This window comes from the organism of the source record quoted next, unplaced genomic scaffold (assembly GCF_019419815.1).
Source record: "Pyrus x bretschneideri cultivar Hongxiangsu unplaced genomic scaffold, Pyrus_bretschneideri_v1 Contig5, whole genome shotgun sequence".
In the NCBI taxonomy this organism is placed as follows: Eukaryota; Viridiplantae; Streptophyta; class Magnoliopsida; order Rosales; family Rosaceae; genus Pyrus; species Pyrus x bretschneideri.
Window position 1 is genome coordinate 3,270,033 of NW_025999787.1, and position 143,649 is coordinate 3,413,681.

Here is a 143,649-nt window from a genome sequence, read left to right on the forward strand (position 1 = left end):
GTGAGCTGAGTTTTGAACCATATTTTCTGTTTTTGTCGGAAAGTTCCATTTTTTCCAGCAACTAAAGCTTCGGCAGGCATATCAAGGTAGTGTGTTTAGTTCCAAGTTTATTCATCAATGATTTATGGAATAAATGGGTTGTTTGTAAGATGAATTAATACTTAGAAGTTAAATTAAGGTTTGTGTTTCATGTTGGGGCATATGTGTGGATGCAAATTTCTTTCTTCTTGTTCTTGGACAAAAATGCACCTACAAAAACAATTAACACCTTAGGTCAAGGCCAAGAGCCTCACACGCCCATGATGAAGGGGGGGGGGGCTTTGGCTAAAGAACCTCCAATGCCAAAGTTAGAATTTTGAGGGAAAAATGTTCGGAGAATTTAGAGAATTTTGCAAGATGATTCAACTTAGGTTTTTGGAGAAATGAAGTGGTATTTATAGGGGTGTGGCCGACCCCCTTTGCAGAGGTGCGAACCGGCCACATTTGGTGGTTTTGGGGTGTAATTGCAAGATATAATGTCACCATAATATCTTGCAATCAATTAGGAAATTAATTAGAAAATCAATTAATTAATTTAGGTAATTAATCCTATTTTGAATGAATATTTGGAGGTTACCTTGTTGGGAGGATTTGATGAGGATGGATGAAATAAGTTTTTGAATAAATACATATTTTGATTACTTTTGACCTTGATTGAGTAATGATTGTCTGCTGCTCGCACGTAGGAGTTCCGATGTGCCTTGAGGGTAATCTTGTCTTTTTTGCCCAAAAATCCATGTGTCACCTCCATATTTTTCTTGATTATTTTTGGCTCCACAAATGCCCCTACACCTGTTGGGCTACTTGCAAGAAATGACAGCAGGTGTAAAGATCTTCTTGCTTTAGGAAATGTAGAATTGTTTCCTATTTTGATGTAGATTCCCTCCTTAATTGAAAATTAGATCCTTATAGGAAAGGAAAATAAATCACTTCTAAAGTCTATTTAAGTCTACCTTAAGTAGATGATTAAATTAACTTTAGAGAGCAATTTATTGTACCCTACAATAGAGAGAAAACTAGAGGATATTTGTTCCCCCTCCCCTAGCAATCTTTTACACTTGCCCATGCAAATGACCATCTTTCATCGTTTTCTTCTTGGATAGTGCTGTCGCGGGGCAGCTGTCGGGGTGGTGCGGCACGTCGGCTAACAAGGGCCAGGAGTTGGCTAGGTATGGGCTGATAAGGTGTTATGGTTGGAACCACTGCTTGGGCTGCTCGGCTTGGCTAGAGCTAAGGGCAGCTTGTGCGATTGGGGTCGCGGATTGAGGCGTTGGGGTGCAGTACTAGGCGAGCCGTATGGCTTATGCACTTTGGGCTCTTGGATTTGACGTAGGCCATGTCGGCGATTGAGAGAAATGAAGATGTCGTGGGCCTCATGGGGTATTAGAATGCTGGGCATGCAAGCCTTTACCTGTTAGTCCGAGAGAAAAAATGAGGGAAGAGTCAGTATGGGTTGAGCTCCCCTGCTGAGCACCGTGAATAGCGTTAGCTGCTTAGTCCTTTTTGCCAGGAGAAAGATGGGTTGCTCCCGAGAAATGAGGTAAAAAGGATCAAGGTAAATGCATTTGGTCGTCTGATCATTATCGTGGTGCTTACTATGAATGAAGGTGGATAGAAGAGATATTCCCCGCCTGCTCAAGAGATGTTGGTTGAGATAAAATTGAAGACTTCCTCCGTTGTTCATGAGGGTCCGCCTGCTGCCGAGAGGTTTGTGATTAACATAACTTCTTCCAATGGGAAGAAAAATAAGGCTACTAGATCTGAGCCTGTGCCGCCTGCCATGTCGAGAATGGCTAATATGATTGCTGATAGGATTGTTCAGCGTAGAGGTCATGTTATGCCCCTAATGCTAAAGTCTGTATCAAGATGTCCGTTGAGAGTTAAGTCTGGTTCACCTTTGGAGAGACTTGCTATTATGAAGAGCGATAAAGTGGACTCTACTGCTAAAGTGGTGCCAAAGCCCACTCCCCTGCTGCTGTGACTGGTTCATCTATTGAGGTGCTAGGGCGCAGTGTTAAGCTAGCCACATGGCTCATATCCTTTGGGCTATTGGACCTGACGTGGGCTATGCTGGCGATTGAGAAAAATGAAGAGGTCGCGGACCTCATAGGCTGCTGGAATGCTGGGCATGCAAGCCTCATACTTGCTGGTCCGAAAGAAAAAATAGGGGAAAAACCATTATGGGTTGAGCTCCCCTGTTGAGCACTATGAATGGCATTGGCTACTTAGTCCTATTTGCTGGGAGGAAAGTGGGATGCTCCCAAGATAGGAGGTAAAGAAGATCAAGGCGGATGCATTGGTTTGTCTAATCGTTGTCGTGGAGCCTACTATGAATAAAGGTGGAAAGAAGAAATATTCCCCGCCTGCTTAAGAGATGCCAGTTGAGAAAAAACTGAAGACTGCCTCCGCTGCTCGTAACGGTCGGCTTGTTGCTGAGAAGCATGTGATTGACATGACTTATTCCAATGGGAAGAAAAATAAGGCTGCTAGATTTGAGCCTACGATGCCTGCCATGTTGAGAATGGCTAGTATGATTGCTGATAGGATTGCTCAGCGTAGAGGTCATGTCATGCCCTCGATGCTGAAGTCTGTACCAAGACATCCATTGGGAGTTAAGTCCGGTTCACCTTTGAAGAGACTTGTTATCATGAAAAATGATAAAGTGGACTCTACTGCTAAAGTGGCGCCAAGGCTCACTCTCCCTATTGTTGAAACTGATTCGCCTGCTAGGAAAGAGAAGACTGCTCGCGTGGGCAGTTGTGAGAAATCCACCAAGCCTGCTTATGGGGAGACTGTTGAGATCTGTGCGATTTTAAAACCAGATATGCTTGAAGACATGGATGCTTGTGCCAAGTTTGTCGATAGCATTATAGGGGTTATTTGCCTAAGTTCATTTGTGAAGCATACGACCGAGTATAGGAAGATTGCCCTACTTTCCATGATGCAGAAGACAGTTATTCTAGTAGCCGAGTTTATGCTCCTTAACCAAAAGGATAACAAGGCTGCCAAAGAGGTGGCAAAAATTGTGGTAGTCAAAGCTTATTCTTCTGCCGAGAAGATCAATAGGTTAGAATCTGAGCTCGTCACTTTGAAGGGGTCTAATATCTCTGCCCTCACTTCTCTGCAGCTTGAGATCACTCGCAAAGAGATCATTGACTTGAAGACTAGGCTTGACGTAATCCAAGTTAAGTATGAAAGTGCAGAGAATGAGATCGGATGTTACATACCTTAGATTCAAGATTTTGAGTGTGCCATTTTTGAGCTTCGTTCTGCTGCTTATGCAAATGATGAAGGGTTGATTGCTGCTTATAACAAAGTGATCCACTTCAAGAAGGTCGTTAATAGGCTTGAACCCCAAGTGTTGGAACTCCAAGGTACGCTGAAGATCAACGAAAGTTTGAAGAAATAAATAGATAAGCTGCAGTGCATCCGTGTTGGTTTACTCAAGGAGAACGAGCAGCTGAAGGGTAAAAAGGTTGGGCTTAAGTCTTCGTTTGTTCAGATTCATGCCGATTTCTACAAGCTAGGTTATGTAGATCATCTATTTGGTAGGCCATCTGACTTCGAGTTTGCTAGGAAAGACTTCGAAACCTTCCCTATTTCTTCGAAAGAATTGATTGCCTTTGCTTTTGAGGCTTCCATTAATGAATTAGTCAAAGAAGTTGGTGCCCAGGTTAGGGTAACCAGGGATGAAGCGCTGGATGATGTCGCTGCTGAGGGTGCCGCGGCTGCTGAAGGTGTGGCAACCGAGTAGTCATGGAGCGTCCAAGCTACTGAGGAATAGTTTTCTATGTAGTCATTAGGATTTTCTTTGTTTTCCTTGTTGTTTTTGCTTTGCTTGAATTGTTTCAGTTTTTGATAATCGTTTATTAATTTTGCTAGAAAATTTAATAAACTTGCTTCTTTCACTTTTCTCCATCTTCGCTTCTTTTGTTCATGCCCTAACCTTTAAGACTTTATAGACCAGTGGCATGCATGCTACTTTTCTATAAGCAAATAGGCCACATAGCTTATGCAGTCATAGGTGTTGGTGTAGAACTTTGTAAAGTTGTTAGCCATAGGGCTAGTAGCCAGATGCCCTACTTACAGAAGCAGACAAGTCCGCTTGACCACTAGGCTATTAACCTTGGCTTTCTCCAATTCTGTAGGTTGCGTAGCAAGTATCACAACACTTTAGAACTTGGTGTAGGTCGTTTCGCGCTTGGCAAATGTGAGTTTATCGACTACGTAACATGTCAGTAATAGATAAAGCTTCGTGTATGCATGCTAGCTTGTTTAACCTTTCACAAGAATATGCGGTTGTATAAGTCTAGCACAACTTTACTACTCGAAGGGCAAGCCGTAGGAATCTTCTGGAAACCGTAGGTTACCTTAGTGCACTTGGTAACAACTTTAGGGTTCTAAGGCAGCCGTCCATAAGGCGTACTGCGTAATGTGCCTCCTTCGTCTCTGAGGCCCGATTCCCCATGGATTAGGACAAGAGACCCAAAATCCTTCAGCTAGCTAAGCCTTGAAAAAGACCATTGTGGCTACTTCTAGGAATCTCAGCGCAAGCCATCGTGCACCTAGTTATACCAGGGCAGCCCGGCATATCCACATCTGGATATTCGGAGTGTAAGTTTATCCTCCTGCTTTAGAGAGCAGATCCATGTGGGTGTTAGGGAATTGGTTTACCCTTTCACACTGGAAAGCATGGTTGGTTCATCGGGGGCGTAATTCCTGCGATAAGTCATTAAGAAGGGCACGGTTTTCTTTTGAAGTGCATGAGTGATCAGTTGTTGTAAGCATGCAGCCAAGTCAAGTTATAGATTACTTCTGAATTCCTCATTGAAAAACGAGTGAAACGAACAAGAACTTAATTATAAGGTAGGAACTGCATAACAACTGGATAGTCATCAGCTTGCGAGGTGGTGCCCATCGAGCTGCTTAAGTATTCGGGCTTTGATGTGGCAGGAGGTCACACATAGTACTTCTTCAGATTGTAGGTGTTCCACTACTTTTCGATCTCTTTGTCGTTCATGGTGGCGAGGATGTAACTACCATTGCCGTTTATTTTGCTAATCTTGTACGGACCTTCCCAGATGGAATCCATCTTTTTGGAGCCTTCTCGATAGGTAGTGATAAAGGCTTTTCTTAGGACTAGATCTTCGAGTTGGAATTGCTAGATCTTGGCCATTTTGTTGTAGCTAAAATGACCTGCTGCTGGTAAGCTACAATACGAGTGATGGTCTGTTCGCGATTCTTCTCTGCCAGATCTAATCTTGTGGCCATCTCCTTACTGTTTTGCTCAATGCTTGGCAGTATAGTGATGATACTTGGCACGATGACATTTGGGAGGAATGATTATTTCTGAACCAAATACTAAAGTGAAAGGAGTCTCACCGGTGGCTCGTTATTTAGTCATACGATATGCGCATAAACATCCGAGGAGTTCATCTGGCCACTTTCCCTTCTTGTCAAAAAGGGATTTATTAAGGCAGTCGAGAATCTTTATGTTGGATGCTTCGACCTATCCATTGCCTTGAGGATATCTCGATGTGGACATGTGCTGCTTGATGCCATACTTTTGGAAGAACTTCACCAAATATTTGCCCATGAATTACAGGTTGTTGTCGGTGACAATGGATTGGGGATGCCAAATCGGCAAGTAATGTTTCTCCATACAAAGCACTTTATGTTTGCCTGAGTCGTGGTTGTCATGGGCTCTACTTAAAGTAATCGGTGGCCATGATCATCATGCATCTGCCTCCAATAGCGGGTGGCATTGGCCCTACCAAGTTAATTGCCCACTGTATGAACAGCCAAAGACTTGTCTATAAGTGTAGCTTTTTGGCAGGCAGTGCTGGTACCAGCTTGTAGCGTTAGCAGTGGTCACACTTTTGCACTAACTTCTTAGTGTCTTGATGCATGGTAGGCCAGTAATAGCCTATGTTAGGAGACCTGTACGCTAAAGATCGGCCACCGGAGTGATTTCCACAAACACCTTAGTGGATTAAGCTTAGAACATTTAGGTCCTCAGGAGGCACTAGGCAGCAGAGATGTGGTCTAGTGTAGGATCTTCGAGTGAGAATGTCATTCCATATATAGTAGCGTGCTGCCTTTATTTAAAGCTTTATAGACTCCAACCTTTCCGTGAAAAGTGTGTCATTGACCAGGTAGTCTATAATAGAACTTTGCCAATTTGGAGTTGTACTATCCTGTGACACTTCAGCTGCCAACTCCGCCTCTATGCTTGGCCTGTCTAGATATTCCATGAGGATAGAGCGTTTGAGTTGGTGATCGATGGTGGAGCCTAGGCCGACTAGTGCGTCTGCGTGGGCATTGTCTGTCCACGAAACGTGAGTAAGAGCGTTGTCTGTCCGTGTACTCTCCAATAATCTGGCTGGTGATTAGCTGGGAATCGGAATGAATTGCAAGCTTCTTCATCATCAGGTCTTTTATCATTCAGAGGCCTGCTAGTAGAGCTTCGTACCCTACTTCGTTCTTAGATGCCTTAAAGCCTAGGGTAATCGCCTGCTCGAGCATGGAACCGTCTGAGGTGACAATGACCATGTCTGTTACCAAGCCTTTGTAGTTGGATACGCTATTGACATACAAATGCTAGAAGTCTCAATCCGGTGAAGTAGACGTGGCTAAGGCATGCTCGGCTACCTCCGAAGCGTCGTTGGGTCGCTCTGTTGCATCACCTAGGTTAGGCGTAAAGGCACGGTAGGGAGCCGTGGAGCTAGGGCCATGTTACACGTAGCAATGAATGCTCAACTACCCGTATTAGGCCGTTGTAGAGCTAAATTATGAAGCTAAGGTCGGCTAGGGCCGTGTGACGCACAGCAGAAGATGGTGCTGAACTTGCCGGTACATGTTGCTCCTATGTAGAATCTTCTAGGGTGACAAAACTTGCTTTTGAGTGTCTTTTTAGTTTCGTCTACCTTTGCATGCCTTTTGAGCTGAGTTGTTGCGTTCATAAAAAAACTTTGCACCGTTAGTGTCTGCGCCTTTATCGTCGCGCTTCTGGATTGGGAGAAATATGCGTCATGAGGATGACTTTGTGTGTTTGAAGGTATAACTTGAGCTTCCGGGTTGCAACTAATGTCGCCAAAGTTAGCTTTTGAATTTCTGGTAGTTAGTTTCCGCATCGAGGAAAGCTTTTGAATTGTGGAATATAGGTACTTGGGCCTCCAGCTCTTTTCGTATGAGGGTATAGCTTATTGTTGCTTCAGATGCAGCTGCTCGTCTAGTCAGACCTTGAATTTTCTTCAGAGTAATGAAGGACTTCATATTTAAGATCACTCGGATTTGCCTTGAATGTGCATCGAAAAACCTTGTCCCAAAGTGCATACTTCTCTGCCAGAATGAAAGAGTTTGCCAGAGTTAGATCTTTTTTCATGATCAATTCTTAGAACAGCAAGTGGTCTGCTGTGAGTCATTTTTGGATGGCTACTCTAGCTATCAAGTCGTTGTATCCAACTATCTTTTCTTTCTCTGTTTTAAACTTCTTCACTTAGTCGCGAAGCGACTCCTTTGGGTTCTTTTTGACGTTGAACAAGTGGTAGGACTTTTTCTTGATCGAGCGATAGGATGAATATTCTTTGGTGAAAACCAAAGAAAATTTGTCGAAACTCCGAATAGATTGTGGCGGTAAGGTGTAGAACCAATCTTGTACCTCACCTTATAGAGTAGTGGTGAATATCTTGCACATGAGATCGTCGTTGTTTTGATAGAGGATCATTGCGCTCTGGTTGTGCTTTAGGTGTCTCTCTGAGTCTCCATCTCCTTTGAAGGATGTGAAATATGGTATGCTGAACTTGCACGGAGGCTCTGCCTGCTCGATTTCATCCGTGAAGGCTGACCTGTTTATGTTGGTCATGTCTCATCGTAATGCCTCGTTAGTGACCTTGTTGCATTGGAAATCGCGTAATCGCTTGATCATGAGCCTTTATACTTCTTCCTGAATTTGCATTTGTTGGGGGTAACGGAGCTCTCAGCTGCCCCAAGTTGTGACCTACTGGGCTAGGCTGCTCTTCTACACGATCGGCTCATTTATGTCGCGACTGCGATGTATGTGGTTCGTTCCTAACAGGCGAGGGAATTCTTCGTAGGCTATTGGTTGAGCTTAAGCCGGACTAAGTGACCGTTTCCCTCCGTCCTTCGTGCTGCTTACTCCAATATGAGGTGGATGATGCTCCTTACAGGCCTAGCCGCAAATGAACATTTCGCCAAGAAGGTTGCTCAGGTTGACTATGGGAATGTGGCCTCAACCGTGAATGTATGCTTGTCTGTGGGCCTAGTTAAGAGTGCACGCTCATCCACATGCTAAAACGAGAGTATACATTATCTCGGAGGCCCAATCAAGAGTGTACACTGCCTGAACCCTCGGTTAGTGGCTGGTGGAGTGGCTGCTTGCTGGGACGCTACTGGAGAGGTTCTTTGCCTGCCCTTGTCCTACTTCGGGACACCTCGTCTAGGGCACGTTGCATCTCGGTGCACTGCAAGAGCTAATTCACCAAGTTCGTCTACTGTGCGAAGACGCTCGTCAATTCTATGACTTGTTGAGATAAGTAGTGTTCTTCATTTAGGTTGAAAGAGCTTCGAAGGAATACGTCTCCTTGAGCAGTGGAAGTGTGGTAAACTCCGGATGCGAGATTTGAGTTGGGAAATGTCAAATCTGTGGAGAAATGTGGTGAAAAAGCCTCTGGTTCAATAGTAGACCCATAAATTTGAAGTCAGGATAGTTGAACTAATCTTGGACCAATTTGGGCTGCATGGAAGACCATAAGAACAGGCTGGGCTGCAGGAGCAGGCTGGGCCACGTGAATAGGCTGGGTCGCTGGACCAGGCTGGGCCACGGAAGTGCGCTGCTCGGTGTATGGCACACGTGGGTGCGAGGCTAGGGCTCGGCTTGGCAACGCGTTGGGTTCGTGTCAGGTTTAAGTGGCTCGGGCCATCTCGCCTTGGGCTTGGGCCCGTGTGGGCTTGAATGGCAAGGCTTGGGCCATGGTTGTGGTGTTGTGAACCTTGCCGAGGGTGGCTGCCATGGTGGCTACCATGGTGATTGCCACAGTGGTGCCCCGTGGGAGTGATGCCACTCCACTCATCGTTGTGTTGAGCCTCGTAGATCGTCGTGGTACTAATCCTTAAACGTTGGAATTTTCGTTCGTCGAGGTTTCTGAATCTCTTGCCATTGTATTTTTCTTTTACATTTTATCAAAGAATTTTTAAAAATAAAAATTCCAACAATAAGAACGTACGAAAAATCTACAAGTGAACAAGAAAACGAAAATCCTTGAATGCAAGAGTCTTTCTACAAGCGTTTGATCAAGACTCTCAATGAAAGCACCAATTTATGGATACAAATTTCTTCCTTCTTGTTCTTGGACAAAAATGCACCTGCAAAAACAATTAATACCTTAGGTCAAGGCCAAGAGCCTTACGCGCCCACGATGAATGGGGGAGGGCTTTGGCCAAAGAACCTCTGATGCCAAAGTTATAATTTTGAGGGAAAAGTATTTAGAGAATTTAGAGAATTTTGCAAGAGGATTCAACTTAGGTTTTTGGAGAAATGAAGTGGTATTTATAGGGGTGTGGCCGGCCCCCTTTGGAGAGGTGGGAACCGGCCACATTTGTTGGTTTTTTGGTGTAATTGCAAGATATTATGTCACCATAATATCTTGCAATCAGTTAGGAAATTAATTAGAAAATCAATTAATTAATTTAGGTAATTAATCCTATTTTGAATGAATATTTGGAGGTTACCTTGTGGGAAGGTTTTGAATAAATACCTATTTTGATCACTTTTGACCTAGATTGAGTGATGATTGTCTGCTGCTCGCGCGTAGGACTTCCGATGTGTCTCAAGGGTAATCTTGTCTTTTTTGCCCAAAAATCCATATGTCGCCTCCATATTTTTCTTGATTATTTTTGGCTCCACAGTATGGGCTGTGGAATAAATTTCAAGTTTTGACGTGCTACAAGACTGGGATGGAACAATTTATGGTTCAAGTGTTCAATTGCAAAAATTTGTGAAAATTTTTCCTAATGTGCATGTGGTGTGCATGACTACATCTTACTATGAGAAGCGGGAATGTTCACTTGTTATGATGCACATATGTTGTGCCCTAGAATTTAGCGAGTATGACCACAACTTAGTTGGCCTCGATGAAAAATAAAATTAAGAAAAAACTTAGAGGACGTTAAGGGTCATGCGTGTCCGTGAAATAATGACAACGAGTATCATGTTTTCCGTGCACGGTTAAGTGGTGGTTAATATACGTAACAAGACTTTTCAAACTATATTTTAACCTTATATACATAACAAGTATGTTTTAATTGTACCCATTATAGTAATATGTTGCCATTAAAGTTTCTCTCGTTTTGTGCATATCATGTGCATGTACTATACATATTATGTGCATGTGGTGTGCATATAGTGTATTATGTGTAGATGGTGTGTATTTACATCTTTGATACTCTTCGCATTAATGTAGTTTACTACTTTTTCCTTTGATTCAAAGGCAGGCCCTGCAAATACGAGAAAAGGGAACGAGTTCGTGAAACAATTTCCTTTGATTCAGTTGTGTTCTTTCATGCCCATTCAAACTACAAGTTTTTCAAATCCTTGAAATATTTGAACCCAATCAAAGTTGATACCAAATTCAAAATAATGAATCTTCAATTCTTCATATAAAGTTTAGGATCATTTATCAAATTGCGTCTTTTTTTCTGATTTCGAAGAGAGGGCTGTGAGTTATGGGTTTTCGGGTTGAACTTAGATATGTGTGCATGTCGTGTACATGTTGTGTATGAGCTAGCTTAATACGAAGAGAGAGAACGAGTACGCAAAACAATTTCGTCCATATCCTTCTCTCTTCCTTCTTTCCACTTTGATTTCTCTATTTTCCCTCAAATTTATCTATTCTCCAAAAGGTAACTGACCTTTAATACGTTTTTTTCATTTAATTGCAGCAAAAGCCAAACCCTATTTTAGTGCTTGTAAATTTGGATCGAGAGGGAGCAAAGGGAGGGAGAAGATAGAAAAAATGAAAACCCACATATAAATCAGAAAAAATGATAAAAAAAAAAATAAAAAATGAAGGATTTGGGTCTCCTCCAAGAAACACCAAACCAATCACTTCAACTCCAAAAATCTATCAATCACAAAGCCAAATTAAGCAAACCCAGTTCACAAAACCTACGAGTGAAAAGGTAAAAATCGAAGAAGATTAGTGGGTTAGAGAGAGAGCTCTTGTACATATTTGAAATGTAGAGAGAGGGGACAGAGAGAAAGAGAGATAGCTTGGATGAAAAAGATGGATGGGTTAAAGAGAGCTCCTAGATGAAGAAGATGGGTGGGTTAGGGTTCTTCGAACTAGAGTTGGGGGAGAGAGATTTTCTCTCTCTCCTCTTTGTTTCTCTCTTTACAAAATGAGAAATGAGAGCTGTAATTTCTGGATAACCTATTTATGAGAGAGGATAATTTGGTCATTTTAGGGTGTAGGAAAAATCCTATTTATGTCCAATTATTGTGCATCGTGTGTGCATATTCAAAATGTCCTATTTCTCTCCCAAGATTAAGAAACTGTCATATTTCTGGGTATTTCCTAAAAAACTATTTCGTTTTCGGAATTTAATATTTAGAGAGATGTATTCAATTGAGATTTTAAAGGTTTTAAAAATTGTAAACATATAGAGTGTAATGGAGTTTCATAGAATCTTAGCGGGATGGATTGTATGTGGAGTTTGATAGACTTTGCTTCACTCTCAAATCCAAGCCTATTCAATATAGACTTTCAATGTGTTAATAAAAGTCACAATGTATTGATATTTACAACATCTAAAATATCTATAAAAATCTTTTGGTATTCAATTATGACTTTTTGCGAGTCTACAAAAGTTCAGGTGTATTCAAAACTTCATTAATTTTAAAGAATTTAAAAAGTCATGAACTTTGAAGGATTTTTTTTTTTTTTAGTACATCGATATTTTTACAAAAGTCATGAACATTGAAGAACTTTGAAAGACTTTGATTGCTTTTATAGTGAGTCTTTTGTTATAGCGTATCCGACCTCTCCCCATAAGATTTTGATGGATTTCAATTGGAAATTATTATTGGCACTCCAAAAATCTCATTCTATACTCCAGACTTTCTATATTTGGAAAGAAAAATACACTTGTGAGGAGTGTAGAATGAGATTTTTGGAGTGCCAAGAACACTTCCCCAATCAATTTTTTCAATTCTCTAATAATATACTCCACCACCCACCATAATGCAATAACTATCATTATTACTACTTCTAGCACCATATTGCCACCGCCACCTTACTACAACCATATCCTCCACTCCCACCACCACAGTTGTTGTGAAACACCATCCTCGATTTCGCTGTTCAATTTTTGTATCTCAAATTTTCGTGACTTTATTTTTATTTAGTTAATTTTACAGCTTTAGTTAGTCACAAGTTTGATTTTCGAAAATATTTATTAAAATTTAGTAGACCTTTCAGAGGAACTGATGAGACCACAACTCCAATGGCCACATAGGGATACTCTAGCCGAAACTACGAGGCAAGCACTGCATGCATGCAAATTAACATAGAAAATGGGAAAATCAGACATGTAAAATTAAAACGAAACACATTGTGAGTTGTGAGGAAGGATCTGGAGACTGAAGCCACTCATTTCCACCGTACGATCCACCGATAACAATCACCGCAGAATCTTCAGCACGAAATTGCTGCTTTAGATGCGTGAAAATCGCTCCATAATCTGCTATTGCTTGAGCAGAAGTGAAGTAACCAAGAGCGCGTGCATTTTTAAATGCTTCTTCCCTTGATCCAAATGGGATTGATTTCCCATAGTACCGAAGCGGATGATGAGAAAAATAGTTGTCTCAAAATAGTACTTGTATGCGTACAAACATGATCCATATCTTTTTCATGCATACCTCGGTGTGTAATTGGAGAGAACCGAATGGCGTTGTCGCTGAGAAAGCCGATGGCAAGTAGAGCATTTCTAATGATGCTTCTGCGCCGAGGTAAGGAAATATTGGTGCACCCCAATGCTTGGAATTGATCACATATCGTTGTTAAAAAGTAGCATAGCTTTCAGAGTTATATATAGTTGAAATGATTAAGTACCGGTTTGGTATTGATGTGGTTTTATAAAAAGTGAGTATAAAAAAAAGCTGAGCTCTAAAATGTATTTGGTAAATATTTAAAAACAGCTTATTTTCACGGTTTTGGATGAAAAAAAACCGAAAACGTGAAGCAGCAAAAATGAGCTTATTCTCACAGCACAGCAGAATCAGTTTTTTTTCAAAACACAACAATACCAAACCAGCCCTAATGTTTGGTTGTAATAAAATGTTTGAAAATGAGTTTCATCAAAATCAGACAAAGCTTGAGTTTGGCCGTGTAATATGTGCCTCCGCTGGCGGTGGAGCTCAGCCTTGGAATGTTTAGCAGTGTAAAAGAATTAAAAGAGGTGGTGACATATAGAGAAATGATCAGTAAAAGGCATTGAAGTGTGTATAGAAATGGGCTCATGACAAAGGTTTTGTAGAAGAATGCAAATTAACAGGCTTTAGTTTCAGTTGTGTGTTTCAAATGGTGTAATATATAAAGGTCAAGTACTATGCACAACAAACATACATAACGTATAAACTGAATATTGGCATGCTCACGATAGGTGGTCTTTTCTAGTCTCATTAACAACAACCAGCCATGCATACTCAAAGTTACAAAATGTGTTCAATGGGTTTATTTTCACTTTCTAAATTTTAATCCAACATTCTCCTTCAATTTCAGTGTTTTCTTCGGCAATGGTTTTACTTTTTTTGTTTTTTTTTTTGGTCAATTGGAGATTTCATAATAAAGTCCAAATGAACATTGTACACAGATCACTCAACTGCAAGTTTACAACTGCCCCTTAAAATGGAAGGAGGATACAGAGAGAAAGTAGAGAGAACACGGAGAGAATTTTTGAGAGAGAGAGAGAGAGAGAGAGAGAGAGAGAGAGAGAGAGAGAGAGGGAGGGAGAGAGAAATGCTTTCTTGCTTTCATTAAGTCTCAAATGATCAAGTTTACAGTATTTAGAGACTTGTCATTTTTTACTCACGAAGAAACTGAGCTGACTACTCGAACAGAAAATAGCTAACTTAACAACCTAAACAGACTTCTAACGCCTTCCTTCTTCAATCTGTGAAACTTGGCAATGTTACAATGGTTGATATCTTTACATCCCCTTCAATCTCATGCTTGGACGAGCCAAGCATAAGATTGGCACAACGTTGATGAAACAGCGGTGCAGAAAGATCCTTTGCCGGTATGTCTACAGATTGTTCAGCAAAAGATACATGTTGCACATTCAAATCCCCTCTTGTAACCCTTTTTCTGACAAAGTGGTAATATATCTCAATGTGTTTCACTCTTTAATGGAATGCTGAATAAGAAGATAATGCAATGGCATAAATACTATCACAATAAAGCATTAATTGAAGGAATTTATATATAAAGGCACATGGAGATCAAAAGAGCTGCCTAATCCAAGCCAATTCAGCTGCAATGGCAAGAACTCTAATACAAAGGAATATGGAGTGGAGGACAACTTATATAGCACAAATACACTATCACAGTAGCGTTTCATGTTAATAATACAAAAACACATGGACAAGAAATAACACATATTCTTGTATTATTGACGTGGGATGCTACTGTGACAAGGTAATCTGTGCCATTGAAGTTCTAGTGGGGATGCCATTGATGCAAGTCCAATATTTTAATGGTGTAAACAATAACGAAAAATTAGGGATTACGTTTGATAGTAGCTATAAAGTTTGTAAATACCCCTATGGTTGCCCTTTTCAAATTCTAACGAATATGGGATACATCCAAAGGAGAAGAAAACATAGGTTCAAATATTACATGCAACTAATAATCAATGGGTGGCCCTTGTCTTTGGCAATTAATGGATTTTTCCCTGCAGGACTCACAGAAAGTTGTAGCTGGGATTTGCCCTAATCAATTTGTTTTCCGTGGTCTTATTGTTTGAAGGGGTAATTTTCATTATTTGAATGCCTGAAGGTCAGCATAGTACTCGGCCAACCATCCTTTGATGATATGCACTTCAGTTTTTCGCTGCTCCACCAACCAGCCTGGATCGGTAGTGTGGTTTGCACGAAGTATGTCCAAGCAATGAGATCCTGTAAAATAAATTTTAATTTTGTACATTAATTTAAACAATTTCCGTATGTCTCTATCCTTTTGGTATTTCCGTTTCTTGTAATATTTTAAGCTGAATGAATTATATTTAGGTGGGATTATTGCCCTATCAATTTTTTTTTTCAAATGTAATACATGTGAACAGTCTATTTGATGACTATTTCAGTTTTTAAGTTTTATTTGACCATGAATACTGACAAAAACATTTTTCAGTTTTTAGAAACAAGATGAAAACTGGAAACCAATCTTGTAGTTTTTGTTTTTAAATACACAAAAAAAAAAAAAAGGATTGAATTTGAAATCACTTTTTATTCTCCTGAAAGTTAAAAACTGAAATTAGTTACCGAAAAAGTTTTCAAAAGACCCCAAAATATAACATTTTGTTTTTGGTTTTTGGTTTTTGGTTTGACCCTTCTGAAAATATTGAATTTGACATGTACCATTCTTTGCCTGGACGGCAACAACAGTGCGTGATATGTCCTCCAACACCCTGTGTAATGAGAGTTAAAAACAACGGTTAACTTTGCCAGGTACATCATGCATGAATGTTGGTTTGTCAAAGCAATATTCCTTTAATTTATTTGTGTTTATATAGTAATTTTCATGCTTACCCGCCACTACTGTATGGGTCTCTTAGCCCATTGGAGAAAATGATGTTACTAGCAAACCTCTGGAGAGCTAGTTTTATATCCTGTGTTTGGTATAATTTTTGTTAGCATCAGCAGCAACATATTAAAGTGAATTAAAATATATGAAAAAAATACTGATGTTAAAATGTTGAATATAAATATAATTATAAAGAGGACACTTACATGGCCTCCGAAGTACGTAGTGACCCAACGTGGTCGAGGAGAGACTCCATACTTTGCCTTGCAGGATTTGATGTAGGCTTCCAGATCGAACAGGTCAGGTTGAAACATGGTGTCGTTGCTGATGCTTATGGGTATCACCAAGTCACTACACGTCTAAGTACAATGCAGAAAGTCATGAGTCACATCTAGAACCTTAAAGCTAGAAGGCCCCATTTTATTGTCCAATTTTTGTAGCCCTATAAACCCATCTGTCTGTGTGCGAGAGAGTAAACTTTCCCACTAAAAGATATATTAATAATTGTTGATATTGGCATTGACATAGGTATTGATATTGGTTTTGACATTGATGTTTGTATTATGATGGTTTTTTTTTAATACAACAACGTATTTACACTATAATTGTAGGGAATTTGGATCAAAAGCTACACAATAGGCTCATCGTAGTAACTTGATATTGACACGTTATCTACCTAATTTGAATCTAAGTTCTCAGGAATATTAAGATCGTTATTAACATTAGCTTTGCCCTCTGAGAATCCATATTCATTTATGCAAAATTTAATTTTTTTAATATATATATGCGGTCGTCTTATTTCTTTTCCGTCACTAGCTATAAAATCAGATTCTGGTTTGGTATTGCTGTGCTTTGAAAAAAGCTGCTTCTGCTGTGCTGTGAGAATAAGCAGCTGTGAAATAAAGCAGCAGAGTGTTTGGTAAACTTTTTTGTAAAAGTGCTTTTGAAAAAAAAAAAGTAGTATTAGAGTGTTTGGTAAACTTTTATGTAAAACAGATGTGAAAAAAAGCTGGTTTTTCAAAGCTAGGTTTTGCAACTTCTTGTTTTTGGCTTTTTTTCATCCAAAACTGTGAAAAAAAGTTGAAGCTGAGTATTTACCAAACACAAAAACAGCTCCCAGCTTTTTTTGATAGCAGCTTTTTTCAGAATCACCTCAGTACCAAACCAGGTCTTAATTTGCAGTCAATTTCTCTTTCTTTCTCTGCATTGGGTTGTTAACAACTTTCAATTATATAAATATTTGGCTCAAGTACTAAGTAAACACTAAACAAGAAAGACACAGTCAGTGTATGAATGGGATTCTACAGCATATGTATGACAATATTAGAATAACAATAATTAAGTTATTTGTATTCAACCATTTAATCAAGTTTTCTTGAATAATTTTAGGAGGAAACTGGACATCCCCGATCTTTCCTATGCATAACATAGTACGGCACATACATTTCTTCCATGATTTATTGAATTTCTACTTATTGTAAAATTATCAAGTTCTTTATATTGGATTATATTATCATAGGTAAAGAAACACTTTCTAGCTCTTTTTCGGGAAACACTTCTAAGTAGGGGTGGGCAAACGGGTAGTGGAACTGCGAGTCGGAGCGGGTAATCTAAGTTCGGGACGGGTGCGGGGCGGTTTCAATTGTTTGGAGAGTAAACGGGGCGAGGTGGGGCGGGGCAATGGCAATTAAGGTTCGGGCCTGAGTCCAAATATTGAGAAGAACGGGCCCCCGGACTAGCCCGTTACTTAGTCCATCATCGAAGATCCCATCCCCCAGTCTGTAACTCAGACTCTTTCTCGTCTCCTCCCACCCATAGACTCTCTGTCACTCATCTTCTCCTCCTCAACCTCAATGACATCAAACTCAGAACCGCCACTACCGTCGCACCACCTATCTCTCGATTCTCCTCCTCAACGAAGACCCCCATCATCAGCACCTCGAGATGGTCAAACACCACCATCGTCAGTGCCATGCGAGTCGAAGTCGACCACCATGCTCTCTGTTCTTAGTCTTCCAATGTCTCCTCTCATATCTTAATTTTCTGCAAGATTGGGCATCTAGCCAATCTGGGTTTTCATTAATATGTAGGTACTGTATTGTGGGAAATATGAGATGGGGTTTTTTTTCTTTTTCTTTTTTTCTGAATTTGTTGTGGAGTTTAGACTTTAGTCTCATCCTTCTTCGATTTTGTTTCTAATGTTTAGAGTAAGGAAAAATTGAAGGACAATGTCTCTTGCATGTTGTTATCTGTGTAGGGATCTTGCAATGGGTACAAACTCAGATCCCTTTCGATGATTTTGAAAAGGAACTAGATAGAAAGTGATTGATTTTGTTGATTTCGGATAAAGGGTGCCATGATTTTATATGTATGGATCCACAATGGGAAGTACATACAAGGCGGTGATGAAGTTCGGGTTTATCGTGACAGTGAAGCGGATGAAGGACTCGAGGAGGCACCTGAGGATGGAGGAGACATGGACTTGCTAGGAAGCTGAGGCACCCACACTTGGACCTATGGGGACCCGTAGGACCGGCCCGTTTCAAAAGGGTCGGGTTAGGTCCGGATCCCATTTTAAAAACCCAAAACCTGCCCCACCCCATCCCGTTTTATTTACAAACAGATCCGGTCCGGTTCCTTCCCGTTTTATTAAGTGTTTGTTTTTTCAAGAAGCACTTTCAAGTGTTTTCTAAAATGCACATGAATTTCTAATATAAATATCTACATGTTCTTACAGATGCAATCACAAACAAACTCGAAGTACGATAGACTAGTTATACATGGTGTGAACATAAATGTGACTTAATGAAAAATAAAAGTGACTTTATGAAAATTGGAATTATGTGATACGCAAATGCAACACACAAAAGAAAAGGCAGTATGATCCACATGAATTTGTCTTTCATCAAGTCAACCCCTTGAATGATGATTACTCAACCTTGGCAAATGATTTGGTAAGCAACCTAGCTAGCATGCGCGCATGTCAATGCATGTGACCACATGAAAGCCATCTGATTTTTATCAAGTGGTGGTGGACTACTCTTTTGAACAAATCAGCGTAAATATTTGACTACTCTTTCCCTATGATAATATTATCCTCCAAATTAAAACATGTACATGTGTTGCGCATGCGCGGAGTAGGGTATGTGTGACGGGAGGATGAAGGATTCAAAGTCTACGCCTAAATTAAATTTGAATATTCGAACTTGAGACTTTTTATTTTAATTTTAAAAAGAATCATAAACTTAATTAAGTCAAAGGTCAATGTACGAAACTATTTTTGAAACTTAGTACTGTAGTGGTATTAGACTTCGCAATGCTAAAAAGATCCTTCCAAGAGGTTTTAGATTCAAATGCTCTCCACCTTAATTAAAGAAAATCTAGTCGATGGTTAAATGTTTATCCTTAATACTAATACCCTAGTATATAGGATGTTGGGTTTCTGCCTATACATATCAAGTTCGAAACTCTTCCATCCCATAAATTATTGTAGTAGTCTCTGACTCTCCCCCTCCCCCTACTAATAGTAAATTGTAAAATAAATGCAAAATCGAACAAAAAATTGAAGCTATAAAATTGGTCTTGTAATGCATGCAAGCATTGGTATTACTTTTTAAGTTTGTCATAATTAATCAATTATGAGATGGTGACAAGATAACTAAAAATTAATGTAACTAATTACCTGCCATCGCCACCCTATATCTGTTTCAGATAGGTTTCTGGGTTGATTAACATAGCACGACCTGTTTCCTCTGTATGCAACAAGGCCTGCAAATATTTTGCTTAGAGTATCATTTCCAGAAGAAGCTCCATCAATTCCTCCACAGACAACAGTAACTGGATAACTTGGTGGACTATCGTATTGAGCTGCTTGAGCATACACTGATTGCAAGTAGTCCTTCAGCTGAGAAGAATTGTTCAACAAACTAAAAAACAATAAAACAATGAATTAATAAGAGATCATTAATCTCGGGAAATTGACTATATATAAGGCTTTTTATAAACGAAACTGCTATTGTACACTCTAAAAATCTCATTTTTTAATCCTAACAAATGTATTTTTTTTTCTAAATATAATAAGTTTAGAGTGTAAAATAAGAATTTTAAAGTAACAGTAACAATTCCGTTTATAAATCTCAAATGTTGAAATGATCATCAGATAATGACATATCAACAAATCTCAAAAAGCAACCAATTCTACAACTGAGATTTGTATTTTATATTGTTTCAGCCAATTTCTCAATAACAATAAAATTTCCTCAGACTTATGTAAATGAAAAAAAGTGAAAATAATTCTTATTGATACAAAGAAATATCAAGCAAGCTAACTAGTCTAGAAATTATGTAGATCCCAACATACAATGTCAAGGTTTACTACACTAACCTGCAAGTGTGGAACTTCTTGCTAAGAATTGAGAGGCCTCCATCCTTAGAGGCAATTTCATCAATTTCAGACCATGATCTCTTAATTGTTTGGTAGCAAGTCTCACTCGCTTCCTGCACATGCATTCCAAAAAGTTATAGAACTCCAACTGATGACATACATTGATGTTAAAACGTCATCAAAGAAAAAGACTTTACTTGAAAATCCTTGGTCACAATGGAATAATATCCCTTTTCTGGTGGGATAATGTTATCGAAGTAAAGAATTGGAGCTGACGAGGCTAGAGCTCCCACTGCGATATGGGGATATTTGAGCCGAAACCATGAAGCAAGCACTGTATCAAAAATGGAAATTCAAAAGGGAGAATAAAAAACATGGCCAAAAAGTTACTTATCTTAATTACTAAAACAATATTCGTGAAGGTGAATCTGCAGTCACTCACTTCCACCGTATGATCCACCGATAACAATCACCGGAGAATCTTCAGCGTGAAGTTGCTTCTTTACATGTATGAGGATCTCTGCATAATCTGCTATTGCCTGGGCTGAATTGAAGTATCCAATAGTGCTTGCATTTTCAAATGCTTCTTCCCTTGATCCGAACGGGATTGATTTCCCATAGTACCGGTGCTGATGAGAAAAATGAAAGTCTCAGACTAAGTAATGCAATAGAACTCACTTGATCAACAGTCCAAATTAATAATAATCTTATAACATGAAAATTAATGTCCAGCAAGAAAACTACTTCCCTTAGTTCTACGTTGCAGCCGGAAATTCTTTTGTGCATACCTCAATAAATATCTGGAGAGCTTGGAACTGATAGGCGTTTTCACTGAGAAAGCCGACAATAGCAAGATCGTTGTCAATTGATTCTTCTGCGCCCAAGTAAACCAATATTGGTGCACTAACATTGGAGCCTCCCCAGTACTTGGAGTTGATCAAATATCTTTGTTGAAAAGTAGTGAAGCTATCGGGCCTGAAGTTGAAATGGTCAAGTGTTTGGGTGTAGTAAAATGTTTCAAAATCGTTTTGATCAAGTGCAGACAAAGCTTTTGGTTGGTCATTTGCAAAATAATTTCCATGTACAAATGTTCCTCCAGTAGGACTCAGCCTTGGGATTTTCATGGGTGAACCAGAAACTGAGGTTGTGATAAATAGAGAGATGATTGGTAGAAGGAATAGAAGTAAAGATATAAATGGGTTCATGGCAAGGTTGTAGAAGAGAATAATTTTAGGGTTTCAGTTGTGTGTTTTGGAATCTGGTACTAAGCACAGCCATGCATGTATAATACATATACACAAATAATATATATATATATATGTATATAAATGTACAATAATCAACCAGAGACTTGGACTATTGACTTTAGTGGTCGGTTGGTAAAAGAACTTAATATTAAAAAAGTTTGATATTATCTCCTCTCTAGAGAGACCAACTCCAATGGTAGGCTAAAAGCCAAATTACCACCCAAAATTTCTCCCCAAACCCACTCCAACCCAAGGGGAAATTTTGGGCTAAATGCTAAACCAATGCCAAATTCCCCCCAAAATTTAGCCCAGAAATCGGAGTGGACTCCACCCAATATTTATTGGAATTTAAATTTTTTTAGATTAAAATGTTCATAAAATTAATTTACGATAGTCTACATATTTATTTTTTTTTTTAAATTTAATTTAACAAAAAAAAAAGCCTAAGTTCATTCTTTAATAATCCCGGGCTAAAATTTTAGGCTAGAACGGTTGGAGCAGAAAAGTTGTTTCTAGGCAAAAAACTAAATTTTCCGGGCTAAAAAATTTGGCTTTTAGCCCAACCATTGGAGATGGTCTTATCTATCGACTTCATAGACTTCATAAAAGCACAAAAGAATTGATAGCGAGCTCAGTCTTGGTTGGAGAAGTTTTCATATTTGACTCACAAGAATGCGAATATGAAATACATACATTTATAGTTAGTTTAATATTAAGTTGTTGCCTTAGATGAGTTAATAGCTCATCCTACAAGTATCTTTATAAATATCATGTATTTTGTCAATTAAAAGAAAGTTCTGATTCTGCCATGAAAATGTCATTGCAATCCAAACATTTCCAAAAATAAAATACAATTCTTTTGATATAACCCAATGCAACACTTGGCTTAAAGCATTCCTCTATTTTGTAGGTAAATTATTTTGCATATATTATTACATATACTAGGCACATTTTGTTATTATTATACAATGTGTGCAATCAATCAACATTCCTTTATTTTGGTAAATTATTTTGCATGTATTATTACCTATGGTAGGCACATTTTGATATTATTATATATATTCTGTGCAAATAATTTACCTATATATATATATATATATATTTTGCAAAATACAGGTATATTAATTAGTTTTAAATCAAATAATATATTTATTTTGTAGGTATTATTTTGCATGTTTTATTACATAAATTATTAGGAACTTATATTATTATAATATTAAATCAAATAATATTTATTTATTTTTTAGGGATTATTTTGCTTGATTTATTACATAATTTATTAGGAACTTATATTATTATCATACATCCCGGCTCAGGCGGGACCACTTCTCGGGCCCGACTCCACCGTAGCACGATATTGTCCGTTTTGGGCCCCCAACACACCCTCACGGTTTTGTTTCTGGGAACTCAGACGAGAACTTCCCAGTGGGTCACCCATCATGGGATTGCTCTAGCCCCCTTCTCGCTTAACTTCGGAGTTCCTACGGAACCCGAAGCTAGTAAGCTCCCAAAAGGCCTCGTGCAAGGTGGAGATGAAAATATACATATAAGGATCACTCCCCTGAGCGATGTGGAATGTCACATAAAATATTGGTAATTTTGAATAAAACCCTCCTCACCTGAAGCTACAAAAATCTTTGTTGAATAAAAGAGTCGTACACACAAGCTAACATTTTTATATTCGTAGAATATACTAATTTACATGTCAGCATCATTTGAAATGAACCAAAAAATGCTAACTTATATTGTTATTATATATATGTTGTGCAAAAGAATTTACCTCTATTTATATTTAAATATTGGCAATTTTGAATAATACCCTCCTCACCTGAAGCTACAAAAATCCTTATTGAGAATCGTATGCACAAAGCTAACAATTTTATATTTGTAAGATATACTAATTTACATGTTAGCATCATTTGGAAAGGAGACAAAAAATGCTCAATTTTACACAAATGTGAAACAACTATATTACATTTATAATATTTGAAAACAAAACTCCGATATCACGTAATTTTTGTTACTAATATGCATAGAATCACGACATTAAAATTTTTCTTTTCTAAATCCAAATAAGCTATTTGAAAACATTTAACTTAATGAAATCATGTAAAATAAATGTAGATAGGAAGTAATAGACCCGAAGTCAATGTTATTAAGGATAATTTAGATATTTAAAAATATGAATTTGGTTTACATAGCATTATCCTAATACACACACACACAAAAATATATAATATATAAATGTACAATGACATCTCAAAGAAAGGAGACTTTGGCATTGTATTGACTTTAATGGCTGGGATAATTGCTTAAAGGTAAAAGAACTTAATTACAAAAACTAGACATAATCCACTCACTTATCTATCAACTTAATAAAGGGAGTTTTAACGAAAAGGGCTTGGTACTATTCATTCTTAATTAAAATGACATTTTGCATATGAAAATCCCATAATGAGTCAAGTTCTTTTATTTATTTACTCTAATGCCATTGAAAGTGGTCCACAATGATGTTGACATTTCTGTCTAGAAATACATTATTTTACATGATGCTATTCAACTTATGCTAATTTGCTTCCAGCTCTTCATGCTTCCATCATGTTGTCAATGTTATGCAGCTCTTCTTCTGTCAAATTGTTCCAGTACTGTTCATCGCCTTCTACTAGCTCTGCATCTCTTTCTCTATCTTCTTTCACCTTGTAAAACATATCTTCTGTTTCTCTTTTGTAATTTTGAGGCTTCCAGTATGGCTGATGACGGGCTTTTGACTTGTCGTAAATATGCATTTCTTCTTCTTCTGCTACTAATATCATATCATACCTAAAATTTTCAAACTCATTTAAGGCAAACATTTGGATTCCTCGAAATTTTATAATTGTTGTATGAAGGAGTCCACCTATGTGGAGTGATAGGATATGGTCTAAAGAACTCTTCATTAATCATGGCTATATGCCTAGCTTTCTCCTTATGCATATGTACATACCAATCTGGAGGACTACTAATAAAACTTATGCAAATTTTTTTCCACTTTTCCAAATAATCTTCTATTACTTTCATAAGTTTTTCAGGAAATGATTCCAGTTGAGAAATATGGTTAATGAATATTTTATCAAGATAGCCAAACTCTAATAGTAAGGCTGAGGTAACTTCTACCACATTATGTCTTTTCTGATGCTCATAACTAAAATGTCATGGTCTAAAATCTCTCATGTTAATCCTGGCTACAGCTATGCTAACCTCTGGTTTACAAATACAATTCTCTGTACTATCACAAAAATATGGTGGATACATCTTTGTAATAATATTCATCCCTGGTTTTGAATCAAATATTGATTGGTACAAAGCACATTGTAATTGTAATTGTAATTCTTTCATGGACTGTGATGCTCTGATCAGGATTTCATTTTGCATGTCTGGTGGCATTATTCTTAATTTTGCTTTTGAAATTTCTTCTAATAAAATATCATCTAATATTAAGTCTAAAGGTAAATTCCTAAGAAAACTTTCATATTTTTCTTGTTTTTCTTTATCACTCAGATGCTGATGCTGCTTATAATTTTGATGCTGCTCCATTTCAATTTCTTCTTCTAAGAGTTCAATCTTAATCTCTTCCATGGACTCATTAGCCTCTTGTCTTATGGGTTCAATAACCTCTTTTTCTTTATTCTTATGTTGATCAGTTGTTTCCAAACCTATTTTCAATTCTCTTTTCAGGGTATTACTTATCTTTTACTGCATTCTAAGAGATTGGAGTTCTTGGTTTATTTTGGTAAACTTACTAAGTAATGACTCATGATCTCTAAAAATGACTTGAAAATTATGCTCAAGGGAATGAATATGATGTTGATTTTGATGGAAATTGAAATTAAAACTATCAAACTCATGTTCTAAGGTTCTAATTAGTTTTTCTTGACCTAACCTCATGCTTGGCTATTTGATTTGGATATTCCAAAAATTATCTAAGAGAACCTGTTACTTATCAGAGAGTTTTGGTACCCTTGTCCTGTAACTTAGAGTTAGATTTCTGATTCCTTCACCAATATTGTCATTAAAATTGAAAGTGGGTACTGGTGGTGATGTTAGTCTGCTTATGCTATTTTGAAATCCACTGAATGGTGGAGGTCCATGGTGCGTCATTATGCTATTGAAAGATGATCTTCTGCCTTGTGGTCTTGTGTTATTTGAAGATGATGGTCCACGATATTCCATTCTTGTTTCAACAAATTAATCTTGATAAGATATCAGCTAATGTATTGTCATTACCTTTTATATGTTCAAAAATTGGTTTAAAACCATTTTCTGTAATTGAATCAACAAAATTAACCCATCTTCGGGCTGCTTGTTTGTTAGCATGTATCTTGTTATAATGAGAAACTATATTTTGACAATCTGTTCTAATCGTAAATACTTCATTATGTAAAAATAAAGAGAATGTTTCAAGTGAGTTAATTATTCCTAAAATTTCTAAATCTGTTGATGGTAATCTTGACTGTACATCACTAAATTTTCCTGATGAATATCTACAAACTTGTTCGTCAGACATTGGTGAATCCTTATACTTTTTCTAGTATAGTATACATGCCCATCCTAATGATGAAGCATATGTTTCAACTATTTTGTAACTATCCTCTAATGGTAATGTTAATGGCTTAAGTTTAGTAATTGCTTCCTTTATATTTTGAACTAATTTAATATCTTCACTATTAAAATACTTTTGTCCAGTTTTGCTAGCTTTACTGTGTAATACTGCTATTTTTCTTCCTAAATCAGGGATAAAATTTCTTGCATAATTTAACAATCCCAAAAATGCTTATAACTGTTTTTTATCTTCTAACTCATCTGGAAATTCTAAGACCTTTTTGGCTATATGATCTTATAATTGTATTGTACCTGACTTGATATACATTCCTAAAAACCCTATATCTTGCTTTTCTAATACTATTTTACTTTTACTAATTACAATTCCATTTTCGATAAATTCTTATAAAACTATCTCTAAGTGCTTCCTATGTTCATTTCAATTTTTAATATGTATTAAAATATCATCTATATAAACACTACAAAATTTATCATATTTCTTGAAAATCTGGTCCATCTTTCTTTGAAAGATTGATGGAGCATTTTTAAGTCCAAATGGCATAACAAGCCACTCAAAATGTTCTTCTGGACAAGTAAAAGTTGTCCACTCAATTGATTCTTCTGCTAAATCCTGATTTACAATCAAATTTGCTAAAATATTTGCTCTCTTGAATTTTATTTATAAGTTTATCTTTATTTGGTAACTTATAACTATCTTCATGTGTATTATCATTTAATCTCTTATAATTAAAAACTATTCTAGTCTTACCTCTCTTTAATTTTGAATGTTTCCTAACAATAAATGTTGCTGATATATGTTTAGACTTGGAATGTCTAATTACTTTTAAATTTAACAACTCTTTTATTTGCTACTCAAACTCTTGTTTATCTAATAAACTACAAGGCATATCAGCTGTCTTAATGGTTAAATCTGAATTAATTATATCTAATTTTGATAATATTTTATTTTTATTCCAATGCAACTGAGGGTCTTCTCCTATAATTTTAGTTTGTTATGCTAATTGTAATAATTCTTCTAAACTCTTTGGTCTATCTAACTGTAATATTTCTATACGGGTTTTTTCTCTTAAAATCGGATATTCAAGTTCAAATATTTCTTTATCAAACTCTTCTATATTATGCTCATCATCTTCTTTTGAGTTTTCTAAATAATAACCATCTTGACTACTAGGTTCTTCTATACTTATGCTTTTATAAGCTTCTACAATATTACTTTGGTCAGTTATTGTAATACCTCTTTTAAAAAATGTTATGCTAGGATTCATAAATAAAAAACCTTGTAAACTTTTCAAAAAATTCAAACCTAAAATGAATGGGTATGATCCTACTGGTGAAACAAATGTTAATGGTAAATTAAATTGTTGTTTTTCTACTTTAATAAACTCATTATTAATACAATGTGTTAAGTAAATTGGTCTCTCATCAAATTGTGTTATTCTCACTGGTTTTGCTAATTTTTGTCTATATTTTTCTAGTACTAATTCTTCTCTTATGACACTTTTTGTAATTCCTGTATCTATCATAGTTGTTGTTTGTATCTTATGTTTTTTTTGCTAATTCTATTTCACAATTTATGGTAATTAAGGAACTATTTTTTTAATTTTCTATACTATAAATAGTATTTCCTAATATTTCAGTATTTTCTTGTGATTCTGCTAAATTAACTTCTAATAACTTATTACTATAACACTTTTTACATAATATTGAATATGTATTATAGTATTTATTTGCAACTAATTTACTACACTTATGACATTTTTCTGGCCAACCTAAATTAATGTATTTATATTCTTCTTCATGTTGTTCTTCTATAAATGCACACTTATACTATTCTAAATCACTATTTGTGCTACTTGAATCTTCTGAATATGAATCTATCATATTTATACTTTCTATACTATAAATACTCTCATTATCACTCAAATCATCTAAACTATATATTGACTGTATGTCTTCATCTTTTTCTAACCTAAACTACTTCATTAAATGTACTTTTTCTCTCGGTTGTTTACTTAATTTTGGACATTTAGGTCTAATGCGTCCAGCTTCTCCACATGAATAACATTTACAACTACTCTTATCTTTTGGTGCTTTATATTTTCTTATCCAAGGTCTACCACTTCTCTTTCTAAATTGTTTTGGAATATATTTTCTCTTCCTATATGTTTTTGAAGGTCTTATGCTGAAATTCTTATGCTGTTTGTATGGTTTGTATGACCTATGTTTCTTTTTGTATGTTTTCTTATGCTTATTCTTCTTATAACAACCATTATATTGTGGTAAATCTATATTTTTATAACTCATGTAAAATTGTTTCCTAATTTGTCTCTTAGCTTTTATTTGACTACACTCTTGTCTAAGTATATTATATATATGTTGAATTCTAGGTCTTATTGCAATATCATTTTTCTTTGGGTGCTTTTGTCATTCATTCCAAATCTTTTCACCTATTGGTCCTTTTATTTTTATCGTATAAGTATCTAATAAATTAATATCACTAATTCTACATGTTCTTCCTAAATATTTAAAGAAATTTGTGGTATATTAAGTTATATACTGTAAATCATAAATTTGTAATTGTTCTAAATTTCTAATTGCACTTTTCTGTTCTTGTTTGCTTCTCCCATCTAACCTATTATGATCTAAGAATTCTTGTTTAATTAAAGTAACAAAACCATCAATATTAAAATGTATTTTAGCTGACTGATGATGTTCTGGATTTTGAACTTTCCATGATTGGAAATAATCAAAAACTAAACTATTTAAAGTATGCTCAAAATAATCTAACATATTTTGTGAATTACTAAAATCTAACATTAATGCTGCATGTACGCAACCTTTTTTCCTATCTCTCAATCGTTTTTTCCCAATCTTGTGGATCTACATTATCTAAGTTCAATATATTACCTGCTATAATAATTTGTTCTAAACTTCTCAAATATGGAATCCTATTTTTTCTAGGTTTTATCATGCTTTCTTCTATGTGGTATACTCGTACTCTTTCATTATAGTGTTCATTTGTAGGTCTCAAAAATTGTCAATCAGTTCTACTTGCGTGTCCTGCATTTGGATTTTCTACTCCTGATGTACCACTTTCTTCTGCTGGATTACATTCTACTTTGCATTCTGCTCTCAATTCTAATAAATTATTATATTCTTTTGGTCCTAAAATATGTTCAACTCTTATTTCTAAAATTAAACTTTTCATCTCTTCATCCGAAATTCTATGTAGTCTTAAATTATATGTTTTATATTTTTCTAAGTATTGTTCTTCATCTAAATGATCAATATCTTCTATGAGCTTATCTACAATTTGATCAAAATTTTTGTCAACTAAATTAATATCTAAATTATCAAAAGCCAAATGAATACCCTCATTTTCGATCTCGCTTTCATCCTCTTCTATTTTTTCTAGTTGTTTGTAATTACTAAACCTAATTGTTGCTTGACCTGTACTAGTTTCATATATTTGTACTTTATCTGGTTGTCTATTTTTTTCTACTTGTAAATTAGGTAATGCCCACTGAGTTCCTTCTAAAAAGCTATTATCTATGGGTTTTGCTTCTATCATATTTACATGTTTACTACCAAATGTTTGAACTAAATTTTGAAATTCTAAATTAAACTTATGATTATATCTATCAGACACTCTACCAATATACATTAAGCTAACACACAAATTTTTATATTCACCCTTCATATTATAATTTTTCGTTCTTATGCTTACTTTAATATATTTACTAAATTCATTAATTGTCATAACATAATTTGGAATATAACCTATGACTGCTAAGTTTGAACTTAAGTCTACTTCAGCTGTTATTATTGCTGCTTGTTGGTGATTATCCCATCTATCGTCATATATGTATACTAAAGCTTTTGTGCTTACTTGTGCTCTGGTCAATCCTGCTATTCCAATTAATATTGTCCCTATGTGAATTTGACTAAATTGTGATTTTCTCAAATGAGTAACTGCTTCCTTACTAATTAAATTAAGTGTAACTTCTTTATCAATACAACTAACTTTATGTTGACTGATGCTACTTACAATTCTGCTTCTATTTTCAAATAAACCTAATTGATACAAATTATATTTATTTTTCTGTATTATCTCAAAACCTTTTCTAATAAATTCTTGTGCTTCTTCTTCATTTGAATAAATATCTTCAGCTCTAACTACTTCTTCCTTTTTGCTTAAAGAGTTCCATTTTCTGTTATCAAAAGGATTTAGCTTAGGTCTTCTATTATTATTTGCACTTAAAGTTAAATTTTCTAATTTATCTAACAAAGATGGTGGAAGTGATGGAGATGTGTTATGTAAAACTTGATTTATTTCTGCTATTTGTTCTTCAACTTGATCTAATTTTTCAGCCAAACTTAAAACTAATTGAATAATTAAATTATTTTGTCTAATGGGAATATTACTACTGGATACTTGTGTTGAAAAATCTGTTAAACCTACTGGTTCTTTGTCTAGTTTACTAATTTCTTTCAAAGCTTAGATATATTTTCTGCTAGTTCTAGAATCAGTCATTAAACTAATAATTTATCTATTTTATTATGTAACTTATCTACTTGTTCACTCAACTCTTTTTGTACTAATTGAATTTTTTGAACTTCTAATTTTAACTGCTCAACTATTTCTAATGATCTAAGTTCTACTTGCTTCGGCTTACTATCTATGAGGTCAACAAGCTCTTTTATCTCTCTTTTGCTAGGAAATTTTTGAATATTTTTATTATTATCTTCTAACTGAGATGTAATATAGTCTAAATTTTGTCTAATTGTTTTTATGGAATTTTTCTGAAAATACTCTAACAACTGGTTTAACAAATGATTATGCTTATTATTTTCTAATTTTATATTTTCTACTTGACTAATAATAAGATCTACAATACTATTGGCTTGTGGATTTTCTTCACTATGCAAAATATGATTATACTTTCTCAATGGGAAATAACAAACTAAACTATTTTGGTCTAAGGTTATTTTTCTTTTTTGTGGTTCACTAATTTCTAAATTAAGGTAATCTATCATAAACTACAATCTACCTTTCTCTAAAGTTACTACTAACTGGTTTCTTAGAAACTCTCTTTCTTCTCTCTAAAGTTTGATCTGTTGCTCTTTTTGCTTCTAAAACCTTACGCTGCACTTCAGTATTATTATATTTACGAATAAATGAAGGATGTTCAAGATAACCAAGATAAAACTTTTGCTTCTTCAAAGTCCTGCTAATTCTTTTGGATATGTATGCTAATCTTCTCTTTATACTATTTATAGTTGGATGTCTGGGACAATAAATGCATGGTGGTTGTGGTTGACAAGGTCTACAAGGACAATAATATCTGATGTTCATACAAAACAAACAAGTGTGATATCAGTTGTGTTAATGACTTCCGTCCTTAAGGTACTTTATTATTATAATTATACTATTAAAATGCTAAACTTGGCTCTGATACCAGATTCGGAAAGCAAAGCTCGGTTAAATAGTCGGATGACCATTATAACAACTAGACATAAAACCTTGCACATGGAACTCGACATGTTTCAGCATGACGGCCACTCACAGTACAAGTATAAGGCCTTAACGACTGAACTCAGAGGTACGAAGAACTCAGAGGTACCCTAGTTAATGTCCAGTTATTTGTATGGCAAGCATTCAACTATAACAGAGTGCTCGAACAAAGTATGATCGTCAGTTTAGTAGGTTAATAATATAACTACAATAGTGTTTTCCTGTTTTGGACTAGAAGTCTAATTAAACAAACACACTAAGGGAAGAAAAGAAATCTTACTTAAGACTTGGAGATTGCTTGAATATGTACACTTGAACTTTTATTGATATACAAAATGTTTACAAAGAGAAGTGTTTACAAAGCAATGTTTACAAAGGATGCTAGGAAGGTTTTGAATGCTTGAGTGTATGAGGATTGAAGGTTGGTGTAGGTATGGTGTATCTCTGTTGTGTGTTTCGTGTGTCCTGAATGGGAGGAATAACTCCCTTATATACAAAGCCTAATTTCTAAACAAAATAACTTTTCAATTATTTACAATTTTTTAAATAGTGACAGCACACTTTTTCTGAAAGCTGTCAGCACTGTTGCTGAAAGTTGGCTGACTTGTCTCTCCTTCCTTTTGGCCATATGAATCCATTTTGGCTTGGGCTGCTGCATGCGTTGCCACCTTGGTTCTTGCATTGCAATGCAATCTGAAAGTGTCAGTTTTCATGTCTCTTCCTTTAAGTGAAGTCATGTGAACTGAGCAATCTTGTACTGATGCTTGAGGGGCATGATAGGCATTTTTGCAAAGTTTTGTCCTGATGATCAAAAGAAAAGTTTTCTTGGGTTTTTGGTTAGTTTTCCCCTCAATAAAAGCACAAAAGAATTTATAGCGAACCAATCTTGGATGGAGAGGTTTTCATGTTCGACTCACAAGAATGCAATTATGATACATACATTTGTCGTTAGTTTGATGTTAAGTTGTTGCCTTATCTTGTAATTCTATAATTTGTCAATTAAAAGAAAGTTATGATTTTGGCATGAAAATTTCATTTCAATCCGAACATTTCCAAATAAAAAGAAATTATATGAAATAATAGAGATTCTGAAAAATCTAAATTATTCATTTGACCCAAAAAAAGATCAATGTATCCTATCAGAAACGGGTCGAAACAAGATAGAGCAAGAAAGAGGTAATGGCAACTACCCTATGGAGAAGGTGAAATTGATGTTGTCCAGTCACTTTCCAATTTATATATATATATTGGTTAGACAATAGATTTTGTTAGATTAGATGTTAAATTAGTCACCAACAGGATTTAAACTCACGCCATCATGTAAGGGTTCAACACCTTCCCACCATTATGGTAAAAAGTCATTTGCACTTCCCTATTTATATTGCAAACTACATATTTATTTGATAAATATAATTACTAAAAAATTAACCTTTTTCATTGACATTTGTGACTACATTTGCTTTTAGTGGTTATAGTTTATTTTTTGGGTTAAACTCTGTTTACTACCTTAAAGTTTCGTGGTTTTCAACATTTAGTACATGAAGTTTTTTTCGTCCCAGGGTCATACCTAAAGTCTTAATTTTGGGACAGTCTCATACATCCGTTAAGTTTTCCGTTAGAACTTCTGTTAACTGATGACATGACGCTCACGTGGACAATTACTAGGCACCACGTGTCAATATAGGCCCACTTTAATATTAAAAAAATAATTAAAAAAAAAAACAAAAAAACAAACAGCCGTCTCCTCCCTCATCCACACACACCCAGAACCCCTTCGTCTTCCCCTGCCCTCCACCCCCTTCTCGACCTCGTGCTTGTACGGGATCAGGCTTTTTCGACCGTATGTGGCCTACGGAGGCGCCTACAGATGCTTAACAAGCGCCATAACTGCTCCACAATCCACCATAATGTCCACAAGCTCCTCTACATACAAATTACCAAAAAAAACCCTAAGCCCCAAACAATCTCACAAGATTTCGCTCAGATTAAAGATGAACAAATTGTTAACTCCAAGAACACCGGCCAAAATAAAAGACAACAACGAGCACGCTACATTCTTTGGAGGTGAAAGCGAAGCCATGGGCGGTTGGGTTGCGCGGATGAGAATATGGACTCCAGAATCCGGACCTGCTTTAGAACCCGCCGACGAGATTTGGGAGATCGTCTTGCAGTTCGACAACGGTTGGGATTTTCTAGTCCAGTTCGCCCTCGATCATTTCATCTCTGAAGTCTTCTTCGAGCTTCCGCTTCAACCCTCTTCTGGTAGTGACGATTCAAGCCTGAGAGTGTTCCATGGAGGACGGGAGAAATGGTAAATTTGGAGAGGGTAGGGGAAGACGAAGGGAAAGGCGTTGGCGAAGTCAAAGACGTTCGTGTTGGTGCGCTTGGCCATGGCGACGTAGGAGGCCAAGGCCGAGGCTACGGCGCCAATGTACTTGATGACGATGTGGGTTAGGGTTTCGAGGGGTCGGGTTTTGGATTGGAGGTGCTGGGCTTTGGCTATGGCGAATTGGAACTCTGGGGGGAGGGGGTTGGGTTTTAGATTGGAGGTGCTGGGCTTTGTTCGAGTTTTGCGGTTTTGCATCGTGATTTAGATTTTTGGGACATGGTGGTGGTGGGGTTGGCGGATTGGGAGAAGAATTGATGTTGCAGAGGAGGAATGGGAAGGTGGTTTTGAATTTTGAAATTTTGAGTTTTTTTTTTTTTTAATTTTTAATTTTCACATGGACCCTTTAATGACATGTGGCGTCCATTTATTGTCCACATGGGCGCCACGTCACAGTTAACGGAAGACTTAACAGTTTGACTAACAGATGTATGAGACTATCCCAAAATTTACACTTTAGGTATGACTCTGGGACGAAAAAAACTTGATGTACTAAATGTTGAAAACTAAGAAACATGAGGGTATGGTAAACAGTCTTTTGCCCTTTATTTTTTCTATAAGAGTGAGTAGATTTTAGAGCTTAAGAAAAAAAATAATTTGGACGGTAGCCGGTAAGTTATCCTTTTTTTAGTTTTAAATGGAGGTTACATTCAACAGCGCATGTGCTATCGTCTTAATATGATTTTATAAAGTGTTCAAACTGAATAATTTTTTACAAATATAATAAGGAGAATAGACAATTCTGGTTGTGAAAATACATTACTAACAAATGAATAGACAAATAAGTCCCCCATTAAATCAATACAAGTTCTTCAATGAACTCAATATATTTGAGGACCATTAAAATTTCAATGATCAGGACGGCGACCGTGACACGAAGTGCAAGTATGTTTCGTGATGTGACCAAAAACATTATCCTCTGTGCCACTTGCTTGTTTTGTTTCTAGAAAATCATTTTCTTTTGATTTTGATTTTTTGCTCACATTTTAATCGAAAGTGGCATGTTTTGTTTCTAAAAAAATCATTTTCTTTTCATATGGATTTTTGACTCACATTTTAATCGAAATTCGATAACAACCTTCATCTTTATAAAATGACTCCAAAAGACGTAAGTCATAAAAGGAAAGATAAATGAGTCTTATCTTCACTTTGAACTATTTGCTTCAAAAACATAGCTGTAAGAACGAAAGTTCAACCTCAAGATGTGATAAGTCCACATTGGGGTACCAAATGAAACAACTCCGTCCATAAGAACTCTTACTGCAGGAAAAGAAAAACACTTCGAACTCAATAGTTAGAGACAACCCAGCTTTCCTTGTAGCAATAGAATAAAACTACTTAAATTGGATGAAAGTAAATCAAATCCGGAATATTTATTGACAACCTATGAGTTCGGTTGAATCGACGAGAATAGCCAGAAACTAAGTGTCATCTGATCTGGAATCAAATTGTTGACAAGTTTATGTCCGGTCCTAAATCACTACTTGTTAAAACGATGTAATCATGGTTAACAATCACAAGTGATTTCCGACCATTAGATCAAATGAACTGAAGATGATCAATGGCCAAAAATTATCAAAAAGGTGTTGAGAGGTAAAACAAGATCATGAATAGCACCATCCAGAATAAAAAAGGATCACTAATCAACTGGATAAAATGCTGTGAATTCTAATGTTCCTTGAGGAAGACATAAAAAGTAATGACAACAAACAAAACGTAAAATTGCTTCTCCGACAACCTCCACTTCCCGAATATTGTCACAGCCCAAAGAACCTCTAACATTAGCAATGCAGGTACATATCAACTCAAACAAACCTGCAAAACTTGCACTAAAGAAACTAGCCCGGATGGCATCAATCCTCAAAAGCTAGCCAAAAAATAAAAGCCGCTTTCCACAATATGTATATCTATGATACAAGAATGGACCACTATGAGCACAACAAAAGATAAATAAAGCCTCACATAGAGCGTGCATTAAAAAACTGAACCAAAAGAAGAATAAGCATGCAAACATTCACATCACGCGCATGCATCACTTCACTCCACTGGCAGCAGTAGTACATAAGATACAACGCATACGGGAACCACCCGGTTGGGTATCATCACCACCATTGTCATCCACATCACTGTCGCCATACCCATAATCGTCTACTCTCTCACTAGGAGTGGCCACACTCCCTTTCATTTCACTCGTATAGGTGGAATCCATAAGACAAGTCACGTGATAAGCATGACAGCAAAAGAAAACAATGACATTAACACTTTGTATAGAAAAAGGATCGAAACACATGCAACACCTTGCACCGCCCCTGGGTTTTGACTTAACCTCCATACTTCTCACACCTGCCGATTTTTCGATCACCTGAGAAGCCCTACTATCATTTCTCTTTGACCGTGCCTCATCTTCTTCATTGCCCAAGTAAATTCCATGTGTTGCCTCTTTGTAGTATTTGACCAAGAGGTTGACAATATCAGCCTGTTTTCCCAATTACACCAAATCGATAATTTTTACACTGCTCCGTTATTCAAATCAGAGGCAAAAAATTTACATGGAAAACAGGAGTACCTTGAGAATATCATTGCACCCATGCCTTAAAGATGTTTCAGTCCTGTAATTGGTGACGATTTTGACTAGCCGATCCCTGAGCCTGAAAAATCAAAATTACAGAAGGTTAATACACATATTTATGTTAAAAATACTCATAAAACTTCATGTTTACAACCGAAAAATATCGAAGTTCTGCATGTATACAGATGTACACAGTTGCACCTAATGATTTGCAACATCAATTTGGAAGATGCAATGGTGGAGCTTAATTGGGACCACTAGAAACTAGTAACACAATTTTTCAACAATTACTAAGTGAAATCAATTCGTAAATGTTGGTAGCTGATCCCAACTTGGTCAAAATGGGACAATCTAATGCTCCTATTTTAATCAATAATAATGACTCATAAGCTTCTCAAGAAATATATCCAAACAGAGCAACAAAAATTACAAACACCGAAATAATAGCAACATATATGCATATCCATATACAGTTCCGATCTAATAATGACCTGACAACGACTATATATCTCAAACTGTCAACCATTCCTTCAGTCACTGACCACTAAGATGCATTAAGATCACCAGCTGAACATCCTAGTTGTTCATATTTGCTATTCCACAATCTAAGTCCTTATTACCTCATTCAAGAATCAAAACACTACACTCTGGCTATCCGTAATCTCTACTTGTGTTGGCACAAATGGAACAATTCTAATATATATACTTTCACCACCAAAATACAAAGAAAACATGATAGTTCTTGAATTTGTGATAATCACATACAAAGTCAAGGAATGTCTATAGAAGAAAAGGAACCATCTCTACGTCTGTGTTTATTTATTTATCTAATTTAATAGGAAATAATTATCAAAAATTAAAAGGGTGGTGCTATCCACACCCCTTTTTACCTTCCACACACGCCCCTCTCGATTTGCGGTTGTCGAATCAAATGAATTGAGGAGGATCAAAGGACATAAATTAACAGAGGGTACATAGGAGGTAAAAAGAGGTGTGAATAGCACCACCCAATTAAATCAAGCAAGGCATGTACTTTTGTATCTACAGGAAATCTAGACACGAAGAGGCACGGGTCAGGGTTTTAACAAAAGAAGAAACATTATTACATAATCAATGCTATAAGCATGTATAACAAACACAATACTTTACTACCATATCAGTCAATGGAATCTCCAAGATGATCAAAATTTATAGAAGGCCCAATATCAACATTATGGAGAATCCAATGAGTAGGCCAATACCAACATTTCACTCAGCTTAAAATACCAAAATTCAAACATGCTAGGAATTCTATAAAAAGGGAAGAATTCCATTAATTGATAAGAGATGGAATACAAGAAAGAAATACACCACCACAATATTCTGATCTAACTGACCTAGGAATCTCCAATCCGTTGGGAACCATATTCACAATATAGAGAGGATCTAGGTTTCCAACTGTGTGCTCCAATAACACGCCCACCTGTAAATTAGTAGAATAAAAAAATTAGAGGATACTGAAGAGGACTTGCAGCAAACTTTGCATAAATACCAAATCTGCGGGCTAGCCGGAATAATACCATTTCAGGTTTATCAAGACACTGCTGGATTAACTCCTCCCAGAGTTCATCATCATGTTGCATATTTACAAATTCTACAGCCTGTGTGCACAACCATAACTCATCTTGTTATTGCCACAATTCAAAGTGAAGAGATAGCAAATAACCCCAAAGGAACAACTAAAGACATGTTGTAAGAATAGGTACCTCTTCAATATCCCCAAGTTTATTTATGATTACAGCAAGGGCTTGTTTAGCATTTCCCATTCTTCCAAGAATGAACACTTGCTCCCTTAAAAGATCTCTTCCAATACAAATTTCATATGCCTGATAAATATATATATATATATATATATCACAAGTCAATGCATTGAAGAGCATTTAAATTTCATGATAACTGATTATTTATGAACTGTTCAAACCTTCTCCAGGGTATAATGTTGACTACTACGAAGAAAAGGAAGAAGCATCTTTGGATCATATTCTGCATAAAGCTCTACCTACCACAATAAACAAATGACACCACAAGAGTTAAACGGCATGCACACCAGCTATAGATACAATTTCACCACTCGGCACAACATAGTTCGAGAACTAAATACAAGCTCTTGCAGGAGAAGTAATAGAACAAAATAAAAATAAATACCTTAAGAGATTCCTATATGGAAACTGTTAAAACAATTATATGGTACCAATAGCAAAGACCTGCAGTTTCAGCTTCAATCTTTCACTCATAACAAAAACATGAAAACCAGCATTATAAAAGTCCAACCCTAAAAGGGAAAACCAATTCTTTCTTAAACTTGGAAATAGTAAACAATCTTATAATGTCCGATATAATCACCCCGAGCGCATACGGATGTATTAGGATACAACTCATAGTACCCAAATTACATGAGAATGATAGTCTTCTCTACAACGGGAAATGACAAGGCAACTATCATGGTACCTACCATGCATTTAGTTAAATTAGAAAACAAAACTGTTTAATATAATAACCATCTGAAATCCTAACCAAAAGCTCCCATAAACCTAGTTGATTACATTTGTCTGCCATAAATCAGTTTTGCCATTATCTTGATAAGATATATAGAAACTAACACACAAATTAAACCCTATAAATTATGCAATCGTAGTATGAGTAAGTAGGGATCGTTCTATTCCAGGGATTAGAAAGGGATTCTAATCAACACAAATTAAACTTATAAAACTGAAAACTAAGTTAAACTAACAACAAAACAATGACTGGGGGGATTTTGGACGAATTTAATTCAAACAAAAGTAAAGTGGAGCAAGTAAATTAAGTTGTGAATGAAATATGGTTGATATCCAGAAAGATTCAACTACGTTTTGCAGGAAGTTGATAGAGTTAGGCAATGATCAATTAAGTATAAGTAACTTCATAGCCCATACAATGAGAATTTCAAAGAACAGAGGGCAACTAAATTATTTTAGCTTTCCACAATACCTGCATATCATGAAATTCTTTTCCAGAATGAGGATCTGCTTCAAATAGTGGATGCAAGTATGCATGCAAGAAATATCTGGAATCACACTTATCACTTGCATGCAAAAGTTGTTTAACAACTTCAGATGGAGTTATTAAATCCTTGTTTTGGATCAACAAAGGAACTGCCAGCTTGCAATCTAGCATCATTAACTGGACAACCTGAAAACACAGGGGTGACAACCAAGCACACAAAATTAGCATGGCCGAGCATGATAGTAATAATAAAACACCCATAAATTGAAAATTATTCCTCTCTTATTTATCAATTACACACATCCCCAACCCCTAATATAACATTAAGTAGGTAATATTGATGTTTTCTATATTAGAGAGAGAATGACAACACCATCATTGATATCAGAACCAACGTTTCGGTGAAATTATGAAGGTTACCTCCTTGGGAAAATCACAAAAAGACCATTATTAATGTTGGAAACATAGACATATATATGGATAGCAGTAAACAGAGAAACTATAAATTCCAATTTACAACTTATAAATTGTGAACATATTTACCATACCTTTTCCCTAATAGAATCATACAAATTGTGCTTTTCAATGAAGGAAAATATGTCTGGCTTCAAAAGCTGTAAATCCAAAAAGATCAAAAGAAATTTCCAGTTAATATCAAAACACAGTAATTGATGCAACAGCTCAATTCCCAAATTACATTAAGAAGATGTTAAATATTATGTAATCAATTCTAACTGTCGCTGTGCTTTGTGAATAAAGGTGTTGCACGTGAATATGCATCAAGAACACCTACATCAGCATATTGTGCAAATGCTTTCTCATATTGCCCATCAATCTCATACAACACTGCCAGTGCCTGAAAAACGGAAGCGATGTCAAAAAAATCAGAATTATCATAATTAAAAACTCATATTCCAAGTAGATAATTCCTGACTGACCTCCTGAAGGGCATCTGTCATGGACGATGTATTAAGCTGAGGTTCTATAGCTGAGATAACAGGCAATGAAGAGTAGATCACGGGTGGCCAAGATTTAACAGTTGACAAAAGCTCCTTATGAAAAGATGGATTTGTAGCGAGAGCTACAAGAGCAACCTTAAAGCACAGAGAAGAAAAGATAAATAAAAAAAAAAAAAAAAAAAAGATATCAAGCCTTTCTTGGTTGTCAAATAAATGATTTTAAAAAACATGTAGCAGCTCACACTGCAATTAAAAATGTTATCCTCACAAACCTCATAAGCAGTATCACGAAGTCTTGGGTTTTCCGTTGGAATGTATGGGACTAATACGGGAAGCTGACGCAAATGAGCAAAGTGGAAAACCCATCTGTGAAGCACAGTCCGCTCCGAGTTATTTGGACGAATTGCATGCTTGAATTTCCAATTATTTACTGGGAAGATTGTAAAAAATGGGTCACAGAAAATGATAGTTAATACCTTTCCCATGCCGAAGCAGATCCTCGCAACAATTTAGGACATACAGATGCGGCTTCAGCATATTTTCTTTCCACAATCATATGATCAAGGTATCTAGAACCAACCTAGAGAAACAAAGGAAAATTAAGCAAACTGTGCAATTAACTAAATCTACAGGAATTTTAACAGTGGAAGTATAAGGGAATAAGCTCATGAATTACATAACAAAGCCAAAAAATCTTACAGAGCTTCTCCGTAGTTTTTCTTTGGTTATATCTATGTTGTTTGTCATTTCCCTTATTGTTAATAATCTCATAAGACCAAGGTGCATAAGAAACTAAGTGATCCATATTCATATATGACACAACTCGCTCAAGTGGACTCAATGTCAAAGCTAAGAAAAAGTGGTACTCCATAATTTTAGCCAGAAGGCTAAAAATTGAGCAGCTAAGAAACTTGTCGATATGGTAGGTGTTTTAATGTCAAAGTCAATATGGTAGTTGTATCAACAGGAATATGGCCAGGGACAACCAGAAATTTTTTTCTAGTGGACTTTGAACAATGTAAGTAAAACTATTGACAAAATTTTTTTGGAGTAAAACTCTTAAAGAAAGAGTAATCCAATAAGGGACACAAACCAGTAATCACATCATGTGGTAACTAGAATTCACTTGTTAATTGTAATAGACACATAATCTGTTACATAGTCTGGTAAGAAATAGATACGCCAGTATGACTTAAGGGGGAAAAAACCAACAAAAAAACTATCTTCTCTATATAAATTTGACGCACTTTTTTTCTTTAATTCCTCACAGCACAATTCACTAAACTATGATTTTGTCAATAGCATTTTTTTTCTATAGAAAGACATTGTATTTATAATAGTGTGAATGAAAGGGAGTGTTTTGGGTAATGTGTGCTATCCGTCTCCTTTACACATGAGTACTTGTTCTCCCAACAACAGGAAAAAAATGTGAGTTGGGGAAGCTACCCCCAGTGCGCCTTAGCTGCCTCTGTCCTTGATTATGGCACTTAGAAACTAATTCGAAAGTGAATGCTACATGTTACTTGAGGAAGAAAAGAGCTCCTATAATGCACAAAACATAATACAGACACTGCTACCTTTTCTCTATTGTAATATGAAAACGAGAATGAATTGATAATACCTCATCAAGAAGTTCACTCCGTCCCTGGCCTGCTTCAACTGCAGCCAAAGCTTTTTCATGCCAACCATGTTGAAGAAGCCAAGCAATATGATCTTCAGCATCTCTGAAAAGAATATATACATCCGTTTCTTATCAAATTAGCAGGACCCGATTAAAATATCTTCAATTCTGTAGATTTTATGATTGAATAAAATTCAACGTACTCTCCTCCACTTAAGTACCCCTCAAATTCTTTTCAAATCAATCTCAAAGACATAAACTAATGCGACCACTACACAAGTATTGGAAAGAATTACAGTGCCAATAATCCATTTAAGCTCATTCCCTAAACATCCTCAAGTCATGTGTCAAAATAAGAAGGCAACCATTAGAGGGGGGGATGTACAAAACATAAAAGTATGGTAAGATATGATGAACTAAATTTAAAATAAGTTTACCAAAAAAAATTAATAGGAAAAGTCCCATGATTTAACTCACAATTTTACTACTTGTTATTCTTAAAAAAAAGAATTAAATGCAGATTTTTAGATTGATATTCTTTGCCCTTTCAAATATGGGACTAGTGGTTTTAGCAAGTCATAGGCTGAGCTTCAGGTTCTAAATTCAGGAGATAACTGAAGGTGATTGTGCTCTATGCATCTTTACCGTATGCCCCCCACCCCAAACCTTTGTTTTTTTAACTTCCTATAAGCCCAAGACCTCAGCAAAGGCTGGGACTGACAGTGTGAAAGAACCATATCCTCTAGAATTGTTCTGGATATCCCTAACCTTAACACCTCGATCGGGGCTTTGGCAAATCATCTGTCCTATCAGCCAAGGTTTCATTTGGATGGAAGAATTGAGATTTGATATTTCAGTAGTTTAATTGGACCTTGGACGTGGACTTGATTAATCAAAATTCACACATAAATTTGATTATTAAGTATATGAGGATTATGAATCTGTCATTCCCCTAATCAAACTTATGGGCTTTCTACCATAAGGATGCTCACATTTAATTTAAGAAAAAATTTCCGGGATGCAATTCAATGATCGGAACCATTCAGTTTTTAGATACTCTTTCAAGGATTATCCGTGCCAAAAATCAGCTATATCAGTAACCGTTTAGTCTGATTATCCGCATTTTCATTTTAGCTTTATGTGTTTGGTAAATTTAAGATGACCAAACAGTTTTGGATTTGGACAATTTTTTGCATGGATGACCCTTGATTGATGACTTAAAATATTGACATCCTTATTGTAGGAAGACTGATCAAACTTGTATTTTACTAACATTATAAAATAAGGGGGTTTTTTGGTTAAGGAACAAGCATTTGTTGATAAAAGTAAACAGGGACAAGTTGTGCATCATTCCTTGTGATCAGTCCTGGGTTTTTATCTTCTTCTGAAATTCTTCTTCGTCTTTATTATCATAGTCTATGCTTCTTGTTATTATCCTTAATTCTGGATTCATAATGTCCAATTTTGCTACTTCTTGATTTCCTTCCCAATATTTAATCGGATTTTCTACCCAAACTTGTGTTTCTTCTGCAATTCTAATAAAATCTTCTAATTCAGACTTAGTCTTTTTAAACTTACTTTTACTTATAAATATCTGTTCTTCATTCTCGTCAATCATTTCATCGTATGAGAAGTCTTGTTGGTCTAGATCTAAGTCTTTTTCTAGTATTTCTTCTAATTTGCTAAAATCATTATCACTTTCTTCTTCATTTATGGTTATGAAACTTAATATTGATGAAATATCAAACTGCAACCCAGTAAAGCTGGAGGAGGTTCCATTCTTAAACTCTCCCCTCATGCCCCTAAATTAACGTGAGAAAAGAAAAATAATTAAAAAAAATATGAAACCATATGCCACCACCTCGACTTCCACCACTTTCTTGCACCTTCTTCACTGATGCCAGCACATGTTTCGTTGCCAGCGTCTCCTCTCCACCTACTCCTCTTTATTTCTGACTCCCTTCCACAGATGACACCTACCGCACATCAAAGGCCTACAAACATGGAGAAGCACGTTTGCCCATCAGGCAGAGAAGGGGTGGCGGAGGCGTTGGACATGAACGCTTTGAGATGAAGAGGGAGCCTTTATGTTCTATGAACGGTGTTTGAATGGGGAAGCCATGGAAGAGAAGCCATGGGTGTGGGAAGAAATTTTACTTCTGTTTTTTTTTTTTTTTAATTTCTCAATTTTATTTCAAGGTGTAATAGGAATTTCAAGAATTTTTCCTTAAAAGTTGGGCGTGGAAAGAGATTTATTGGGTTCCAATAAAATTTCCCATTGGTTTTAATTTGGAGTTCTTATTCAGGGTTAAGATTATTGTCCCACTAAAATTTAAAAGAAAAAGATAAAGAAAGCGATAACAAGATCTTTCTTTTTGTGATAAAAATGTTCTTAAACCATGGATGAGACGATGACACTAGATCATTCCGGGCCACAAGCACCTAAGTTTAGATCATTAACGAGAACTTATTCTAGGAAAGAAAATCCAAAACTAATCCCAATAAAACTGAAAAGAATCTAAAACCTTATAAATGTAGGAAATCAAAAGACTAAAACCCTAAATATTAAAATACTAAAACCCTAGAGATTAAAAGACTAAAACACCCATTGATTTAGGAAAGCCTTCACTTTGGCTCCGCATCACAAAGTTTTATTAGAACATGGAGATCAATTCTTCAATATTAAACTCGAGAGTCAATGGAGAAAATTATTGTTATGTATTACAAATGTTTATATATTATCGACTCTAGAGGCACAAATAGAAAGAGACACTACTGACCTTGGTTTTGCAATGACTACATCCTTTGGGGAAACAATATAGTACAGTGGTTCATCACCTTCAGCCCACTGGCCGCCAGCATAGCTGCTACCTAGATTCAAACTAAAGGGTTTTACAGCTATATAAATGTAAATTATTCTGCTATTATTTGACGATGACATTCAAAGATAAAGTATGTTAACCTGAGAAAGGAGCGTGAGCAAGGGAATAGTCCTTTGCCTTGTAATGTTCAAAGCCATGTACAGGTAAGGCATCTGTTGAAAGTTCATCATTATTCCATGTTACAATACGTACTTCTGGTCTCTGTGCATTTCCCTGCTTCAAAATATTATAAAAGTTAGAAACAATAACAGGAACCAGTCATAGCATGACTTACAATAGAAGATGAAAAGTGGGTAACTTTCTATTTACTATACAGTTCATTAGGTATAGGTACAATGCTAGTTGACTAATCAAAAATATTCCCCCAATTGAATGTGATTCTGTCGTACATAAATGGAAAATTTAACAAAATTCCCCTACAAGGGATTTACAATATGCTCAAATTTTCATGTTTTACATATTTGTATCCATAGACACAGTATCCTGATATATAAAAAAAATGAATAATATTGCATAACAAAAATGTATTAATTAGATGCATGAGAATGATGTAAGAAAAAGGTGAATGATGTTCTATAAAGATAATGTGTCTGCTAGACATGAATGTTAATTTTCACTTTTCGTAACACAATTTAATAGTTCTCAGGGTCTTGTTTAATAGATCTCAACAAAATCTTTTAATAAATATAATTTCATCAAAAATAGACATGTATAATGAATGGTTTGGTATTTGAAAGTTGTTTAAGAAAATTTAATGGCATGTTACTTTTTGGATTTATATTTAACGAATGCTGTGTTTGACTTTCCTGCTTAACTTTAAAAGTTTAAAGGCCACCAGACTAAGCTAACAAAAAAATTTACATCAGGGACCTAGATCTAATAATCCCTTTTTTTCGTAGAACTTACTCACATAAAGCACAGTTGAGTCAGCATAATAATGGAAACTGAATAAAGTGAGGGAGGAAAATCTTGAAAACAAAAAAACCATAAAAAATGAAAATTTTGCACTGACAAATTATTCTACCAAAGAACAAGGAGGAAAAAAGTACCTGTCGTGATGGAACAGAGCTGCTAAATTCCTTTTCACCATCTTCTTCACCAGGGATATATGCTAGAATGACCAAAGTATCACCAAAAGGGGCAATCCCGGAAATGAAATAGCTGGTCTGAAAGGATGCCACAATATCCACCTGGTTCATACCAGACATTGGGACATGCTTATATGTTCCATTGGTGGCTCTTGACTGATTTGTTTTTATCGATGTGATTTTGATTGATGTTCCCCAGCCAATGACCAACAATGAGTCATCCTGAATATGATGAAGTACAGTGAAAAATAAGGAAATGACACCACAACTACTTTATGTGAAGAATGAAGAAGAAAAGGTTGTGCAAATAGGAAAGGAAGCTTAGCTGGTACTTTTCACATCAAAAAGTCTTATCTATCATGAAGCTGATTTAATAGGGACTCCGGGGTTAAATCAGTATTGAGATTGAACCATTAGTCCTAGAGTTATAAATGCTATAATGTCTAGAGGTAGAACTGGAATCTTACGATTTTTCTGTGCAGACGCTTACATTTCATTAGTCATGTCAAGTCCAAAGTTTTTCTAGGAGTTATGAGAGCATTAGGTGAATTTCCCTGGGTTCTACATCAGGTTTTCTTTCAATACAAGCGATACTGGGGGAGGGAGGATTCAAACACAAGAACTTGGGTGCAGAGGTAAATGCTCTTAAACACACGAGCAAGACTTGCAGTTTTACATCAGTTGTTAAAGGAACTATTAGATACCACTATTTGAGATTCCCATTCCTCCCAATCTTTTATCCAACCCTTTCCCAATTAAGCGCAAACATTTTCTACTAACTTTAGCCCTTAATTACCCTTGAAACAGGCATTACAATCCCAAGATTACCTGTTGCCCCAGAACTCCAGCAATACGCCATAATGTCCCTTCTATACTTTTCAAATCTCAACCCTATTTCATTACTTAATTAGACAAAATCCCTAAACTGTAAAACTTTAAAGTTCAAAATGCACTACAGAATCACCCAATACAAGCACTTTACGCAAGTTGCACTAACATGCACCACATCAAAGCTTATAAAGAGTGGTCATGTGTGCAAGTAAATACTGTGAGCATGTTACTCTTTCACTAACCTGCCAAAATAAGTGAGGGAGCAAAAGCTCAGGACGTGGGCTTCCTCGTGGCCTTTCAATGAATGTTATACGTTGATCATTTGCAGTATCGTACACTTTAACACCTGCATCATTTGCCCAAGCAATGAGACTTGTTCTCCACTTCACTGCATGTATAGGACCTTCACCAGAGTGCAAAACCTAGACATACATTGCCTTAAGAAATTAAAAACATACTCGGAAATCCTTTTAACAGGCTATAAGTATAATTTTAGTACAAACCTGATCTTTAAAGCCCAGCCATCTTTTTGTATTAAAATATAAATGACCAGCTAAACCACCAGCTACGAATCTTCTAGATGATTTTCTTGCATAATCTGGGTCTAGTGCAATAGCCTTCATTGGGCGATGATACTCAAACTTCATTTTCTCATCAGTGAAAAGACTATTTATTACAACAGACCCATCGTCTGAACAGCTTCCTATAAATTCACCTTCTATGTCGAAGCTAAGATCATTCACTGCAGCAGTATGAGCAGGGAATTCCTTAACCTGTAAAGAAGCCAATCAAGTACATGATATTGGCATATTGCCTTCAATGATAAATCAGGCGCAAAATGCAACAGTATATCAACCTTAACTGATATAGCGTATTAACACCCATACCACAAAATATTTAGTATGGACAGCGGAATATAAGAACTGTGAGTTCAAAAACTACCTACAGACATCCCAAAGAAATCATCTTTGCAAACAATGCACAGATATTGCAAACTACCTACATTGCTTGTCAAGGTTAAACTTTGCATTCTCGAATCTATCGCATAGGTAATTTACCCATCAAACAATAAATGTTTTGAGTGATGGATTTTAGGACAAGTAGAGTTAAGTCACCCTACAAGAAGTATAAGTTCACCATAGTTGAAAATTCAATTAACACGCCAACGTCTGAACACGAAATTAAGAACAGGAAAATCAAAAGAAAAAACTTTATAACCCCTGCATATAATTAACCAAATGAAATTTAACTAAAGTAGCTTTCTTTTCCATTTCCATTTGAAGCTAATTGCGAAAACCCCATTGACCATCCCAAAACTAAATGCAACTGGGTTAAAACCCGTACATTCAATTCCCAGTAAAACAGTGAAAATTTCAAAATTACCAAGAAACCCAGATCCAACCAGCTCAACTTCAATCCACAACCTACCAAATCCCCACGAATCGCACTAACCTACCGGTCAATGCAATAATCCCAACCACGATCATTCGAAAGACGAAAATTGAATTGAATTCAAGCTCAGTTCCTCACCTGATTTCCGAGAAAATCTAGAATCTGAACGGTGCCGCCGTGAGTCCCGAGCGCGATCATTCGTTCCGCGACGGCGATACAGGATGCCACGTCAGTAGCCAACAGCGTGGGAATGCTACCTCCCATTCGCTGGTACTTGAGCCTCGGTTCCTCCTCTTCCTCCTCCTCCTCTTCTTCCTCTTCCTCTTCTTCTTCCTCCTCGCCCTCTTCCTCTCTCTCATCGTCTCCTTCGACGCCGTTATCGGGCGGAATCGGAGCCATTGTTATGTACGTCTTCAGCTCTTCTCGTGGTTGTTCCGTCGCCTCGGAGACACAAAGGTGGAAGAATGATTGAGTTGAGAACTGGGAGAGAGATCTGTTTGGTTTGAGTTTCTACTTCCGAGGTATATTAATTTCCAAGGCGACAAAAGAGGGCCGCAGTTCTGCTGTCACCAACTTGGTGTCTCTTTCATGTCCCCTTTCTATTTCATTGACACGTGTTCTCCTACTTATCCGGTAAACGTGTTAGGTCTTATTACGCAATTGGGTTCTGACCGCAGGGTAGAGTGGTTGTCGACTGCCGACTAGATTTTGCGGGTAGCTTATTCATTGGGCGTGTTGTCGCTGTCGTGTTCTCTTGGACTCCCATTTTGTGGTTTATTCTTATATTAATTTATTTTGTTTAAGACTTAACACAATTAACAGTTCTGTTAAGTAGAATGACACATGTCGACCAAACAGAAATAAGACATGGATGAGACATAAAATTGGGACAGCAAACCAGCGGCCACAAAAGAGTAGTGATGGAACTCGATATGCGCCACCGGTATAGAATGTCATTTTATAGTATGTTATGTGTTGAGTCGAAAATTTTGAGTTTGATTCTTATAGACAATGAGTTGGAAATTTTGAGTTTTAATACAGATATGGATTGATAAGAATTAACACGTGGACATAAGGAACTCAACAGGCGAAATGCCCTCCAAGAACACGTCGGACTATAAGCTCACGATTGGATTCACATTAAATACTTAAAGGGTGGCCTCAATAATCTCACTTGATATAGAAGACACGTCTGTTAGACTCATGTGTGAGATATTGTAATCCAACTTACAAACCATTTAACTCAGCAAGTTACTGGGCTTAGATGACTTAAGGGATTTTTTACCTAATTAAAAATTTGATAATCAAGGAAATTATCTACTCCATCCAACTAGTTTTTGGTTCAAATCCCGGAAACACATGATGTATTCCGACGAAATGATATTGATTTTAGGAGGACTAGCAAAGTCTGAACTCCTCTACAAACATAGAAAGGCCTCATAGAAAGATAAGCCCAAAAAGTTGAAGAATAAATGATCTTGCTGGATCATAGATGTAACACCTTAACAATTTAAATATATAAAATATAATATTCATAATTATGAATATGTGGAGAAAATAAAAAATAAATTGATTTATGGTCAATATTCTAAAAGACGATAGGCGCTAGTCGGGCGACGGGATGAATCCTAGCATCTAGGCAGACTAGGTGGATTTAAGTAAATTTGTTATATATCATATAAATTTATTCAATTTATTATATAATATGTAAATAACATTGAATAATATGTTAAAAAAATTTTAAAGAAAAATACACATGTCTAAAATTTTAGACTTATTTTTTAGTTTTGTATCATTATCTAAGCCATTAATTTTGTTGGGCCTTTATTTTAATTAACAAAATGCAAGATTGGGCTTGTTTTAAATTTTGAATAGGATCCTAACAAAATACCCCAAGGCTGTCTAACCCATTTATCCTATTAAAACATAAAATTAAGGACACTTGTATTTATGGGTGAAATGACCATCTTAGTCACCGACTCACCTCTAGAAAAAAAATCCTAACTAAAGCTGCTCGCTTCTAGAACCATGGCCGCCGTCAGCATATCTGCAATTGCAGATGCATTCTCTCTCTCTCTCTCTCTCTCTCTCTCTCTCTCCCCTCTCGTATACCGTCGTCACATTGAAACTCGGTTAGACATGACAGTGAGACCCGGAAAGACAAGACGGCGAGACGCAAAGCGCCTAGATTACCCAATGTTCGACTACTTCTGGGTAGGAATTTGTATTTTCCCATGCCGCCCAGATCGTCCAACTTCCTTCTCGCCCGCCTAGCGTCCGTCTTCCCACCTAGGCGTCCGCCTTACGCCGCCTAATTGCCTTGCTGATTTAATAAACGATTTCGGGTTAATAGTGGCGGAGCACTGCAGTCTAGCACCTCGGCGCCATCTAGAGAACACTGTTTATGGTTATGAAAAATTTAATTGAGGATTTTTAAAATTTTGTTGCCGGAAATTATTATAATTTACGTATTTGTATTATTGAGATTTTATATTATTTTTTTAAAATTTATATTAATTTGTTTGAAATTAGTTTTAAATTAAACTTTATCTCTCCATTTCTGATGTGACAACTCCCCATTTTTATTAATTGTTGTCCTATCAGATTGTGCCACAAAATATTTTAATTAATAAGAAATAGTGTATTACTCAATCAATACTTACTTTTTTATACAATATATTTGACACCATTTTTTCTGTTAAACTTCACTATAAATTCATACAACATTTGAAAATATTTCATAAAATACTACGAACTTCGTAATCACTTGAACTTTCATCTCATATCATCAAATTTAGTGCAATACTAGAGCAAAAATTTTGATATTTTTTTGTATGTTATATGTTAAATAATAAACCTAATTAAATAATAAATCCAAATTCTCAATACAAGTATAATTGTTTAAGTGTAAATGGATACTTATTTATATGTAAATTTACTTAAATCCGTTTAGTCTGCCTAAGTCATATCTAGAAGCATAGGTGCTAAATCCCAACCTGCCGCCCGTCTAGCGTCTAGCTACCTTAATTAGGATTATCCGATGTTAAAATACTGGATCTACCACTAGTTGTAGGGACACAAAAATAATTATATGTTAATGTGTACTTAACATTTTGGATTCTTAAAATCACCAAGCCTTTTAGTATCATTCTAAATTGGTCTCAATCGTTTGATCATGCCAAACAAATATCTAATCTATTAAAAATGTCATACATGTTAAGTCCCAGTTAAAATCTATTAAATTTACTAGAGGTTACTTTGTCTTTGAAATCAATAGAAGATCATGTAAGCAAGCATAGCCTCCACTAACTAACAGTCACCACCACCCCCATCGTGACATCACCTATAAACCCAACGCAAAACCACCAACTCCATCCTGCAACTCAAGCCGCCAACATCAAGAACAATGTCATAAAGGTTGTTGAAATAGTATGGACTGTCATGATTTGGTTACCACCATCTTCACCACGCAAATAAGAATTGGAAGCTTTATGAGTTGAGAATCGGCTTATGAGGAAAACACATGAGCAGAAAAAGCTCCTTGAAAGCCTATATGAAATCTTAACCCTCTCTTTTGTTAGAAAATTGTCATCCTAATATAATTTCAATTGTGTTTCATATTGTATAATCTATGTTTGAAATTTTGATTTTAAGGCAACTAATATCAATGTTGACCATGATATACCCATTTAGTAGGTTTTGAATATAATCTATGTTTAAAAAATTAATTGAGACTTAATATTTTTAATAAGTTGGTTATTTGTTTAAAATATTTAAAAAGATTAAAACCAATTTAGAATGACGCTGAAAAATTCAAATGTTTTAGGTATTTTACTTCCAACGAACAAATTATTATTTTAAACATATACCGTACAAACGCGTGGTAATGGATTTTAATCAAACATTAATATTACTGGATTAGTCTCGCAACAACAATTAAGAATAACAAGATTAGCCGATGAGACTGAGAGACCTCCAAGTCTACAAAAGCAACGACAATTCCTCCACACCCACACAGAGTCGCAGACTCACACTGAAACCATCAGATCCAAAACCGCGATCGCAGCTCCTTCCTGCAATGGATTTTGCACCGCATGATCTCGGAGGTTCGAATTGAAATGCGGCCGAACCTGTCTCCCTTCGGCAGCGTTTTGGCGAATCCGTTTGTGTTTAATGGCGATTTGAGCGAGGGCTTTGAGAGCCCTGGGGTTTTGTTCTTGGTCCCGGTTTTGCTGTTCCAAGGTGGTGCAATGGATTTGTCGAAGGTCGGCGAGAAGATTCTCAGCTCGGTTAGGTCTGCCACATCGCTCGGCCTTCTTCCTTCTGCTTCTGATCGTCCGGAGGTGATTGAAATTTCGGTTTTTGCAAGTAATGTAGCTTTCTGGCGCTCCAATTTGATGCGTTTCGCGTATAGTTATGTGAAATTCGCTTGTTTCCGAGTGACTGCGAGTTGAGTATTGTAATTAGATCATATAATTTGATAATGTTTCTTCCAAGTGTGTGAATTTTGCTTTACATACTGAATAAGAGTTTGTTTTGAGTGATTATCTGCGGTTTCGTGGTGATTAAGAACAGAGTTAAGTTGAATAAGTATCATTTTAAGAGCAATGCGTATTAATATGACAGTAGTATTCAATTCACCGTTAAATAGGGATTACAAGTGTTGTGCTTATTGCAAAATCTAGCTGCTTGGTGCAGGGGTACCGTTTATTTTCTGTCGAAAATGTATTCATGTTTTGTTTATCTTCTCTGACAGGTTCCTGCACGAGCTGCGGCTGCTGCAGCTGTTGCTCGTGCGATTGCTGGACTGCCTCCACATCAAAGGTTTAGTCTCTCATCAAGCTCAGAAGAATTGATCTCAATATATGGAAGCAGACATCACGGTCAAGAAGTGGAGGAGACAGAGGAAGAATTTTATGAAGAGGTGCTACTATTAATTATGTTTTTAATTCGGTAGCCCTTATGACTTGTAGTTTGTTAATGTTAGGTTATTTAGGGAGTTACCAAGTCATTTTCCATGTTTCAAGTAGTAGAAAGGTTGCAAACGGTAGCTTGTAGCGTAGGAAATAGTTTCTTGACAACCACCAGAAGAAATGCCAACTGTGTTCCTGTGATAGTTTCTCAATTGTAAAACGTTTGCATCAATCAAAAGATTAGCCCTCATGAGATTTATATTCGGTGGGAACTTTGGTGTTGCACGTGCTATTGGTAGCTCGCATATGTAGGAGATAATTTTTCTTAACAACCAGAAATGATATATTTTCAGTTATTTGGCCAATGATATTTTCATTTATTTGGCCAACTGTATATTCATTTTCTTAGTTGTTATTATAAGAAGCTGTTTTGAAATATTTAATCCGGTCAGAGGTAGTCGGAAAATCCATATTGTAACATTATGCAGTTGATGACAAAAAGGAGCTAATCATTTGGATTCACTCTCTCCAACCTTATAAATTATTCTACGTAGTCCAATTATGTATTCTCCACAGTACAGTTATGACTTATGGACTAGTGATAATATAAGGTGTATGGTAAAGGAATTATTTATATCATAATTCTTTCACTCCTTTCTCTTTCCTTGCTTTCATATGTTATTTGGACCCTTTATCTTTCAACAAACTTGCAGTTAGGTCACAAACAAAATGAAGGAACCATTTTTGTGGACTTCATGCTATCATTAAGAGCACTGGCTATAATTATTATTGTTGTTGTTGTTGTTGTTATTATGTTTTCATTGGTAATTTTATGCCTTCTCTTTCACTCTAATAATACTTGATACCGCTTCCACTTCTTGACTGAGTGTTTATGCCATGGTTACTTTTTCTGTGTGGATTAAATTTGAATCATCTGCTTAAAAGCTTTGTAAGCACTTCTTATATGCAGGACTTTGATCCAGTTAGACGTATTTTGGAGCATATTCCATCTGAAGAAAGTGAGCTGGCTTATTTTGAGAGACAGGTGATTTTCCAGTTTCTCCATCTTCCTCTTAGCTAACATATTCCAGTTTCTTCATTTTGTTCAGCTTGTACGGTAGTCTTTTGTTTCCCTGGTTGAGGATTGTCCTCAAAGTTGTCTTTTTCATATTTCAATGGACAATTCTGATGTTAGCAGTAGTCCATTGTTTTATCAAAATTTTGCATAATTGAGTTAAATGTCCTGTTTTCTTGAACTCTTTGTTTCAATCTTATTCTAGAATGTTTAATAGTTTTTCGTATGTTTGTGGCTAGGTAGCATACATGTGATGCCAATGTCATTGGGAAATTCTTTACACGTTTGGGTGTTAATTACATATATACGTTACTATTTGGATGAATCCATCTACTAATCACGGTTTTGAACCAATCAATGCTTTTCATGGGCCTATTTGTGTAGTCATGCCTTCATTCTCTATTATTGTCAGATTCGTTATTAGGGTTGAATTGAAACAGGAAAATTGTTATGAAATAAATGAGTCTATACCTTGCAGCAGTTGTGGCATGTTTAATTGTTTATTGACGATTCTTTAGGATTTGTGCATCCGTAGCCTTTCATTCTTGTCTGATATTCATACTTCCTCTGTTACATCACGAGCACTTAAATGCAATTGTCTTTCTTTTGTTTGTGTTTCCACTTTTTTTATTGACCTTGCACATTTCACTTCTCATGATTACATGTCCTTGTAATGCTTACGTTGCTGGCTGAAACCCGTATCATATGAGTTTAATAAATAGCCATAGTCTATTTTTGCGTGCTTGTGGCATGGTTAGTTGAAGTGTAATAATCAATTCCATTTGTTAGGTTCTTTCAACCTCTTATTTAACAATGTTATCTACCATCTAAACTTTTTTTTTTTTTTTTTGTAGGCCACTCTTAGATTGGCCCAACTGGATAGAGTAGCTGAACGTTTATCCCGCAATGTTATGGAACATCACGAAGTAATGGGTGAGTTTTAATCAAAATGTCTAAACCTTTTCTGCAATTGTATTGAAGTACATTTAAGGAAGTATTATACTGCATGGCCTTCTAGAAAACTTGCCTATATAAGTTATTGAAATTGTGCTTTAAACTCCTCAATAGTGGCTTGGAATATGGGAATACTTTTCCTCACCCCCTAAAATGGGGGTGATGCTCACCACCTGATTGGTTGCTGTTGGATTAGTTTAAATTTCGAGATTCGTGTCTTAGATCAATTTAACCAAATTAATCTAACGGTAACCAATCAGGTGGTGAGCATCACTCCCACATTGGGAAAGAAGGGGGGGGGGGGGCGGCGGTGGTGAGCCAGCAAGAATTGAAATATCACAACATTTGTTTCCAGGGTGGCAGAGTAGTTGCGTAATTGTTTATTCAACGCTATTCTCTCTCTCTCTCTCTCCGTCTTTCTTCGCTCTAGTGCTCTGGCTAAACAATAGTTCAGTGCTGAAGTTTGATTTACAATATATTTCAGTTTCAATTGAGATGTTGACACTTACTTTTGGCCAGTGAAGGGGATGCATTTGGTCAGGGAATTGGAGAAAGACTTGAAAGTTGCAAATGTCATCTGTATGGTAAGCCCTTGCAGGACGTGCCATCCAGAATGGGGTCATTCTGAATTTTCATTATTTGATATAACTTTTTTTTTTTGTCAAAACTTTTTTATATGGGCTTTTTTGTCAAACTCCTTTTATATCTGGCTTTTATTTACAGTTTTTGTAATTGTATTTGCAGAATGGAAGGCGGCATCTGACCTCATCAAGGAATGAGGTTTCTAGGGATCTCATCGTAAATTCCAATTCCAAAAAGAAACAAGCTCTTCTGGTATGTTCATTACTCTGTGCATGGTTAGCAGTAAATCTTTATTAGACTTTTTTCCCCTGGTTTCTAGGGATCCCATCATATAGTCACTTCGATAGTTCTCGTTGCATAAGCATAACCCTACCTATACGGTGTCCTATTTTTATGAAATCCAGGACATGCTTCCTGTTTTAACTGAGCTTGGCCATGCACTGAAAATGCAAGCAGAGCTTGAGTTTCTGGTTGAGGAAGGAAATTACTGCAAGGTGGGTTCATATATCTGTTCTGCAGTTTATACTATACTCCAGTTTTTGTTTCATGTTGCATTATAATTTTTAACTATTTGGTTAAATTCTCATGTAAATCTACAGGCCTTTCAAGTCCTGTCTGAATATTTACAGCTGTTAGATAGTTTTTCAGAACTTTCTGCAGTACAAGAGATGAGCCGTGGTGTAGAGGCAAGTATTAAGCAAGCATTTTTTTGTTAACAGATTCACTGGTATTTCATGTCTCTGTGCCTCAATATTTTTGACCGTGGATTAAAAAATATAAAATATAAAAAAACTGTTGGCCCACATCCTAATAAGCTATGGGAGTAGAGTGGTCAACCAGCCAATTGTATCATGTTACTAGAGCAGGAGATCTTCAGTGCAAGTCCTTCCAATTGGAACCTTCCCACCTCCCAATATTAGTCTTTTTTTATATAAGTGATTGGGAGAGGGAGAGGAAAAGGGGGGGGGGGGGTGTGGAAGGAAGAGAATCAAGCTTGAGACCTTAGGTGCAGGGTGGTTGCTCTAGAGTCTTAACCAACTACAAGCCCCTTGCTGAACCTCCCAATATAATTTGAGTTTCACATGTTGGGATGTCGTGGTGGATAGAGACCCACATGGGAGGGGCATTTCAGAATATAGAATAATCATGAATTCTTGCCCTGCATCCCATCGCTTAAGTTTTGGGTAATACAGGTAAACCAAGAAACATTATCATGCTTACATTGTCTTTTTTCCTAACATGGGTGCAGGTTTGGCTGGGAAAAACTCTTCAAAAGCTGGATTCCTTGTTGCTAGGAGTGTGCCAGGAGTTCAATGAGGAGGGCTATACAACTGTCAGTGCTTTTCTTTCTCTCTTTCTTTCGTTTATTTTCCTGAGAACTGGATCATTATTTTCTCTCAAATGCTGCTTGAAGATTTTTCTATTGAGTGTTAAACTGTGATTACATGTGGTTGTTCTTATATTACATATATTTCAAATAGCTTGATATCCTTTTAAGTGGTCATTATCCTTTTCGCAATGATGAGGTGATACATCATGGATACAGAAGTACCATGGTTCAAGTTTCTGTAAAGATATCTGCTGTCTTCATAATATTTAGTAATATCAGTACCATATTATGTACACAAGAGGGACGAATCAACTAGTAAGTGAAAGTAGTATTTTTAATTCTCTATCTACGTTCTGCTCCTGGCAGTCTGATCCAATCATGTATTGAAGTGATATTATGTCTGATTCTTGAGTTAATATTATTTTGCTCTCCGTTTGAGTAAAGGGTTTATGTTGATTACTCATAGGTATCTTCTACAGAATTTGATTGCTCCTAAGTAATTACATTGCTTATGCCTTGTGCTGACCTAAGTTTACCCGCATTTCTTAAACGTCTGTTAGTTTGATATTGTCTTATTCCTATTTTTGAAAGTTCTAATAAGTTCGATACGTCTTCTGTATTTGATTGATATAAAATTGGGGCTGTTAGTTGGATTCTGTTTTGGCTAGTAAAATTTGATTGGAAATAGAAAAAGCAACCTAGGGATATATGGAAGACACTAAACAGAAAAATTAAATTAGGGTGGTGCTATCCACAAACACCTTGTTAATTTCTGTCCTTTGATCCTTTTCAATTCATTCGATCCGACAATCAAAAATCGAGAGGGATGTGTGGATAGCACCACCCAACATCAAAAACAAACACCAAATTTAAACATCCCAAAGAAAGGTCAAATCTTTAATGAACTGAATGGCATTAGAGAGCTGCAAGGAATAGCATCATTAAATGGGTGGTATTTTACTCAATTCACTATTAGAGCTTTCTGGTTAATGTACATCCACGTAGCAATACTGCAACCACTTCAGTGAGAGCATGTAGAGAAAAGTTTAAGTTGCAGCAGCATCAATCAATCTTTAAGTTGAGGGATCAATTGTGTTACTTTTTTTGTGATGTTTATTTGGACTTGATACACTATTAAATGTTGAACAGGTGGTTGATGCTTATGCACTAATTGGGGATATCTCTGGCCTTGCTGAGAAGATACAAAGTTTCTTTATGCAGGAAGTTCTATCAGAAACCCACTCCATATTGAAGAATATTGTGCAAGAGGTATGCTGATATAATTATGATTTAGAAGTAGAATACTTCATGCACAAGTGTTAGGTTTACACACAGAAAATAAGGATGTATTTCTTGAAAACTCCCCCAACTCCTCCCCCCCCCCAAAAAAAAAAAAAAAAGATGAAAAAAGAAAAAACCAATAATGTGGAGAAAAGGATAAATTTTGTATTGTAATAAGTTAATCAATAGGATATTAAAGGAGTGTTGGGGTAGAGCAGTTAAAATAATGTGTATAAACAAATTAAGGAGTTTCAGCGAAGCATTCAATTAAAATAGGGAGATGTTATTGGCACTCCAAAAAGTCATTTTGCACTACGTGTATTATTGTTTCTGAATATAGAAATTTGGAGTGCCAATAGCAGCACCCTTAAAATAACGTCTATACAAATTAAGGAGCTTCAGAGAAAGCAGCATTGTGCTTCTCTAGGGATACTGCAGTAATAGGTGGCTATGTAAGATCTCTGTGGAGAGCTCTGACAATGGGTTTACAAAAAGTGGGTACAAAACAACTTATCATGTTAGGGTGGCTGGATCATTTAGTAAGGTTTCCATTTCGGTTATGGACAGTAGAAGGTTTTTGAGCTGATGTTATTTGAGGTAAGACTATGATTCAAAAGAGATTCTGGATTCATCCCAGGTTTCCTTTTGTACAACTGGGACACTCATAATCACAGTCAAATGTCAGTCTTGGGTGAATTAAGGATTGAACAAAAGTTCAATCCTATCATCACAAGGTAGAAGATGAGGAAAGGGGTCGGATGGGTACACTTGGGCAAATAGAGGGTGGCACGAAAGTTGAGTCCTATAAACACAAGGTAAAAGGTGAAGAATGGGGAAGGGTACACTTGGGAGCAAGAAAAGGATGAGTGCACCATATTCTGTTATCAGAATAAAAAATGAAGATTACAAAAGGGGTAGAAGGTTGGGAAGAAACATCAGGGGCCTAGTATAGGAAAGGATAATACTGGGGCCCAAGAATTGGAATTGTTGGGAGAGGGACTAGACCACGAGAGGTTGTGGGAGCATAGTAGAGGAAAACCAGGCCAGCTCAAGAAAGCTACTTGGGTGGATGACTTAAAAGGTTGGTAGAGCTAGCTAATAACAACAACAACAAAGCCTTTTCCCACTAAGTGGGGTCGGTTATATGAATCCTAGAACGCCATTGCGCTCGGTTCTGTCACGTCTTCCGTTAGATCCAAGTACTCTAAGTATTTCCTTAGAGTCTCTTCCAAAGTCTTCCTCTACCCCTCGGCCCTGAACCTCTGTCATGTGATCGCATCTTCTAACCGGAGCGTCAATAGGCCTTCGTTTCACATGTCCAAACCACCGTAACCGATTTTCGCTCATCTTTCCTTCAATTTCGGCTACTGGCCCTAATTTATTAAACCGCAGGCCAACAGCAATTGGTAATGGCTTGATTAGAGGCTGGGTATTGGGAAGCTCCGAGAGAGCTTTAACTACAACAGAGGCTTGGGCCTAGTCTGATGCAAAATTCTACCAGTGTTGGAATGTATTCCAAATAAGAAGACCAAGTACCTGCTCATCCCTCCATACAAGGATGCTTATTCTTTCATCATTGCCCTTTCCTCTTCGAACTTGTGCAAGGTAGATGCAAGTGCTTGGAATAGTGGGTGCTTGGGCTGGAGATTGTTATTCCATTTTGGTGGAGGGGTTTTTGGGACACAGTGCAGATTAGAAGGCATGTAATCTGTGGCTTCACAGTTTTGATGGTTGTTAGGATTGTTTGGATGGAAAGAAACAATAGAATTTTTGAACATAATAACTAGGTGGGCTTTCTTTGGGGGAAGAATATTTTTGGCATTTTATTGGTGTCAGCGTCAAGACTCGAGACATTTTAGACGGTCCTTAGGTTTATCTTTTCTGGGGACCTTATTCTTTCAATTTTCTGTTTGTGCAATTTGTTTATAGCTGTTTTGTTTGGGCTACAGAGTAAATCTTTTGTTTTCTTGATCAAAATTTTGTTTCTTATTAAAAGAGGAGATGATAAGGCCTATGGTGTTCACTTTATAGCTGTATTGTGAGACAACATCTATACTTAGATGATTAATTTATCTTTGCAGGATCAGGGATTTCACATGCAAAATAGTCGGTACATTTTCTACATCTACCAGTGCTAGAATCATAATGTAACAGAACTGTACATCTTGTATGCTTGCTAATGCATTCTTATGTCATTCCAGACTTACCTACAGCGATCTATGCCTTCAGATACCTGAACCAAAGTTTAGGCAGTGTTTGTTAAACACACTAGCTAGCCTTTTCAAATTGATGTGTTCATATCATGAAATCATGGGCTTTCAGCTGGATAATAGGGTAAACTTCGACTCACACTTTTACTTGATCTTATTATTTTTAGTGTATACTTGGTAATGTCTTTATTTAGTTTTGTTGCATGAACTTCTTCCAAATTTTAAATAATGTTAGTTGATAGTTCCTCTATGTTACTGCTTGTTACCATTGGCTGGTAAAGTATATTTGAATGTGACCTGTCCTTTAGAAAGTTTTTTCGCTGTGCAGTGTTGTCTCTAAAACATTTTCTGTTTGCTTTGTCAGAACAGTTGAAAATTGTGTTGCAAAATATTTATGCACTCAAATGTATTATTTATCAGTATTATACATTAAATTAACCTGTTTTGGTCTATTACTAGTTTTCATTGGATTCCGTTAACCGTATTACAGCCATAGTGGTCACATACTTTATGACTTTATGACTTTAGGTATTTTGCAGAAATATGGTTCCTACATACATACATGATCCCACAAAAACAGAATCTTTTTGTTTTTCTGGATATGAGAGGAATATTTGTCTTTGTTTTAGGATTCAGCCCGTAAAACTCCAAGCATGACACGGAAGGAAAGTGACATCTCTCCGACTCCAGGAGGGGTTCAGCAAATTTCACCTCCTTGTTCTTCCCAAAAAGTTAATGGCTCTCTCGTCGAATATGTAGATATAGTGCCCGGTTCAGCCTACATAGATGATCCTACAACAACCTGCTCTGCGGTTGAATCTACAGGAAACACAACTTCCACTAGTTGTCAAAATTTAGTTGATGAGGCAAGTAAGGATGACAGTACAACATCAACAAGTGGATCCCCGTGGTATCAACTGAGGAAAGATGCCACAGCATTTGTTTCACAAACCCTTCAGAGGGGACGCAAAAATCTCTGGCAACTCACAACTACTCGTGTATCGGTCTTGCTTTCTTCAACTTCTGTTTCTTCTGCTAGCATACACCAATTCTTGAAAAACTATGAAGATCTGGGTGTCTTCATCTTGGCCGGGGAAGCATTTTGCGGATTTGAAGCAGCTGACTTCAGGAAGAAGTTGAAGGCAGTATGTGAAAATTATTTTGTAGCTTTTCATCGGCAGAATATATATGTAAGTTAACTTCACAGGTTTTGTCCTCCCAATAGGGCTAGGCCATGTGATGATTGATATTATGATTGTTTATTTCTTTTCTTTTTAATTTTTATAAAACAGATTGGTTACTGATTACGAAATTATGGATTGTTATGAACTCATGACGAAATAAGAGTTGTGGACTACCAGACATTGCTCACCTACCTGATGTGATGTTACATACATAAATAGTCTTTTCGTGCATTTGCTTTTACATGTCCAAACTTGTAATATCACATGCACGATAAAATCCTATTATCCTACTTAGGTGGCATGCGCATAACCGGTCTGCCGCCATGTTTGTCAAGTCTTGTGTGTTTATTTCAATTCAAATATCTTAGAAACATTTTGTTTGAACAGTTTTGCCTCCCAACACTTATTTTACACATTCTCATTAGTTTATTTTTTATTTTTTAATTATGTCGTAGTAGAATTAAGCTTTTACTATGCACAACACTCTCCATATGCACTTATATAGGTAGTTAAAACATAATTTTTTTTTTCAGGCGCTTAAAATGGTGTTGGAAAGAGAAATTTGGTTGATAATGCCACCAGATACAGTACAAGAAATTACATTTCCTGGGCTTGCCGGTGACGGAGCACCTATAATTGTTTCGTCTGAGGGTAAGTCTAATGCCAGGGTTCTACATTCTAAGCCTACAAGTGTTGTTGACACCGGCACCAAGAAGAGTGGATTCTCTAATTGGCTTAGAAATGGAAACCCCTTTTTGTTAAAGCTGGCACATACGTCCAAAGAAAGTCTTAAATGGAATGGCACAACTGGTGAATTTGATGGTAATTTTAGTCAAAGGCTTGGTGATAAGGTCTCTCCACCAAGCAGTGATTCAAGACTTTCTAATGGTGCTAATTCTGTTTCGGAAGAAGAAAATGAAGATCTTCTTGCAGACTTTATTGATGAGGATAGTCAACTCCCAAGTCGAATTTCGAAACCTAGACTTTCAAGAAATCAATCTTTACATTGTAATGATGGAGAAATCACAGCCCAAACTGGATCATCTATTTGTCTTCTAAGGTGAAGGGCTCTTTATTTACTGGAGAGTCTTTTGAACTTTCAGTATAAAAGCTTGAATTATGTATTTGGTAATGGATGCGTGATCAGTTGATCTGTATGTTCTTTTAATTTTAGGTCAATGGATAAATATGCCAGACTTATGCAGAAATTAGAAATAGTCAATGTTGAGTTCTTCAAGGTATCTTTTACTCTTTATGTACCTTTTTCTCACTTTTGTGTCTGTTCTTTAAGCTTATTAATAAAAACCTGTGATGAATCTATTTTCCTGATCCAGTATATTGTTTCAGGGAATATGCCAGTTGTTTGAGGTATTTTTTCATTTTGTGTTTGAAACATTTGCTCAGCAAAACAGCAATTCAGGTGGAAAAGGGTCACCAGATCCGATTAATTGTGAGTGCTTTCTTTTTCATTGCTTCAAACTATTATGCGTTCTTTATCTGATCATCTACTGATTATGATACTTTCTCATTCTGATGCACACTCGAAAACCTTATCATGTTCTACACAGATCGGCTGAAGACAGCCTTGTCCAGAATACAACAAGACTGTGACCAGTGGATAAAGGCCCCGTCATCTTCATCCACATCTCTAAATTCTTCATTTGCAGACATCACGCCAATGAGTCCTCCCAGTAACACACCAGGAACATCCTTTGGTCTCAAGGTATTAATTAAATATCATGTGGTCCTCCTGGATCATCTCTCAGATTGAAAATAATAATAACTTTTCATTCCAACTTTTTTGAGTTTTATGTGCACTTTTTTGAGTTTTATGTGCCTTGGGCATTTATTACATGCCCTACAAGTTAGAAAGTTATATGTGCCATACTTGTTAATATTGGCAGTTTTCATGGTCTGCAGAGCATATATGGGTTGGTGTGCTACACCTATATATGTTTTAGTCATCCTTTCTATTTCTTTTTAAATGTTAAGAGACGATGATGCTGTACACTAGTTTCAATCCTTGTAATATTGCAGTATAACTTCATAAATTTCATGCAATTCCTTAGTAACATTTCATATTATGCTATTCCATGATGGCATGGATGTTACCAGATGTTCTGTACTTTTTTGGTTATAGTTAGAGCGAAGCTATATGCAATGTAAATCTGCTTTAAGTTGACAACCATTATGTTGCAGGAAAGATGCGCAGGTGCTGACACTATCTCCCTTGTTGCTCGAATATTGCATAGATCTAAAGCTCATCTCCAGACAATGCTACTTCAGAGTAATGCTGCTGTAGTTGAAGACTTCTATGCACATCTGGTAGGTTCCTTTGTTATTGTCTGCTGGAGTTTTCAAAAGATTTCATGCTATCCTGGTGAAGTGTTAAAATGATGTGATACGATCTTAGTTTTAACTTTCCATAGTTGACTATTCAGGGATAAATGACTAGGAACATGTTTTATTATTATAAAATGATTCTTGTTACCATTGAATCTCATAAATAAATGTGTGAAATGGATGATACTATGAGGAGGTTGTGTGATTGTATTTGTATTGGAAAGTGATACTTCTTAGATAATGTGCATTTGACATTAAAACATGAAACCAAAGTAGAAAAAGAAAAATGTATGTATATTGCCAGATACTGCTAGTGGAAACTTATCGATACTGTTATATACTAGATAGGCTTATATAATTAACATTTCATTTTCATTCCAGCAATTAAGTTCTTGTATGTTTCTCACAATTTTTTTAATATGACTTGTTTGATTTCTTTATTTGTTATTCATCTGTAAGTGGTTAATTTTTTGACAAATGATTAAATTTTCTTGATGAATGCCCATAATTCAGATTTGAAAGTTCAGTATATCTTTATTAGGTTGATGCTGTACCAGATCTTGTAGAGCACATTCATAGGACAACTGCAAGACAACTGCTCCATATTAATGGGTAAGACCAGAGAGTTCATGGTCTGGTTTTGTTTATTTTACTAATAGGTGTTTCTTTCCGCAGATAAATTAAACATCATTTTATTTAAAAAAGTTCCCCTTGTCTCTTGGTTTCTACTTTTTCATTTCATCATATGAGGATAAAGTTCTCATTCTAATTGTTGTCATGGAAACAAAAAAAAAAATGAAAAAAAGATAACTCAATTTGGCATCTTTTGATCAGCAATTAGTGCAATATCGGCATTATATTTATTGCTCCAATTATCTATGATTTTTACCTTCAAGTCTCTCATGGACAACCATTATTTGCAGTTATGTGGATCGGATAGCCAATGCAAAATGGGAAGTAAAAGAGCTTGGACTAGAGCATAATGGGTTAGTTTCTTGATATTTATTCTTTATTAGGTCTAATTCATGGTTCCTCTTTGCATGTCACTCCTTGATCATGTTGGCCTTGTCTTTATATGTGCAAGAAACAGAAATTTCTGAAAAATTCTTGCTGAAATGGCTTTCGCCCCAATTTTTTCTCTCTAGTACCATATGACAAGTGTCAAGTTTTCTAACATGAGTTGTTGCTTTAATAGGTATGTTGATTTGTTATTGGGAGAATTCAAGCACTATAAAACAAGGCTTGCTCATGGAAGAATCCGCAAGGAGGTAATTACTGGCAGTTAGTTTCTCTAGGAACAATCACAATAAAAGGGACAAGTTGCTCCTCTCTCAATATGGTTATGACCAAATTTTACGGCTACTGTGTGAGTTTATTGTGTGCAGTATTAGTTAATACCTGTAGTTCATTGTGCATGTTTGTGACTATACCTATTATTGTTCTCTTTTGTTTTCTTTTTGGTGAGAGCCCTGGCGGGGAGGAATGGGTTTGGATGGTTGGGATGACTCTCATGCTCAACAATGTGTCAATACCTGTGGTATAGTGTGTTGGGGTTGGGGGAGGGCTGGGGAATGTGTTTGGATGGTTAATACGATGGCTCTTATGCACAATGATGCATGTTAATACCTGCATTTTATGGTGTTGGTTGTATTATTCTTGGTGGGTGGGACAGGAGTGAGGAATAGGGTTCGAGTGGTTATTGTGTGGTTATTCTGTTATGCCATTCTGCCATATCTTAAAGTAAAGTTTTTCCCGGGTCATAAAAGAAAAAGAAATAAGTTAGTAGTTTTACATTGGGTATGGATTGTTATTTTGTTATTTCTGTTAGGCCTTTCCTCTCTGTCTAAAGTTCCATTTTCCCCGGGCGATAAATAATATCTTAGGTTTTAAGTTGTGTATATCAGACTACAGGGATAAATTGCTCATATATCTTATACAAGCATTTTTGACATGACGCAACTGCGAAATATGAAATTGGTAATTGCATAGTGAATTACCTTTTGTTTGAGCTAAGAGCCTTATGTGTGATCTAAAGTGAGCATTTGAAAAATAAAAATGTGCTTGATTAAATTGCACATATAACATATTATGTATTGGTGCGTGTAGGTTCAAGACCTCCTCTTAGGATATGGACTTGAAATTGTTGCCCAAACTCTCATAGAAGGTCTCTCCCGTGTCAAGAGGTGTACAGATGAAGGGCGGGCTCTCATGTCGTTGGATCTACAGGTTCTCTCTCAAATTGAACCAGCTATGCATTTCAATATTCCTTTAGTGTTTCTCTCCTTTGCAACGTAATAAATTTCAGGACTCCTTTGTGGGTTTCAGGTTTTGATCAATGGCCTGCAGCATTTTGTGGCCATGAACGTGAAGCCCCATTTACAAATAGTTGAAGCCTTCATTAAGGTAAGCTCAAACGTAGACTACATACGTAACAAGATCTTATGAAAGCAAGATTTTGGGAATTTGTTGATTGTTTTTATAGATAAGCGACTAGAACAATTTAGTGGAAGTGGGGTTTTGCAACTAACTTTCACTCTTTCTACTCTTGATCAGGCATACTATCTCCCGGAAACTGAATATGTGCACTGGGCACATGCTCACCCGGTAAGAGATTCATTGCTAGACTTACTCTGCCCAGATTTTGGACACTGATTATCGTACATCATGAATACGAACTTACCTTCTCTTCTGCAGGAATACACAAGAAATCAAATCGTTGGGTTGATCAACCTTGTTGCCACTATGAAAAGTTGGAAGAGAAAAACCAGATTGGAGGTGTTAGAAAAGATTGAATGAGCATGCAACTTCGGATAAGCGTGGTAGGTTTTTTAATCATTAGAACCTCACACGTTGCTTGTCACTCACTTTCCAGTTAATTTTTTTTCTAATGAGCCATGTATATTCGACTTTTCATCGTTACGTCGATTTAGGTTGTATATCTTCTCGTGTCTGAGTTTGTAATATATTGTCATCCCTGATAGGGACGATTAAGTGTATTTTCGGATCACATGAGTCTTGAAATAATGATAAACCAAGAGGAAAAGATACAATTGTAATAACGAGATTACATCAAACTAGTAAAGCTTCGACGCAGTTTTCCGTTACCTTGCTCGAGCATATGCTCCTGAATTGGTTCCGTAGGATCGCTATTCGTATAAATCTGTGTACTGGTTGATGCTGAATGGTTTGATATTATTAGTGAGTTCAACAAGTGTATAGGAGAAGCTATGGTTCCAATCAACTTTTTGTGTTCCATTTCTTGTTAACTTGGTATCAATCCCTTGGAACTTGCCAATCCTTCCCCCCAAACATAATGTTTAGGCCGGATTTTAGAAGGTCAAAAATGTAATCGCCAATAAAAATATTAGGGAAATATTGCCTCGAATGATCTTTTGTTGTGTTAGTTACGGTTATCGACATATATTTAGGACCCTTTTAATAATTATTTTGTTTTTAATTTTAAAATTTTCGCTTTTCGTGTTTTAAGATACGATGAAAGTATGGGGGCACGGGAGGGATGAAGAAGGGTGATGAGAAAAAGGAAGAATGGACTAGAACAAAATTTCGAAAGTGAAAAAGGCTTAAAATAGTTTTTGGTTTTTGCTTTTAAGTTTTGATTTCGTGTCTTCAGCATATTTCCCTTGTAACTAACACAAAAACTAAAATTCAAAAACCAAAAACAAAATAGTTATCAAATTCGTTAAGTGATTATTAATGTTAGGACAAGTAAACAAAGAAAGGGCAGCTAGTAGATGGGACAAGAATAAAATTAAGGGAGTTTTAAAGAAAAGCCTACGGTACTGTTAATTTTAATGAAAAACCGTATTTTTACACTAAAAAGTCAATACCGGTACTATTCATTTTACCCTTTATTTTGTCCTTATCGTTAAAACTTAAACTTTTCAAGTCCTTTTCGTTAGCTAAATTGTAGCAAAGGTCCCCTAACTATATTAGGAGTTTAGTTTTCATCTCTAATCTCTACGACTAATTTTTCTCGTCCTCAAATTATGTCATCTGTTGCACTAGTAGCCTTTTTTGTAAACTTTTCGGTTAAGTTGAGGGACAAAATAGGAATTTCCACCAAGAAATAAGAAAATAAATTTTTTTTTTTTAAGAGAGACCTGGCTCCTCAAGGATTGAGGAACTCCTTAAAATACTTCATGATCTATTTATAGAACTTCGTGCTTATGATCGAAACTCTCTAACAATTGACTAAATGATCTTAGTTTTAATTGATATTTTGCATAATGATCTTTACATAACGATTTATAATACGAACAATTCTGATCACATGTACGAAATTCTGAATATGCCACGAAGTATTTTGAGGAGGAACTCCTCATTAATCTTAAGGAGCCAAACTCTTCTCTTTTTCATATAAATTAGATTGTTTTTCCTATATGAAAAGACCATTGTACCCTTAAATTTTACAGAAAAAGAAGACATATTTAACAGAATAACCACTCATACAATGTAGAGTTAACTTGAAGGACGGAAGAAAATAATGTGAGAGTTCAAGGACAAAAACTAAGCATGAGGTGATGTTCATGAGACTTTGTATCACTCACCGTAAAATTAAATATCGTTACCCTAGAATATTTTTATTTACAGCTAAGCAGGTTTTATGTCCACATATCCTAAACCCTACGCGTAGAAATCAAAGCTTGGACAAACTGATATGTTTTGTGAGGGTTGGAGCACAGCGAAGCCATGTTCATGCAATGATTTGCTCTCTCGTCATCATCTGCACAATTGCGGAGATGCGGATTTGTGGACTACACCTCTCTTAAAAGAAAATAAGATAGAAGGGGACAATTTTAATAACCATGATTGCAAAAAATAATATAAACTATGTGGATTCCCCTTTTTTTTTTTTTTTTTCTTTTTTTGCTTCATGATGAACTATAAATTCTTAAACTTTTTCATGTTTGGACCATAAACAAAAGGTTTTTTTTTTTTATCATAAATAGTTCATAAGATTGATCAAACTCATCATTTTAGTCATTCACTTTCAAAATCAATCAATGTCGTTCCTGACATTCACTACAGCACATCAGTTTGGTCATTCCGTTAAGATTCTGCCACCTATTCTGTTAGTTTGTATATGAAACCTACAAATCAAATGAAATTGTGACACGTACACAAAATAAGGGTTTTTATCGAAAATGATCCCTAACATTGATCAAACTCTTCATTTTCATCTCTGAGTTTCAAAAATGAATAAATTTAGTCCTTGACTTTCACTACCACATGCCAATTTAATCCTTCCATTAAAGTTCCGTTAGTATTTTTTGTCCCACTAATCCAAGCATCTGGCGCCACATGGATTAACTATAAGAAATTAATTTTATTAAGATTTAAAACTAAAAGTAAAATAAGAAATTAAAAACCAAAATTAAAAGAAAAAAAAAGTCATTGTCGTCTTCATCATGGTATCTCAAAAAAAAAAAAAAAAAAAAAAAAAAAAGAATGCACCATGGCACAACCAAAGGACTTGGCTCCCTAAACTCACTCCTCATTCTATGTAGGTTATAATCCTATCCAAATTGCATTCAATTTTATTGAATTTAGATTGAGTGTTTTTATTTTTTTTATTTTTTTTATCAATTGGGATGCGAGGAATGTCAGTGTGGAATACTCATTCGTTGGTTCACTCTTAAAAAAAAAGTTTCTTATAGTTAATCCAAGTATGATTGGATTAGTGGGACCACATCAACATACAAACGAAAAATATTCATGAAATTTTTAAGGAAGGACTAACACTACTACAAAAGGGGGCTATAGTGTCGGAGGGTGGTGTCGCTTTAATCTAATATAGTAGCGGATTAGGCAGTTGCGACACTAACTGAACATGACGTCGGATTTACTGTCGCTTATAAGCGTTATTAAATGTTTATGTCGCTTTTAAACCGACATAAACATATATTTTAATAATTTTTAAATACTAGTGTCGCTTTTAAACCGACGTAAACATTATTTTAATAATTTTTAAATATTAGTGTCGCTTTTAAGCGACATAAAGTGTGTATATATATATATTAAATTATATATATATTAAATTAAATTTTATATCCCTAAAAACTATAATAATTATATATATATATATATATATTAAATTAAATTTTAAAAAATTGGTGATCATTGGATTGGCTTAAATATACATACGATTCAATTTCTTAAGTGTTATACATACAAAATAAATAAATTTAAATCTACTTAATATATATATACACACACACACCATTGAACTTGATTGGATACGAATTCTATGAAACTAATTTCGACAGTTATAAACGAAAAATCACGATTTAACGGTTATTTTAACTCCGATTTTGATGATTTTTTACAGCTACATTCCTTGACCCTATATGAATAGAATGAATGAATTCGATCTTCAATTTAAAATATTTACACAAGTGGATACCACAAAATCTTATGTTATACTTAATGAAAGTATAAATAAACTCTAAGTGTTAGTCAATCTATTGTTTTGATGGGATACGAATTCTCCGAAACTAATTTCAACGATCCCAACCGTCAAACTTGTTTGCATATGCTTCGAGATCACGTCAGCAAAAAATCACAAAAAACAAACATTCAGAGATCAAGTAACGGGACAAAGCTTTTCGACGGTTATAAACGAAAAATCACGATTTAACGGTTATTTTAACTCCGATTTTGATGATTTTTTACAGCTAAACTCCTTGACCCTATATGAATACAATGAATGAATTCGATCTTCAAATTAAAATATTTACACAAGTAGATACCACAAAATCTTATGTTATACTTAATGAAAGTACAAATAAACTCTAAGTATTAGTCAATCTATTGTTTTGATGGGATACGAATTCTCCGAAACTAATTTCAACGATCCCAACCGTCAAACTTGTTTGCATATGCTTCAAGATCACATCAGCAAAAAATCACAAAAAACAAACATTCAGAGATCAAGTAACGGGACAAAGCTTTTCGACGGTTATAAACGAAAAATCACGATTTAACGGTTATTTTAACTCCGATTTTGATGATTTTTTACAGCTACATTCCTTGACCCTATATGAATAGAATGAATGAATTCGATCTTCAATTTAAATTAGTTTTTTTAAATATTTTGAAACCCAGTGTCGCTTTTAAGCGACATATTGATTTAAATTAGTTTTTCGTTTTATAACCATCGAAAAGTTCCATAGAATTTGTATCCCATCAAGTTCAATGGTGTGTGTGTATATATATATATATTTATTAAGTAGATTTAAATTTATTTATTTTGTATGTATAACACTTAAAGAAATTGAATGGTATGTATATTGAAACTGATCCAACGGTCACCAATTTTTAAAATTTAATTTAATATATATATATATATATATAATTATTATAGTTTTTAGGGGTATAAAATTGTTACATTAATATATATAATTATTATAGTATTTTTTAGGGTTATAAAATTAATATATATAAAATTATAGTATTTGAAATATTAGGCGGGAAATTTCCCGCTTGTTTGAATGGATGTAGAGACTTAGTGTCGGTTTTAACCGACGCTAGTGTCATTAAAGCGACGCTATGTGAATTTCAAAAAGTGTGTCAGAAGTTGGCGTCGGTTAAAAGCGACGCTAGTTTCATTAAAGCGACGCAAGTTTCATTAAAGCGACGCTATGTGAATTTCAAAAAGTGTCAGAAGTTTGTGTCGGTTTAAAGCGACGCTAGTTTCATTAAAGCGACGCGAGTTTCATTAAAGCGACGCTATGTGAATTTCAAAAAAAGTGTCAGACGTTTGCGTCGGTTTTAACGGACGCAAACTAAGTACCTATATTTAAACCCCTCTCTTTCCCATTTCAACCGTGCTTTCATTTCTCCCCCAATTTCAGACTTTCTTCTTCTCCTTCCCCATTTCATATGTGCGTCCCCTTCTTCCTCCTTTTCATTTTTTCCTCAACTCCTTCCCCGTTTGCTTTGGATCACCAGTTTGAAGATCAACATTCTGAAGAACTCCAATTCGAGGAGGAAGAGCTTGAAGGTGGTTCATTTTTAAATTATTATGATTATTAATTTTAGTTTCTATTTTGTATTCTAAATAGTTTTATGCTTAAATTGAAAATTTATTTTTGTTTCTTGGTTTTTAATTGTTTTTTTTGTATTTATGCATGTTGGATCTGAAGAGCAAGGACACTGGAAATCGCAGATCCATAATTTTTTAAAGGTATAAAACCTGAGTTTAATCTATAGAGATTAGAGCCTTAATGTTGAAGTAGTAAAGTATTGGAGCACTGATCTGATGGCAAGCATGGCAGCATGGAGTTGCTAGTATTATATATGGCACTATGGAGCTACAAAATATGTGGTCTTCGACAAAGGCAAGCACATGAAAGCATGGAGGATGAATTTTTGTAAATTATATGGAATGTTAGATGTAAAACATTTGTATATTATGGCACTATTTTTCTTTTGAATTATTTTTATTATTGTTTGTTTTCGCCTAAAATTGAAATTTATTATTTCGATTATATAATTTTTTTGAGTTATAATTATTTGAGAACGAATACAGAAACAGATTTCGACTTTTTTTTTAATTATTATTATCAAAGGTGGTGTCACTTTAAATCGTCACTAGTTTGCATATTTTATTTATTTAATTGTTCTCTAACGTCGCTTTAAACCGTCACTAGTTTGCATATTTTATTTAGTTAATTGTTGACTAGCGTCGCTTTAAACCGACGTTAACATCAGCGTCGCTTTAAATCGACGCTGCGTAGTGGCGGATTAAGCGAACAAAGCGACGCTGAAGCCCTTTAGTGACGGTAGCAATGGCGTCGCTATTCCAATCCGACATTGCAGTGTTTTATGTCGGATTTTTGCCAAATTTCCGACAGAAATCGGGGTTTCTTGTCGGTTTTTGGTCCGCCGGTGATAGCCTATATTGTAGTAGTGTAAATTAATGTACGGTAGTGAAAGTCAAGGACCAAATTTATTGATTTTTGAAACTCGACCAAAATGAGGAGTTGGATCAATGTCAGGGACCATGTGCGATAAAAATCCTTATTTTGTAATCCACGTGTCACCATTTAATTGGATTTGTGGGTCCCACATACAAACTAATAGAATAGTTGATGGAATTTTAACGGAATGACCAAATTAATGTGAAATAGTGAATGTCATGAACGACATTGATTGATTTTGAAAGTGAGAGACCAAAATGATGAGTTTAATCAATCTCAGATACCATTTGTGATAAAAACCCTAAACAAAAATCAGCCTAATAGGATGGTTCTTGATTTTCGGAATGATGGTTCTTGATTTTCGGAATGATTAAAACTAGTTTTTATTCATCTTCATCTCTATAGTTTAGAGCAAACAATCCATAAGAGTGTGAAGTCATCAGCATTCGAGGTATAGAAAACAACTTAACTAACAAAGTGTCCCACTTGTAGCATAAATGTTTGGTTTCAAAGTTAAAAAAGGCGCAACACACATTCGTGCTAACACATATCTATCTATTGTAAGCATCCAACAGTGGCAAGCTCACAATTTCTCTCTCTCAATTCTCTTTGTGGCATAAAGAGGCAAACAAAAAGCCTGAATCAAATAGTTTGTCGTAACCAGAACCAATTTAAACCCCAACATTACGAGGGTTGGATTCAATTAATAACTGAATAAGAAAGTTAATGCTTAAGCATAAGTGAATTAAATTAGTTAATCAATGTAAGGTCTGTCTTCTCATTCAAATTCAAAAGACTACCCTTATAAATTAGATAAACAGAAAACCGTCGTATCAAAAAAAAGAAAAAGAAAAAAAACATCTCTGATTGTGATCAAACAACTAATCTTAATTTAAAAAAAAAAAACACCAGACTAATCAGAGAAATGTTGGACCATATACCAATTGAAGAATGAAACAATTGCTGCAGCCTCCTACGAACGTAAAAATATCTACCCTGCACAGTATGCAGCTTTTTCCCCTCATTTCATTTTTGTGTTCCGCATGGTTATTGTTTGCTTCTTGACTCTTGCCTCTGGTTGCAGTGTGCCAACACTCTTTCTTTTCTACGTAGAAGCAGCAGCAGCAGGTGATTGTGTGATGTCAGCCACCATGTTTAATGCAATGCATGGCTGATCCACCGGTACCTGTAAATTTTAAAAAATATCAATGAAATCAGTAAATATTATAAAAACGAAACTAGTTACATATTTTTAAATAAAAAAATGGAACTAAAACAGTAAATTGTTGTTTATATTAATTTAATTAAATATTGTTGTGTATTTTTTCTAAAATATTTAGAATGGAAAAGGTCTCTGGTTTGGTCAGACTTTGTCAGCTTTGTCTTCCACACGAGTGGTGCCACATATATACACCGACCGGTCAGACATCTCTGATTTCATGGACTGTCAGTAGTAACATATTGTCATATAGTACTTCAAGTAATTGTCACGTCATATGCATGCAATGCAATGTAAGATATATGCATGTCCCACCCTCCAACCAAAGTTTGACTTCCTCTAAATTTCCCACTTCGTCCCTCTCTCTCCTTATCATGTTATATAAACAGTTATAATTATGTGACGTTAATATTTTATGTTAGAATTCCTATAATTCACATAGGCCAGAAGGTTCGAGAACAAGCAATTTAAATAGAATTACCTCATTCTAACTAACATTGAAGCATTTTGTAATAAAACCTCACACATGACTGATTGAGTAGGTGACCAAGTAGGGACAGTGTCGGTGTTGTTGGAGTGGGCCCATGGCCCGTCTACTTGAAATTTAACATGGTATTAGAGCCAGGGGACGGGCTCATACTGCCATGTGAACGGGTGAGTCCCCTTTGACCTTGCGTCAATGGATGAGCCCTGACTTGGTTCCACGTAGGCCAAGAGATGCCACGTGAATGGGTGGGTCTTTATTGGCCCCGCGCGAACGGATGAGCCCTGACTTGGCTCCACATGGTCGTTGATGTGTGGAACTTCATGTGTGACCCATAAAATTGGGTCTCACGTGCAGGGGAGTGTTAGAATTCCTCTGTCCCACATCGGCTAGAAGATTTGAGAACAAGCCCTTTAAATAGAATTACCCCACTCTAACTAATACCGAGGCCTTTTGCAATAAAACCCCACACCTGATGGATTGAGCAGGTGGCCAAGTGGGGACAGTATCAGTGTTGTTGGAGTGGGCCTATAGCTCGTTTAACAATTTATTTTAATTTTTTTTAATAAAAAATAATATCAGAGGAAGAAAGAAAAAAAAAAGCCCCTAAATAATACCTATGATTACGAGTGTTGTGTATTTTTGACATTTTTGTTTAATTTTAAATCATGATAAGATTAGTCGCACATAATTGTTATCATATTTGTGAAGTTTGTTTTGAAATTCTTGCAATTAAATATTTACAAATGAAACAACTATAAAAATACGGGGTTTTTTTTTTTTTTTTTTTTCATATTCTATACAAGTATTGTCTTCATAAATATATATCTTTTATTGTATGATGCGACAAATAATAATCAAACAAACGATCAAACAATTATATAATGTAATAAAAATGTGATATACATTATGGGGTTGTTTTTAAAATCGAAAACTAGTGAGAGTATGATTATCTTTCCTCTTTTTTTTCCCTTCTCTTTCTTTCTCTCATATTTGAACGGTCATGGTTAAACTACGTCAACGTCTTATATTAAATTTTTATAAAAAGAGAAAGATAAAATAAAGAATGTGAAAAAAATAAATGAAAGGAGATGAAAAAATAAAAGGAGATAATCTTAGTCCAAACTACTGGGATCATTTGTGTTTGCTCTATTTGATACTATTTTCTTTCTTTTGGCATGTCACTTGTCACTCTCACGTAAGCATCCAAGGTACAAGCTGACATACAAGCTCAGGCCAGCTTGTCGGGCTTGTTTAAAGTGATTGCATTTAAGACGTTCTGTCTCGATCATCCAATCCTAAGGTGAATTCGGGTTTGGCATGAAACTGCTTCTAAAATAGTTAAAAGTGTTTTTTTTTAAATATTTTTTTATATTAATCTTTAATAAAAAATAAGTAAATTAAAAAAAAAATATATATATATATATTTGGAATACTTTTTATAAGAAATATATAATTGATGCTTATTGCAAAATAAACTTTAAGTATCATTGAAATTTATAAATATTTTCTCTAAAATTATTTTCAGTCATTTTAAAAGAATTTTCAAACAAACCCTTTAATCTTAGAATACGTTTCTCTTAAGTTGAAATCGCAAAAAGTGCTTTAAATAGTACGCAACATAATAATGAAAGATGAAAGTCTCTCTATCCAAATATTTACTTTCAACATTTTGTAAATTCTAAGTAAATTTTAGAACATTTTTATATTTAAGAAAACAATTTATACACACCATTCTAATCAGTAGACTGAACTAATCAAAGATTCAAAAGAGAATTAGAGCTCGCATTTAGAAAACGTGTCTAAAAGGTGAAAAAAAAAAAGAAGGTAGAAATCACTCCTCTATAATTAAGATTTGAAAACAAATTAATCCAAACAATTGGTAGACCAGCATACAGCTAGGGGTTACACTCAAAACGCTTAATGCACATGGACAAATGAGTTGCTACATTTATATACCTTAATAAGCTTTCATTAGAGAGAATATTATTGCTTTAAGCAAAAGTTTAAACATATTATATACATGTGCAATGTCATATTTTTCACTTAAAACTTTATCCAAAACCATGACAGGATTATGAAGATGACATCTTAACTATAGCATAGGGCTTTGGGTTTCCACCTATGTGCCTCAAGTTAAAAATTTCTCATCTTTTAAATTATTGTAATAGTTTTGAACTCTTCTAGCTGCCTCTTAATAATAATAATTTTTTTTTTTTTTATAAAAAAGTTACGTTTTTAATATTCTAACAATGTATTGGCTATAGATATGCATCTCATATTTTAAATAGATCGAGAAATCAAATCTCAATTTTACTCATCTTAAGTCGACGCTTGGACAATATTTCGTTGTAGTAATTTAATTCTGTGTATATAATAGCAGTGTTCGCAAAAAGTTTAACGAGAAATGATGATTTTTTTTTTTGGACAACCAGAAGTGGTGGTTTACTTCTAAAAAAAAATAGCATTATTTGCACTTTGCATGAATGCCTCCACAGGACAGTGCAAAAGCACAGTGTTACCCCCTTCCAAAATAGTGATGTTGATTTCTTTGTATATTTTCTTTCATTTTCCTAAATTGAGCAAGTGTGTTACATCACATGAATATAATATTATGATAGGGTTCCATGCTAATAAAATAAAAACATGTGTAACATTATGTTCAAACTTTTTTATTTTACTAGCATGAGCTGCCACATAACAGTATGCAACTACATAACAATATATTCGTGTTACGTAAGTTAACATTATTATCATCATGATCATAATAGGTAGAGAATGACAAGACATGACACTGATATGACATTGAAAAAGAAGTAATTACTGTGTGCTGGGGGAGGAAAGTTTTGACTTACAAAATGTCCTGCTCCAAGAATCCAAAAGAAGTGCAGGTTTTTGTACGATCTGGTGAACCCTCTTGTAAATCCTTCTTTGCCACAATAAAGAGGAGTTCTACTCTTGTTCAAGAAATTTGGGAGTCCTTCCCACCTGAAAAACAGAATGGATAAAACCACCCACATGAGAGAGAGAGAGAGAGAGAGAGAGAGAGAGAGAGAGTTTACTTGAGCTTTTCGACCCATGCTTCAGTCCCCTTCGTTGCACATATGAGATCAACCTACAACAATTACCAACCAAATCATGTCAAACCTAGCTAGTTTGCAAAAATTTAATGGTATCCAATTCTTAATTATAATTAACTTTAAATAGGTAGTGATTTTTGTTTTTGGTGTAAGAATCAATAAGCGAAGAGAAATATTATCATAATCTAATACTAAGTGATTAGGCAGTTTTTTTAAGTTGAATGTGCAACTACTGATGCTAACACACTTCTTAATTCTAGAATGGATCTATCAATTTTCGATTGGCTATTCCTAATTTTTGTTAATAAAGTAAAACTGTTGGTTATTGCTGTTTAAAATGAAAGCAATGTTGAGAAAAACTTACTTGCCCATTGTATATTGTGACATTGACCCCTTTAGCAAGGAGTTCATCAACCTAAGTGGAGGGAAAAGGGAATTAAAAAAAAAAAAAATTAAAAGTTGGCACAAGATTCTTTCAAGACAAAGAAGAAATATCGTAGAGCAAAGACAAATTCTATTTCCTTGCAGATAAAATACTTAATTAGGCAAAAGTTAGCTCATTAAAAAGAATAATTAGAAGAAGAGACTTTGATTTCTCTATTCGATGCCTACAAGACAAAATATTTAATATTAATGAGTAAACTTGATATAAATTTAATTTGTGAGTTATTATTTTCATGGATGATTGGTAGATTAATTTTTATTTATTTTTGTAGATACCTTTATAACATGTTAAATTTATTTTATCAACCTATGGTATATGTATCATATATGATGGCATATAAATTTTCTTTTAACTATTTTCTATGGAAGTATTTAGATTTTCCTATAATGCAGTGAATTTCTATAATGCACCATTCACTCTAATATTTTCTTGTAAAATTAACTTTTCTTTCTTTTATCTAAATTATAAAATAAAAAAATTAATTCGAACTAAGTATTGAGAGAATACTATACTTTAATCGAAGTGTACGCTACAACTATATCATAATATAAGTAATATTATAGTTTGCTTTTCTGGATTAGGAAAAATTATTACCTCATTAATCCTTGGTTTCATAAAATCGCCTGTCATGGCTGAGAATACGTAATCAGACTGCCCTCCCCATCTGCAAACCCAAAAAATATGCACCACTGGCGGCTTACATCATATTTACCAAGCATTTTTAACTGTAAAAATTATATTTGCAACCGAGACGTATTTAAACAACAGATTGAAAATGATATATGCTCACGTCACATCATCGGGGATGATCTTGAGCTTCTTTTTTATGGCACCGTTTAACAAAGAACCAAGATCATCATTACCACCACCTGCTGAAGACCGTAAAGAACTCAGGTATCTTGAATATTTTTTAACGTAAATTCCTTTGTTATATTGAATTGTTGCCAAGGATGAAACTGGATCCATTCCTGAATCCAACAAAAAATTATAGAAATCCTGCAAATGCCACAAATCCAATAAATAATTTAAATGAAAAAAATTGTGAGTTTTAATTGAATTTCAGTCGCAAATAATTACTAAATTAATACGAAAATTAAAAAACAATTACCACAGCATTGCTGTTAGACATGATGACATGCTCAAGTTCACCCCAAGAATTGGCCGCGTCCACCAACTGACCATCCTGAATCTGTTGCTTAATTCTCCGAGCCACATTATTTGATTTCTGCAATCCAATGTCGTCAAGCCTTGACACGTCTTTGAGCAGAGGACCCCATGAAAGCTGTAATGTACACAAAATTAAATCATCAATAACTAAATGTAATTACACATAAATGAAAATTTATCACTAGCATTATGGTTTAGTAATATAATCTTTTTAGTGAGATTTTAAGGTGATCCTCATGAATTATGAGTATGATACAAATTGATTGTTGCTGTATTATGTGACCTAATCTAAGAACCCTACTCCCAACATGGTTGTGTATGAAAAACAATATAGACTAAACTAAATTTGAAAGTCAAACTGTAAAAATCTGCATGATACGGGTAAGACAATTATTGAGTCAAAAGCAGTTAGAACTATGGTAGCTTACCGCAAAATCTTCCGGGGAGATCCAACTGTCTCCCAATGCCACTCCTACAAAAACAACCAAATAGTTCAGAGAAAAAAAATATACATTTTAAGATGTTGGTATATTTAGTTAGACCAATATTTTTAATTAAAACTTGATTAATTTAGTTTTAATTACCTCCAAGTCTAAGTTTTAGCTTTCCTTGTTGAATGGCTTTGAGAGCTGAAAGTCCAAGAGTGACTGCAAATTTACCTCCATAGGACTCTGCCACAATGAACAGAGGACTCTTTTGGAGGCTCTCATTTCTGTTGAAAACCTCCACCAGCAATGTGGTCAAATCAGCAGCTGCCTCCAAATCATTTTTCACAAACAGAGACGTATCCTCCACAAAACTGTATCCAGTCCCAACTGGGTTGTCCTGAATTATCCCAAAAAATCAAAAGAAATTTAAATTCATATAACTTAATGGAACCCCAAAAAAGAAAACACAGTTTTGAGTACTTTTTGGTGAACTTACAACAAATAAAAGATCTGCTTTTTGCAACCAGGTTGAGTTTCTTGGGTTCAAATTCGTGTCCAATGGACCAACCTCTTCAAAATTCCCAATCCCAACTCCTGAAGCTCCCTGTTTTTTGGAAAAACAATGTAAAATAAAATATCTGGTTTGTTCATATTATTTGATTTGAGGTAGTTTGGTAATACTCACAGGTCCACCCTGAAGCCAGAGAATGGTTGGCCATGGCTTGGAGGGATCCTCAACTCTGTTGGGACTTCTGTAGAACCACCAGAACATATGGGCTTCTGTGTAAGAACAATACCAAAACAAAAAGGTGAACAAAAATTCCATGAGCATTAACATTTCTGCTTCATTACAGAAAGAAAATATATTTATATGTGTGTGTGTGTGTGAATTGCTTACTGGGTCTGACTTCAACATAGCCCCACTCCTCTGATCCATCTATGGTTCCTGCAGCAGCTGCTGTTATTGCAGTTCCTCCATGAAAAATTGGTATAAAAAGGAGAAGAGAGACAGCAAGAATTACAGAGAGATTTTTCATTGTCAGACCAAAGAATCGAGAGAGAGACAGAGAGGGAGAGAGGGAGAGAGGGAGAGAGAGACAGCAACTTCTTAACCTGCTAGGAAATAAAACATGCAGTAAAAGGAGGTTTTATATGTAGAGAGACTACTGAGGATTAATATTGCGCAACAGAAAGCTTACTTTGTCTCTGTCTAACACAAAATAACAAAGAGAGGAAAAAAAATAAGTAGAAAATAACAAAGAGAGGAATAAAAATAAGTAGTCGGATATTGTTTCTATCGTTATATAATAATAACTTTCAGAATTTATTTATAAACGGTCAAGCGGTAAAATCAAAGAAAATATTTTGTTATTTAATTTCTTGTTATAGCAAGTGCACTCGTTGCGTGTATTCTTTGGCTCTTAATATACATGGTGTATAAAAAGGAGATATTTCAATATGCCAAACACTCTATACATATTAGCTAACAAAAAACTTCACAAATTCTTAAAAAATTAAATTCAATCGATCATTTTAGAAGTACTCATGGAAACTCCTCGTTTAAACAAAACCCAAATCCCATGGATTCTTATTTCTTATTTCTTTCTTAATTTATAAGAAGAAACCTTTTTTGTGGAAACACGTTTTGCTCACGAATGACCATTTTTTCATTATGTTGAATATTTTTTTTTGAATGACCGCATAATTCGACGGTGAAATCCATGTATAGCTGGGGTTCTTGCACAAGGTTATATATATATATATATATATATATATATATATTTAACGTTCATAATTTATGGTTGCCTATCTTGCACAAGATGAACAGCTTCCCCAACGTTGCAAATGAACTTACTGCCTAAACATTTAACTTGGCTTGTAGCTGAAGATTGTTGGATGATTGACATGTTTAAAACACATAGGCAGTCTCAATCTAATTGACATCTATTTAGCTTGGAAACCATTGTGTCAAATTTTATTGTTCTTAACAATGTCAACCAAATAGATTAAAAATAACGAAAGATTGACAACAATTGTTTAAAACAATTTCAAAACAGAACTGTTTATTGGCACTTTAAAAACTTGTTTTACATGTATAGAAAATGCATGATAACCTTTTATTAGTGTGAACAACAATAAATCTATTTATTGGATTATATACATCGATTTTCACACACATAGAGGTTATGTTATAGGTAGCACGCTCGCATGCATGTGAGGCCATCCTATAAGCTCATCCTACTTTTAGTGGCCTCTCAGGCAACAATGCTTCTGAATAATTTCTTGCCAAAGAAAAGAACTGAGAAAATTGCATGAGATATATTAAATTTGTGAAATAGAAATCCTGCCTGGACAAGTTTCACTGTCACGGCTAGCTTCCACTCGAAGAATGTGTGGTGAAACATCACTTGTGCAACAACCACAGAAATTGGGCTAAAGAAAAATGGACCTTACTTCGGACCACTATTTCAGGTTGCCCTCAATAGAAAAATGAAGGGATAAGTGAACAAAATTTGAGTGCCTTATCCGGAAAGTTACTTCCATATAAGATTTCTGAGCGAGAATCGATTCGAATAACCTGCAGGCTAAGCAAAGATATTCAGCGTTTCTGGCCAACTAATTGCCCATACGTTTTATCGAATGTGTCATGCGATATAAAATTGTTGTATGTGTTGGTTATACATGTAACCTTCCTTTACAACACCCATGTAAGTGGAAATCTGTCATTTTATAGTGGAATTCACGTGTATGTTGTGGTCAGAGAAAAAAACGAGTTATATGTAATAGACGGATACTCATTATGAAACAATTTTAAAGGAGGAGGGTGTTTAATTTTTGAGGATTTCTCTTGAATGGGAATGCTAAGCTAATTATTAATAGAAATTTCTACCATATGGATGTTTGTGATATGGAATTTTTGGTGGACTCTACCGTTTTAGCTGTCCACGCAAGGGACACATGATGTGAAGTGAACTATGATGAGCTTCTAGCAAGCAAAATGCATATATAATTTGCATTATTTCTCTCTCTCTCTCTCTCTCTCTCTCTCTCTCTCTCTCTCTCTCTCTCTCTGCAGGCCCATCAGATCATCATATAGAATGACGGAGAATTATAGGATAGACACAACAGCGTTGAAGGTGGATAAGATTTTAACTGTATATAGGCATGATTATTGTATATTAGTTGGATTCTTTCATGTGCTCATATATACGTGACAACACATGTGGTTCATTCGTTAGCTATAACAATCGGGAAAAAAAAATATCATTAGACCAACTTTGAAGGGTCGTAATTTCTACATTCCTCAATTTACTTCTTACACTTTTTAAGTTTTAGCTGTTTTTATGAAGAGCTAAAACTTTGCGTTGAGTTGACGGTAAGACTTCCAACTCCAATGATAAAACATTTGTCGTAATAAGAGTTAGATTCTTACTCTTTTTTTGTTGGTGACTTGAAGTTAATTTAAAGTAGTCACTTAGTAATATGAGAGATCTTAGGTTTGAATATCTTGGATGACGAGTTCTAACTAATTTATTTGAAAACCGTTTAGTGTAAATTTATTATTTTGTTGGTGCTTATGCAATTCTAAAATTTTTCCAGCAGGCAGCGACACATTACATAATTATTCCCAGGTTTAATACCACTGTCTAACTGGCCAAATAGCTGCAAAAGAATTAAATAAAAAAAGATGGTTGAATGCAATTTTCATTTGGATATTGATATTCACACAATCATTTTTACCTCTTACACACCCTTGTTAATTTTTGGCTATTGACCTTCTTCAATTCATTAAATCCGACTGCCGAAAATTGAGAAGGATGTGGGAGAAGTAAAAATGAGTGTGTAGATAACATTACCCTTTTCATTTCTTTACTTCCCTATAGTTTTAAAGTTTTGTTTATTTCCTGTGTGGGCTTTCACTTGAAAGCATTTTTCGGGCCATAGCTTTGTGAGGGCTTGAGTAAGGCCGCTGCAAACGAAAACAAGATTTTTCAAGCCCAGCCATCGACTCCGAGCATCCTATTACCATATCTACCGCACTGATGCAGGCTTAGTGAATTATTGAGTTGTTTCCTAGAAAAAAAAACAAAAAAGGATTAAGTACCTAAAACATTCAAAACAGGTACTTAGTCTTTTTAAACATTCAAAATAGGTATTCAACTTGTTGAACATGTCATATCCGTTAAGCTCTACTTAAATTTTTGTTAATTAACTAAGCTTTCTTTGTCTCCAACATTAATAGAAGGTCATGGAAGCATAGGCTCCACAACGGCCACCACCACCCCCTTCAGCCATCACCTCCAAATCCAACTCACAATCACAAATCCACCCTGCCGCCAACATCAAGAAGGTCATGGGGGTTGTTGAATTGCTATGGACAACCATGATGTGGCCGCCATCATCTTCATCGCCCACAAAGAAGAACTAAAAGCTTTACTGGCCGAAAATCGGCGAATGAGACAATCACATGAGCATAAATAAGCTCCTTGAAACTCTATCTGAATTCTTAATCATTTCTTTTGTTAGGAGATTTTCCGATCTTCATTTTTGTTTTCCATTTTATTCCTGAATTTGTTTTTCTATTTTTTCATCTTCATTTCTTTTTTGAAGTTATATTTATTATTATTTTAATATCCAAGTAAGCAAATAAGTGGGATCCATTGTTGCCACATGTACATGTAATAGAAAAATTAACTTGGACTTAATGGATGTGACATTTTAGATTGGGTATTTGTTTGAAATGTTTAAAAAGGTTGAGACTAATTTGGAATGACACTAAAAGGTTGGGGGACTTTAGGCACTTGATCGAAAAATAAAATAATGTGGATTATCAGGCTATTCCAAGTTCGTCTTCAGTCTTCACTTCTACCTATTTTACGTAACTTAGTTGTTCACTTAAAACATTGACCATGAGGCAATGAAAGAACCTTGGCCCAACGGAGTTTATTATTTTGTCGAACAATCACTTAATATAGAAGCTAGACTCGTCATTTAGCACTACGGCCTAATAGTATTCTTCTTCACTTATAAGTTATATGTTTTAGGTTAAAAATTACCAAATATGAATTCAAACCAAATTATAATGGCTAACCACAGAGGTGCAAGGAGGTACAGCTAGTGTTCTAGGCAAAGCTAAGCAGGTTTGGGCAGGGCTGGGTAGAGGCTAGACGAGCGTGTCTAGGGAACGCTGAAATTTGAGAATGTTTCGTTACAAAGCCGGCGGCGTGCCGAGGAAGAAGATTTTAAGATGGTAACCTATATCTTTAACTAACACCCGTATCCCTATTTTTCTATTAACCAATCTTATGATTTTTTTTAAAAAATTATTTTTGGCTAATGTTTATTAACTTCTTTTTATTTTTAAGACACACCACTTTTTTCGTAGCAAATTATAATAACTAATTTGTTGTATAAATATGTTTTTTAAATAACTATGACATAGTTTAATACATAAAATAAATCCATGTAATTAGCATGGGTACATTAAGCAAAAAATAAATATGGGTATAAATTAAATTAAAAAGTAGGAGTACATATTAAAAATTAAAATATGGGGTTCAAATATACATTAAAAAAAATATGGGCTCAAAAAGAAATTAAAATATATGGATACTAATTAAAACTAAAAAGAATATTGGTGTAAAATAAAAATAAAAAGGTACACATTAAAATTAAAATATATGGAAAATACTAAAAGAATATATTTAGAAATGATTACATATGTTTTCAGTTTTGAAATTGAAAGATGTTTACATGTAAAATCATTGAATATTCAAATAATAATGTGGACAAAAGTCAAAGGACATTGATAAAAAATAAAAAGGTAATACTAGGTAGACTATATTTGGAGACAATATTTGAAGATAAACTTCTTTGGGGTCCTACTTCCAATGGAGAGTTCTCGGTTAAATCAGCTCATAGAATTCAAATTGATGATAATCAAGATCATATATTTAAGGGGCTCCTTAACAAAATTTGGAAACTAAATATTCCTCACAAGGTTAAATTTTTTAGTTGGTTGTTGGTGAGAAACAAGCTAACCACTAATGCTAAATTACATAAATTCAATAATCACAATTCTGCCTTATGTCCCTTATGTAATAATGTTGAGGAAAGCATTGGTCACAGATTTAAAGATTGTCATTATGCTCAGGAACTGAGGAAGATTGATAGTAATCTGCCTATTATTTCTTTGTTTCCATCTATTAATGATTGGCTTAATAGCCTAGAGTACATTGACAAGGAAGACTTGTCTGATCTTAGCAAGGTTCTGTTTATTTGGTGGCAAATGTGGAACGACAGAAATGATTTTATTTTTAAGCAGATAAAGCCTAATCCTGTTTGCAGTTTCAAGACTGTATCTTTTATAGCCAAAAACTTCTTACTAGCGAATTCCAAAGGAAATGAGGCAGGCCACCTCAGAAATAACATTAGCATAAGATGGCATCCTCCGGAGGTTGAATATCACAAAATAAATTTTGATGGCTCTATTGTAAGTACCTCTGCTGTTGCAGGTTTTATCATTAGAAATCATCACGGTCGACCTTTTGTGGCGGGGTCAAGGAAGCTAGGTTAAAACACAATCACTGTTGCTGAGGCCTTGGCCGCTAAGGATGCTCTTCAGATGGCCAAATCTCAGGGTTTAAAGAAGGTCAAGATTGAAAGGGATTCGAAGATTGTCATTGAGGCAATTGGGAAAGTGTAGCATTCCTTGGCGTATTAGGGCTATCATTGAAGACATTAAATGACTGGCCTCTTCTTTTGAATCTATTTCCTGGAAGCATATTTTTAGGGAATCTAATTTTGTAGCTAATGCCATCACCTTTTGTGGGCATAGTTTAGAGAATTTTCATGTCTAGGTGGGATGTGCACCTCAAACTGCTTCTGATGCTCTGTTATTTGACTCCAGGGCCCTTGGGTGTTCCCCAGGTTTTTCTCTCTCGTAATGTTGTTTTGGTTTCTCAAAAAAAAATATTTGGAGACAATATTTGCAAACTAAATAATGTGTCACCAATATGAATGAACACGTTTATCAATGCTTAAGTAATAAACCAATTATCAACTTTCATGTCCTTTAGTTTCCAAAATTTTGTCTACAAATTTAGTATCACTAGCATTATCCAAAATAAAAAAAGAAATAAGATTTCGATTAATGAGAAAGTAAAATGAGGGATGTGAACCTAATTTATCCGTAAAAATATCTTACGAAAAATAATAATTTTTTTAACACACGATATTATCTACACTAATTGGACGTTAACATACATTACAATTAGTCTACTTGGCAAAACCTAGAGCCACTCGGATCCCTAATTGGACGTGGAACTAATACATGTTTCTTTGTCGTAGTCCTAGTTTCCCTTTCATAAATTGGAAAGGCTTCCCCGCCCAAACCTTCGTTCTCTCCCAATCCAACAGTCATAACCCTTCCCCTAAGCTCCAATCCACCCACCCACCAATTCTCGCATCTTAACCGTCCGTTACAAAAAAACTGTATCCTTTTTCTTTTCACAGATGTGAGCCCCGCATTTAACAATGGTATGTTTGTTGAAATTAAACATTGTGTGATTGTAATCCTTGTTAGATTTGGTTTAGAATTTCTTTGTAATCTAGTGCTTCTTTTAAATTTGATTTTGTATTACTTGGATAACAAATGTCTCTTATGGTTACTATAAATAAAAGCGCTAATATAAAGAGAATATATCTGCCATTCCTTATTCTTTCTTTCTCTTCGTTTGCCGCACTTTCTCTCTCTTCAATAAATAGGCCACAACAATATTGTCTCTTTTCATATAATTCACATGCTTATACTGGTAAGGCTTACGTTACTCTTTTTAAAAAATGTTCAAACTCTCTCTTGTAACGTTTACGAGGAACGAGAGCTGGAATCTATCTAGCTTTGTAGTCTTGATTATTTTCTTGGCTTACCTAATCTTTTTTTCCTTGGCATCCAAACAGGTGGTGATGTTAGTACCTTCGTGGCTTGAATCCTTGTTGTCAACGACCTTCTTCTCCATCTGTGGCCGATCGCATAAAGATGGCCTGAGAAGCGAAAGCAACATGTACTGCTTAGATTGCAAGAATGGCGCATTCTGTTTGTATTGTAAATCATCAAGACACAAAGATCACCAAGTTATTCAGGTAATTAGGTATATACAAATTTTAGTTCTGGTTTTATTTATTTATTTATTTTTAAATTCAACTGTGTATAATTGAATTCTTTTTCTTTTTTGTGGGGGTGTGGATGTAGATCAGACGATCATCATATCACAATGTTGTGAGGGTATCAGAGATTCAGAAGGTGTTAGACATCGGCGGAGTTCAGACTTATATGATAAACAATGCGAGAGTGTTGTTTCTTAACCAGAGGCCTCATGAGCCTAAAACTGCCGTTAAAGGGGGCTCACATATATGTGAAATATGGGCGAGATGTCTCGGGGACCCTGTTCGTTTTTGTTCATTGGGATGCAAGGTTAGATATCCTGTTCTTCTTTTTCTTTTCTCAATTAAAGCTTAGATTAACAAAATTTCCATATATAATCAACTAGGACATTGCAATCTTATCCGTCATTGGTACTTGTCATAGTTAGAGTTCATTGTGACTAAAATGTGCAATGAATGACAATGTAGGCCTTTGCCAATGACAATTTGATATAGTTGCGATTAGTCTTTATTTTGTCGGAGGTAGTTCTGAGTATTCGATACTCATCTGCAAGAATTTGTTATGTTATTGAATTAAATAACAATATTGGTACCAGGTTTTTTTTTTTGTTTGTTTCAATTCGGTTGATGATGTTGACTCAACAATTAATCCATATATATTATTGATTTTGATGACATTAGCTCGAGGGACTAAAGAAAAATGGGGAAGCCAGCACAGTGAAGAAAGAAGAGGAGGGAAGAAAGGAAGGGAAAAAAAGAAGGTTACCATCGAAAGAATTAGAAGATCAAATGCAACAAGACATGCACCAAAGCACTCCAACTCCAACTCCACCACCTCATCCAAATTTAAGGAAAATGAGAAGAAAGGGCATACCTCATAGGGCACCCTTAATGTAAGGTTCTAATTATAATCTTATTGGAACTTGCTTAGCCAACTCATCGCTTACAAGTCCCTGCCATGCATCCTAAACATGGTGGGAAGCTGTGTTTATGGGGTTTTAAACAACTTAAAGTTGGGTTTGGGCACCATTCTAAATTGGGTGCAATAGTTATGCATTAATTTTTGAAACATGTAAGGTGTAAATGGCAACCAGTTACACTTGAACCGTTATATATATAAACAACAGCTCAGCTTTTTTTTTTTTTTTTAAATTTTATTTTTTAGATTTGGGATCAGATAGAAAATTGCAAAAAACGTAGGCTGTTGGTAGCCTAACCACAGAAAATAAGATAAAGAAATACATTTTACTATGTGTTTGTATTGCCACACAATATTACGATCTGGTAATATTCTTCTTCACTTGAAAGCGAGAGGTCATAGATTCGAATCTCGTGGATGTCAAATTTGATACCATATTAGGTTGCCCATTGTGTGACTTAGCCGAACTCCTCCTTCTCTTAGTGTAAAATTATATCAATGTACTAAAAAAAAAAAAAAAAAAACTATGTGTCTACCTGTATTGCATTCCTTAATCAGAAACGTGAATCTGAGTGCATAAGTAGGGAAAAAAAACATGGGATAACTGAGATTAAACACTGATGCAAGATTTTCATAATTTTACATGCTAAATTTTAATACTGTTTCTTTCTTCTCTCAGATAAAAAAAGGATGGCATTCATTCAAGTGGAAGAATCAACCAACAACTTGATGATAATCAATGAGACAATGTGGTCTTTGCTAAACAAAGTAACTTGGGAATTTCAATTAGCTATCGTTCGGCTAAATATAGGATTTACACAAAGTGCTACATAAAAGAGATGTCAAAACTAATCATATTTACAATATATGTACAAGTAAATAGGTAAAGAGCTATAGAAATAGGTCAATCATTAACATTATCTCTCAAGTTGTCGCAAAGATATTGCACATGCCTAACTTGTCAAGAATTTTGTAGAGCACTCTATACAAAATTGCCTTTGAAGAGCATCAACTAATTGACCTTTATTCTTCATAAAAGGTATTACGATAATCTCAACATCTTAGTTTTATACAAGATTGTCTTTGAAGAGCATCAACTAGTTGATCTTTATTCTTCATAAAAGGAATTACAATAATCTCAACATCTAAGTTTTCCTTAATAAAATGTCGAACAACATCAACATGCTTAGTACAATTATGTTGCACTCGATTTTGGTAACTCCAATGGCAACCTTATTATCACAATATCATGGCTTTCTTAGTCTCAAGCCCAAGATTTTTAACAACTTATTTAACTAAAGTAATTCACATGCACCGTGATTCATACCTCTAAACTCGGCCTCCGCACTTGTTGTAGCCACCATATTTTAGGGTATTCTTCTCAATGTAACAAGATTACCACTTACAAAAATTAAGTATACATGAGTAGACCACATATTCGTGGTTGAGCTAGCTTAATTTACATCAGTACAACTGCATCTAGGTGATGATGAAACTTTGAACACTAGTCCTTTATCAAGAAAACTTCAATCATGATTCGGGTCACAACATACAGTCGTGTTCCAATAGCTACATGCATGAATGAACTCGCCATAGTACCTGCATAAGTGACTTGATAGGAGACAAACGTACCAATCTCCCCACATGCATTTGATATATCTCTTTACTATTCAAAACTTGATTCGGGTACAACCCCAATTTGCGATTATGCTCAATTGAAGTCTAAATTAATAGGTTAATTTAACATGTTAGTTTATGCTAAAAATTCAGAACATTCTTTCTTTGAGATAAGAAGATGCCATATTTTGACCTAGTAACTTCAATCCCAAAAATACTTCATTCAACCTAATTCTTTTATCTTAAACTCAGACGCAAAATATTTATGCAAATGTTTCATCATAAATTCAAACGCAAAATACTTCTGCAAAATAACATATAACCAGTGTAGTTAATTTATCATTCCAACGTCTCAAAAACAGAGAATGAAACCACATCTTACTTAAGTTGTTCCTAGATAATTAATTAAGTTGTTTGTTTCAACCAGGAATCAAACCACATGTTACTTTACAGCTCAATGATCTCCAACATGCACTTGATGATGAGTATGGAGGATGGGTTAGTCGAAATATTGTGTAAGTTCCTAACTTTTATTGGTGAGTTTTAAATGGGACATGCAGAAAATGGGATTTGAGATGACCATGATGGACCAATTTTGTGGATGCAAAAAAGACTTCACTGCATATGTAGATGCGTACTTCAAAAATTTTGGGGATAGAGTTTTGCATTGGACTACTATGAGTGAGCGTAATGTTTTCATACCTGGGGGTTAAGATATTGGATTTCTTCCACCATAACGATGTTCAGCTCCATTTGGTGTCAACAGTTCGAGGGTTAACTCCTAACAAAGTCGTACATGGCAGCTCATAATATCTTGTTATCTCATGCATCAGCTGCTAGATTGTACAAGAAAATGTACGAGGTACTTGTCAAACTTTTCACTGTCAAGGGCTTCAATATGTCCTTAAAAACATAATACTCTTGATACAGTTTGATGTCTCACAAATCAAGAAGAAAGCAAATTGAGAGAGAAGAAAAAAGAGGCAAATTAAGAAAGAACAATAACTGCAATATTTGTTTCCCTCCTTTCGTACTAATTCTTTGTAGTGCTAGCTAACATGAACAAACAATAAGCAGGAAGAAAATATGCCTTAAAAAACTAATAAAATGAGAATCAAGTCTACTAGTAACCATATATGTAACATAACATTCTTAATAAAATTAACCTTATCATGAAAAAAAATAGGGAGGTGATTTTCACATATCCATTGTAGCTTTTCACAACAGTCTAGATTAAACAAGGTGTACAAGAAGCTAAAAATGGTGTGTGTTTATCATTCTCCAAAAAAATATAGGTCAATCAGTGTGAACAACGCTTTGGGATATACTGTAAAGATTGAAGAAATATTGATGAAGATCAAGAAAGAATTCTGCAAAAAACAAAGAGAGAGCTCGAGAGTGTTTGAGAGAGAAAGCTATATTTTCTTTAATGATCAAGTAATTTTTTACAGTGTACACTTATACTGTTTTAATAGTTTTCTAATCTTGCAGTGTAAGCTAACCACTTGGATAAGATTCTAACAACCTTATAACTATTTATTACAATCCTTATAATAACCTATTTTATCTACTGACATGTGGCTACATCTGCGCCCTTAATATGTTCTTCACTGGATCCTTATCTTTGTCACTCTTACATTCTCCCTCAATCTCATGCTTCAGTGAACTGAGCATGAGATTGCCACAATGTTGCTAGAATAATAGAGTAGATAACCGTTTTGTTAGAATATCAGCTAATTGATCAGCTGAAGATACATGTTGAACATGAAGATATCCTTAAGTAACATTTTCTCTAACAAAATGATAATCGATTTCAAGTGTATGAATTTTGCATGAAACACTGGATTTGTTGAAATAGCTATGGCGGAAACATTATCACAATGTATCATTGGATGGAGTATTATTGGAACTTGGAGATCACAGAAGAGTTGTCTTATCTAAGCTATTTATGCTACTGTGATGGTAAGTGCTCTATATTTAACCTTGGTTGAGATAGTGTACTGCTTTTTGGAAGCCCATGAGATAGGATTTAAACCAAGAAATACAACAAAACCAGAGGTTGATCATCTATCATTGGGATCTCCAGCCCAATCTGCATCATTATATGATTGAATGTATAGTGGTTCTAGTTTAAAGTGAATTCCATAGTCTGATGTTCCTTTAAGGTATCTGATGATTCTCTTGACTGCAATTACATAAGACTTCATCAGGTTATGCATGAATTGACACGCTTAATTTACTGAAAATGCTATATCAGGACTTATGAATGTAAGGTATTACAGTGCCCCAACAATGTTGCGATATTGATCAGGACCATGATATGGTTTGCCATCATCCCTGATTAGTCCGTGATAAGGAAGACATGGAGTAGCACATGGTTTATAGTCTTAAAGATTCATTTTATCAACTAAATCTTTCACATACTTTGATTGAGACAGAAATATCCCTTCAATATTGTAGCTCATTTGTAAGTCCAAAAGATAATTTAAAGTGCCTAAATCCTTCATTTCAAATTATGTTGTCAACTCTGTAATGACTATGGAGATCAGTTGTCAATCACTACTAGTTAATATCACATCATCCACATACAGTAATAGCACTACAATTCCATGTGCTGAGTGTTTGACAAACAATGAAGGATCTACATGTGATGCTTGAAACCCCAAACCTGGCAAAAAACTTGTGAATCTCTCATTCCAGACTCTAGGAGTTTGTTTAAGTCCATACAATGACTTTTGAAGCTTGCAAACATAATTGGATGGACAATTTGAACTTTGAAAACCTAGAGATTGTTCTATATAAACTTCTTCTTGAAGAAATCCATGTAGAAAGACATTTTTGATGTCTAATTGCTTGAGAGACCACTTAAATTAAGCTGCTAAAGCAAGAATAGGCCTAATTGTTGTAGCTTTGACAACTGGAGTGAAAATTTCTCCATAATCAATACCTTCTTCTTGACTGTAACCCTTAGCTATAAGTCTAGCTTTGTATCTTGACACCGAACCATCTGCATTTGTCTTTACTCTATATACCCATTTACAGCCAATAAGGTTTGTATCAAGTGGTAGTGGCACTAGGGACCAGGTTTGTTGAGAATGGAGAGCATCAACCTCTTCTTGCCTTGCTGATTTCCATTCTGGAATCTTAGATGCTGCTTTAAATGTCTTTGGTTCTATAACATGAATATGATAAGCTTTAACAGTGGCTGAATAGGCCTTCCTTTTAACAATACCATTCTTTGACCTTGTCTATATTGGATGACGATTCATATGGATTGGAAGAATAACAGTGAGTTGTTCCATTTGGAAATCAGGATCAACATGGATTAGTGATTATGTATAGGCATTGTATTTGGTGATGATGATGGAATTGATGTATTTGAGTAATGCAGTGTGGGTGTTTGAACAAACTTTATGGTACTAGATAAAGATGAATGTGTTTCCAAGGATTCTAAAGCTTTAGATGCATTCAATAATTGTGTGGCTCTAGATGAACTTTGACTCAAAGATTATGTGTCTCGAGATGATAACGAATGCATATGAGATAATGGTAATGTAACTTGATTATGCAGAGAAATTGATGATAATGAGATATCAGATGAATGCAGTGGCTTATTGGTTGGTGGTTATGCATTTGATGATATTGTAGAATATGGAAATTGTGTTTCATAAAAAAGAACATGTCTAGATATGTAAGTTTTGTTGGTAATAGCATCTAGACTATAAATCCCTTATAGTTTCCTGCATATCCTAGAAAAATGCAAGTTGTTGTTTTTTGTTGAAGTTTTGTAGTATTATATGGTTTAAGCAATGGATAACATGCACATCCAAAGACTCTAACATAAGTAATATATGATATTTTACCAAAGAGTAATGTATAAGGAGATTGCAGTTTAAGAATCACACATGGCATTCTATTTATCAGATATGTGGCAATGGCACAAGCATTGAAGCAAAACTTTGATGGTAGTTTAGCAGTTTGGAGTAATATAATGGCAGTTTTTCACAATATGTATGTGTTTTTTTTTTTTCTGCCATTCCATTATATTATGGAGTATATGGGCAAGATTTTTGGTGCAAAATACCTTTTGATGCAAGAAAGGTTTGAAACTTTGTGCTTGTGTATTCACCACCACCATCACTTTGAAATTTTTTAATTTGTGTAGCAAATTGAGTACATAGAAAAGTATAAAATTGAACAAAGATTGCACAAACTTCTGATTTATTATTCATTGGGAAAACTCATGTGTATCTAGTAAATTTATCAACAAAACAGACATAGTATCTATAGCCTTCAAATGATAACATAAGGGCAGAACCCCATACATCACTGCGTATCACTTCTAAAGGATGTAAAGACTTATTTGAGAGATAAGAAAATGATATTTTTGTAAATTTTCCTTCTAAGCATGGTGTACATATAGTTAGACATATATTTGTGGATGCAGGAGCCTTAGTGTGTTGTAGTGCTGCATAGATGATAACATTGGATGGATGTCGTAGTCTTTTGTGCCATAAGCTTTTGCTAACTGGTTTTGCAAGGTAATATGCATGTGACTGTGAGGATGCAAGTGATAGCTTCTGTGAGGATGAAGGATGAAATGGAATAGGATAATAACCAGCTCTACACAGTCATTTGCGAAGAATTTTCCCTGTGATTTTGTCCTAAACCCAAAAAGAAATATCATCATATATGAATCTACATTGCTTATCCTTGCACAGTTGATAAATAGATAGCAGATGTTGTGATAGCCTAGGAACATGCAATACATTTCTCAATGAGAAAGTATGTGCAGGAGCTACTAATTTTGATGTGCCAATATTGGAAATGCTCAAACCTACACCACTAGCAGTGGTTATAGTATCATTCCCTTGATAAATTGCAGCCAATTCCAAATTTGCAAGCTCAGATGTAATATGAGATGTTGCCCTAGTATCTGGAACCCAATATTGCTCTCAAGTGGTGCTGTTGGATTGTGATTTGCATGCGTTGTAGTAAGATTAGGAGATGGTGGTCTTCTTTGATATGCAAAATTGTTATCTTGGTAGCATTGAGTGGCTAAATGTCCAAACTTCCAGCAAATTTGACATTGAGCTGTTGTGCCAGTGGTTGAATTGTTATGCCTTTGAAAACTGTTTGCTGCAACATGACCTCTTTTGTTGCAGATTTGACAAGTTGAAATCTCAGAGGGATGCTCAGAACAAGAATACTAATAAAATTTTGGTTTGCCAAGAATGCCAGAACTTGAATTTGGAGCATTAAATCTTGGACCCCTATTGTATTGGAATCGACCTCTTCCTTTTCCTCTGAAGTTAGAACCTTTGTAACCACCAGAATTGTAGCCACCATAATTATGAGAATTACCCTGATAATTGTTTGATGACCCATAATTTGGAGTTGAGCTATGCCCTTGAGAACTTGATCCACCATTAGAAGTATACTCCTGACTTGAAGATCCATAGCCAGCAGAAAACTGTGATTGTGATGGATGACTATCAAGAACTAGTGCTTTCTCTTTATCTGGTTGAGTACTAGCAGCCATTGCAATCCGAAAGTTCAAGGAAGTCTCAAAAAATTTACCAATAATAGCTTCTTCAGCAAGCAATTGTGATCTGAAATCTTTAAGAGTAATACCATTTTCACTTCCTCGAATAACACAACGAAATGTGTTTATTCAGCAGAGAGCCCCTTGAGAGCAAGAATGATAACATCATCATCTTCAACTGTGACCCCAGCTGCTGCAAGATGATCTCTTGCATCTTTGATCTTTTGAAGATACACAAGTACTGAATCAGACATTTTCTTGATATTTTGAAGCGACTAAGCTCCATTTTCATCTGAAATATGGTAGCTTTGGTCACTGTAGAGAACCTTTCCTTGAGATTTATCCACATGTCATGAGAACTCGTGCTTCCAAGTATACACGAAATTGCAGTTGGAGACAAAGTTGTTGTGAGAAGTTGTATTAGGGCACGATCGTGCATTTTCCAAACTTGATACGCATCAATTTCTACTTCTTCGACATTTAAGTCATCAATAAACCTTTACAAGCATTTCTTTGATCAATCGACAAAACCCACTATCCTATGTCCTTCCAACAGAAGCATGATTTGAAAACTCCATGTAAGATAGTTGGAATCATCCAACTTGATTGTGACAGACGTAGAAACAGTCGAAACCAAATTCGTAATGGGAGATTGCACAATCTAGAACAGTTGTAACCATTGTTGCAGAAAGAATGAATCTTTTTCATTGAAAACTTTAATCAAACAGTTGGCATACAAGAAAAGAACGCCCAATTTTCTGGGAATTTGATAGTTTGAAGAATCTCAATTTATCACAAATGTTTATCAAACTAGAGGGTAGAGAAAAGAAATCAGAGTGTAGAGGATTTGCGGAAGCATCGATCCATTTCCTGAAGATGATACCATGTGAAGATTGAAGAAATATTGATGAAGATCAAGAAAGAATTCTGCAGAAAATAGAGAGAAAGCTCAAGAGTGTTTGAGAGAGAAATCTATATTTTCCTTAATGATCAAGTAATCTTTTACAGTGTACACTTATATTGTTTTAATATCTTGCAGTGTAAGCTAACCACCGGGATAAGATTCTAACAACCTTATAACTACCTATTACAATCCTTATAACAACCTATTTTATCTACTGACAAGTGGTTACATCTGTGCCCTTGGTATATTCTTCACTTGGGTCCCTATCTTTGTCACTCTTACATACAGGACAGGCAGCATGGGTATATAGGAATCAACATTGATGCCTTTTGGTTTATTCCTCTAACAAAAACCATTGAAGATGAACTTGCCAGCCAATGAGCCATGGACTTGTATTTTGGTTGGTAAGTTAGATGTTGGGCACTCGTCTTTTCATCCATATATATTTCTACTTGTCCGAAACTTGATGCTTTATAGGTACTTTAAATTCCATGTGTCCATTTCGTTTTTAAGGTTTTTGAATCCCTTGGTGTTTGAAGATTACCCTGATGTAGTGAAAAAGAAAGCAGGCTGTAGACTTCCTTTTCTTTCTAGTCTTCAGTCCCGAAGAGTTAGGGGTTCATTTGACTTTCATTGGAGTGAATCATTATTCCACGTTCTACGTCAAGGACTACACCAGCATCATGGAAATAAGAGTACATGGAAGACTATTAGGTAAGATTTTTTCTTATATATATATGTACTATGTTCTGAATTCTTTCAACAGTCCGCCCTTGATTACTCCCTAACAAAAAAGATAAAAAAAAGTCAGCCCTTGTTAAATGACCAATGTGTCAACAACATGTAAAATATACGTCATTCATACGTAGATATATCCATAATTTTTTGAGCTTATGAAGTTTTGTATTTGCATTTGCAGCACTGCAAGATGATACATCAATATTTGTGATAAAAGCTTGAACATAAAATTTAGTGTACGTTCAGTACTAAGTTAATTTTAGAGAACTATGATCGGTTATTTGAATCGGTTTCCAACAACTCCCTGGGGCCTTCAAGAATTGTTGGAATATGTCAAGCAAAATTATGGCAATTAATCCTCATTTATATATCCATGAAAATGGTCTCTCTCTCTCTCTCTCTCTCTCTCTCTCTCTCTCTCTGGTTTAACTTTTGGCCCTCTCCATGCAGTAGTTGGCATTATCTGCTTTATCATTTCCCTTTTTATCTGTATTGTCATCGCAACGAAAAAAAGGAGCTCAATATGCTTTTTTTAAGGGAAGTACAATATTCATTACACTGAAAATAGAACACGTACAAATTGAGAATAGTGTACATAATAGGCCTTGATAAAATCTTACTAGGACTTTCAATCCGGTCGAAGAGAAAAGAGTGTTCTACACGACTAAAAGATCTATCCTCAAATGATAATACATAAACAAATTACGAACTATGTTGAAAGCATGTTGAAGAAAGAGCCAAGCTTGCTTCGCCAATAAAGCAAGATTGAAAGCATAAAGATCTCTGAACTCCAAACCACTCTAATTTACACAATTGGCGCCAACATACAATCTTTGCGTGAAGCTACAAGGTATATAGCTTGTATATATGTATTATATAGTATATAATATCATTTACAATTTGATCTCTCCATTCAAGTGCTAGCTTGTTAGTACTCCATATTAATAATTCATCCTATTTGACTTTGGAAGGAATGGATCAAACGCAGAAGATTATTTTATTTGGTCCTTGGATTCCCTTGAGTTGTTAGGCGGCTATAAATCGAGCTACGGCCTATACTACGTGGATTTGGAAGGAAAGGTATCCTCTATGGATTCCTTCCACCTAATTCTCATAACTCATAAATCCAGACCTTTGAAATTTGATTCAACGGTTAAACTTATTATAACTTTTAATGGGGCTCCCTGTTTGTAACCGTTAGATCAAATTTCAAGAACCCGAATTTATAGATCATATTAAGTGGAAGGGATCCGAAGGATCCCTTTCCGATTTGGAAGACCCTAATTTGAAAAGACAACCTAAACTCTCTGCTCGTTAGTACTCTCATTTTGTAAAGAGAAAAAATGTCATCAACTTAGACGAACTTCTTACATCCATTTCTAATGGTTACGACTTTCAATAGATATTATTATACGAAGTTATAATTCGGATGAAGTGTTAAAGTTCATATGTGTACATTACCATTAAGGTTTGTTATGGTTCTTAAGTTATGTAACCAACACTTATTTTTTCCCGTAGCTTATTTTTAGTTATGACCTACATATGTACTCTTAACTAAAATTTACTTTACCCCATACACTTTATATTGTCTTACTTTACCACTTGCCTCTTTCTTTGTATCCCATTTTTCCTTCTACACTCTATATCATCACACTGTACCACATGCACTCTTCCTTCATGTCCCACTTTAACCTATTTCATCAACTAAGTTGGTTCTGTGGCAAATGGCATGACATGTTAGTGGAACCCATAGGTAAGGAGGTGAGTTAAACTCAAACTAGGATTTGATTTCTCTAGATGAAGAGAGAGAAAAAAAGAGAAGGTTGAATTTCAATATTTGTGAGTCAATTTCAAAGTTTTCATATTCCTTTGCAAAGGTTTAACCCACCAACATAGTTGAAAAAGACTAAATGTTCATGTCACATCAGCACAATTAGCGACTCTCTGAACTTATTTAACAAAATAGGGCAAACTGGGGGGAAGAGTATAGATGTTAAAGTAAGACAAAATACAATGCAAAAGGTAAAGTAGGAAATAGAGGAAGAGTGTCAGTGGTAAAATGAGATAGTATAGAGTGTATTGGTAAAGTGAGATTTAATGAATAGTACAAGTGTCATAGCTAAAAATAAACATTTTCTTTTTTTTTTTTGGAAATGTAACTGTCACTTCAAGCATTTTATTTTTGAGTCTTGTTCTCTTGTTAACTTAGTGACCACAAATTATGATGTATACTTGGATTTGATCTTAAGAGTTAAAATTTAAACATTACGATGCTTCCTTGATCCCAAGGATGGATCCATTAAGAGACCCGGGGACCCTGAAGGAGCTGGGAATGTCCTCGAAGAGCCATAGGGCAGTATGATAGGTGACTTGGGAATGTTCACCAGATGTACGATGAAATGCTTGCTTGGTAGACCGTGGCAAGTGCTTGATATGATTCAGCAGCACGCCTCGGTTGTTGTTCACAAATATTGACAGCACACCTAATTAGATTTCAAGAACATGTCTTAACATCTGGCGAGTGTCGGCATATCGACAATATGCATGGGTCGATAGGCACGCATCATGGGTAGGCAAAAATGACGAAATTTTTACCAACTACTCAACAAAATATTGAAAAAAATTGAGATTTTATCGTAAAATTAATTGGCAATATGTGCAGTAGCTTAACCTCTTCTAAACCTTTGAAAGGTTTTTCCTTTCACTAATGTGAGACTCTTTTACCTCACATTTTCACATGTCTTCTTACATGTGGCAAATTTTCAAGCCTAACACGTGGACAATACGAACAAGGTGACGTGGAGCACGTGTCGCCATTGGGCTTCACACATGAGCCAACTTAGCTCTGATACCATAAAAAAAGTTGAGGTTCTAATATAAAACCAATTGACAATATGTGGAGTCTCCCAATCTCTTGTAAGTCTTTGCAAAATTTTTCCTTTTATCAATGTAAGACCATTTTATCTCACATTCTCACAAACGCCTCACTGAAGATACCAAAGAAAAAAGTTACGCGATGCAAGCGCTATTTCATTTAAAAAAAAAAAAAAATTAAATGATGAAATCCCATAAGATTAGAATGTTGGATCAGTCACTGCCTTGCCCTCTAGCTTCTCCCTAAGACATATAGGAGTTGAAATAAACTCACTTCAGACGGATCAAGTACTTTGAATGAATTTAGAGTTTGAGAAACTACAATAACCCGTTTGACCGCCGCCCTGAGCAACCTCTTCAATATTCATGGGCCCTCATCGCTTTTAGATTAAGTCCATTGACATGGTTCTGAGAAACTATTTAGGATATGTTATGGGTTTGGAGAAACTATTTATTTCATGTTTAACTATTTCAATGGGATTGGAATTATTGCATGACACTTCTATTTGACTTGAATGATTGAGTTTAAAATTAATGATCTTAACGCGCTTCATTACGGGATTTAAGATTGATATTATCCTTTGTTTTTTCTCTTTCTTCGATACAACTATATATTTTCATTAAGAGGTTGTAAGAGAAAGCCACCAAATAGGTTATACATAATAAATTGGCATGGAAATCACTATTCATAAAATTTGCCTTTAATATCTCTTACCTTCAAGTCAAGAAAAATACAACTTAATTGTAATACTAAGTGGCAGTTTATCTTTTAATTTTTGAGAAAAATGGAATCTCAATGATGTTTTATATTAGGTTGATTTAGAATGACCCCATAAGGCCAAAATGATTTTAGGAAGCGTATATATTTTTCGACGCTATTATGTTATGATATTTTATTATGCTTTCGGAGCTAAATTTACGTATCAAAAAACCATGAGTTTGAATTCAAAAAACCATCTTTGACATTAAAAGGTGATGTGCATTTCTAAACCAAACTTAAGAGAGATGGATGTAGAGCGATCGAGGATTCGACAGCAAAGTGTGTGGACCAGTTTACTTGCAGTAGGAATTATATGACCGTAGATCGAGGGTGATATACTGTAATTTGGTAATTAGCAAACCAAGAAGCCGAGTAGTCAATCGATTATTCAATTCCAAGGGATATGTTATTCCATGTCCAACGTCCAATATGGTATCCAATGCGGCTAAGCATACTGGTGTGCAAACGGACAAGGGGGAGAGAAAGACAGTGACATAGAAATGATCGGAAATTTGAAGATAGAGCGAGATGTGGGGTCACAACTGTGTGGAAAAGGATACTTCATGAATATATAAATGTCCATGACATCATCAAGAAGCAGCTCAACAAGAATAAAGTTGTGAAATTATATAATCTATGTATTATTATCACAGTTTTTCAAGCGGTATTTCATTTTCTTTGAAGCGATATATAATGAGAGAAATTGGGCAATTTTTTTATATAATTATTAGAAAGAGAGTACACACGAGTCATTGTTACACATAGTAGTTATTACATAACACCACTTCCAGTTCCTATCTTAATTGGAGCAGGACTTCTACTTTTTCCAACGGCAACAAAAAATCTTCACTGTATGTGGGCTTTTCCAAGTATTTTATTATTAAGTATAGTTATGGTTTTTTAGGTAGAGAGACGGGAGAGAAATTAATTTATAAGTGACAGATACGCTATAATAACAATGATCATGTCAATAACAAAATATTATATTATGTATTATTTGCACGAAATATCACGATGGTTGTGTATATGTGTGTGTGTATCATGAAGAATCTTTTCAAGAGGTATATTTAAGTCAAAGCGATTGAGTTTTCATTTCATTTTATTATTATTATCCTCTAAAGGACCGTGTGCTTTTGGTTGCATATGGAATATTCCAAAATCGAGGTTCTCACAGCTTAAAATGATTGATTCTTTCAGGGTTATGAACGGAAGAATGCAAGCCAAGAAGGTGCTGTTGAGATTAGACGCCTAGCTTTTTACAAGATAAGATACAAACAAAACAAACTGTGAAACTCTCTTCATCTCTTTCTATATTCAGAGTAGCTCGTCCTTTCTCCCAAGTAGCTAGAGTTATATGTCCATGGCTGAAGATCATAATATATCTGATGATCATCATCACCAAGATCCATCAAAACTTCACGATCAACCCTCAAAAGGATTCGAAAAAGAAGATAGTACTAAACCAATCGCTCATGAGTTACCAAATGATCGACAGGAATACTTGTGTCGAACGCCGACCTCGTATGATCACAAGATACTTACCAGTCAAAGCTGCCCAGCGACACCAAGAAAACAAGCACAAGGAAATGTTTTCCTACATAAGAGGAAATTGGCACGATTGGACTTCTTCGAAACCACCGGGCGTGAAGAGGTAGACTCATTCTTTCGCTCCTGCTTTGAAGAATCTCCTAGTTCTAGAGCTAAGAAGAGATGTACCAGTATATAATTAAACCTTCTAGTATTTCTAGCTAGCAAGCACTCTCCTGTATAGGATATATATAATTGTTCATTATATATTTTTCTGAATTCCTTGAGTTAATGTATGGATCAATTATGAGCGATGTTAATTAGGTTTAGACTGGCTACAAACTAGATATATATACAAATATTTATAGTAAATCCAATTGCAAGGTTTTCTTTCTTTATCCTTGTTTTTTCATCCCAGAACTAATTGTTCTATTCTTTGTTATGGTTTTTTCGGTCAGTTGTTAGGGATGTTAGACTTGGATCACAATAAGACAACCATAATAATTTAGTATCGAACTCGTTATTCATAAAAATCGAACTTAAGAAATCCATCACTTACAAATGGATAATATTAGAAGAGTACGTATGATTGTAGCTGCAACCTTAGTTGGTAGGGTTGTCGTTACCACCTAAAGATTGTAATTGCTATTTTCTCTTTCAATCACTCATAGTGATGTTAGTATGGCTTAGAGTATGGTGAGGACTGTTGTAGTTGTGTCTCTCTCCTACTTTCTTTCATCTATATATTCTTGTTCATTGTAATCTTATATACAAGTTTGTTTCACATAGATAAATATAACTAGACCATAATACTAATTAAGTGACACCAACTCCTTATATTTGTTGATTACAAAGAAAAAATAAGCTTCTTTTTCTCTGAAGAATTTGGCCAAACTATTTGTAGTTTTACTAGCCACTCATTGCCAAGATTTTTTTTATTGCCCGCTTTAATGGAAGTACAACTAGCTATTGATACATTAATTCATGTATTCTCTTCTCTGTTAATACCATTACATACTTTGGATCAATAAGAAAAATACCATTACATTTTGCTAAATTTTGATCCGCTCTCTACCTACATACATGATTTTCCTTTCTTATTGTTAATTTCCATACACGTCTGGGGATTTTTTTTCCATGGTCATGGAAGCCGGCAGCAAAGAGAGCAAAAACTCTTATGTTCTCCTGTCCAATATACGAAAGCACACTGTTTGAGAGACTTTGTATGTGCTTATAAATAATCAGGTAATTCATGTTATCAATTGGTTTTATAATAGAGCCTGAAACTTCAACTTCCTTCCCACACAAAAGAAGGGGGACCTTCCGTATATACATGCACAGCCAAATATATGAACCCTCCTCTCCCGCACAGAGGCTATTATTGTGATAATTTGATACTGCTTCGAGGCGAGTCAGGCGACCATTATTTGGCTATAGGAAGAAATTATCTGTTCCACGACCTAAGAGCAGTACCAAATTAACCTATACATCTCCTAAAGAGCATTACCGGCCTTGTTTCGGCTGAGAAAATGCTTCTGTTTGGGCCAAGTAATACTGTGTCGGAAACATTGATAGTACTGTCCAAGAGAAATTTGGATTATAAAGTAACGTGTAAGCAAAGGGTTGGACTGGCATTGGATCCCATTTGTGCGTGTCTTTCGCAAGGGGAGTGGCTCCAAAAAGATAAAGGCTTCTTCTAATTTGTCTTTGTTTTTTGAGAGTTTTTATTAACAAGTGATATTATCTACACTAAAGGAGAGAAAATGGACTTAGCCTCGCAATAAGTTAGCAATAATGTGGTTTAAATTCGCCTTTGGTGAGAATCAAACCTAAAATCTCTCACTTTCAAATGAAGAGAAATATCACTAAATTATAATACTAAGTGACTTTAGTTTCTGAGAGTTGAAGAGTCATTAACGACCAAAAAAGAGACACTTACACTTATGGTCATTATATATATAGCCAGTTACGATACGAGAAGACGTTGTGACAAGCATTGTGACACATATTTTTAAGAGCTCTATTTTGTAATATATCTGAACAATCTAAATGTTTATATTTTACGTTTTACCTCAAAGATAGTGTTTAAAAAAATCACATCAATTAGAATTCATACTATCATAGATTAAATTTAGTATTTCTTTGTAGACTTGTATTCACTTATTTTCTAAATGAATGTCTTAATGGTTTTGAATTTGTCTAACTATTTGCAAGAATGATCTATGAATGATGTACTAAAATAAACAGTTCGTTGAAATTAAGGTTCTAAAAGGCATTAGGCACTAGTTGGGCGGCAGGCAGAAGCCTAGCGCCTAAGAGTCTAGATGGACGTCTAGGCAGTTTTTTTTTATTTTAATTAAATTTATTATATAATATATAAATAAATGTCTACTTTACTTAAAATAAATACATAATTGTATTGAACTAAATTGCAAAATAGAAATATGTGGATAATAAAATACTAGAACATAATGAAAATACAGGAACAAACATATAATGAGTATTCATCTAAATATTTAACAAGTCTATTACAATATATTGAAAAAATAAAATACAAAACGAAATTTTTCTATTTTCTGTTCAAATGAGAGTCGCGACGTAGATTAAGTGCTCAGGCAAGCTAGGTGCTCTTTCTTAATTTTTAAACGCCTATGATTAATCGAGCGGTGATCCTGTCTAGACGGCGCTAGATGGTATATAAATCCGTAATTGACATATATTACGAAGTGAACTATACTATATATAATACCAGAAGCACTATGAGGATGATTAACTGCTCTGATATGGAATGACGAAGCAATAATGAAGAAGAAACAAACAAGTAGAAGGAAGAAGTACAACGGTGGCCACTCCAGTCTCTAGGGAGAGGAATTGAGCTTTGCACTACTGTTAGCTCAAATAACAAACTCAGCACTCGACTCTTTAACGTGCACACGAACAATACCAGCTGAGCTGGACACATCAATGGACTCAGACAATAAAATCTAATTCTGATCCAACACTTGTCATCTATACGACGTGGGAAATGAGGCTACTTTAGTGTTTTTCTTCGTGTCGAAGAGGCTTCTTAGTTTGCAAGAACAAAAAGGTTAAAAAAAGCTAGTTGATGCTGATGCATTGCCTAGTCCCACATTAAACCATTCGCGCAGACAAATTCGAGAGAGGATCTTTTCCGGAATAAGATTTCGAAGATCTTCCAATCACATTCATTCATCGTACATCATGCGGTTAGTTTTAATTTGATACTGTTTATATTCAATTTTAAATAAAAAAATTACAATAATTTTTACCGCATAATGTACAACGAACATGTATGATTTGAGGATCCTTGAGATCCTCTCAAAGAGGATTCTGCAAGGATCCTCATACGACAAATTCGTGTGTTTCAAAGTCACTCAACACCTGTCCGCCAGGTGTCAAGTAAAAATACTCCAAAAGTGAATATAAACTGGCAAACTGAAATTTTATCCGAATCCTCTTGTTTTTACCATTTCGCAGCCATGGCCCATTAGGTTCAGAAACCACTCAACACCTGTCCGCCAGATACCTACGTCCAGTCAAAACACTAACACAGTTATTATTATTAAGTAATGCTAGAAAAATTAAATTTATAGATTAAATATTACAAATTAAATAATTTGAAAATTGATAATTAATTTATTACTTAAGCGTTATATTTATTATCTCCGTACAGATATTTAACTACGTTCCAATGTCGCCCTTTTCAAATAAGTTTTCTGAAAGGGGAAGAGGTTGATCATAGGGGCAGTGTTGTAAAAAATGGCTCCAAAGCGCTCGGCAAAGATGGTGGTGAAGACCACCAAGCAAATCGTGAGAGAGAAACAGTTGAAGTCTCAGTGACTAAAGCCAGAAGGAAGAAACAAGAAAAAGATCAGCCACTCGAGACCATTTCCATTGAAATGAAAGAAACAAATCAAACCCAAAACGTAGAAGTCTCATTGGGGAAAGAGCCGCGCAAGACTAGTGTTATCCCATCGAAACCCAAGCAGAAAACCAAACCCTAAAAACCCAAAGTGCTGATGTCCAAGCCGACAAAGAGGCAGAAGAAAACCCCACAAAAACTCCTGATCCGCATGAAGAGATAAATCATCGAATGAAGAAGAGCAGAAGAGTGAAGAGGCAGCGAAAATCGAAGAGCAAGTCTCGAAGAAAAGAGAGGAGAAAAGTGAGGTGAAGGGAGGGAAGAGGAGCGAGAAGAAGATGAAGAGGCGAAAGAGTAGTAGGGGAAGAGAAGAGTACAAGATTATGTTTATCGAGTTTTGAAGCAGGTGCATCCTGGGGTGGGAGTGTCGTCCAAGACCATGACAGTTTTGAATAACTTGATGAACGACATGTTTGAGAGGTTGGCTGATGAGGCGGCGAGGCTGACTAAGTATACGGCACGAAAGACGTTGTCGTCGAGGAAAATTCAGGGCGCAATGAGGCTGGTTTTTCCTGGTGAGCTTAGGAGGATGCCATGGCAGAGGGGGCTAAGGTTGTGACTTGTGAGCACGTATGGGTGCTATGGAGGAGGGTCGTCCAAGTCTTGATTAATTAGTTAAAATTTCATTTTATTGAACTCGTTTGTTTTAGTTAGTTTTTGTTCTGCCAAGTGGTTAATTAGGTGTGGTTCGTGGGGGCTAGATGATTAACCATGAATGGATGATGGTGTTTGAAAACTAATCCATCTGTTTTGGTTATGAATGCGTCGCTTTTTATGTCTGTAAAACTGTTTTCGTTAATTGTAATCTTCGGAACTTAGGGGTAACGGACTTGAAAAATATAAGAAAACATGATTTTAATCTCATCCGATAACAAAACAAAAATTTATGAGCATAAATTGCAAAAATAACTCAAAAGTTACTCAAGCAAGTCGCAAAACGAAAGCCACGAAAATTACGATCAAGTGGATCAAGTGTTTTTCTGTTTCAATAGATGCTAATCTTGCAAGGACAGTTGTAGTAATATTTGACTTACAAGAACAATATTAGTATTAATTCATCAATAATATTTGTGAGAAATTAAAATTTTAAACCAACTTTGCAAACCAAATAATGCGTCATTAATTGAAAATAAACACATTAATCCGTATTTAAGTCATAATTCAATTATCAACAATTACATCATTTTTTACAAATTGATCTCTTTCGCATTACCCATATTTGTGTGATTCTAAATATTTTAATCACGGTCTGTCGAGGTGTATTTCGGATTTGGTGTTGGGTTTGTAATCGTTGGGGGCCTAACACGTTTTGTATTGTTATTCAGTTCTGTCATTTCATGTCGAACTATAGTCGATGTGTCTAATTTTTTCTCTATTCCTTCCTCATTCTCTCCGTTCAGGTCTTGGACTTTCGAGTGAGTTATTCAGTTCTGTCATTTCATGATGAAATTTTTAGTATGCCGGGGGAACCTTACGAGCTTATTTAGAAGTGTTTTTAAAATTACTGAAAACAATTTTGGTAAAATTATTTATATAATCAATCATTAGTAAAAATGCAAGTATATCCTAAATATACAATGAAGTGTTTTTCTCTAAAAACTCTTTCAACTATTTTAAAAACGTCTACAAACAAGAACTACAAGCGGTTGAATACATAAAAAAAAAAATTACAATCACTTATATTATGACATTAGGCGTTACACCGAAGAATCATTCTTTGATAAATGATCAATATGAGTCAGACTCAATAGAATTGATCAATCATTTTTTCTGTCGTTAAGGTGAAGAACTGAACCAAGAATTATCTTTCTTTATCATCAATTGAATCACTATTCGAGACCAAGGATTCTATTTTATCATCAATCCAATCGTCGTTCATGTTTTTTCTTTTTTCTTATCAATGAATAGATCTTTTTACTTGTATGACTTAGATTTTCGTATTTTGTCGAAAAAGCGATTCGATTGATGAGATTTGGTATGATACTTATGAAACTGATAAGATTGATATTTAAATATTTCTTCTTAGAAAGTATTGATTTGACCCCATAAGCAGAATCATCACTCCATAGCATGTTGCCACCAAAAGCTCGTATTTCTTTTGGAAGGCGTTACACTGAAGAATTTCTCTTATACTTCTAAATTAAAGCACACTATATAGTACTAACGTCTATTGATATTTTTTACTGGTAAGTGAAAAGTCTAAATTTCAATTATTGTGAGCCGCAAGTTAAATATGCTAAAACTCAAAGTGAACGAATTCACAAGTACATGTACTGACTTTATGGTATAAGTGCTTTGCATTCTATTTTATTAAATTAAAATTGAATCAAAGACAGTGCGAAGTCAATCATAATTTCCACATAAGACGCCATGCCACCAAGGACCAAAGAACGGAGAGAAAAAAGAGATTGGATGGTGGCTGCAAAAACGTATGATTGCTATATATATATATCGTTTGTTAATTTAACTTTATTTCTGAAATTACAACACGGAAAAAGCACGAATCGCCTCAATTGCGGGTGCTCTACACATCGGACATTTTCCGCTACTCTCAATCAATTTGGTAGCACATTGTGAACATGTGCACATGTGCCCACATCTGTAAGAAGAAATCAACAGAAATCGAACAACGGTGTTAGAATCTCTACATGCCGAAAAATTGAATCACGATGGTACATGTTTTGGAGTTTTACCTGTACAATAAAGAATCAATGCTGCTTTCACAACATATACAGCAAATTCCTTTCCTTACATGATCCCATTTAGACCCATCTTCTAGCAGACCGTCTTGACACGCCCCTGCAAAAGAAGGCACCTCACAAAGTCAATTCAAAGAAAGCACACAATGTATCCAAGAGGGAAATTACATGGTACAATGCGGGAGAAACGTGTTATACATACATCTTTCCCTCATATAAGAATGCCATCTAGAAATATTATCAGGAGTTCAGAACTTCACAAAGCTAACTGAGAGTGGTCAATGTATTGTAGACAAACCTTGTGAACCAGCTGATCTATTCAGGGCATCAGAAACTTCCTGTCTTATTGAGCGCTGCAACTCAAGTTGCATATCCATGCAGGCCTCCATCATTCGTTGCAAGTTATTCATCCTCTGTTGTAGCCTGGCCATGTCAATCCTCATATCGTTAATTATATCCCAGTCCTGTATCCGTAAGCAATGTGTCAATTAAATAATCCAAAGGTAGGCATAAAAAAATATTAGTGTTTCAATACCGGACCATAAATTAAGATATGAGAAGCATTGTGCAAACTCACAATTCCATAACGTTGATGCATTTCATGCTGTGGCCAATTATCCGGGTGTGACTCCTGGTCCCAAAGTGAAGAGGAAGGTATTTGCTGTGATCGTATAGCAGTACTAGGACTATGACTCTCAACAGCATGCACTTGACCCCCATTTCGATATGCACCAGTCTGCTCTAGATCCTGTTCTGCAGATTCAGGAGAAGGTGATGTATCATCCAGCTCCCAGTCAATGGCAGCATGACTTTGCCTTTCCACATATGATTGTAAAAGTCGATCTAGATTCTGACGGAAGCCACTACTAAGAAGATTAGAGACCCTTCTCCTGCAACATTAATAAGATTTCTATAAGAAAAACAGATCCATCAGAAGCCTACGGCATATTCATAAATTAATAACATTTCATACCTGCTTAGGAGTTCCCTTAGCTCAGTACCAGGAGCATTATCATCATCCGGAAAATAAAATGTATCAATCTGCCTGACCGGATCAACATCCTGGTCCGATGGCTCTTCTAACCAACTTTGAACAGCCTCCTGAAAACCACCTTCCTCGTGCCAAACTTCAGGAACTTCTTCAATATGACTGTTTTCTCTATCTTCGCTCTCCAACAACTCCTGGGGCCATTCATAAGCAGTTGTTTCCTGCTGTTCCCCAGCTATATCTTCCCCAACGTCTTCTCTCAAGTCATTATACTCAACAACAGGTTGTTCCAAGTCCCTTTCGGCATTTTCTGAAACTTGATCCTGCCATTGTTGTACCTGAGAAGTAAATTCTTGAAAATTTACATCCCCAAGCACAGTTCCTCGTAAATTATATGTATAATCAGATCGTTCACCTATTACACTTGCCTCCCCACTCGGCTCAGACTGCTCATTAGACATATCACTGACTTCTCGCATGTTACTGTGTCCACCAGCATCATCTTGCAAAGTTTCTGGGGGCTGCTCAATGGCAGTGGTTGTATGTAAGTCCCCAATCATGTTATGACCAGTACCATCCCTCCTTTGAATAAATTCAGTGATAGTTGAGCATTGGCAGTCTCTTACAACATTATCTGGAACTTCTTCTTGCCAGCGCTCTACAGGAGCATCAGGTTCTTCTGAATCTATGTCTTGAATGGCGTTGCCACCTATATCCGTGCGATCTGATATACCACAGCGATGTTCTCGGTCCTCACTTGCCTCATCATTAGTGGCAGATTGTTCAGAAGACCCAGCTAGGACCTCATGTGTGTTGTCTACTTGAGTATCCCCATTTCTACTACCAATAGAAACACTAGAAGATGTCTCAGAGTGGCTGCTGCTTACTGGACCGGAAACAGAACTATCCAATCTGGAGCAAAAACCGTCCCTACTCAAAGAATAGATTTCAAAATATCGATGAGAAATAAATAAAAACATTCTTTTTTTCAATATAAAGAGTTGAAATAAAAACTTAATTCAGTATTAATCTATGAAATAAAGATTCACAGACAACTTCGACGATAAAAACGAAAAAACACATTAATGGAACCACAGTCTATAATAAAGATTTAAGAGATGCTCTAAGGGTGAAACTATATTTACATCACATACTATACTACATACATGACTAGCGTTAAAAACAAAAAATTACATTGGACAAAGTCCAAAAACATAATCAATTCCTAATTTACTACCAGTCAGAACAGCACCATGAGCAGCAATTACAGTGCCACATCATACCGAAATGGTGATAAGGGGTTAAGAAAAAGAATAAGAGTTCAATTTCACTGTGTAAAGGTAAATTGTTTGTTGTTTAAAACTTTTCATCCACAAAACCAGTGGGGAAGAAGAGAAACTGAAGAAAACTGGTACAGCATGACAGCCTCCCACTTCATAGTGCGTCCAGAACACATTCACCTGTTTGTTTGACCATTAAAATAAGTTGCGAGCACAAGCTAATAGCTATGTTTTGGCGTCTTCCAAATAATCAAAATTTAAAAACATCACAATCTGCCTAACGTAATTTAGGCCACAATCATCTTTCTATTGTGGAACACCCTTCAACCCCCCATAAACTAAACATATTATACCAAAAGCAATTTCCCGATTCAATAGAGGTTGGGAGATACATCAAATAGCCATCCATGAACAAACCTTGGAAGATAATACAAACAAAAAGAAAATACAAATGATACCAAAAAGAAAGAGAATTATAAGGATGGGTCAAATCATCACTCTGAGACGACGCAATTCCAACTATTTAATCGTACAAAATTTACAAAGAAATCCCACGGTAACCCAAACAAAAAGGTAGAATGAAAAGTTAAGCAAAACTTAAGAAAACAAATTCGAGCATAACTTTGCAAAGAAAATGAAAGATAAATATTTTTCAAATTAAAGCAGCGCAAAAATACCTTAGACCAGAGACTGTGTGCCTTTGTCTCAATAAGCCTAATTCATTTTCAGCCATGGAAGTAGGTCTCTCATTCTCAATCACTCTAGCATTTCGTAAGAATCTTCCTCTAAGCAATGACTGCAGGAGAAAAGAGAAACAATATTGGCATACCAGTACCCAAAAAGATTTTCCATGCCTTGAAGTTTAAAATCAATCGAAATATGTATTATTACACTTATATAATATAACACTAACAAGTAACAATATTGGTTTTCGTCTCAAGAATCACCTGTGTGGATATTCACATTATCCGATGAAAATAAAATATCATACTTACAAACTTTCACAAAAATTACAATGTAAGTTCAAGTATAATTAACTCAAAAAAAACCCATTTTTAAAGAGCAGAGCACCCATATGATAAGTAAGTGAAGATATGGAAAGCATTATAGCCATGAACCTGAATGCGGTTGCGGTGAGCAAACTGTGATACAGTCTTGTGCTCCAACAAGACTTGAAGTTCCCTTTGTCTTTCCCTCTCAGCCTTCTTTACCATATCCAGCATAGCCTGTCTACCACATAATTTACGAATCCTCCTTCGTGTATGCCCAGACCGGCCTTCAGTTTGGTTAACAATCAATCCATCACGAACTCTTTCAATTTGATTACCAATTTCAGCAGGTTGTTCTCCTCTATTGTCACCAGAAGCACCTCTCTGCTGGCTGTTAAGTCGCACCCACTCCCTTACAATTCTCACCCTCTCCTGTTCAGTTTCACCGAGCCAGTCTGCCCTTGAACTGTTATTCAAATGAGAACCATTTGACATATATTCAGCCCCACCACAAGTCATCCATTCCCTGAAAACTTGCCTCACCCTCCCCCTTTCAACCTCCCCAAAATCAGAATGCTCACTGCTAAAATTACTGCACTCCTCATGTTCATTTGACGACCCAATTTGACCTTGGGTCCATAATCGGCACTCACTCTCACCCACACTCACATCCTCCAAATCACCTGGGCGGTCACTACCGTGGTCTTCAGTAGTGTCTACTCTCGAGATCTCATCTATCAACCTATCACTCCTTTGTAGAATCAACCTCTCACTATCTCTCTCTTGGGAACGACTCACGACATCCTCATCCTCAAGCTCTCGCCACCTTTGTAGCAGGGAGGATGCACGGGTACTCATGCTCCCTTCATCACGTATTCGCCTAGATGAATGAGACTGAGAGTCTCTAAGGAAAGAAGGTTCAAGCACAGAAACATTGTGTGGACCAGCAATAGCCATTCTCGAAAATCCAAACTAAAAATTCGTTCTTCAGCCCATCTGTATAAAACGCATAAAAAGGCGCATTCTTTACAGGAATTACAATCAGATGATTCTTTAAAAAAACAGATCATCAAATTCAGCAAGATTAGCTAAGCTCGTAGCCATTGTCTCTGTCATCATTGCCAACACAAAGGTGATAAAACAGACTCATCCAACCCAACACCCATTAAATTATCCAATTCCTTCAATAAATCATCACAGCTGTGACATATTCCTTCACCTTTGCTGTATCCAGAAAACAAAAACAAAAACAAAATCAATATTTTACCTTCAAATTACTATCAATTAGTTAAAAGAATGCTTACATTATATACCTCAAAACGTAAATGGGAAGAAATTGAAGAAACAAAAACTTGCCAAAAAATCCAAAACCCCGAAATCACCGGAGTCAAAATTCAACAAATCCTCAATCCTCTGTTTGGTCTCTGAGAAAATGCACAACCGGACAAGAAACTAAGGCGTAGAATCCCATATTCCTCACCATTTGGAACCCCACTAACATCGCAACACCACATTTAGACTTAGTCAACCTTAAACTTACCACACCTAACAGCCAAACCCCCAGATTCACATATCCATTTTCCATCATTTTCCCTAAACTTTCTCGGCAACCAAACAGAAAATTGAATCGAATACTAAATCGGCATTACAAATCAACCGCTCAGAGCAATCTAAACCGACGAAATCACCGAACAGAGCGTGAAACCACGAGGATTTAAATAAAACACTGGGGAAATTTGATGAGTGAGAAACTTACCAGCGAAGTTCTCTGCCTCATGATTTGGGAGTAAAGGAAACGAAAACCCTAGCTGTGTAGAAAGTAACAGGCAGAGAGAGAGAGAGAGAGAGAGAGAGAGAGAGAGAGAGGATTTAGAGAGAGAAAGTGGAAGTTTCAGAGAGAGAGAGGATTTAGAGAGAGAAAGTGGAAGTTTCGGGGAGAGAGAGAGAGAGAGGGAAGAGCCGCGAATTTGCGAAGAATAAATGGAAACACGTCACGGTTGGGAGGCTTTTCCCCCATAAATATTTGCCGTAACGCCAACGTCTACAAATTTTTAGGGGAGGCCGCCAGGGGCTGTCACGTGGCAAGTGTTCGTTCGGTCGTTTTACGAAACCTGACAAATCTTAAATTTAACGGGAAGTGGGGAGCAAGCTTGGGAGATGGAGACGGCGTCGTTTGGATTGTCAGTCGTTGGGGGATACGGCGCCGTTTGGATGGCTTCCTTTTGTAAGTATCTCAGTGGTGTGTGCGTCGTGCGAGTCACTGAGTGGGCTCCCTTGTATCCAATTTATTATGACATTAATCAAAGAAATTAATTATCAATTTATGTTGGAAAGAAAATATGGTTTAAATTATTGGAGACCGGTCGCGTTTTCTTCCATTTGGATGGAGATGGTACAACCTTTGAGGCATTTTTCACCGTACGTTTGGTGGAGTAGCAGTAAGGAAATGTTATGGAAGCTCTCTTAAATCTATCTGTTTATAATTTATCGTTAATTTTTGTACTAATATTATAAAATATTATGTAAAAAAATGAAGTAGTTAAGAATCCATAAAAAAATTTTCCTTAACGTGTTTCTCGAATATTAATTTGAAAGAATACTGATATAATTTTATTATCAAAAGAAAAAAATAGTACAATTATTTTAATGTTTATACTATATCGTATGACAAAGATGTGCCAACCAATAGAATTAGGTTTACGAAGGATGTGAAGCACATATACATATACATACATATATATATATATATATATCTCTCTGCAAAGACAAAGGCATAATTAGTTGTCACTCAGTATTACGATCTAGTAGTATTCATCTTCACTTGTAGCTAAGAGGTCTTAGATTTGAATCTCACCAAATAAAAATTTGAACAACATTATTGATAGTTTATTGTGAAGTTTAGCCTATTTCTCCATCCTAATATGGTTTGTTTTAATAAAATTAAAAAAAAAAAAAAAGAAGAAGAAAAAAGGCATAACTAGCTAGGTATATTATGGAAAACCTTTAGATATGGACCAATCAACTCCCATCATCAGTAATCCGCAAAGTCCAATCTCTTAACTTGTATAAGTTAAAGTCGCTCTTTAGAATTAGAATCCGTCGAGGATCATCATTGCAAAATAAAATTTGAATTTTCAAAAACAAAAGGGCCTTAAAGTCCATGAGTGCAAAGTTAGTTTTATGGAAAGATATATAGTCAATTATTATGATACAAACAATATTAGTTTTAGGATACACTAGCCGATAAATTCGTACGGAAATTAAAATCTTAAGATTGAATAGACCAAATGAAAATTTAAAAATGTAAATAAAAAGAGGAGTGCAACAAAAAACTATAAACTCACTAGTTACTCACATTGTTGAAGAAATGGAAAATTATTATAGAAGATTTGAGATTGAAGTTAGGCATCATAAAAAAGATAAAAACGAAACAGTATTAAATTCAACTTTTTATTTTTGAACAAACGATATTCTTCAATTAGTGTAAAGACAAGTATTGAATTCATAAAGGAAAAAGAATGAAGTCACCATGTGGCCCTTGGTGGTCATAAAAGATATTTAAAATTCCAGCTTTTAGATAGGTGCATTTGGCTCATGAAATCTATGCATCAACCGAAATCTTGAATGATGTAGTTGTATAAAAAGTCGTGTTAGATCTTAATAAAGTTTGCCTCAAATCAACACGAGTGAATTTTTCATTTCAAATTAATAAAGTTTGCTCATTACATAGTTAGATTAAGTTTTTTTTTTTTTTTTTTTTTTTTTTTTGGGTAATTCAACAGATTGAGTCTTCTTTGTTCTAAAGCAATTGAAGGTGTTTAGGTATTTAAAAATGCTTATGTATTTAAAATTAAAAAAAGTACCGGTTATATACTTTTTTTTTTAAGAAACAATTCAAGTGATTTTTTAAGAAATACTCACATTTTAATTAAAAGTTTAACAGTGCTTCTAATAGAAGCGCTCCAATTGAAAGTACTTCTAAGCAAAAGTGCTCTCTAAAGAAACATTTCCATACAGGCTATATTGGGATATGAGTTCATTCCCTCACTTGCAATAATGTATTTTTACCGTAGAAATTTCATAATCCAAAACCATTCAATTTCTTAATATTCATTTGAAGATCATTTTTATAACAAATACTTCAAAAATAAATGGACGGCTCATCATTAATATGTTACTTGGTACTTAAACCTTTGATTTATTTAATACATTTGGATAACTAAACAATCTCCGTTTTGAATGATTTTTTGTAGGGACAATCTTTCAAATGAAGCTTAAGAAATTGAATGTTTTCATTATAAAAATTCTATGACAAAGATACGTTATTTGTAAGTGAGAGAATGAGCTCATCATTCAATGGCCAAAGGGGAATGCAAGTATTATCCTTCTTGTATTAATAAATGGTACGTTTTTCAAAGGATAATATTTGCGTTCCCCCTTTGGGAGAATGCACATATCCCACTTCTTTCTAATAACGTATATTAACCGTATATATTTCATAATAAAAAATTTTCAATTTCTTAATCTTCATTCGAATAAAAAAAATCGTTCAAATCAGAGATCATCTAGTCACCAAATATGTGAAACAAATCAATGATATGAGTACCAAGTGATATATTCATGATGAACTGTCCACTTATTTGATACATTTGAATGCTTAAACAATCTCTTATTCGAATAATTTTTTGTAAGGATGATCTTCAAATGAATATTAAGAAGTGAACATTTATAATTATGTAGTTTAAAAAATAAAAGGGTAAATCTCAGTTTACTACCCTCAAATTTCATGGTTTTTAACATTTGGTACTTGAAGTTTTTTTCGTTTCAAAGTCATACCGAAAGTGTTAATTTTGGGATAGCCTGATACATCCGTTAGTCCGGGTGTTAAGTCTTTCGTTAACTGATGGCATGGTGCCCATGTGGACATTGATTGGGCACCATGTGTCATTAAGGGGTCCATGTGGAAATTAAAAATTAAAAAAAAATTTGGAGACAAAAAATAAAATAAAATAAAATTTGGTCGTCTTCCCCGACCTTCCCTTCCTCCATGGCCACTACCCCTACTCCGTCATCTCCTCTTCCTTCCCCTTCTCTCTCCACGTTCGCCTCGTCGGCCCTTCCTTCCCCTCCAGCTTTGCCGCCCTCCTCTCCTCCTTCCTCACCGCCACCTCCCAACCCTCCAATCACTTCCACGTTATCGCCCCTACGAATCCCTCTCTCATCGCCTCGTCGTCCAGCACTCTCTCCACCTCGACGTTTCTCACTCCCCCTTCTTGCCTCCGTCCTCACCAAAACCCTAAGCTCGCCAAAACCACCTCTAGCCTTCGATCGCCGCTCATCTCCGTCCCTTACGACTTAATTGACCAAATCATCAAGTGTTTGGGTAGCAATCCAAACCCTATGCTTACAATTACTGATCTGGGGGCTCTTCCCATGCATTCACCAAGTGTTTGGGCATCATTTGGACCGGGAAAGGCCAGTATATCTGGATCGATTTGGGCACCGAACCGGTCGATTACGACCTCGTACTTTCAGGTGGTGGGTGGGTGGGTGGGTGGGTGGAGTCAAAGATGAAGAGGAAGGGTGGATGTATGATGAGTTTGAAGAGAAGAGGTTGTTGGGTTGGTGCAGAGGTGAGAATGGAGGGATAAGGGAGGAAATGAGGGTCGGGGAAGACGACCAAATTTTATTTATTTATTTATTTTGTCTCCATTTTTTTAAAAATTTCCACGTGGACCCCTTAATGACACATGGCGCCCAATTATTGTCCACATGGGCGCCACATCATCAGTTAATAGGAGATTTAACAGCCAGACTAACGGATGTATGAGACTGTCATAAAATTAACACTTTAGGTATGACTCTGGGACAAAAAAAACTCTATGTACCAAATATTGAAAATCACAAAATTTGAAGATAGTAAACTGAAATTTATCCAAAATAAAAATACATTCTCAGTAAAAGGTAAGATATGTGCATTCCTCCATGAGGAAGGCAAGTATATCAATGGAATCGGCCATGTACTTAAACTTTCGGGATTATTTTTTTATTTTTTATTTTTGGGTCAATCTTTCTGAATTAGTTTAACAAAAAGTAAATTGGAATAATTAATAAATCTCTTAGCCTGTTCACAAGTTGGTCATCCATCAAATTATTCCAACCATAAAAAAATTTCAAACTAAAAAATCCATAAAAATATGTCTCGACTTCAGCGTTGCCAACCATGTCGGTGACACTGACAGTACACTAGTGTAATAAATCGTGGCTTCGGTTTATAAAAATGAATGGTGCTTATTGTCTTATTATATTGTGTTAGCACTATTTTAGTTAGTTCGATGCCCCAGCTAAATGTTGATGAACTTGAGTAATAACATTGTGCCCAAAATGGGCCACATTTAATCAACATTTGACAATTATCCAATTCCGAGCAATCTTTGTTATTGCTGGATTAGGCCCGTTGGCTGGTATATGTTTTGTCAATTTGCTAGTATACATTCTTCCTTATTAGCCTTCATGCACGCGATCATGCGAGTGCAGAAGACATTTTTTGCATCACAGCATACTACGAGTAACTTACATGTCTTAAATCATGTTAAAAGAAAAATCAAATATGTGAAGTAAATTAATAATCTTAGTTCATGCTAGAAGAAACCCCTCATAAACCAATTAAAGCAGTTGAATTCACATAATAAAATTAGTCTCTATAGAATTTACATTAAAAATAGAGAAAATAATATTTAATAAACAATTGATTGAATCATATTATTGTTAGCCCATTTTAAGGCAAAGCCCACACCCTCCCCCTTAGTGTCGATAATATCGTTTGTTAATAAACAAAAAAAATCATTTGATAACTAATTTAATTACATTATTATCCGCGTGCGAAATATTTTTTTATAACCGGCATTACATGTCTCTTAAGATGTTTTGAATAATATTTAATAAAGAACTAATTGAATCACATTATTGCTAGTCCATTATGAAATTAAGCCCACCTCTTTTCTCCTTAGTATAGATAATATTGTTTGTTACAACAAAAAAAAAAAACAATCATTTGACAACTAATTTAATCATATTATTATCCCCGTGCGAATTTATAACTGGCATTATTTGATGCATTATTTTGGAATGCTTTTGAAGTTTTTTGTTTTGAGGGCATTTTTGTCCATTTATTTTTGGTAAAGCATTACAACACCAAAACACTATTCACCTTTTGTGTTCTCTTTATATATAGAGAGATTATATTCACATACCCTAAATTACTTTTCCCACACTCTTTTAATTTTTTAATATTTTCTACATACCACTAACACTTAGTATAAAAATATTAAAAAATTAAAAAAATGTGGGAGAAGTCATTTGGCATGTGTGAATATAATCTTTCTATATATAATATAAAATAAAATAAAATAAAATATAATATAATATAATATAATTATATATATATATATATATAGATATAAAATAGATAGATTTCTTGCAATAGAATAGAACATATCAAAATATAATTAAGGAACCAATATAGATATGAGTGTGCGGAAACCATTTGTAGGAAAATAATTCTAAAACGCCTTTTTGTACCGTTGTACTTTTCTTCTTATCAGATGTTAGATTGAATAAATAAAAGATTATTAAACGAAAACTAAGGAGAGACGGTAGGCGCTAGGCAATGGATTGGAGCCTAGCGCCTAGGTAGGTGAGAGCTTAGGTGGATTTAAATAAACTTATTATTATTATATAAATAAGCGCATGTTTATACATAAAAAATACATAATTGTATTGGGACACATAAATTGAAAATTATAATGACATATAGATTATAAAGTAACAGAGCATATTGAAAACATAGAGAACCTGAATATAATGAGTGTTCATCTAAGTATTTAATGTATCTTACAATTATCAAAAAAATAAAATACAAAATGAAAACAATCTATTTTCTGTTTAAGTGAGAGCCGCGACTTAAGTGGGTACCTGGATGGGTCTAGGCAGACGCCTAAATAGACTACGTCTAAGCAGGTCTAGATGACATTTCTTAATTTTCAAACGCTTAGGATTAATTAGGATGGTAACCAACCACCTAACTTCATGTCCACACTCCTTGATATTAAACTGAATGGTTCATTTTTCTTCGCTAATATTTTGAGTCTTAGAAGTGAAGTTAAAAAAGCACTAGCTAACATGGTCTCATAATTTATTGTTTTTAGGTACACATTATGAAATCCACATGCACCTCTGTCTGTAATTGCTTGATACATAGCCCCGACTAATTTGGCTTTGAAGCCAAACCCCACAGCTTTTGCTGCATGCATCTTGTTTTTCTCGTAGTGGCATTGGCACATCTACTTACCTCTTTGCATGCATGGGTCCTAGAGTTACGTGAACATTCACGTTCTTCTGCCGCTCTCTAGTTCACTATCATCTATAAAATGCTTATGAGTTTTTTTTTTTTTTTTTGGGAGTCTAAATGAAATATTTTTTATACTGTTCATTTTTAATATTAAAGATATTTTTAGCCTAAAAAGTCACTCATGATATTATTTACTTACACCTCTATTTTGTTTTTGTGATGAAAACTAAGGTTTTTGAGGACTTTTTGTTAGTTTTCCTTTTTTTTTTTTTTTTTTTTTGGGTTAAGTTATAGTTCAAGTGATTGAGAGCGTTTAATTTAGGACTCGAGAACTTAGTAGAATTTTTTTTTGAACAAACGATATTATCTACACTAAGGGGGACGAGGTAGGCTAAGCCTCACGATGGGCTAGCAATAATGTGATTCAAATTCACCTTTGGCGATAATCGAACTTAAATCCTTTCACTTATAAGTGAAGAGGAATACCACTATGATGTTGTACTCAATAGCAACACCTAGTCGAAAGATTAGAATCAATCTAATCTAACCTCGTGGCTTGAAGGCCGGAGGAGTAATGACCATAATTTTAACCTAATTTGGTCATGAAAACATTGCAAAGAAATATCATCATATCAAGAGTTAGTTGATAAGAAGATTCATTATTTAAAACATGTGTTTTTTTAAGATAAAAATATGTCAACATCGTACATAAGATACATGTGTGGAGATGGACTCAGAGCATATTAGTCATTTTATTTTTATACAAACGATATTATCTACACTAAGGATGTAGAGAAGTAGGCTAAGCCTCACAATGAGCTTGCAATAATGACGTTCAAATTCACCTTTAGTGAGAATCGAACGTAAGAACTCTCACTTACAAATGAAGGGGAATATCATAAGACTGTAGTACCAAGTGACAACATATTAATCATCTTACCATTGGTGGTTGACAATGATAATTCTCTCACTACATAAGCAAGTATAAATAGATTTATGTACTCAATTTTGCTTCATGCATCTCTCCCTTCTTTTTACGAGGGGAAGTATCTCCCTTACCAACAATCCAGAAAATGTCCACAAAGAAAAGACTAATTGTAAAGAAAATGGTTGCCAAATCAATGTCTGCATATGGACAAGACAATGAGACGTCGACAGAGAGATACATAAAAAGTGTTAGGTTACCCGTCTTTCAAATCCTTTTCTTGTTGATGTATATAGCTCTGCCCCTCCTTTTTCACATTGTCGTCCTTCGGGTCCTTGATCTTAATGGCATATTTCCTTTGCAGTACAAGACCAAGCAGAAATATCCCCAGCTTACAGGAATGTAGTGGAGGGGTCTAGAACAGAAAGGCTGATAGCTTTGCTTTGAGAACACAACTACCACATCAATATATATTTGCCGATTTTTGGGTAAAATAAGTCTCTTAATTCATTAAAACTGCTAATTTCATCCCTAATATTATACTAAAAGCTATTTTATCTAATTTTTTGTCAATTTAAGTCACATGACACATTTTAGAGGCTAACACCGTCATTGTCTTGCCTATAAGCCCTTAATGTTGCATATAATTTGTGAATCTAACGTCTAATTTACCCTTCAAAGTTAACTCCATACATTATATTTTTGAAAAAGTAGGTCCTTAAACTATATAAAATTACCTATTACCATCTAAGTGTGTCACATGACTTAAATTGGATAGAATAGCTTCGAATCTAATATTAGGGATGTAATTGGCAGATTTTACTAGTTTAAGGAATGATTTTTCTGAAAAATAAAAATAAAAATTAGGGACCTAATTTTTACTTAGGTAATAATTTAGGGACTAAATCGGCAGTTTACCCTATTTGCGGGGTTGTTAAGGGTTGGATGGAAAGAGTACATGCCAATAGAAGGGTTGGACCCCAATGCATAACTGTAAATATATTTTCAGTAATATTAGGTAGACTAATTTTTTAAATCACATTTGCCAACCATGTAATGTATCAGTAATAAGAAACAAACATGTTAACCAATACATAATAATTCAATTATCAACAACTACGTCATATGATTTACTTCTTAGCATTACCCATATTTTTCTTCTCGATTAATGATAGATATACCAACTTTTTAGATCATATTTGTAAATCATGTGATGTGTCGTCAATAGAATATAAACATATTAATCAACATTTAAGTAATAATTCATTCATCAATAAACATAATTTATAATTTAAAATATACAATTTAAATATACGATCTCCCTAGTATTACTATCCTCTCTAGCTTCAGAGGGGAAGAATGTAGTGGATGAAGCATGCCTATATTCCTATATAATATTTTTATATAGTATATATCATGCACGGATATATTTGCTCCACATTGGTTGTTTTATTTATTTATTTTTTTTTTTTGGAGAAAGGGAAATATATTACCCACGAAGAAACAAAACACAAGAAGGGCCCAAATACACACAAAGAACAAAAGAAAAAATGGACCCTAAAATACACAAACAAAGCCCAAAGAAAGACTTCGGACACAGCTCAAACACCACACAACAAAAGAAACCCTAAATCACAGCTACTGTAGCTGCTCCTCCCACCGCCGACACTTCCCAACAATTCGAAGCCATCTCCGCCACAAGGACCTGCCATCACACCATCTCGAGTCCCAGAGTTGAGGGAAAAAAAAAAGCCGCTCCATCCTCCCAAACCACCCAAACGACCGCCACCATAGAATAAAGGAAGCCCGCGGGAAGAGAGATCCCACCGGCCTTGCCATGGCAAGAGCCGGCGGCGACGCAGAAAATTGAACACGGAGTCACTCCACATTGGTTGTTTAGCTCGGTAGATTTCGTGCCATTTATTTTGCTCTGTTTCACATCAAATCAAATAAGGATTGAATCCCAAAGTCGATGCAATCCAATCTAACTAAAACAATTGGAGTTGTTATCACCGTTACTAGAAAGAGTTTCAATAACAACTTTCTGAAAAAGTATTAGTGTAAGTTCACAATCATTAGTTCAAACATACGACTTGGCTAATCATGATAAAATGAAATACATATAAACGATTTCATTTTTATCCAACTAATGTTTTATTGTTTGAATTTTGTGTTTGATTAGATTGGACTATACGTAAAATCTAAACATTTTTGGACTGATTGAATTTTGTGCTTGATTAGATTGGACGATGTGTGAAATCTAGGAAACCAACTTTGCTGGAGTGGCTGCCGGTATAAGGATTGAATTCCTTTAATAATATTTACACTTTTTAAAAAATACTTCAAACTAAATACATTAAAAAAGAAAAAAAAAATCAGCTAATTACTTTATAATACGAAAGTAAACCTGCAGAGCAATATACAAAGCTATAGGATTTTGTTGAGAAAGTACGAAAGACTAACCTTGGAAGCACTCTGTAGTTGAAATTGGATGGTCACAAATTTTAAAGAGTGTGTGTTTGGGGCATGCAAATAAGGTTTTAAGTATCAGTGTATACTATTGATAGGTTTAGATGGTTGCCACTTAAAGGGAGTACGTAGAGGTTAGTTGCTATGTGCTGTGGATATTGATCCTAATAATGAAACATGGGTTATGGCTTATGCAGTGGTAGAAATAGAGAATAAGGTTTCGTGAATTTGGTTCTTAAAACTGTTGGTTGTTGATGTTGGTATTGTCAATGAATATGGATGGACATTTATCAATGACAAGCAAAAGGGCTTAATTCAATCCAATTCCGAGGTTTTGCTCCAAACATTGAAAACGTTTCCCGATCCAATCCGTCTAAAAATCACTCCTAGTTAGAAACTCCTGAATTTGAGGAGAGAGAAATTGGCTCCTAATGACTCATAGCATTAAAAGGATTTTGTATTTGCTTAGTAAAATCTCAAATTAATTAAAACCCTAAACTAGAGAGGATGTTGCGGGTGTTCCTATGTTAATGGTGTTTTAACTAAAACATTACCTAAAAAATAGAGTAGGATTGGAGATGCTCTAACGTCAACATTCACTTATGATACGAAGATCTTATAAAATCAGTTGCAAATTAATCAAGTACGACATATTTATAGAGAAGCGAATTTGATGGTTGACACAATGGAAGCTAAAATTAGGCGGATTAGCATCCATTGGCAACAAGACGTCACTTGCAATTGATACAAGATAATCCTTTCAAAAATATTGAAAAGAAAGAGGTCAAAACATACACAAGTATTGCCTAAGCCCACACTTTTTTGCTATCTCGAACCAGAGCCCACAATTCAGAACAAGATAAAGAACTCAATAGCAAATTATCATCACCCTGAAGCAGTCTGGTCAATCCGTGCGGATTGGTTACAAATTTGCAATAAATAAATTGAATAAATATCTCAAACAATGATCTTACAAGAAAACTAACAACTTCAACACAAAGCAATACACAACAACGACCACACACATATGTAGTTCAGGAAACATGAAGAAAACAGTGTTTGTAACAGTCTGACTAAAAAAACCATGGCAACAAATTAAATAAAAATCAAATCCCAAACAATAGAAAAAAAATTCAGTCATTGAAATTGCATGCATGCCGCAGGCTTGATCAAAGTTCAGCATAACAGTAAGTCCTCCTAAAACTCTTAGGCCTTGAGACCTCCAACACCGGGGTGCATGAAACCCTTAGAGTGCGGTGGCGTGACTTCCAAGCTCCAACCTTAAATCTAATCCTTGCCTTGAGCCAAACGTCAAACTGAATCTTCCCTGAACTTTTCTCAAGCATTAGATCCTTAGAGACGGAGCTGGAAAGTGCAGCGGAGCGAGCCGTGAAATTGAGATCAAAGCGCGTTACATTTCGATGGCGCTGATAGAAGGGATCAACCCCGGAAAATGCCAGAGTCTGGTCATTGTAATTCACGGTAGCTCCAATAGAGTCATAGTATATGGAGACTCTTTTGTTGGGATTATAGGATCTTACGACAAAATAAAAATTGGCTGAGAGGTGGTCATTCGTTAGGTTGAAGTTTTGGATCGAACCATTTTCGATGGTGTAAACAAGGCGTTTTGGCTTCACAACGAGCCAGGTGATGAGCACCACAAGACCCAAAAGGACAATCAAAGCTAGCAAGACTATGGCGATGATTCTAATTAGATTGGACTTCGATTTGGGTGCTTGTGAGGGCTGTGATGCAGAAGTAGGCATTGTGAGGAATTAGGGTTTTTTTGGACTAAATTTTGGTGGCGTTTGAGAAGCTAAAATTTGTTTCACTCTTTGAATTTTGCTTGGTGGGTTAAGAGCTGCAAAGTGCACCTATTCTAGTTCAAGTGAACTATATAAGAGAAGTCTTGGGGTCTCTGCCACGTTCTTTAACCCACCTTTTTCTCTGTCACCCCTACACTTTTTCTCTTTTTATTTCGTGCATGTAACTCAAGACATCTTGCTAAAGGACTGAGGTTAACAGTTTGTTCTTTTCTTCAGCTCTGGGTGTCCTAAGATAGAAAAGTATTATATATGTGATTGAGACACTTGAAGCATCATTCTTAGTAATGTTTTCGTCATTATCGCTCATCGATCACCTGGCGACCAAGAGAATTAGAGAACTTGATTTTGAAAAGGTGGCTTTTCCCTAATGTGAGATTATCTTGAGCGATAGTTGTAGGATGTGAGTAGTCAATCAATTGACACTATACAATTTATCAACCACCAGAACTATTTGACAAGAATCATCGTTTTAGAGAATTTCTATTTGCAAACGTTGGCTTTGGCTTGGCTGTATGGCTGCTGAGGTGACAAGCTGCTACAGGTGCCCTGGATTACAAGAAGATCAGCAAAGAAAAGAATATACTACCATGTATATATGGGACAATGAAGGGAAGTGCCATTTCAATGTTGGGTTCGTGTCACTAATTTGTTAAAATCAATATTTAATTACATAGATGTACTAAACCCACTCTTGCTTTGCCTCCAAGATATACTAAACCCACTCTTGGAAGCTGCTCTTTTTGTTTTTAATTTTTTATTAGTTCTTCCCATCTCCGCCAAAAAAGAAAATAATAATAATAATAATAATACAGGATCCCAGTCTTAGAGCTCAAGTTTAACAAATAGAGGAAGATGATCTATCTTATTCGGCTGTAGCTACCCATGAAATTCCTTGTTCTACAAAGCTTCTAGGCATATACTTGAAGTGAAAAAATTAATCATTTGAAATAAAGAAAGGGATGCCGCCAGACTCTCCATCATAGCTCGCTAGATGAATGGCTCACCCGTTCGAATGAAGAAGAGCTCATCGAGAGACAAAGAAAACGATGGGTTCAAACCGGATACAACCGTCACAAAACAAAAATTCGGCCTATTTGTGCTGTGACACTTACCAAATACCATAATTGGATGAATTCCATACCAAGCAACGTAATTAATTCCTTACATGTATATTTTTTTTTTTAAAAAAAAGCTAACATACATATATGCTTTACACATTCTAAATGTTTGAATTCTAATCAACCGATTTAAGGCTCACTAAGTTTTCTTTTGGCAAGCAATTTTCTCGCCCATTGCAAAGCAATAAACTTTGTGCGCGATCATTCTTACCCATCCAAAACTTAATTTGGTGACATTCACATGAATTCGAACACTCTATTGCTTTTCTTTAATGGCATCCCGAGATCCTCACATAAGCATCAAGCATATCAGAACGGAACGTGGACGAAACCTTTACTCAAACCCTATTTCCCCTAATTTATTTGTGCTCACAGACTTAATGGAGACAAATCGGTATCTACTCATACCTATAACCACATGCTTGCAACTAAAGGTGGCATGCACCCTTCATAATACTGCCACGCGTCATTATAATGGACGTCCACATCACTCACACTATGGGGGAAGCGCATGACAAGTGCGAGAGAAATAAAAAGAGAAAAGTGAGAGAGGAGAGAAAGAGATTTGAAGGACAGAGAATCTTACTCTAATAAAAACCCTAATTGTAAATGGCAAGGGCTGCTAAAGGGAGGCAAAAGGTGAAAAAGAATGAAAAGGAAAGGACTAAAAGTGATGACACCAACTTCGGTGGTAGCCGGATATGCTTGGAAGATCCTAATGAAACCCTACATTCTTCAACAACCAACAGTCCTAACTTTTTTGCATTGCCTTCTCTCTCTCACCCCCCCTCTCTCTCTCTGCGTATAAATGGAGACCCTCTTCTCTCGTTCTCATTCACAACCACAGCAACATATTAAGAGACATATAGTATGAAATACTTCAGTTTTGGCCCCCAAGTGCCCTAGAATTCTAGGCCACCCCCACCATGCTAGTGCAGTTCATATGTAGTTTTGGACTGGTTTAGGTCATTGATGGAGGTGGCTACGTGCGTACTGGTTTTCTGTAACGGGAGAAATGAAGCTTGTTCTGCAGCAGCCTCTTTTTAAAAGTGTCTGTTAATATTTCTCCTACACAGGGCAATTTCAGTCCTTTGGCATTTTACTCAACTGGGAATTTCTCTTCCCCGTTAACTATGCAGTTTAAACTTTTATGTTATATGAATATTACTGGTATCTGATGAAAGCTTGGGTTTTCAGTATTTTGGTTTTTTTCTTTTCTTCCAGTTATTAATTGATGTAACGGAAATCAGCAGGCAGCTTATGCCCAGTTTGATCAATATATATATATGAAGTTCTGCTGAAACTATTGACAGAGAAGCAATGTATTATTTATGATGGTTTTAGTTGAGACACTTTTAATTAATTAGTCTTGTAGGTTGTCAAATTGTTGTATGCAATTTTTCGATCTTCTTCGCGTGTCAAATTGATGCCATGGATCTATTATTTCATTCTTAGTCTCCCTCCCCCAAAACCCAAGGTGATTAAATCCCCTAAAACCCTCAAATTCCTCCCAATATCAAGCCCAATTAGGTCGGCTACAGTGCAAGGAAGCAGGGCCCGACTGCTCAATTGGGCTACAATAGCCCAACCCAACGCCTGAGGCTACATGACGTCACGTCACCCACGTTAGAACGCGATGCAGGTTTTGATGATTGCTGCGAATCTAGGTCGTTAGATTTTTCAAATCTGACGGTGTTAATCTAGAATTTTAAAAATTAAAAGAAGAAATATCGAAAAAAGATTAATTACGTTACTAAGAAATGTTTAAAATAAGGAAATAAAATTAAGAGTATCTAACTTTTCGCGCCATTAAAACAAGATTGTAATTGGAATAATAATACAAGTGGGCCTGATGAAATTAGTTAAAAATCTTATTCAAAATTAAACAAAGTATTAATTTTTTTAAATACTACCTGAAGGGATGAAAATACACTCAGACAATTATTATACTTCGCTCAGTTGACGAAGCAATTATTGCTTTTACTAGGGTGAAAGTGTTGATGTTACTTGACCGAAATAAGACAGGAAAAATCTTTACCGAATCTATTATTGCGTTAACCGAGTGTAGTCGTGTAGTAGATGTTCTTGAAAAAAAATAAAACAGAGTAGATGAAATCAGATGAGTGGGTTCAATGGGACAATTTTAAACAGTTTATATCCTTTAACTTGCTCAAAAAAAAAAAAGAAAAAAGAAATAAAATTGAGGAGTTCAGAATTCTAAATCAGGTGATGGTGGCAGTTTTCCCCTTCTACTCTTCCTCAAAAATCAACCCGACGTTTCCTATTTCTTCCCAAATACAAATCTCTCCGACTCTTTTCTGAAGCCCTAATTTTTCCCCCTTTCACAAATCCCATCTTTTCCGGATATAAGGGTTTATTTTTTTGTTAAATTTCGATTCACCTTTAGGCTCGATTTTGGGTTTGCAATTCCTCTAATCCAAATCTGAACCAGGGATTTGCGAAATTTCTAGGGTTTTGAGTTGATCTGAGGCCGTGCATGGCGAAAGGTACGGATGCTGAGGAGTTCGTGCTGATGTCTAAGGTCCGGGCGGGTCTGAAACGCGAGTTCGCGTTTGCGTTGAAGGCCCAGGCTGAAATCTCTGGCTCTTTGGGCCGGACTCGGGGCAGTAGGGCCCAGAACGGTGACTGTAAGAGGATGAGGACGGAGGCCAAGACGGAGGAGCGCAGCCGTGGTGATGGTGACGAGAAATTGGGGAGTGGGGAGATGGGGGAGGGCGAGAATGTGAACGTTAAGGAGGAATTGGAGGAGGCTATGAGCGAAGAGGATGCGAAAAGCGATGTGGTGGACGTCATGAGCGACGATGAGCCGAAATTCCATGTGGGCGAGTCTGTGCCGAGCGAGAGGATTGGGGAAGACGAGTTGAAGCACGGTGTGGTGGAGATGGCAGTAGATGATGAGCCCCAGACTGGTTGCATTGGCGATAGTGAACCCGAAAAGCCTTTGGTGGACGAAGAAGTTCCTGTTTTAATTGAGAACAGCAACTTTAAGGTTGAAGTGGAGGTGAGTGAGAAGCCTCCAAGGAGGTTTACTCGGTCAGCGTTGAAGCTTGAGGCAGAAAAAATGCAGAATTTACCTGCGGAAGGTTGTACCAAGGAGATGGCAGTAGATGACGAGCCCCAGACCGGTTGCATTGGCGATAGTGAACCCGAAAAGCCTATGGTGGACGAAGAAGTTCCTGTTTTAGTTGAGAACAGAAATGTTAAGGTGGAAGAGGAGGTGATTGAGAAGCCTCCGAGGAGGTTTACTCGGTCAGCATTGAAGCTTGACGCAGAAAAAATGCAGAATTTACCTGCCGAAGGTTGTACCGAACAGATAGATTCGGGGATACAGAAAAGCCCTTTTGTTACTCCAATGAAACTTGATACGAAAATGCCGAATATGGTGAGGAAGTTCAGTAAACTGAAAGAACTTCTTGACACCAGTATTCTTGAGGGACAGCCAGTCAAGTACCTTAGAGGATCAAAGGTATTATTTCACTGGTGTTGCTGTTTTTCAGTGTGCGTATGATTACTGATTTGCGGTTTAGGGTAGAGTACTTATTTTGTGTTTTATATTTGTTGTTAGGTAAGAGAGTCTGGAGAAACAGGGATTAGGGGAGTGATTAGGGGCTCTTCTATATTGTGTCACTGTGATTCTTGCAAAGGAACAGAAGTGAGTATTGTTTAATGATATTTTCTTTTGTAGTTCATGTCTTAAAATGTTTGTCGATTTAAAGGGTTGATAGATTATTATATTGAATTTCCATAGGTTATTACACCTCCTGTGTTTGAGCTGCATGCGGGTAGTTCAATTAAATTTCCGTCGGCCCATATTTATCTTGAGAATGGGAAGACCCTTCGGGATGTCATGATCGTATGTGAAAATTCTCCCTTGGAAGCTTTGGAAGAAGCTGTCCGACTTGTTATTGGTTGCTCATCTATAAGCAAATGTACGATCTGTCTCAATTGCAAAGGTAGCTTTTATGTCTGCATAAATTAATTGTAATACCCCTTGATAAATAATATGCATATACATAAGTCTTTTCTTTTACTATGAATGTAGAATCTATTAACAAAGACTGTACAAGGTTAGCAGTGCTACTTTGTAGCTCATGCATGGAGTTAAAAGAGTCTGGAGCTAGGCCTGCTGTAGGTGCTAAACAGAGTGACAAGTAAGCCTTATCTTCCCTACTTTTTTTTTTTGGTTCAATCTGTTTATCTGAAAATATTTCATCCGCCTCTGGGTTTATGCCACTTGTTTAAGAAGACTAATTTGGGGTGGGTTTAATGTAACCTTGACAGAGAGGAAGCTAATTTTATGATTAGAGAAATAAGGGGGTGTATCCAATTGTATTCGAGGGATTTAAATTGTTTTTACAAATCAAGGGGTATTCAATCAAGATAAGATTTTGTGTATGGTGATATTTTTTGGTTTAAATTCATTGAACATCTGAACTTGATGTAGGAGCCTTATGAAAACATGTGCTTAAATTAGGGCCCTATGTTGTTGGAATAGTTACTTGACAGCTCACATTTGATTGCACAGTTGATTTGTGAAGGATTTTCATTTCTAAGCAGCTTATATATATGCAGCAGATGGGTGAATCTTGCTATACTTTCAGTTTTACATATTTATAGACTTTTACGTGTGATTTGTAATTTAGAATCTTTACTCTCCTATCGCATATGAGTACAAGAGAGTATCATAAATGATCCCTTATTTTAAATGTTATTATTTGTAATTAAGGATGTGCGTGTGTTTACCATTTCAGATCATCGAAGCCGGTTACAGGTCCAAATAGTCCTGATACCTTGTCAAAGTGTAGCTCACCAGAGCAGGTTACAGTTCCAAAGCATCCATATATGCCAAAGGGTAGCTCATCAATGCCAGTTAAAGTTCAAAAGCATCCTCATAACGTGCCAAAGTGCCGCTCTTCAGAAAGTAAAAGTCAGGGAAGAGTAACCAAAAAGTATTCATCCTGTCTCTCTCTCTCTCTCGTGTTTTGTATCTGTCATATATAATTTTTTTTTTTTTTTTTTTTTTTTTTTTACGAGCTCTGTTATTCACAATTGAGCTATTTTGTATGCCTCTCTTTATCATAATCAGTGCACTTAATTTGCTTGTGTCTGAAATTTTTTTGAAAGGGATCTTCGGCTGCACAAGTTGGTTTTTGAGGAAGATTGTTTGCTGGATGGCACAGAAGTAGGCTATTTTTCCAAGGGAAAGGTTGCCACTAAATCTGGATAGTAGTTTTTTGCCTTATTGAAGTGGAATGCTATTTTCTGAGTAGTCATTTTTTGGCTGGCAGAAAATGTTGGTCGGTTATAAAAAGGGTCCTGGCATTGTTTGTGGTTGCTGCAATGATGAGGTATGTTTACTCTCTACTGGGTTACCATCACCTATGGATTTTTTGACACATCTATGATTTTCCTCCATTTGATTGGCAGGTCAGCGCCTCGACTTTTGAAGCTCATGCTGGTTTTAAGTCACGTCGCAAGCCGTGAGTCATTGGTTAAATTCTTTGCTTGTTATAATTGTTCACATTGCTCCTGGAATTTTGCAGTGGGTTAGACTTGTTCTAGCTCTTGCACATGACATGATTGAATTGTTAGACTTCCATGGGCCTCCCCTCCTGATTTTTTGGTGGGAAGGTTGTGGGGAATTTTTCAGTAATAACCTTCTTTTATCCATAGTATTCTAAATTATTTTTTGACACTTATTTTCTTTATTTGGCAGTTACATGAACATTTACACATCTAATGGGGTATCTCTCCATGAATTGGCATTATCTCTATCTAGTCGTCGGAAGTGGTCTACCAAGCATAATGATGACCTATGCTCCATCTGCGAAGCTGGTGGAGATCTCTTATGCTGTGATAATTGTCCAAGGGCTTTTCACAAAGGTGATGTCCACAGTTGCTTTTGGTGCACCAGTGCATATTCTCAAATGCCATGTGAAACTTTTCACTTCGTACATATGTTAGTAATTATGTTAATGGAACTCTAATACTTAATCGGTGATCGAATACTGTACACCCCTGTTGTTGAAAAGGACATGGAAGTGCGGGAAGAGTTAGGGGGAATACAGTTCATTTATTTTATGTAGGAATTATTTTTAAGTATGTTTATTCTTTTAAAAGATAATGGCTGGAAATGGCCATAAAATTAGGGGTGTATTTCCAAACTGGGTTGCTTCTGTTTGCACCATTTCTTTTGCTGGTCTCATTACAACCCTTCTATGAACTGTCATAAGTTTCCCAGTTCATCATTTTTTAAAATTTTGATTAAGTTCAACAGAAATAAACAAAATTAGAAAAAGTAATAATTAGATTGAGGTAGCACCCAAGTGATGATGTTATGACCTGCAAAATTGAAATATTAGGATTATAGTGGGAAGTGGGCTGCGGATAGGAGAAGGTAATGAAGAATTTAAATTATTTTCATTCTTTACTTTTCAAAAAATAGATTTATAAATGTAGGGTTGGCAATGATGGCAATTTTGTCGGATGATAGGAATAGGAGGGTCTTTGACAATGTGCTTGCTGAGGAGGTGGACTGTTTATGGGGTAGGCCCGTAGGGTTCACTTTTGGGCTTTTTTCTGCATGTGTGCAAGTGTGCATGCACAATCCAATGTCTTAGTTGCCTCCACATGGTGGGTTAGGAGGGGATGTGTATTCTATTAACTTACATGGTATTAACTGTTAGGATTTATCTCCTATTTTCATGTTCATTTTGATGCTTTTATTATTTTCCTATCTTTATTCAGTTCCAATGTGTGCGTTTAAAATTAATTGTAAATAAAACTTCTGAGTTTGGCAGATCATTTTTATTTTTGGAATGGTAGCTTCATGAATTGGAAACCTAATTATATCTTTTATGTTTTCACGAGTTTGTATTCTATAGACATAAGTTATGGTTATTAATAGTCCTGTATCATGCATTCCAATTTTTCCTTTTTTTAGTTGTTTGTTGCATTTTCTTTTCCCACTTAGTGGGAAAAGGCTTTGTTGTTGTTGCATTTTCTTTTCATAACTAGTTTAGATGTTAGAATTGTAAGCATTACACATGTAAAAGCATAAAAACGAAAGAGATGATATGTATTTGGTATGCTTGTTGTGCATGAACTACATGTTTTATTTATTTATTTTTTGTCTATTGCAGAGTGCCTTTCTCTAACAAGTGTCCCTGGCGATACTTGGTACTGTAAGAATTGCCAGACTATGTTTGAGAAAGAAAAATATGTGGAGCATAATCCCAATGCTGTTGCAGCTGGAAGGGTTGCAGGGGTCGATCCCATAGAACAAATAACCAACAGATGCATTCGTATTGTCACTACTTTCGATGAGAAACTTGGTGGATGTGCACTGTGCAGGTTATTTCTCATTTCAGTTGTCATGAACCAGGAAAATATTTGCAGTTATACCGAACACTTATTTTGGCAACACTTTTTAGTGGGATGGAAATTCCAACATTTGGAGCATCAACTTATTTCCTATCATGAATAGTTTTGATTTTGATGTTTGCAGTAGCCATGAGTTCAGCGGCTCGGATTTTGGTCCCGGCACAGTTATTTTGTGTGATCAGGTAATTTCATGGCTAGCCCAATTTATAAATTTATCGAGTCTGGCTTTGAAGTGTTTTGCATCTCTTAATTGTTTATGATTAGCCATTATGCTCTAAATGATGTGCTTATTCTTTTCCTCACTCCAGTGTGAAAAGGAGTATCATGTAGGTTGTTTGAAAGATAAAGGAATTGAAGATATGAAGGTACTCACTCTTCCTTTGTTTTTATTGTGAATGTCATTTAATCAGCAGTTTTTTGTTTGTTATGCTCTGTTTTTTTTCTTATTTTTTTGCTGCTATTTTAATCATATTTTCTTACAGTTAAATACATTTGTTCTCCAGGAATTACCGAAAGACAAGTGGTTCTGTTGCTCAGATTGCCTCAGGGTTCATTCAGCTTTGCAGAAGTTGGTAGCTCATGGGGAACAGAAGCTTCCAGACTCCCTCCTGAATGTTGTAAGGAAGAAGCACAATAAGAAAGGTCCGGAGAGTGGAGCTAATCTTGATATAAAATGGAGGGTGCTTAATGGGAAAATGTCTACTGATGATGAAAGTGTGCAGTTGCTTTCCAAGGCTCTTGAAATCTTCCATGTGAGCATACTTGTTATTTGTTGCTCTGTTAGAATATCTGCTATTTTTACATTAGTACCAACCGAGAGGTGTCGTAACTTATTTTAATTTTGTTTCTATTAATGAGGTGCTGCATTTAGCGAGGTTAGCGAATGATCTGACCTACCTTAATGTGCATAATTGGCCCTCTTGTCCCTCGTGTCTGGTGTTACTAGATGAACTTCTGTAAATGTTTCAAGCAGGATTAAACAACATACTTAATTTTCAATTTCATTTCTGTGCTCTAGGATCGTTTTTCCCCAATAATTGATCCTACTTCACGCCAGGACTTTATCAAAGAAATGCTTTATGGGTGAGTCAGAATATTCTCTCTTTCACTATTACTCTTTCATTTGATATCCTTGTGCTAGCTACTACGTAATTGCATTCAATTTTGATTGAATATATCAACTGAATTTGCAGAAGGACCATCCAGACCCAAGATTTTGGTGGGATGTACTGTGGAATAATTACAGTAAAGTAAGGATCGTTTTTAAGTGCTTATTATGCAATCTAATTATAGTTAGAGTAATCTGTTTTGACATGTTTTCTGTAATATGCAGCCAATTGGTCGTGTCAGCTGGAATGTTTCGTATCTATGGAGCCGAAGTGGCAGAGCTTCCTTTAGTGGCAACATGTGCTGATTTCGAAGGACAGGTTATTACTAATTTACTACTCTGGCGCGTGGAAAATCACATAGCCACAATTTTCTTTTGGAATAAAAGGTTTATGGAATTTTGGGTAGTGGCCTTTTCATTTTTACTGATTTCAACTGATTATTGTGTTGTAGGGTTACTTCCAGATCTTGTTTTCATGTATTGAGAGGCTTCTTGCGTTTCTAAACGTGAAAAGCCTTGTGCTGCCAGCCGCTAGCGAAGCAGAATCAATATGGAAAAATAGATTTGGTTTTGAGAAGTTAACCCAAAATGAGGTGTGTGAACTTCTGCATGGTTTGTTCTACTGCATAAGTATGTTAATCTTGTTTATTTACATAATTTCTTTTTGTAGATACATGATTACAGGAAAAGTTACCAAATGATGATCTTCCAAGGGACTAACATGCTGCGGAAGCCCGTCCCCAAGTGCCGAATCCTTAGGTCACATATAGGTAACTGAATGTCGGATCATCTAGATCTTCCGTTTTGACCGTGATGTAAATGACGCCCTTGTCTCTTGGTGTACAGAAAGAGCAGAAATATACATCGACCTTACAGGCTTGTTTTTGTCTTTCGGGTAGCAAATAGAATTTTAGAGGGATTTCAGTTTCGGAGACGGAAAGTCGCAGTAGGTTTATGTAAGAGACCTACGGAAAGTCTCTTGGAACTTTGCTATTCAAGGCACTGTTATTTCTGCTTCTGGGCGTGGGATTCCATTTTTTGCTGATACCTTTGTTCATGGAATTTCACTTTTTGAGGAATTTTGCTTCTAAAGTCGACGTTTGCTCGCCTATTTTACATACTCTGTTTGCATCTAAACGAAAAGCTAACCCTGTCGCATTTTTCTGTCGCCTATTTTACATGCTCGCCTATTGGAGTCTCTACTTTTGTTTTTGACGTACAAGATTTCCTGTCGCATTTTCTGTTTGACAATTGTCGTCCATGGCATTTGAACTAGACTGCTATCTATTGAATTCTACTTGACCAATTAATCATTGGTATCTTCCAATGTAACTTTCGTAATGGTGACGTAGGTAGATTATTATCGCAAGAACTCGGCACTAATGTGACGTTACTTGCTTTAATGTTCATTTTTTCATTTTATAACAAACATGAATAAAATTATTACTGGACTAAATATTAAAAAATTAATTTTTTTTTTTTTATATAAAATTGCAGGATCCACCCTCTCTCTCCTTTCTTTCTCTAGGCACTTGCATCCCCAAAATCCCAAAACCCAGAAACCCATCCCACCTGCCCCCCTCCCCCAACTTTCCTCCACCACCATCTCTCTCTCCTCTTTCTCATGTGCAGCGTCGTCCGCCACGGCGTCGTTGTTGGTGGCGCACAACCCATCCGTGGGTGACAGAGGAGGCGCTGAGGATGAAACTGGAGCTGAAATCGGCCCACGACCTGAGCAGAAAAGTTAAAAAAAAAAAAAAAAAAACCAGTTCATCTTCCCCACCCCTTCTCCCCATCTGAGCCCACCCCCAAATCAGAGCCACTTCTTCTCTCTCTGTAATCCCTAGTCCCAAATCAGAGACACTTCGCCTCTATTTCTAATCCTTTCACCATATGGATTGGAAGGGTGAGGTCGAAGTCGAACAGGGCCGCCTTCTCGAACTCCTTCGTTAGGGACGGTGGCGCCAAGGCTAGCAAGGCAGCGGCGATGGCGGATATGGATACCAATTGGGGCTTTGTGAGCTTTGGGAGGTTTGATGGGATTTTGGGTTTTGAGATTTGTAATGGGATTCTGGGTTTTGGGATTTTGGGGATATAGGTTCCCAGAGAGAGAGAGGGTGGTGGAGGAAGGTTTTAGGGGGGGGGGGGACCGATGGGAAGGATTTTTAGGTTTTGGGATTTTGGTGATGCAGGTGCTCAGAGAGAGAGAGAGAGAGAGAGAGAAGAGAGAGAGGTGAGAGAAAGGGTGCATCCCACAATTTTATATAAAAAATAATTTAATTTTTAATTTTTTAATATTTAATTATTTTTAATCCAGTTGGATTAGTGAGTGGGTTCTGTCTTTAACCACATTAGTACTTAACAGAGAAATTAACAGAAAAACTAACGGAGGTCTGACATTGGAACATATTCGTAAGATGAGATATGACATAATCATTTTTAAAAGATAAGTTATGATACTGTCATTCGACTCATAATTAAGCTAATTTTGTGTAATTTATCTTAAAATATATAATTTGGTCCTTGACTTTCAGTGCCGGCACGCAAAAGATTTGCAATGCATTTGACAAATTATAAAGAAAGTATAATTTTAAAATATTTTAAATAAATCTTACCGTTGTGACGGACTAATACGTGATTAATCATGAAAGCAAATCAAAAGCGGGAATTTACAAAATTTTGAAATTCAAAAACAACCCGTGCTTCAATCCCTTTTGTTTCAAATAAAAAATAAGAATATAAATACAAAAAAGGCACATTTGAGGAAATCAAATTTACATAAAACCCCCTCCACAATTTCCTTTCACCACCGTCCCCACTCTCCCATCGCTCGTTTATTAAATTCTCACTCCCCCCCGCGATCGTCGCCGACGCTCTCTGTGAGGTAAAAGCACTTTCTCCTCTCTCTCTCTCTCTCTCTCTCTCTCTCTCTCTCTAGAACATCGGTCTCGTTTTGTTGCTTGAAAATCGATTTTGTTTTCACAGATTAGACTGAGAAATTTGCTAAAAAACGCTGTTCGAGATTTTTGCCTGAAATCGCGGTTTGGGATCGAAGGATGGGTCAGATCCAGTACTCCGAGAAATACTTCGATGATATTTACGAGTACAGGTGCGCTCTTTTCTGCTTCGTTTTCTTTCGATTACTTCTTCACTTTTCAATATTTTTTTTTTGTTTTGTATTTTGACCGACTCTTTTTTGTCTTTGTTTTAATGTTGGTACAGGCATGTGGTTCTTCCTCAGGATGTGGCTAAACTCCTTCCAAAGAATCGGCTTCTCTCTGAGGTAATTTCTTACGGTTTTTTTTTTTTCTTTCTAATTTTTCATTCATTTTTTTGTTTGTTTGTAATTATATGATCATTTGGTTCTCTTTGTTTAATTATTTGGAAAATTTATTATGTTTGAATTCTGTGGATGAAAGACATGCAATTCATATTTTGTAATCTCAGTTGTAAAATCTACGAAACCCCGAATTTAGAAGCTTTCATTCTGTTGTTTGGGGTAATTTGGTTAATTTTTTAGTTGTGGAACCCAAATTAATTCTGATTAGCTAGAACCCAATGTTTAAGATGCCCTCTGAAATGTTGATGGTGTAGTCCCATGAATTGATTTCTTTTGTCTTCCTCATTTCTGTTAAGAAATGAAATGGATTGGTCGTTTGGTTGCTGAGGATCGGAAGTAAAGTGGAAAGAGGAATAATATGGTGAAGGATTTGATTCCATCAAGTTCTAAAATCAGAAGCATTTCATCACTTCTGAATTCAATTAACACTTATTTTGTTTCATTTTGCGTTTTGATTTAGAATGAATGGCGTGCAATTGGGGTTCAGCAGAGCCGTGGTTGGGTTCACTATGCAATCCATCGCCCGGAGCCCCACATCATGCTCTTCAGGAGGCCACTGAACTATCAGCAACAGCAGGAAAACCAAGCCGCCCAGCAGGTGCTTGCAAAGTGACCCTTGTCTGCTCAACGACACCGTGTTGATCTCCAGAACTGAAAAGTTACATAAACAGGTTTATCATTTGTTCAAAAGTATAAATGCTTCGGTCATGGCACTGTAGTGTAATTCTCTCGTTTGGAGAATTGTTAAAGTGTAGCGACTGATACTTATGTAGAATGGTGTTGATGGCTTCTCAAACGTGTTGTTTCACCACTGTTCTTATGTGGATTTAGAACCATTGGTGAAATTGAGTGATGATTATTATGGATAAGATTTGTGGGTTTGCGTTTTTTCTTCTCATCTTTTAGTGGTTGGTAAGTTTAGTCGTTCTGAATAATTTTTGTAGTTGAGAAGCAAAGCTGATCTCTCTATGTGCACTCAAGATGTACGGTTCGGGCGGTTTGAAGTATGAGTTTGTTTCTCATTCATTGTCATTTTTGTCAGAGAAGGTGCCGAGTTCTCTAAAGGCTCGGTATGGTAGTCAGATTTTTTTTGAATTATGAAATTAACAACGTGGGTGTTTGAATTATGACTAGGATTTTGCTAGAGATTTGTGTGCTGAATTTGTTTTTAATCACCAAAGGAAGAACAAACCAGTTCATCTAAGTGATACTATGTAAGTGTCATCGGGCATTATAAACCTGTCTATAAGTTGCATCTTATATAGTTTTATGTAAACTCAGTTTTGTATCGGGGATGGTCCTAACCTCTCCGCTCGTATCCGTGGGAGGAGAAGCGGGGAGAGAAGCATTTCCACTCCTATAAAGCTCCTTGCGCATATGCAATTCAATCCCCCGGTCAATAGGTAATTCAATCCCGTCAAGTGAATAGTAACCTGCTTTTAGTGAACAGTATCAAGTGCATTTTCATTCCTAAACTAAATAATTTAGACAATTTGGGGGAGGGAGAGGATTTAATCCACTATACCCCTAGGAGATTTGAAAGGGGTGGAAGTGCTCTTATAAAATGAGATTTGGATGTTTGGGAAAGAATAAAAGTTCTGTAGTGTTCGTAAAACCAATTTCTTAATTCTGAAGAGTCCGTCGAATCACTCCTTATATCAATTCCATAGGCATTTGTTATTGTGATTCTTTTTCTTCATTCAACAATTGTCATCTATGGTACATCCATATGCCACTATGCTAACACGACCCTATTTTGTAGAAAGGAAAGGGATTAGAGCGCAATTTTTGCTTATTATTGACATTTGAATTAAATACAACGTGCCTTAGTTTAGCTGAGAGATATCTCAAATAAGAGAAATTCTCGATTCCGGATACCAGACTACTTAATTCTTAAGGCACAGAGAAAAAAAAACATCACTGTAGCCCACCTTCTCTGATTTGTCATGCTAATCCTACCCCTCTTTAATCCTGCCCTTTCTCTCTCACACCAATCCAATTTGGTTTGCTACTCAAGAATAAGCTAACTCGAGAAACAATTCCATAGGGTCTACCCCATATAATATTTCAACAATATGAATGTCTAGGCTTTAGGTCTTCATTCAAAGATTATCTTTACAAAATATCATACAAAATCGGAAACAAATATATGACCATTGTATTAAACGGTGATCGTTATAGTGTTTCTTTAAGGCACCATATTTGTCTTCCATTTACTACAAATGATGTCTAAATAATGTTGGATTCATTTACTACAATAATGTCTAAATAATTTTGGATTTATTTTATTTTTTGCTAGAATAATTTAAGAATTATGAATTAAAATATAAACGGTTTATATTGACACACCCCAACCGGAGTCGAGACGTGCTGTCTGTCACGTGAGGGTGACGTAGCTAAGTGCGCAACAGAAGTGCATATGATAATAAGAAAATGCGAATAAATAAAACCAACTAAAATTTAGCTATCCTAAAGATAATACTAAGTGTGTGGAAGTAACCCAGTCAAGCTACAAATGTTTTAGAGCATAGGTATCACAAGTGCAGTCAAACTGAACAGGTACTAATTATACAAACCAGGGAGAAAATCCCTACACTTGTGGAAATGTCAGAACTACCGGGAAGTCCTCGTGAGCCACCAAAGATAATCAACTACCTAGAACCTGGAGGGGCGCAAAATAGAAAGGTGAGTGGGCAAAAACAAAACGTTTGAAAACACATTTATCTTTTCTGAACATAATAACCCTTCACAGTAAAACCCGTATAGTCTCTAGAAAATAATACTACGTATATACCAATGTATTAAAAGCGTGAGGCGTGGGCGAGGTGTCTGAGTGATAGCCTAGCCTAGGCGTGAGGCATGAGGTGTGAGGCGAAGCCTCATAGGACCTAATTTTTTTAATATATACACTGAGCATACACATATATTATATTAAAAAAAGAGAAGATTATTAATCAATTATCACCCTGAGCACACGCAGATATTATAAATACATACACACACACACACACACACACACACACACACACACACACACATATATATAAAACATAGAATGAAAAGCACAATGAACACACATATAACAATGCACGCAGACGACACACACATCCTTTATATAAAAAATAAAAATTTGAAAACAAGGCAGAGAGATGATAGTGCAAGGAAGAGATATGAGGTAGTTAAAACCTACCCAAAATTTGGGTTTGGGAGTATTTAAAAAAAAAAAAAAACCCTTGAGGTGCTCCTAGGCGGCTCCGGCGACGCCTTCTGCCCACTCCGTCAAAACAGAGGTGGCAACCCTCAAGCCCAGCCTCACAGGGCGCCTAGGCGCGCCCTGAGGCGAGCCTTTTAAAACATTGGTATATACATATGAATACCAATGCACAAGGCCAATAAAAACTGAAGTATGCCATGTCATAACGTTTCCGCACTAAAAGATGTAAGCTAGGTGAAATCAATATAAAATAATATGCCAGTCGGAGTCACCTAATGTGACCTGTACGACTGGACCTATAACTCATCAATATATGCTAGCGCACGAGTCAGAACCATCTATTATGGTCTGTACGACAGGGCTGGGTGTAATATGTACGCTCAAGTGCTACGATCACGTGAAGGCTGTGCGAATAATCACGGGTCACCTACGAGTCAGAACCACCTATTGTGGTCTGTATGACAAGGCTGGCACCAAACTTGGATCCAAGGTGAGCGTGCGGTGCGGGAGGTGAACATTATGTGAAGGACTGTGCCCTGGCCTCGGGCAGGAGCACTAACACCTGGGTGCAGCAATGATGAGCTCTAAATGCATCTATGCATAACAACGTGCAATGCAATCAATATCGTCACAATATACTTACCTGAAGCTTACCTGGGCCTCCGCAGTATCAAACGATATAATCCACGATTTATAATAATGCAATACTTAAAATGTAACTCATTTTCGACATGGCATTTAAAGCATAAATCATTTTAAAAATGTTCTGGAAACCACGATATATATATATATATACATATATAGAAAGCAAATGCCCACTCACTGATAAGTAGGAGGATCGTAGCCCCCAATCTCACTTATCCACGCTCGTCCTCAGGGTACGTCTCACCTATATGTGAAATAACTAATTTTACGTTAATTTTAAAGCACATACACAAACCCTAGGAATAACTTCTCATAC

At 35.7% G+C, this 143,649-nt stretch overlaps 9 protein-coding genes, 1 long non-coding RNA gene and 2 pseudogenes across 16 annotated transcripts; 7 read left to right on the forward strand and 5 right to left on the reverse strand.

Annotated features, from left to right (window-relative positions):
- Positions 1 to 14,824: 14,824 nt before the first annotated feature.
- Positions 14,825 to 21,536, reverse strand: LOC103942801 (lysosomal Pro-X carboxypeptidase). 2 transcript variants are annotated; one of them, XM_048568847.1, is made up of 9 exons: positions 21,030 to 21,536; positions 20,684 to 20,870; positions 20,439 to 20,575; positions 20,242 to 20,354; positions 19,540 to 19,783; positions 16,064 to 16,216; positions 15,863 to 15,942; positions 15,692 to 15,741; positions 14,825 to 15,232 (listed from the first exon to the last, which is right to left on the reverse strand). In XM_048568847.1, exons 1-9 carry the CDS (start codon positions 21,444 to 21,446, stop codon positions 15,096 to 15,098), a joined length of 1,518 nt encoding a protein of 505 aa, XP_048424804.1. In that variant the 5' UTR covers positions 21,447 to 21,536; the 3' UTR covers positions 14,825 to 15,095. The 2 variants fall into 2 exon arrangements, with proteins under 2 accessions (XP_048424804.1, XP_048424805.1); XM_048568848.1 differs by lacking the exon at positions 15,692 to 15,741.
- A 14,206-nt stretch (positions 21,537 to 35,742) lies between these two features.
- LOC103961630 (vacuolar protein sorting-associated protein 41 homolog) lies at positions 35,743 to 48,853 on the reverse strand. 2 transcript variants are annotated; one of them, XM_009374201.3, is made up of 19 exons: positions 48,490 to 48,853; positions 47,463 to 47,732; positions 47,202 to 47,381; positions 46,090 to 46,350; positions 45,121 to 45,253; positions 44,939 to 45,029; positions 42,159 to 42,261; positions 41,014 to 41,117; positions 40,810 to 40,903; positions 40,517 to 40,672; positions 40,372 to 40,434; positions 40,127 to 40,192; positions 39,564 to 39,764; positions 38,518 to 38,595; positions 38,303 to 38,422; positions 38,117 to 38,197; positions 37,934 to 38,019; positions 36,555 to 36,636; positions 35,743 to 36,464 (listed from the first exon to the last, which is right to left on the reverse strand). In XM_009374201.3, exons 1-19 carry the CDS (start codon positions 48,748 to 48,750, stop codon positions 36,021 to 36,023), a joined length of 2,874 nt encoding a protein of 957 aa, XP_009372476.2. In that variant the 5' UTR covers positions 48,751 to 48,853; the 3' UTR covers positions 35,743 to 36,020. The 2 variants fall into 2 exon arrangements, with proteins under 2 accessions (XP_009372476.2, XP_009372475.2); XM_009374200.3 differs by having other exon boundaries at positions 45,121 to 45,256.
- Positions 48,854 to 52,286: 3,433 nt separating this feature from the next.
- LOC103961631 (syndetin) lies at positions 52,287 to 67,327 on the forward strand. Of its 3 annotated transcripts, XM_009374202.3 has the most exons (25): positions 52,287 to 52,694; positions 53,108 to 53,275; positions 54,235 to 54,309; positions 55,194 to 55,272; positions 55,813 to 55,877; positions 56,038 to 56,127; positions 56,280 to 56,369; positions 56,475 to 56,561; positions 57,125 to 57,208; positions 58,355 to 58,474; positions 60,568 to 60,596; positions 60,688 to 60,820; positions 61,326 to 61,886; positions 62,414 to 62,940; positions 63,055 to 63,118; positions 63,228 to 63,330; positions 63,449 to 63,603; positions 64,080 to 64,205; positions 64,765 to 64,835; positions 65,147 to 65,209; positions 65,419 to 65,491; positions 66,330 to 66,449; positions 66,549 to 66,626; positions 66,777 to 66,827; positions 66,918 to 67,327. In XM_009374202.3, the coding sequence occupies exons 1-25, from the start codon at positions 52,446 to 52,448 to the stop codon at positions 67,017 to 67,019; spliced, it is 3,363 nt and encodes a 1,120-aa protein (XP_009372477.2). In that variant the 5' UTR covers positions 52,287 to 52,445; the 3' UTR covers positions 67,020 to 67,327. The 3 variants fall into 3 exon arrangements, with proteins under 3 accessions (XP_009372477.2, XP_009372478.2, XP_048425037.1); XM_009374203.2 differs by lacking the exons at positions 52,287 to 52,694; positions 53,108 to 53,275 and having other exon boundaries at positions 54,247 to 54,309; positions 55,818 to 55,877; XM_048569080.1 differs by lacking the exons at positions 52,287 to 52,694; positions 53,108 to 53,275; positions 54,235 to 54,309; positions 55,194 to 55,272 and adding an exon at positions 55,602 to 55,660 and having other exon boundaries at positions 55,818 to 55,877.
- A 4,809-nt stretch (positions 67,328 to 72,136) lies between these two features.
- Positions 72,137 to 72,423, forward strand: LOC125470210. The gene is made up of 2 exons (XR_007252475.1): positions 72,137 to 72,246; positions 72,389 to 72,423. It is a non-coding gene; the product is annotated as an uncharacterized LOC125470210 (long non-coding RNA).
- Positions 72,424 to 73,915: 1,492 nt separating this feature from the next.
- LOC103961632 (serine carboxypeptidase-like 51) lies at positions 73,916 to 81,207 on the reverse strand. The gene is made up of 12 exons (XM_009374205.3): positions 80,887 to 81,207; positions 80,674 to 80,768; positions 80,485 to 80,592; positions 80,145 to 80,385; positions 79,989 to 80,032; positions 79,502 to 79,675; positions 79,184 to 79,389; positions 78,988 to 79,057; positions 78,313 to 78,363; positions 77,931 to 77,983; positions 77,724 to 77,856; positions 73,916 to 74,351 (listed from the first exon to the last, which is right to left on the reverse strand). The coding sequence occupies exons 1-12, from the start codon at positions 81,023 to 81,025 to the stop codon at positions 74,271 to 74,273; spliced, it is 1,395 nt and encodes a 464-aa protein (XP_009372480.2). The 5' UTR covers positions 81,026 to 81,207; the 3' UTR covers positions 73,916 to 74,270.
- Positions 81,208 to 87,953: 6,746 nt separating this feature from the next.
- LOC108865395 (protein RGF1 INDUCIBLE TRANSCRIPTION FACTOR 1-like) lies at positions 87,954 to 89,048 on the forward strand. The gene is made up of 3 exons (XM_018650987.2): positions 87,954 to 88,130; positions 88,240 to 88,461; positions 88,833 to 89,048. The coding sequence occupies exons 1-3, from the start codon at positions 87,954 to 87,956 to the stop codon at positions 89,046 to 89,048; spliced, it is 615 nt and encodes a 204-aa protein (XP_018506503.2).
- A 1,186-nt stretch (positions 89,049 to 90,234) lies between these two features.
- LOC103961653 lies at positions 90,235 to 100,236 on the forward strand (annotated as a pseudogene).
- Positions 100,237 to 102,868: 2,632 nt separating this feature from the next.
- LOC125470297 lies at positions 102,869 to 107,585 on the forward strand (annotated as a pseudogene).
- Positions 107,586 to 109,393: 1,808 nt separating this feature from the next.
- Positions 109,394 to 114,879, reverse strand: LOC103961635. Of its 2 annotated transcripts, none has more exons than XM_009374207.3 (8): positions 114,691 to 114,879; positions 113,064 to 114,158; positions 112,623 to 112,741; positions 110,651 to 111,595; positions 110,255 to 110,567; positions 109,976 to 110,141; positions 109,672 to 109,777; positions 109,394 to 109,577 (listed from the first exon to the last, which is right to left on the reverse strand). In XM_009374207.3, the coding sequence occupies exons 2-8, from the start codon at positions 113,889 to 113,891 to the stop codon at positions 109,460 to 109,462; spliced, it is 2,595 nt and encodes an 864-aa protein (XP_009372482.2). In that variant the 5' UTR covers positions 113,892 to 114,158; positions 114,691 to 114,879; the 3' UTR covers positions 109,394 to 109,459. The 2 variants fall into 2 exon arrangements, with proteins under 2 accessions (XP_009372482.2, XP_018506504.2); XM_018650988.2 differs by lacking the exon at positions 114,691 to 114,879 and adding an exon at positions 114,248 to 114,684.
- A 10,660-nt stretch (positions 114,880 to 125,539) lies between these two features.
- LOC103961636 (uncharacterized protein At1g08160) lies at positions 125,540 to 126,560 on the reverse strand. Its single transcript, XM_009374208.3, has one exon. The coding sequence runs from the start codon at positions 126,442 to 126,444 to the stop codon at positions 125,848 to 125,850; it is 597 nt and encodes a 198-aa protein (XP_009372483.2). The 5' UTR covers positions 126,445 to 126,560; the 3' UTR covers positions 125,540 to 125,847.
- A 3,118-nt stretch (positions 126,561 to 129,678) lies between these two features.
- On the forward strand, positions 129,679 to 137,245 carry LOC103961637. Of its 2 annotated transcripts, XM_009374210.3 has the most exons (18): positions 129,681 to 131,109; positions 131,209 to 131,295; positions 131,392 to 131,596; positions 131,686 to 131,794; positions 132,395 to 132,592; positions 132,768 to 132,849; positions 132,932 to 132,991; positions 133,071 to 133,123; positions 133,360 to 133,526; positions 134,786 to 134,996; positions 135,151 to 135,208; positions 135,335 to 135,391; positions 135,530 to 135,778; positions 136,045 to 136,109; positions 136,220 to 136,276; positions 136,360 to 136,453; positions 136,587 to 136,727; positions 136,805 to 137,245. In XM_009374210.3, the coding sequence occupies exons 1-18, from the start codon at positions 130,120 to 130,122 to the stop codon at positions 136,910 to 136,912; spliced, it is 2,991 nt and encodes a 996-aa protein (XP_009372485.2). In that variant the 5' UTR covers positions 129,681 to 130,119; the 3' UTR covers positions 136,913 to 137,245. The 2 variants fall into 2 exon arrangements, with proteins under 2 accessions (XP_048425156.1, XP_009372485.2); XM_048569199.1 differs by lacking the exon at positions 131,209 to 131,295 and having other exon boundaries at positions 129,679 to 131,109.
- Positions 137,246 to 138,861: 1,616 nt separating this feature from the next.
- LOC103961638 (cyclin-dependent kinases regulatory subunit 1) lies at positions 138,862 to 140,363 on the forward strand. Its single transcript, XM_048568997.1, has 4 exons — positions 138,862 to 139,018; positions 139,120 to 139,243; positions 139,357 to 139,417; positions 139,935 to 140,363. Exons 2-4 carry the CDS (start codon positions 139,191 to 139,193, stop codon positions 140,085 to 140,087), a joined length of 267 nt encoding a protein of 88 aa, XP_048424954.1. The 5' UTR covers positions 138,862 to 139,018; positions 139,120 to 139,190; the 3' UTR covers positions 140,088 to 140,363.
- The last annotated feature ends 3,286 nt before the right edge of the window (positions 140,364 to 143,649 follow it).

Bases quoted from the DNA above. Each gene is read 5' to 3' on its own strand.
- LOC103961637 (XM_009374210.3), top strand. From the start codon at position 130,120: ATGGCGAAAGGTACGGATGCTGAGGAGTTCGTGCTGATGTCTAAGGTC. The intron at 132,850-132,931 runs GTTGCCACTAAA...TTTGGCTGGCAG, and splicing joins GCTATTTTTCCAAGGGAAAG to AAAATGTTGGTCGGTTATAA. The intron at 135,392-135,529 runs GTACTCACTCTT...TTTGTTCTCCAG, and splicing joins AAGGAATTGAAGATATGAAG to GAATTACCGAAAGACAAGTG.
- LOC103961638 (XM_048568997.1), top strand. From the start codon at position 139,191: ATGGGTCAGATCCAGTACTCCGAGAAATACTTCGATGATATTTACGAG. The intron at 139,244-139,356 runs GTGCGCTCTTTT...ATGTTGGTACAG, and splicing joins GATGATATTTACGAGTACAG to GCATGTGGTTCTTCCTCAGG. The intron at 139,418-139,934 runs GTAATTTCTTAC...GTTTTGATTTAG, and splicing joins AGAATCGGCTTCTCTCTGAG to AATGAATGGCGTGCAATTGG.
- LOC103942801 (XM_048568847.1), bottom strand. From the start codon at position 21,446: ATGAACCCATTTATATCTTTACTTCTATTCCTTCTACCAATCATCTCT. The intron at 20,871-21,029 runs GTATGCACAAAA...TTTTCTCATCAG, and splicing joins CTCTCCAGATATTTATTGAG to CACCGGTACTATGGGAAATC. The intron at 15,742-15,862 runs GTAAGCATGAAA...CTCATTACACAG, and splicing joins GACCCATACAGTAGTGGCGG to GGTGTTGGAGGACATATCAC.
- LOC103961636 (XM_009374208.3), bottom strand. From the start codon at position 126,444: ATGCCTACTTCTGCATCACAGCCCTCACAAGCACCCAAATCGAAGTCC.
- LOC103961632 (XM_009374205.3), bottom strand. From the start codon at position 81,025: ATGAAAAATCTCTCTGTAATTCTTGCTGTCTCTCTTCTCCTTTTTATA. The intron at 78,364-78,987 runs GTAATAATTTTT...CCCTCCACTTAG, and splicing joins TGAAACCAAGGATTAATGAG to GTTGATGAACTCCTTGCTAA. The intron at 74,352-77,723 runs GTAAGTCAAAAC...TAAAATTTACAG, and splicing joins TTCTTGGAGCAGGACATTTT to GTACCGGTGGATCAGCCATG.
- LOC103961635 (XM_009374207.3), bottom strand. From the start codon at position 113,891: ATGGCTATTGCTGGTCCACACAATGTTTCTGTGCTTGAACCTTCTTTC. The intron at 110,568-110,650 runs GTATGAAATGTT...TTAATGTTGCAG, and splicing joins CTAAGGGAACTCCTAAGCAG to GAGAAGGGTCTCTAATCTTC. The intron at 109,578-109,671 runs GTAAAACTCCAA...TTCTTCTTACAG, and splicing joins ATTGATTCTTTATTGTACAG to ATGTGGGCACATGTGCACAT.
- LOC103961631 (XM_009374202.3), top strand. From the start codon at position 52,446: ATGATCTCGGAGGTTCGAATTGAAATGCGGCCGAACCTGTCTCCCTTC. The intron at 57,209-58,354 runs GTCAGTGCTTTT...AATGTTGAACAG, and splicing joins ATGAGGAGGGCTATACAACT to GTGGTTGATGCTTATGCACT. The intron at 61,887-62,413 runs GTAAGTTAACTT...TTTTTTTTTCAG, and splicing joins TTCATCGGCAGAATATATAT to GCGCTTAAAATGGTGTTGGA.
- LOC103961630 (XM_009374200.3), bottom strand. From the start codon at position 48,750: ATGGCTCCGATTCCGCCCGATAACGGCGTCGAAGGAGACGATGAGAGA. The intron at 46,351-47,201 runs GTTAGTGAAAGA...CATCATATTCAG, and splicing joins TCCCTCACTTATTTTGGCAG to GATGACTCATTGTTGGTCAT. The intron at 36,465-36,554 runs GTACTCCTGTTT...TTGGGAAAACAG, and splicing joins GGTGCAATGATATTCTCAAG to GCTGATATTGTCAACCTCTT.
- LOC108865395 (XM_018650987.2), top strand. From the start codon at position 87,954: ATGTTAGTACCTTCGTGGCTTGAATCCTTGTTGTCAACGACCTTCTTC. The intron at 88,131-88,239 runs GTAATTAGGTAT...GTGTGGATGTAG, and splicing joins AAGATCACCAAGTTATTCAG to ATCAGACGATCATCATATCA. The intron at 88,462-88,832 runs GTTAGATATCCT...TGATGACATTAG, and splicing joins TTTGTTCATTGGGATGCAAG to CTCGAGGGACTAAAGAAAAA.